The sequence below is a fragment of the Saccopteryx leptura genome, chromosome 1 (genome assembly GCF_036850995.1).
Source record: "Saccopteryx leptura isolate mSacLep1 chromosome 1, mSacLep1_pri_phased_curated, whole genome shotgun sequence".
NCBI lineage: Eukaryota > Metazoa > Chordata > Mammalia > Chiroptera > Emballonuridae > Saccopteryx > Saccopteryx leptura.
The window spans coordinates 325774337-325918515 of record NC_089503.1 but is presented as its reverse complement, the minus strand read 5'-3'; the positions used below and the strand labels follow the sequence as shown (position 1 = coordinate 325918515).

The 144179-nt window shown below is 42.3% G+C and overlaps 1 protein-coding gene across 3 annotated transcripts; it reads right to left on the bottom strand.

The window, feature by feature from the left end:
* Positions 1 to 40872: 40872 nt before the first annotated feature.
* Positions 40873 to 107736, bottom strand: FAXC (failed axon connections homolog, metaxin like GST domain containing). 3 transcript variants are annotated; one of them, XM_066358839.1, is made up of 7 exons: positions 107425 to 107544; positions 106831 to 106952; positions 101769 to 101904; positions 91040 to 91236; positions 80972 to 81195; positions 51931 to 52047; positions 40873 to 42570 (listed from the first exon to the last, which is right to left on the bottom strand). In XM_066358839.1, exons 2-7 carry the CDS (start codon positions 106935 to 106937, stop codon positions 42281 to 42283), a joined length of 1071 nt encoding a protein of 356 aa, XP_066214936.1. In that variant the 5' UTR covers positions 106938 to 106952; positions 107425 to 107544; the 3' UTR covers positions 40873 to 42280. The 3 variants fall into 3 exon arrangements, with proteins under 3 accessions (XP_066214936.1, XP_066214937.1, XP_066214935.1); XM_066358840.1 differs by lacking the exons at positions 106831 to 106952; positions 107425 to 107544 and adding an exon at positions 107704 to 107736; XM_066358838.1 differs by having other exon boundaries at positions 106831 to 107558.
* Positions 107737 to 144179: the final 36443 nt, after the last annotated feature.

The window sequence follows — 144179 nt, the reverse complement described above, 5'->3', positions numbered from 1 at the left end:
TCTAATGCACTGTACAGCTCACCTCACTTAATTCTCCCAACACCTCCCGGAGCGTGGTGGTGACGGTGAGAGGTTCGCCAGCAGCGCACAGCCAGGCAGTAATGGAGTCAGAACCAAACCCAGTCTGTCCCGCTCCTAAGCCCATACCCTTCCGCTGTACCCCCTGGCCAGTGCTAGACCCTTACCGTGCTCTTGTGGTAGGCGTCCAGGGCCTCTGAACCTGAGGGCTGGAGGCCTGCCACCTACTGACTGGCTGCTCACCGGGAATGCAGAAAACGTTCACCCCATAACGCCACCTGCTGGGATCTGCTCCCCTGCCGGGACTTCCAGCTACTTTGCCCTGGATCGCCTCGTGACAGCATGGCTGGGCTGCCGGGCTATTTCCCCGCTCCTGGGAATCTGCTGTGCTGGCCAGACCAGCCCTCCCTCGGCCCCTGAAGGCTGACCAGAGCCATTCTGGGCTTCACCCCGATTCCTTTACCTGCCCATCTGCCTGCGAACACCTGACCCCCAGCAGTGTGAACCCCAAGAAAGGACAGGAAGCATCCTAACACCAAAGACATCAGGAAACACACTCAGAGATGGCACTATGTCTGAGAGGCCTGACAAAAGCTGACTTCCAAAAGAAATAAACAGGCTTCTTTCTGCCTGGGACTTTCTAGATGTCTAGCCTCAGATCCCAAAAAAGTATTCTACCCTCTCCAAACTTTGCTTAGAATTTCATTTGCCACAGACAACCAGAGCCAGACTAACAGTCACAAGCACTGGAGAACAAAAGCAATTTTCTTGAGTAGCTGGTAGCCTTTCCCAAATTAAAGTCCTTGACTTTCCAAAGTCAAGGCACCAGTTCCACCATTTCCCCCAGGCCTCGCCTCACTCCCACCCTCCACTGACCTGAGGAAGACCAGGCCTGCCTGAGCTGTGGGCCGCACCTGCACCTCAGGGCCCAGAAGCCAGCGGACTCTCTGCGAAGGCCACATGCCACGGGGGCCCGGAGCCATTTAGAACCCGCTTCTATTCAAGGCTGGCCTATGCCACCTCGGACAGCACGCTGGACTCTGACGGTTTTAGCCCCAGCTTCAGTACTACAGTGGTCTGCTGAGCGGAGGCAAGTCTCTCACTACCTCGGAGCATCCGAGCGGAACATCTTCTCTTTAATGCCCAGGTAAGAGGGGCCAAAACAGGATAGCACTCTATAAACACCAGGAATCACACATTTTCTAGTGTGTCCAAGTAAACAAAGCCCATGAGTCACCCAAAAAGCGGTTCAAAAATGATCTTCTCAGAGTTAAGGAAACAATACAGAAGATGACAGGGTCCCCTATGTACACACAAGCACTCTGTAGATACAAAGTTTCCTCAGCCCAAGTATGTTTAATTTTTTTCTGATTACCAAAGTCATATGTGTTTATAAAGTAGAAAATAAGGAATGTAGAGAAAAGCACAAAGGTAAAAATGTAAATCAATCATTATCCAGTAACTCAGAGATAATCACTATTGACATTTTAGAGAATGTACGCCAGCCTCTTTTTTTGGTGTATATACATTTCTGTCTTGTTTTCGTTCTTACAAAAATGAAAGCATTTTGTATATATTTTTTGTATCTTGTTTATTTTATTTAATGATATATCATAAACTATTTCCCATGACATTAATTTTTCTTCCACAACATAATTTCAAGGATTGTCTAATATTTACTGTTGGATAGACAAGTTATTTCAATTGGAAATAACATCAGTAGTAAAAGTTCTTGTACAAAAATCTCTTTGTGAATCTTTACTTATTAGTTCCTTAAAATAAATTCCTAGAGGCAAAGTCTGAGTATAAATGATTTTAAGCTTTCGTTTTATCCTAACAAATTCCCATCAAAATTGCTCACATTTATAGAATGTGCCCTGCTCCTTGCATTTTACCAATGGTAGGCTTGTCTGTTATTTTGCTAATATATTAGTTGAAATTTATAGTTTCCTATCTTAATTGGCATTTCTTCACTTATTGTTGTGGTTAAAATTTTATCATACATTTTTTAGACATTTACCTAAATCTTTTTAACTTTGACCATTTTTAAAATTATGATGTTTATCTTTTTCTTATTAATTTGAATGAGTTTTTTTATGCATTAAAATATCCATCTTTGGTCTACCATATATATTACAAATATTTCCCATAGGCTATCATATGCATTTTAATATAATTTAGGGTATTTTTGCACTAGTTACAATTCAATGCCCTTTTGAAAGTGCTCCAAGAGAGAGTTGTAAGAAAAGTTCTGCATAAAGATGCTAATAACCTTGTTGCCCCATCACCTGAGTTCAGGAGCTCCAGGCACATAGGAGCTATTTGAACAACACCCCCTGGTATGCACAGCAGTGTGCAGTGGCCCCAGATTCCAAATATATACATTGTCCATATAAACAGGAAAGAAAAGAGAAGAAAAGGAAAGGAAAGGAAAAGAAAGGAAAGGAAAGGAAAGGAAAGGAAAGGAAAGGAAAGGAAAGGAAAGGAAAGGAAAGGAAAGGAGGGAGGGAAGAAAGGGAGGGAGGGAGGAGGGGAGGAACGGAGGGAAGGAGGAAAGGAAGAAAAGAAGAAAAGCTAAAACTAGCTTAGATTGAGCACCTAGTTGATCAAGTTGGTTTCTGACAAGTGATATAGGACAGAGTACAGCAAACTCTCTGTAAAGGGCCAGAGAGTAAGTATTTTAAGCTTTGCAGGCTGTAGTAACTCAACTCTGCCACTGTTGCATGAAAGAGCCATAAACAATACACAAGTATTATGGCTTTGTCCAAATAAAAGTTAATTGATAAAAACACTACCATCTGAATTTCATGTCATTTTCATGCGTCGCACAATATTATTCTGCTTTTGATTTTTGTCAGCCTTTTAGTTTGCCAACCCCAAATGCAAGATAAATGTCCAGCTCATGCAGATCTACTAGAGAAACCAAGAAAAAGGGCATGTTTGATTTTTGAACTTCCAAGTAGGATCTTTAAAAGTTATCACATGGTTGTACCCTATTAACTTTTGCTTCACTCCTAGCAATGTTCCTGTGGTTAACCTGCACCCAAAAGTTAAGCTATATGGAGCAGGGCCACAGTCAACCTACAATAAGTGTGAAACCTGACGGAGAAATAAGTCTGGATTGATAGAAGCCATGAAGGTCTGGGGATCGCTTTGGTACTACACATACCTTTTAGCTTCTGTTAACTGATACATACCTGAACAGATTATTTTGGATTTGGATTTGCTTGGCTCCTAAAAGCATTTGAGTTTAAAAGTCTTATTTTAAATCACTTAGGTTTTAGTTTCTTCATCTATAAATTTGCATTACTGTATACCCCTATAAAGTTATGAGAATTAAAATGAGATAAGATATATGAAAAATGCTTTATAAATTTTAAAGCAATATAGAAAGGGTTTTATTATCAAATAGTCATACAATGAGACAGATTGTATGAATTCTACTATAGTACTGAATTCTACTATACAAGTAGAAACTACTATGATTAGGGGAGACTCAGATGAATAAGATCATAGAAGTTTTCACGAGAAAGTAGCGTTTGAACTAGCTATTAAAAGATTGGCAGGATTCTTGTACAGATATGCACAAAGACAGGTAAGGCCAGCCTTATCTTGGCACACTGTTGAATTCCCTTTGTCCTGGCCCTTGTTGGAGGTCTTAAGTCTGGTATCTGTTCATTAAATTTTGAGGACAAAAGAAAGAAGTGTGATTATAGGTAAATAGTGAATGATAGAAGAGGACTCTGAAATGTTCATTCTGAAATCTGATTCTATATTTCAAATTATTTTATTTCAACTCAGAGTGAAGGCATCCCAGAGGGCTTAGCTGCATAATTGCTCTTTTAACAGTCCTGGCCACCCTTAGCACATTTAATTATCCCATAATTACTGATGATTATGGCCCAATGTGGAAATTATATGTGGATTATCAATCTTATTGATGAATATGAAGGAAAAGCAGTCACTGTTTTCTGTCAGAAGGCCTCCTCTGCCTTGTCATGAGGACAGACAGCTCTCTCCAGACAATGAAGAGAGCTGAGGACAGGCTTGGAGGCCCAAAGTTCCACAGGTGTGAGCTGAGAGACCTCACGAAGGGTAAAGGCACAAATGCGTACACATTTCCAGAAATATTTCACATACAGTTTATCTTACCCAGATTCACAAATGACAAATGCTCCCTGAGACACCCAACTGTTCAGATAGAAAAAGTCTTGCAAAACTTATATTTAGTGAAAGTCAAGAATACTTCTGCATAAATTTCAATTCTGTTCCTTTCAGAGCCTCCTCAGGACTCCCCTTTGTACTATAAAAATATGTATGAGCTCAATACACTGAACCACGCATAGCTAGACACAAAGTCGGTGTTGGCACCACTGGACTTTACCCTTCCATCTTCAGTCAGACTTTGAGTCTCTCCTAAATCATTGCTCTGCAATTAATGGGAAAGGCACTTAATGGGAACTCATGGCAATTAATGGGAAAATGACACAAATAACACTGACATGTCATGATAAGCTGATACATCATGGGTCCTATGGTCACCAAATTAATGCCAGAAAGAAAAGGAAAAGACCTGCTTATAGCATCTACTGCCTGCAACAGTTGACTCTTTGTTCCTGTAAGAACACAAACTTTCTCCAACTCTAAAATCGTATTATGCGTTTTATGGAGTAATTTGAGGAAGATGGATTTGCATAAGATCAGTACTACATAAATGAGAGAGCTGTCTGCTTACCCTCAATATTAAATTTTAGACCCTGCCTAGTCCAAGAGACACCAAGAGCATCCCAGCTGCTCAAGAAGACCACCACTTACCTCTTTTATGACTCTTTTAAGCAAGTATAAAATAAAGCTCTCAGCCCCTGATCCTGACTGAAGGACCATCATGTTCATATAAAGCCTCTTCCCTCCTATAGCTTATAAATGAGTTAAGAACAAGAAGAGTGAGGAGTCACTAAGACACAGTGCAGACTTGAGGGACAGAACAAAGTAACTTTGGGGCTGTACAGGCTTCACCAACTGAGGGACAGCTCTTAAGTAACCAGACCAAGAGAAATCTCAATGGCCTGGAATGGCCCTGGGGATGCCTGATCCAAGAGTGGATGGGATATTTTGGAAAAATCGGCAGACAACATTCCCAACATACCCAATGGACTTAGAGTCTCAGAGGAGGAATGTGCCTGATGAGCTCAGGGACAGTGACACCTGCCACATCTGAGTTGTGCCCAAAGATGAGTCATGCAAGGTAATATTAAAAAGGGGGTAAATTGTGAGGGGTGTGGAATGCCTGGCCATGGATGGGGTTCAGAAGCCAATCTAGGTGCCAGCAGCTGGCATGGTTTTCTACTTAGGTCTGTAACAGGGATAACAATTAGGACTTCAGCCTCAATTTCTCAGCATTAAAGTAGAGATAACAGTACCTACCTTATAGTGTTGTTTGAAGGATGAAATGAATATACAGGGAGTCCTCGGGTTACGACATAGATCCGTTCCTACGAGAGTGATATAACTCAAATTTTGGTGTAAGTCAAAACACACCCTAGCCTAACACAAATAGAACACTTGCACTTTTGCGCTTTTAACAGTCGAAATGGCGCAGGTAAGCACACTGGGGGTGGCAACTCCCTCACTCATGCCGCGTTACTGCGTACTCTTCGCCGTGAGCAACCAAACTATCAAGAGTTCGCCCACGTAGTCTGTAAGGACTATGCTAATGGCATCAGCAGAAACACTCACGTCTCAATTTTTTTAAGTTTTGTGGGATTGAGCAGCATAAACTCGAAACAATGTATGTCGAGACTATTGTAACCCAAAGACCCCCTTTATACATAATATAAAATTATATTTATTTTGGTAATATTCCATCATTCTTGTTTAGGAGTGTTATGCCACTTGGACATATCTAAACAGACCTATTTAATTCATTCTCTGGACGTTATAGACTAAAAATAAGTATGATTCTCTTTGCCCACAACAGCTTGAGACCTGTTTCCTAACTGTATCCCCAGCAGAAAAACAGGAGTTTGGCAGAATAAAAGGTCCTGAAACTGAGCTCCTGTGAGCACCTCCCCTAGTGCGAAGTTTTGTTTCTTCCACAGCCTTCCCCTGGCATCCGGGACCTGAGAATCTTGCCCATTAGAGCACCAGAAACAGTGATTAAGATGGACATCCTCTGAAACAAATCAGAAACTTTTTTTAAAGGGGGAAAAAGGCTGAACTTCCACAGTATAAATATTACTAGATGGCCTCGGGCTCAGATGCCATTCACAAACTCCTCAAGCTGTGCTCTCGCAATTTATGACATTTAACAGAGCCCCTGGAGAGAGCTTCAGTCCTGCCAAGCTCCAGAGCCAAATATTAGCCTCCTTGTGTTAATGAGGCCGAGTCAGGGAAGAGGAAGACAGGAGATCATTTCAGTGATTTCGCTTGTTAACTTTCAGCCTTCTCTCCGGCTCCTCTCCTCCCTCCCATGCTTGAGAGAGAAAGCTGGAAGCTTACTGGACAAGACTTCAGTGTGCCCCCCTCACCAGACACCAGTACTGGCACCATAAGGTGGCTCATCACCCCAAGTGTCATGGGCTGCTTACCCCCAAGACCCCAGCGCACAGCTCGGGAGAGAGAACAGGAGGATACGTGGGGAGGAGGCTGGCGTGGTGGCGGCCAGCCGGGACACTGGTCTCATCCAGGCCTGCCTCCACTAGCCTCTCTCACTCCAACCCTTAAATGAATGTGGCTCCGCTGAAAACAATGGTTAGGCCTCCAGTAAGGGAGGGGCTCTCCTGTTATACCATCTAGTCCTGCCAGGTCGGGGAGACTGCTCACCTGAATCAGCCACATGCTCCCTCCCTAGGCCTCATCAGCCCTGACCTTCTCTTGGCTGGAGCAGTTAGGCTCTATATGTAGGCTGTGTTGCCAGATTCAGGAAAAATAACTTTTAATATAAGTATCCCCATACCATGTTTGAGACATACTTATACTAAAAAACTTTTTGTTGTTGTTAATTTGAAATTTGAATTTGATTGTGTATCCTGTACTTTATCCAGTAATCTTATCAAGGCCTCGATCTCCACATCTATAGTGGAATATTAAACTAGATCAGTGACTTTTCAAAGGTTTTCTATAAAATATATATATATATATATATATATATATATATATATATATATATAATTACTTAGGCCTGACCAGGTGGTGGTGCAGTGGATAGAGTGTCAATCTGGGACACTGAAGACCCAGGTTCAAAACCCCAAGGTCACCAGCTTGAGCACAGCTCATCTGGATTGAGAGCAGGGTCCCGGCGTGAGCATGAGCTCACACACATGACCCCATGGTCACTGGCTTGAGCACAAGGTCATTGGCTTGAGCAAAGGTCACTGGCTTGGCTGGAGCTCCCCAGTCAAGGCACACATGAGAAAGCAATCAATGAACAACTAAGGAGACTAAGGAGCCGCAACGAAGAATTGATGTTTCTCATCTCTCTCCCTTTCTGTCTGTCTGCCCTATCTATCCCTCTCTCTGCCTCTCTCTGTCTCTGTCACAAAATTAAAAAAAGAAAGAAAGAAAAGAAATATTACCCAGAGGCACAAATATATGAAATGGATAAGAGCAGAGCTGCCCTGGTTGAGGCAGAGGTGGTGGCCAGAGGTCTCCTCCCACCTTCTACTAAGCCCAGGTCTGCCCTGAGTTGTTTCAAGGCCAAGGGAGCATGATCTCTGTGATCTCTTCTAACCCTCTGTCTCCACCAGCCCAGGCCTCCAGTGGCCTTCACAACTGAATGGTAGGTTTAGGTTCAGGGCTCCTTTAAATCCAGACCCCTTTTAAATTCAAATTCCCCTCACCCAACTTCCCACTAGGTCTCAAAACAGAGCATTCTCATTGATAGATCCGCCCATCTCCAGGGCCGTGCAAACCTGTGGGAGGGGAGGGGACTGGGTTGCTTGAAGCCCCAGACCTGGACCTCTGAACCAGCCCAGATCCTCTTTTTACAACTGATGCTGATAATAGACAGTTGAGCCGGAATGTAAACAATTTGGAGAAGCTATAGCATCACTCCAATCCACATATGAAGAAATAATACCTTGTACCTATAGAGGCAGTGACATCAGCCGCTTTTTCCAAGACCCCTGACCAACCTACATAAACCCTGCTCCATCCCTCCCCAGGGCCAACATGCTTCGTCTGTCTCGGCCAGCCTACACTCCGGCGTTTTAAATAAATTTTCCTTTTGAAACAAACCAGCCTTGTGTTTTCGGTTCAGCTCTCCCCAGCGCCCACCCATAGGCCCAGGAAGGGCTTTAGCCTGTCAGCTATCTCATACGGGATAAGGCAGCCCAGCTGGAGTTCTCTCCAGGTTTGATCTAGACAGGGGTTTATACCCACCTGCCAGTGGCCAAAGAGACTGAAAATAGGCTTTTCCCACTCCCCAGTAGACCACACCCCCAGTTTCAACCTTTCGCTGAAGAGCCTACAAAACTTCAGACCACTCACATCTGTTTGCTCTACCACAGGTACAGTCATGGGAGATAAGGGCTCATCTGCAGATACTCCAGGTCATGACTCCAACCTCCAAACCCGTAAGACATGGCTAGATCCCTTTTCTTAGACTCATGCCGTAGAGATGAGGCACCTCAGAGACTGTGGTACTGTGGATGGCTGTGTGTGGCGATGGGAAAGCATGGACTCAGAGACCACTGCTGTCACTACTTAGCTGTGTGACCTTGGGGCTTAGTTTCTTTGCATATCAGTTTATTGATAATAGGGTTATTGTTATAACAATTAGATAGAATAAATGTATGTAAAAGAGCTTCATGAGTGAAAGAAGCCAGACCTCTCCCCTCAAAAAAATAATGCTATATGGTTCCATTTAATTCTAAAAATTCAAGCTAATCAATAGTAACAAAAGTACATCAGTGGTTGCCTGGGGACAGAGTGGCAGAGAGGGACTAACGGGGGCACAAGGAGATGTTTGGGGGCGCTGGCTACATTTGCTCTCGTAATTGTGGTGATGGTGTCAGGAATGTATATATATATATATATATATATATATATATATATATATATGTCAAGACATATCAATTTGTAGTTTTTAAATAGATATAGTTTGCTGAATGTCATTTATATCTTTATAAAGCTATTTTGAAATTAATATGCTTTAAATATTTAAAAAGTAATACACAAACTTTATTATTACCATTGTTGTGCTTATTTTTATCCCAGCTTTGAGGATTTTTCCTGTGTTTGAGGATTGTCTTTTTCTTCCTAGAGTTAAGTGCATTTCTTCACAAAAGAAATTTCAGGCCCTGGCCGGTTGGCTCAGTGGTAGAGCGTCGGCCTGGCGTGCAAGGGGTCCTGGGTTCGATTCCCAGCCAGGGCACACAGGAGAAGCTCCCATCTGCTTCTCCACCCCTCCCCTCTCCTTCCTCTCTGTCTCTCTCTTCCCCTCCCACAGCGAGGCTCCATTGGAGCAAAGATGGCCCGGGCGCTGGGAATCGCTCCTTGGCCTCTGCCTCAGGCACTAGAGTGGCTCTGGTCGCAATAGAGCGACGCCCCGGAGGGGCAGATCGTCGCCCCCTGGTGGGCAGAGCGTCGCCCCCTGGTGGGCATGCCGGGTGGATCCCGGTCGGGTGCATGCGGGAATCTGTCTGACTGTCTCTCCCCATTTCCAGCTTCGGAAAAATACAAATAAAAAAAAAAAAAATTCAAATTTGTGTGACCCTGTTATGCCCAAGGCTCATGGAATGTTACCACCACAGAGATGCAAAGAAACCTAACATCATCCAGGCAAGCCTTCTATCAAATGCACACTTTACTCCTCTCCTGCCCTGCATCAAAGTCCTGTTGATTGTCTCTCTTACCCAACCCACATCGCTCCTCATTCCTCTACCTTTGCTGTGCTCACCTGGCCCCTGTTTTGCCTGGACTACTGCAAATGCCTCTTGATGAACACAACACCCTCTCATCTTACTTATCTCCAATCCATTATCTATACTTCAGCTAGCATGAGCTATTTAAATGCACATACAATCATATCACTACACTGCTTAAAACCTGAAGGTAGTTCCCCATTGTCCTTAGAAAAAGACCCAAAATCTCTACCATGGCCTACTAGACCCATGTGACCTGGCCCTGCCCATTTGTCCAGTACAGCCTGTACCACTCTTGTTTTCTCTGCCCAAGGCACAAAATATCACATGTGGGCACTAACCCAATAAGGAATGTACCTACCTATATAGTTTAAGTTAAAAAAAAATTTGGCTCTCTGCCTGACTTGTGGTGGCACAGTGGATAAAGCGTTGACCTGGAAATGCTGAGGTCGCCGGTTCAAAACCCTGGGCTTGCCTGGTCAAGGCACATATGGGAGTTGATGCTTCCAGCTCCTCTGCCCTGTCTCTCTCTCCTCTCTTCCTCTGTCTCTCTCACTCCCTCTCTGTCTCCTCTTTAAAAATGAATAAATAAAAATAAAAAAAAATAAAAATAAAAAAAAAATTTGGCTCTCAAAAGAAATTTCAGTCGTTGTACTGTTGATATTTGGCTCTGTTGACTAATGAGTTTGCCGACCACTGCCCCAGACAATTTGGGGTTAATTAGTTAGTTAGTTAGTTAGTTAGTCAGTTTTTAGAGAGAGAGAGAGACAGGGACAGACATAAAAGGAGAGAGATGAGATGCATAAATTTTTCATTGCGGCACCTTAGTTGTTCATTGACCACTTTCTCATATGTGCCTTGACTGGGGGCTACAGCAGAATGAGTAATCCCTTGCTCAAGCCAGCAACCTTGGGCTTCAAGCCAGTCACCTTTGGACTCAATCCAGTGACCATGACGTCATATATATGATCTCACGCTCAAACCAGTGACCCCTCGCTCAAGCTGGTGAGCCCATGCTCAAGCTGGATAAGCCCATCAAGCCGCAACCTTAGGGTTTCGAACCTGGGTTCTGCACCTCCCAGTCCAACACTCTATCCACCGCACCAATGCCTGGTCAGGCTAGTCAAATATATTTCATCTGTTGGATTAGCAAAGACTAAGAACACAGACCCTGTTTCGTGTGGATAAAGGTATGGAGAAGCAAGTTCTCTCAATCACTGTCAGAGGGAACATAAGTTCACACAAGCTTTTGGTGAGTTATCATACATGTATATTTTAAATGCACATACCATTTGTTATGGACTAAATGTTTGTTTTCCCTCAAGGTCATATGTTGAAATCCTAACCTCAAATGTTATAGTATTAGGAGGTAGGACCTTTGGGAGATGCATAAGTCATGAAGGTGAAGCGTTTGTGAATGGAATTTGTGTTCTTATAAAAGAAGCTTCGAAGAGCTACCAACCCTCTTCCATCACATGAGGGTACAATAAGAAATTTGCAGCCTGGAAGAGGGCCCTAACCTGATCGTGCTGGCACCCTGACCTCAGACTTGCAGTCTCCAGAACTGTGAGCAATACATTTCTGCTATTGATAAGCCACCAATTCTATGGTCTTTTATTCTAGCAGCCCAATAGTAGATAAAGTTTTATGACATAACTATTGGTAAAGCATGGGGGGGGGGGGCTAGAAAACATAAACTAAATTGGAGGTTAGGTGATTTTCCTCTTTTACAGTATAAATGTGTAGATAATTTATTGAAATAATACTTGGGAAGGTCCTTCTGAAGAATGGATGCTAAATAAACTTTACTACATTCTAACCATAAATAAATAAATATATAAATAAATAAATAAATAAATAAATAAATAAATTTGTGTATTGTTTTAATTTTTACACCATGTTACTTTGAGAATCAGGTAAGTTACTGAGGCTCTTTAAAAGAAACAGATTATCTCGGCCCTGGCCGGTTGGCTCAGCGGTAGAGCGTCGGCCTAGCGTGCGGAGGACCCGGGTTCGATTCCCGGCCAGGGCACACAGGAGAAGCGCCCATTTGCTTCTCCACCCCTCCGCCGCGCTTTCCTCTCTGTCTCTCTCTTCCCCTCCCGCAGCCAAGGCTCCATTGGAGCAAAGATGGCCCGGGCGCTGGGGATGGCTCTGTGGCCTCTGCCTCAGGCGCTAGAGTGGTTCTGGTCGCAATATGGCGACGCCCAGGATGGGCAGAGCATCGCCCCCTGAGAGCGTTGCCCCTGGTGGGCGTGCCGGGTGGATCCCGGTCGGGCGCATGCGGGAGTCTGTCTGACTGTCTCCCTGTTTCCAGCTTCAGAAAAATGAAAAAAAAAAAAAAAAAAAGAAACAGATTATTTCATTCAATTCTTTAATTATATTATTGAAGAAACTGGAGCCTAGAGAATAACACAATGAATAATTTTTGTCTTCCACATTTACTGTTTTGTCTGTTCTCCAACTTTCTCTTTGGGTAACTACCTTCTCTCTCTGGCAACTTTCAGACACAGAGATGGGCGCTTGCTTCTGGCTGCCAATCAGAATGCACATCCCCAGGTCAGGGCTCAGTCCAGGACTGACTCTATAACACAAACAATTAGAATTGTTTCAAAACTTGATCTGTATACAGAGTAAAAGGACTTCATATGTTTTACTGAAGATTGTTATTTATGAGGAATAATTAAGTTTAAAACCATCTGAGCATATCTTTTGCTATAAAGTGAAAAATTCCACCTGAAAATGAACCCAAAAAGACTGAAGGTTTGAGAAAGGAAACAATGTTCTAATGACAGCATAGGGCCACTAGATCCCATTGTCCAAGTGGCCTGGTCCAACCTCTGGAATTCTTGTTTTGCTAAACAATTTGAATTTTTGGCTGAAAACAGCAATCACAGATGATCACCAACATCATAGAGCTAAAAGAGGCAGAGCTAGGGTTAACTCCCCATTGTATCAGCTCTGCTCCCATTCATCTGGCTGTTCCACCATGCTAACCTCCATCACAAGCCCTGAAGGTTCCTGGGGTTCAAATGCCACCTCTTTAGTGCAAATGCACACTTGTATAAACTTTCCAGAAAGCAACTTTACAATATGTATCATGACCCTTCAAAACATCTGGACTTTTCTATGACAAGATACTAAGTGGCCTTTTTCTTTTCTTTTAATTTTTTTAAGTGAGAAGTGGGGAGGCGGAGTGACAGACTATCGCATGCACCCCAACTGGGATCCACCTGGCAAGCCCCCTACCAAGAGATGCTCTGCCCATCTGGGGCGGTTGCTCCATTGCTTGGCAACCAAGCTATTTTAGCATCTGAGGAAAGGCCATGGAGACATCCTCAGTGCCCAGGCCCAATTTTTCCCAACTGAGCTAATGGCTGCAGAAGGAGAAGAGAGAGATAGAGGAAAAGAAGGGAGAAGGGGAGGGGTGGAGAAGTAGATGATTGCTTCTCCTGTGTGCCCTGACCAGGAATCAAACCCAGGATGTCCATACACCCAGCTGACGCTCTACCACTGAGCCAAATGGCCAGTGCCAAGTGGCCTTTTTGATAATTATCTTTTTCATTGTAAATTAATAGATTCTCTTTCTGATTTTAATGTTATACTCTATTAATCACTATCTTCATTTAGAAAATACATTCTAAGGAAATTATCTAAATTATGAACCAAGGTTTATGGAGAAAAATGCTCTTATAAAATAGAAAAAGTGAGGCAGCCAAAGTACAATGATGGTGAAGCAAGTAAAAAGTAGCCATAGATTGAAATGTTAAACAATAACTTCGAAAAGCTGTTGCATGTTTATGGTTTTTAATGATAGGAAAAATACTTACAATTAAGTGAAGAAGTAGGATTTAGTTTACCTATTCCATTTTATTACATCTAATATATCTTTAAAATGTTCCACTAAGACCAACTCTAATTTGGGAAGGAAACTGACACAAGATAGCCAAGAGTTAGGTTTATGAGAAAGAACTACAGTGGCAGATCATTATTATTTAGTTGAAATAATATCAGTACATACAATATACATCATTGAGCACATTTCCAGTCATATCAAATATCCCTCACATCCTAGCTACTAGAGTCCCCGTGAATTGCTTATACAAAATCTGCGAACAAGTAGCCGCAGAATGATGCCCTTGAGGCAAACAGCTGAACAAGATGACAAGAATGTATATTGGAATTACACGAAGCTGCCCTACAGGCAATTTTGGTTCTTCCAGACTGGTTGCCAAAGTAAGGCACGCTAGAGCCTTCATGCACCTAACTGAGGATATTTGCTCTTTAAAATGAATATTCAGTGTGCCTCCTGGGACTCACTCATAAGGAAAGGGGAATATTTTTGTCCTGCCTCCTGTCTTCTGCATGGGTGACTAACAAACAACTCATCACCTTGCCATGTTTCTCTGCCAGGAATGACATGTTTCACTAGATATTCTTACCTTTCATTCTGTTCTTGATAAGTGGATTAAAGATGATATTAATAGGGTGAAGATTTAGGAAGCATTGTTTACTTGGCTTATTGTAGAAAATACCTCAGAACTATACTTAGAAACAGCTTGGTGTTGTGGGAAAAGCTGTGAGTAGTAGAAGCCAGGATACAAGTCCTAACTGAGCCTCTTTTGAGATAGACAGCCTGCCCAAACCCAATTTCCTCATGCAATAATGCTCAAATACCACTTTGCTAGGCAGTGATGAATTTAAGCCTTGTGCAGTGCCCAGCACACTGTAGAAGGGTAACAAATTGTTAATGAATGGCTTCGAGATGCTTAGCAGAGAGCCCACCCGTGTCCATCAGTGCTTCCTCCATTTTAAAGCACATATGGCAGCATTTTGGGATTTTGATAAAATATAGATTTTAATTCAGTAAGTCTGGGACCGGGGCTTGAGAGTTTCAACCAACTCCTGGTGATACCAAGACTGCTGGTACACAGTCTTCAAGTAGCAAGGCTGTACATCACTGGTTCTGAAACCTGAGTAAACCTCACCAAGGAACTTTAAAAAATACTGATGACTGGATCTTACCCCCCTGACATTCTCATTTTATTAGCCAGGGGGTATGGCCTGAGCAGTGGGATTTTTAAAAGCTCCCTAGGTGATTCTGAGGTGCACCCATTTGAAAACCACTATTTTATATAGTATGTGCTTAATAAGTAGGACCTATTATAATTATAAATTTGATGAGGACCCAGATGATTGTGACCATGCTCGAGTAACACATTACATACTATAATACTGTTCCATAATAAAGAATATATATGCTATAATAAGGAGCAGAGAGAACCATGTCGTTTAGCAGTTAGGTCTTAACAATTTGGCAAAAAAGCAGAAGGAAATGAACTAATCAGGGTCTATGCAGATTTAGAGTTGCTAAACTTTAAATTTAATACTTCAAATGAATGATATGCAATGCTTTTAAAAGAGGTCGTTTTTCTTTCAGGGTGTCCCTTCAGATGTACTCCAGTGCATGGCACACATCGCAAGGTTCCCATCCTATCTTGTTAACTAAAATGTTTGGGTTTCTTTTAACTGTGTGTTCTCATTTCCAACAGAGAGTGGGAGCACAAGACACACACTACAATAGGGAAAATGTTGAGGCAGCGTTTTCAAACATAATCATCTAAATGTGAAGGGACATGCAGTTCAGAGGAAACAGAGTAAGAGGATCCAGCAAGGAGAGAAGAGAGCAGAAGATGCAATGTGATGTGACGCGGACAGGCCAGATCAAAGGCTCCAGCGGGAGAGAAACATTTCATTTGGGAATCAAGTGAATTGTTATAAAGTTGAGAGGAGGAGGACTGTGGAGATAATAGAACTGGCTTTCAGCCACCACATCTAAGGACTTTACCCAGAGGAACTATTCAAGTGCTCGTTCAGAACACACTGTCTGCAAGCTTAAATGAAAGTGTCCAGGATTCCGGTGGCATCTGCTTATCTTTAAATGTCACCACCTGAACTTCGGGACCTCTGACTTTCTAGAGAGCTGCACCCATATTCCAACAATCTTCCTCAAAAAGGACCAATCCCCTCTCCCTGAGATGTTTATATATTCTACCAGGTCACTGAGGTGAGGACTTAATTTGCATTTAGCACTGCTTTTGGACTAAATTATTATAAATGCCACTAATTTTTAAGTTAAAAAAATTTCCTTTACCATATTTTCAGATTATTAAATGTCTTTTCATACTCCTTAAAGCCAAATAATTTGATTATATCTTAATTGCTTAACTTTTTTCTACCATTTTACTGTTTGCAGAACAAATCTACCACTTCAAAGGAAATCATTTTAAACAATTATTTGCAAAGCAGAACAATAATCACCTATTGAGTAGTCTGAAGAAAGAGTATTAACAGGCTTTCTCTCCAGTCATGTCACTCTCTGAGTTTGCCAAGGTTGGCAAGACATTTATTCTTTGCCACTTTGTTTTTTTCCATTTATGTCTTGAAAATATAAGATATTTTGACAAAATGGTACAAAATTTCTCAGAAGAACGCAACATTAAAATTTATCAAGACAAAAGTCAGAATAGAATTAATATGAACTAACTGTACAACTTAGAAGAAATTTGAATATATCTGGAACAATAGAATCATGTTTACACTGACCAGATTCTGAGTCTTCATAAACAAAGTCCAAGCAATATCATGAAGTTAATAATAGCTGAATTTAGTTACTTTTGTTATTTTTAGCAAGAGAGAGACAGAGACAGAGAGAGGGACAGATAGGGTCAGACAGACAGGAAGGGAGAGAGATAAGAAGTATTAAGCTTTCATTGTGGCACCTTACTTGCTTATTGATTGCTTTCTTGTATGTGCCTTGATGGGTGGGAGTGAGAGGCTACAGCTTAGCCAGTGACCCCTTGCTCAAGCCAGCGACCTCTGGACTCAAGCCAGCAACAATGAGTTCATGTCTATGATCCCACACTCAAGCCAGATGAGCCCGCACTCAAGCCGGCAACCTCGAGGTTTCGAACCTGGGTCCTCTGTGTCCTAGGATGACCTTCTATCCACTGCACCACCTCCTGGTCAGGCCATTAATAACTGAATTTAAAATGTTTAACTAAGTATCTTCATATCGGCTATCAGGATTATAAAAGAAAAAAATGAAAAAGACTGAACTGAAGATTCTGTCATATCTGGGCAAAAGAGACATCTCAATAAAGTACTAGACAGAGCAGTTAGAAAGGCCTACCATCAGGGAAGAATGCACTGGATTCACTCAGGAAGGTGAATGATAGACCTCGTTGCAAGTGGAAACAAAACCTGCCAGGTACAACATGGTCTTTAAAGAGTAGTCACAGAAGATAAAGCCTGATACATAGTAGGTACTCAGTAAATCCTGGATGGATGGGTGGGTGGGTGGATGGATGGGTGGGTGGGTGGGTGGATGGATGGATGGATGGATGGATGGATGGATGGATGGATGGATGGATGAGTGGATGGACGGGTGGACGGATGGGCGGATGGACAGATGGATGGATGGATGAGTGGATGGGTAGGTGGATGGATGAGTGGATGGGTAGGTGGGTGGATGGTTGCATAAATGGCCATTCAGAGTCAGATTCCAAAAGCAATAGCTTGTTACCCATAAAGGCATCATGAGGACATGAGGAAAAGATGAGAAATTCAGCAGCCCTGAGAGGAAGACAGAATCAGAGATTATCTATCAGCAGGTGGAAGGTATTCAGGGTCAGAGAACAGGAGGAATATAATTAGAGAAAAAACCTCATCCTTGAGAAACCACAATAAATAGAAGACTGTTGTAACAAGAATTTATAACAGAAAAATAACATAAAAACTAAAATCTCCAGTGAGAAAACAGTGAGTACTAGACAGAAGCTCAATTATCAGACTTCAGGCACAGAGTCAGATGGCTCAGGACTGGCACATAAGTTCAGTTATCAGAACTGGGGCATGAGGTCAAGGAAGTGCTAGCACCAAAGGCCACTTGATGCTAAACTCTGAAATTCCTTAAATCTCCTACTTAGAAATGGAACTAGTCCTTGTGCCCAGGGCAGAGCTGAGACTCCAGCGTGTTCAGGAAGAACCAGCCCTGGGGAGAGGATACAACCAAAGCTGGAAATCAGAAAACCTGGTGAGCAAACCGAACCCTAATGACTCTAATAAAGAGAAGGGAGATGTGAGTTCCAGAAAAGCACAAACCTCAAACCCTATGGGCCCTCCCAACAGAATTCTGAAAACACCTTCACCCCACAGAAAAACAGCCCCATGGTTAAGGGAGCTTTAATCCTCATGCAGCCCCACTTCAATGTGTCCCAATGACGCTTAGTAACCTCATGTTACCAATAACCTAGTAACACAGGTGCCACCAACCATCAACGTTTCTTGACATCCTTTCCATGCAAAAAGCCCTGTCCCAGGCTTCCATCACGAAAGGGAATGCCTGTGATTTAGAATAAATGGCTGACAAGAATGTTAAGATTAAGCAAGGATTATGTGAAAATATGCAAGTATTTTCTTTTCCGAAATCAAAACATAGGCCATTCACTGGAGTAGTAGGGATTTCTGCCATCCATTGAAAGGGACGGGAAGTGGTCCATCAGACTCACAGGAATAGTGCTTGCTGAAAGAAATCAAAGAGCCAGAGTGTGCACAAGACACTTCCCTTTCCAGCTCAGGTCCAGTCCTCTTACGTCTTCATCCAAGTTGGCCTCAGCAGCTGGGCCTCTCTCTGACCAGAAAAACAAAGCAAAAGAGCCAAAGTCACTGACTCGGCGCCCAGGATGTGAGCTGCTGGCTCGGAAGGGAAGAAGCCCCCCTCTCACCCCATCAGCCTGCCAGTTCTAAACAGCCTCCCCCACATCAGCATTCTGAAGAGGCCCTCTGATGCACTTGCACTGAGGCTGAGCAGTTGTTTTGGTTTTAGTCCACTCAGTATTTTTAGCCCCCGGCATTGCCTCCAGCCACTTGCACTTGCTTAAGAGGATCATTTGCTACTGATGTTTGCTAGAAGCATCAGCAAGATGTGATGGTGCTGCCTTTGCTTAGCAAATAACCCCAGTTTCAAAGAACAGAGACAGCTGCCTTATACACCCAAAGCCTCTATGGAGAATCCCAGAAGGAAGACTAGGCTTTCCAGAACCAGGGTCTGGGGTGCCACATCCCACAACTTTGCGAAGCCCTATGCAGCAGCATCCTTTCCCCAGCACTTCCCCCAAGGACTGACTCCCTGCACTGAAAAAACAAGGCAAAACAAAAATCTGAATTCTGAACATTAATAACAGAGCAGCCTCTTCCCTTTGTTTAAAGAATAGGAGAGCTCTTCCTACAGTAATGGAAGGTTCCCGAATCTTCACACCACAGCACCTGGTGCAGGCAACAATGTCAAGGACAGCTTGTCCCAACGAGCCTCTCCTCCTCCCCTGCCGCTTGCATTATTTCAAAGAAGAATTTATCTGGACCACTCACATCTCTTTCCATGAAAAAAACATATTCCAGGGCCCAAAGGATCAAGACAGAGCAACTTTATTCCATTCACCTTCGCTTCTGAGTCTGTGCAGTCCTTTTCCCAACTTGAACCACGAATATCATCCTCTTTTTCTGCTCTTCTTCCTTCCTCCCCTAATACCCTTCCTGAACTCCCAAAAGGGAAAAGCAGATTTGAGGGAGTGGGGAGCAGGACAAAGAAGCTAAAAGGATGGGTGAGGTTGGAGGAGAAGAAAGTCCAATTAACTTTTTTGCCATTATTAAAGCTAGCTATGTGGACAGGCCCTTCTATTGTCATCCTGGCAAGGTTGAAGATCTCTCTTCTCTACGGTGTTGATTTCTCTACTGGGAATTGGAAACAATGACACCTATCTTGCAGGGCTGCTGAATGATATGTTAAATGATATGCTGCCTGCACAGAGCCCAGCATGCAGTAGGCATGCAATAAATGGTAGCAGTTATCATTGTTGACTCCCCTGACAGGTCGTGCACAACAGCATCCTGTACACTGCTGTTACCGTCTCTATAACTGGCTACTACACAGTGTCACACACAGCTCAACTTCACCAATCAAGGCAGACGTAGCATTACCCCAATGGAGCTGCCTGTATCTGTGGCCCTGGAGATCCTGCCAACTATTTGAATCAAGGCTAGGTGAGCCCCAGAAGACATACTAAGCTTTACAGTCAGAGAAGATTGGCCTTTAAGCTGCCGTGGAAATGAAACAGAAGTTCTTTTTAGAGTTCAAAACAACCAAGTACCTCTCCTTTCCATCTCATAATACTGCCCAGTATTTGTAATTATAGGCTGCCTTCACAGCAAGGCTGTAATTTTAAGGACAGCATCAGTATTTCTGATCCACCTAAAACCATGTAAATGCCCAAGAAAATCCTTGACCCTTTGGAATTCACAGGCCAGTTTTCTAAACCAAAATTATTTGCATAGGCTTTGGATAAGAATCTGGAATCATGTTTCTTTATCTACACTGGACCACTTTAAAAGAAGAAGAAAATACAATATTAGCTTTCCAGGGAGTGGTTTTCAGCAATACAAGACCAAGGAAAATAATTATCTGGAAAATGAGTATTACAAATTAACAGTTCCTACACATACACACACAAGACATGACACTGCATTTCATAGAGCTTGGGAGTGTACACTTGAAATAACTATTATGGTACCAAAATCATCCATTGAACTTGAGTAGTATTTATTTGGGTCCTGACTGTGATCTCCCAGGTTAGGACAGAAGGGATGTGATAAGTAGAGATACTGTCTACCTGAATGGTGGCTGGGGTTGGTTGAGGGTCATAAATATACAGAGCTGTTAACCTTCCATCATAGTCTATAAACAGTTCTAACCATGGAAGTAATGGTGGTCTTGGCCCACCTAGCTCACATGGAATGGAGACATGGGCCTCTACATAGCTACAGTGCAGGCCATTGGTCTCTTGGGTATAAACTCCTCCTTAGTCAGCCAGGCCTGAGTGCCCCTAGGATTAACAAAATTTTATTGGGAGTCTAAAAGCATATTCTTAGAAGTAGAAGTAACCTCACACTATTCAGAATGGTTACTGCTTTGAACTGAGAAAATGGAAGTCTTGCCATGTAGGAAAAATAAAAATAATAGCCTTAAATGGCAAATAGTCTTTAGATTGATTTTTTTTTCAAGTATTTTTCATCATCATTGATCATCTGAAGTCTTCAAACATCATTTTGATCTTCAAGTGAATTTTGGGCTATCATAGCATCTGTTCAAAGTCTCAAAGGAGGTTCAAAATTAACAAATTTTCTATGTATTTCCTCAAAGAATGAATCTCTGAGACGATTTTATAGATGATGATTAAAAAAAAAGAAAAAAAAGGAATTCCAATTCACTGGTAGAAAGGGAAAGTTGAGTGCGGAATATTTTAGAAAATATCCAAATTCAACTTGCCAAACTGTACCAAATAAACAAAACCTGAGACATTTTCCTCCCACACACCTGCCTGTGGAAGGGCGTTGGCTCACGGTCTTCCATCATCCTGCCAGAGAGATGTTGGCAAGGGCCACTGAGGGAAGAGTGACACCTTTAACAGTACCCATTACACTAACTAAAGGCTTCACTGCTTTACTCCATCTTAAAATTTTTTCTCATTTTTCTCCTTTTCACTAAATCCTTCTTAGATAGGCCGCATCAGCAATATCCGAGATCCTGTTACAGATGCCGCTTCCCAGACTAAATAAGAACCACTCTAAACTACCAAATGAGAATCTGCCTCTCAGGACTTCTGTGTGATTTCCTCACCTGTAAAAGTTTGAGAGGCCTGTGCTGTGTTACCTTCTCCCTATTCTTTGATAAATATACTGCTCACAAAAATTAGGGGATATTTCAAAATGAATATGAAGCAATAAGAAAAAGAAGCATTTAAATTTTTTTATTAAACAAGAACATAAGAAAAGCAAACAACAAGTTAAAGAAAGTCGTTCGATTATGCAAATGAGATGCAAAACCAACTTTTATTTCCTTGTTAGACATGCACTATAGGACAGGCTGAAAGTACTGGAGTACCTGCACGTTCCCTGATCCCCTAATTTTTGTGAGCAGTGTATTTACTATATAACCATTGGTCATTAGTTCCGAGAGAGCAGCCAGGGTGGTGTGGAGGAAGGCCTGATCTGAGGCCAACCGACCACAGATGCTGGATGATAAAACAGCCACGGGCCGCCAGGCAGCGAGCACCCTTCCATCCACATAGCTCAACATATAGCAGCTAGAGAAGAAGAAGTGCTAGAAGAGGCCCGCACGGTCCCAGCATCTATCCCACATAAGACACATGGAGAATCAGCGGGGGTCATTTAACTAAATTATTGGCTGTAGCATAGTCAGCACATAATGTATGGTGGGCAATGTCTGGGAAAAGACACATATAAAAACCTGTAACAGCTAAAATTAGGGGAGTAACTGAAGTATTCAGAGCATATTGATATGAAACTTAATGTCATTAAAATATGTTTAGGAAGAATATTGAGGTCATGGTAACAGCTCATAATGCCTCCTAACCGAGCTATCTCTGGCACATGGCAAGCTTACTTAAGCTTTCTTTGCCTCTGTTTCTTCATCTATATGTGGTAATAATACCACCATATTTTATGTATTTTAAGATGCATAGTTTCTCACATTTTAACATCTCTGGGAAAAATCAAATCATAATTTGCAGGGACTTACAATTACTTGGTAGTTTTTTTTTTCTTTATTTTTTAGTGTACATAAAATGATGATGCATCTTAAAACCCCTAGCATCTTAGACTTGACAATGAGAACATAGAACCTACTGCATTAGATGGTTGTGAGGATTGAAAGAGTTCAGATAGGTAAAATTTTAAACTACCTCACAAGAGGCAAGCACTCAAAAAACATGTTATTATAACTGTTATCAAATGGGAGCATCATCTGCACAAGGTGCTCAACTTGACAGGAATGGTCCACCACCTGCTGGAGAGAAGTCAGCAAGGGCAACAGACAATCGCAACGAAAGCAAAGGTACTGCTCTCTTCACATTGTTGCCTGGATTTCATGGCACCTTCCCTTCTCCTCCTCAAGAGCAGGGCCCCTCAACTCTAGCTGCACAGAGAAATCCCCTGCAGGGCTTTATAAAATGTCAATGCCTGGGACACCGCCCTACCCGCAAACACACACACACACACACACACACACACACACACACACACACCTCTAGCTAGTCCAGGAGAAGGCCCTGGCATTGGGATTTTTAAAAGCTCTTTAGGTGATTCTGATGTGCATCCCAGGTGGAAAACCACTGCATTAAATTACAAACTCTTTGAGACTAAAGGCCCGTTTGGAAGAAAACCAATAGAGCAACACAGTTATATGGTCCTGGAGTCAGCCAAGCCTGGGTGTAAGTTCCTGTTTCCCCCCCCCTCACTAACTAAGTGATAATATGCTCAACTTCTCACAGCCTCAACTTCTTTGTCAGCAAATTAGGAATAACACTTATTTCAGAGGGTTGTTTACAAGATTCATAAAATGTCATGGAATGAGCTGGGCATGCACATTTAATAAATCAGTTGTCATTATTAGTGCCATTTGATGGCCCTTTGAGCATCTACCCAGTGGCTCCTCAGTGGAGGTGCTTAACAGACATTTGTTGATTGGACCTGGAGGCTATAGAAAGCCCCTCCCATGAGAGAGAAGGGCACAGGATGGCGATCAAAGTATGCCATGTTAGGGCCAATCTCACAGTTGAGCCTGGCTGGTCTGTGCCTCACACAGTGAGAACACAGGAATAAGCACCCTCCGTTCATCAACAGGGCAGCAATCCTCGAGGTGACCAACGAAGGGAAGACGTCTGCCTTAGAGACATCCCAGCTGTGTTCAGTCGCCTCTGTAGGGAAACTGGCAACGGAACAGCATCTGATACTTGGTTAGAGGCACAACCTGAAGAATCTTTCAGAGCAAGGGAAGTTGAAACAAAAATATGCATATATAAATGCTCCACTAAATACAGGGCTGTGACGTTCCTCTTCTCAAAGATAAACCTTGACCTCGAAAGGAGAGAAGGCCCATCCCCCATGCTTGGGCCAGGGAGCCGCCAGCCAGGACTTGCCACGCTCCAGCAATAAGCTGTGCTAACAAGGATACCTGGGAAATGCGCACAGAAAGCTGCACAGGGAAATGAAACCCATGCCCCATTCTTCCCATCAGCATCAAATTTTTATTTCTTGACTAAGTAGAAGCTCTGTGGAGGAGAAACAAAGCTAGAATGGAAATCATTTGCTGCCCTCTTGTGGGTGACTTGGTATCCTTCCCAGCCAGTTTCCAAGACAAGACACATGCAAAGGGGGGCGGAGGGAGCATACATGGTGTCCAAATGTCCAGCTCACACCAGCAAAACACCTGGAAAATTTACACCTCTGCTCGCTCCCAACCATCCCATGTGTGTCCAGAAATCCATCTAGCTCTGGCAGGGGCTTGGTGTACTCAAGGGAAGCCTGGGTATGTCCTCACCTTTCGAAGAAAAAATGAAGGAGGAGAAACAACAAACAAAAAGTCTATCTCGTCACAGTTCTTATAATTTTCCAATGGCAAAAACCTGGATGTGGACTATTGGCCTATCCCCGGGCCAGCTAAGGGTGGTGGAGGGTGGGAAGAGCTAAGAAGATGAGATATTTAGGATCCTTAGAGTTAAGTCTTCTCTAGAGTAGCTGAGGTCAAGAGCTTAGGCTATCCATGAAATGCCAACCAAATCAAACCGTGTAAACAAGCCAGGCTTAGAGGCTGGGAGGGGAGGTGAATCCACACTGAGTGGCCTGGGCAGGAAGCAGATGCTCTGTCCCCCACCAACCAACAGTCTAAGTCTCATCCCCAACCCGGCCAAATAAGACCTTAGCCCTCCAAGAGCTAAAAGGGTTGTATTTGTTTTTAGAAATGTTAAAAGATATCCTCCCTAGTTTGGAATATATCCAAAATGAGTGTTGAAGTCACAGTTTCTCCGGAGACTACCCTCTGTTAATGAAAAAGCTAAGCTTTCCCTATTAGCTGCCACATTTGCAACTTAACTAGTGTCAGATAAATGAATCAGGACGGATTTTTTTAAGTTTTACATTTTTAATATGTACACCAATTTTCAGAAATCTTACAGAATTGCAACATAATAACCTAAGAGGGGAGCCTTAGTAAAACAATATCTTGTTATTTTATTGTTGTTAAATCACAATACAAGCTAATACTATTACTAAAGTAGAGGTTGTAAAGCGGCATTCGCTCTGTTCCTATGAGTATGTACACTAGAACAGCCTGTACTATGAGCATCCTCCACACCCAAGATCTAAGACTGGTCAGTGCATTCATCAACCAGTGAATCTATTTGTTTCTTACTTGATCTATTGTCCTAGCATTGCACAGATACAGCTTCATATTAATGATTCCTCCATTTGAGGGACATTAAACATGTATCTAATTACATCACTTACCTACCCAGAAGCTCTTCTGTCCCCACATATTCTAAAGCAGCACTGTCCAAAATGGTAGCCATTAGCCATATGTGTGCCTATTTAAATTTACATTTTAATTCATTAAAATGAAAGTCCCTCTATGAGACTAGCCATGTTTCCAGTTCTCTGAAGCCACATGTCTTATTCACTATGGTTTTTCTAGCTCCTATAATAATGACTCATACATAGTAAACACAAAATAAGTATTTGATGACTATTTTAATGAGCAAATGAGGTCAGGAAAATTATGGCCAAATCATTCCTACAGTATAACTACATTTTGCAGTGGCCTTAAACCTCTCATTCATCCTGTTGATTGCCCTATTGCCCTCCAGCACGATGTGGCTGTTTGAGACAACCTTGTATTGCCCTGACCTTGCTCTCTCTATATACTAATGAGGATACATTCTCACATGCTCTCTGCCATTGACCTTCTCCTTCCATTTTGCTATGCCCGTAGTTAAGGCATCATTGAGGATGACCAGCTTATATATATTTCTCCTTCATTAGGAAGACGATGGCACAGGAGTTAGATCCTTGTGACTCTGTGTTTATGTAACCAAACTTTACACCACTGCCTATGTGATCCAGAGCCAAGTGAGACAACCATGAGTGGGGAGATAGCTCCAGGGACCTCGGTGGCATCCAAGTGGGATTCATCAGATTTTTTTCACCAAAAATTTTAAAAGCTGAGTGGTCTTCTCTCCACTCAGATTTTAAGATCAGGGATTATTTCAGAGGAGAGAAACATCACAGCCCTACATTTTATAGAATATATATATAATTTTCTTTCAACTTCCCTTGTTCTGAAAGATCCTTCACATTGTGCGTCTGACCCAAAGACTGGGAGTCAGTGATCTCTAGAAAATATGACACTTACCATGGAATTGTCCATTCTGAGGTTTGGTTGTCACATTCTTTTTTAGCTTTGTGAGACACAGGAGTTCTTCTAATTGACTTCTATTGCTTGCAATCAGATGAACCTTAACTGATATAAGCTGAGGTATATATACTTCATTCCACTCTGTAGCACATGACCCTTCCCTTAACATTCTTTCTTAAAGATACCACTATAACAATATGGACACTGACTCAGAGCCAAAATAAATTTACACACTGATCAACATTGGCTGCTGACCAGTAGGAAGCTGTCAATACACTCTAAAGCCCAGGAATGTGGGTGAATGCTACTAACCTGGAAAGAACTCAGATTGCTGGACAGAAGATGGCCCAAAACCAAAATGATCAAATACTATAGGAATAGTGATTAAGATCTAAATTAATGTTATAATCGGCTACATAATCAGCTAAGAGGAGCTAGAAAGATCTGGATTCTTGGCAGTTTCATTAGAAGAGGCCTGAGGGTTGCCCCTGCTTCTCATCTCAGGATAAGCTAACATTTTATGAGTACAATGGGAAGTGCACTAAGAAATTAATCAAGTTTTCAGATCATGATAAGTAATAAAAAACACTGCAATCTGTGTGCATTCAATATGATTTGAAATATTGCCTAAATCCATTGTCATCTTGACACTGACTGGAGATCATGGGGAAGGGGTCTAAAGTGACGAGAGAAGTGTAAACCATGTGACATGGGGAGCCATTCACAGAACTGGGGTTGTCTGGTGTAGCGAAGGAAAGGCAAACAGTCCAGCTGCTTTTCACATATTTAAAGAGCAAGCACATGGAAGAGAGCCTTCCTTGTAGCTCTAATAGACAGAGGTGGGAGCAGTGGAAGAAAATTACTGTATAGGGAGGCAAGATTCAATCTAAAGATTAGCTTTCTGTCAGAATTCTCCCATAGTATAATATAGCACCTCACCAAGAATTGGGCTACCCTCCCTGAAAATATTCTCAAACAGGCTGAATATTTCTGGATATTTTCAAAAGTGCTTCTGCATTGGGTGGATGAAGCGTAGATGACATCTCGGTTCCTTTCAACACTAAGACGTGGTGTGACGTGTGTGGGTCCTATCACGCGCTGTCTGAGTGACTCGAGCAGGTAAGTTCGTTTCTCTTGGGCTTTTCAGTCTCACCTATAAGAAGAGGAGACTAAATCAAATGGTCTCAAGGTCTCTCGCATTGCAAAAGTCTGTGACTTACAACAGAGAGGGAATATGACTCACAGCGTGTAGAAAAGAGCATGCGGGGAGAAGGGACTCTGTAGTTAGAAAAAGAGGAGGGGCTGACGACAGACCAGAGGAAACAGAAGTTTTCACGAGGGAAGAAAACACGTAAACAAAGTCCTGTAACAGGAGAAAAAGAGGGAACCAAAAGGAAAGGAAAGAGAAAAGTAAAAAGAGAATGGAGGCATTGTGCCTTTCCCCAGCTCCTCCTTAGTCTATTTAAATGTTCCATCTCTGCCGTCTTTATGGATTAGCTAGTTTGAGAAATTTCAGCTGGTGTTAATGTAAAGCATTTAGTTAATAACATAGTTTTAACTCTCAAATCAATTTTATTACTAAAAGTGTCCTTCCTCTTTTTTCCCCCAAACAAGGATTTCTCTGAGACCCATTGCATTTTTCCTTTATATCCATCACATATTAAAGGCTTCCAGGAGCCCCTAAATTTCCTATTTATGCTGATCCTTCCATTTGGTATGCTAAAGGAGCGTCATAGCCATTCGTTATGAATGAGCTACAACAGTATTGCAACAGCGCTCAGCAAACAGCTCCTGACTTTCAGGTGTCATTACATGCAAGTTAAACTAAATGGATGAATTTTTAGCAGGAATAATGTAGTTCATGTTGACATTATTCACAGCTTTCCCAAGAAGACAGGTTTTAATCAGACAACACTCATGTAGGTCTCAGTATATAAATATTTGGGCGTCTGGCAACACAGTGCCCTAACCTTTAAAAGGCATATAGACCTTATACTTTAAATAGGATCATTAGTATAAAAAGGGCAATTTAGGACAAATAAAAGGAACAGTTTGTTTGCACAAGAGTATGGATGTATAGTATATGGAACCCATTATTTCAAGAGTTTGAACAGCATGCAAATAAAAATGAGTCCCCAAGAGGGATTTAGATAAGTAATAGCAAAGTCTGTGAATTCTTCCTTCAAAGACTTTTCTTTGTAGAAGAAAGGTTCTGTGACTTCTTCCTCATGCATATGTCTCTTCCCCTGTTTCCACTGTCCCTACCTTTGACATCATACATTTATCAAAGCCCTAGAAGAAATTTTTAAAATATAGGAACTCAGGTGTTTTTTCTAAAAGTCTGTAGAAAGTGAGAGAAGAGATGAATATGAAAGCATGTTACATTGCATGCTAGGTGCTTTAAGACCAGATGGACAATGATAGCTTCAGAAATTAAGAAATAAGGGACCATTTCTCAGAGCAGAGTTACTTCCTGAAGAAGAAAGAATTTGCTGTGGCCATTATGCACAGGATGGCACAGATTAGCCAACAGGGTGGAAATCCCATGATCTAAGACATGAATGTGGCCAAGAGGATGACACAGTTTTGAGTAAACCAGCTGCTAGGTTGGAGAACACAGTTCATGTGAGAAAGCTTCACATAAGACAGCAGGAAAATGAGGCATTTAGGAACCAAGTAATAAAAGTCCTTGACAAGTAGATTAAAGTTGAGACTATTCTGTAGAATGTGAGGAGCCATCAAAGGTATCTGAGCAATAAGTTTTGACAAGAAGCGATAAGGACCCAACTCGAAATCAACAACGTGAACAAAAAGGAAGCAAATCAGAACAGCAGCGTCATGCTGAACACAATTCAGAATTCTTATTATTACGCTTGACTGCATGCATTAATAACAGAACTGAAGCTGCCCTGAGAGGCGACGGAGAGACCCGACTTCTCACTGACAAAGAGTGAGCAGATCAACAAGGAGGCTTGCCTAAAAGTTCATCCAAAACAAGGAGAAAACTACTCTTCAGAGTAACTCTTTAGGGGCTGTTATAAAAAGAATTGCTTCCTATAGGATGCAAAGTCTGATAGCTAAAAGAAATAAACTTCCAAGACTCCAAAATAAAGCTATTCACAACGCTATAATGTATGGGTCTTCACTAAGTTAACTATCCTGTGCTACATAGAAACAATATAAGACAAAGAATATCAATGAACATACAATTAAGTGGAACAACAAATGAATGCTTCTCTCTCTTTCTCTCTCTCTCTCTCTCTCTCTCTCTCTCTCTCCCTTCCTCTATCTCTCTGAAATCAATCAATAAAAATAAATAAATAAATGTACCTAACATTAGAAACTTTAGCAAAAGAATTTACTGGGCAATATAACAGCACAAGGGTGGAAAAAAAAACACACAGTGCCAACCATGAGCAGAATTTGGGAGTCAGATCCATAGTATATGTGTTTCAAAGAAACAGTAGCTATTTGAATGATGGGACTATAATTCCAGTGAGGGATCCTGAGGACTGCATAAACTGCTTGAGCCTACAGAAATTACTACCCCATATATCACTCACCTATGGTTTGTTCTATGAGTAATTTACTGCCTCTGCATAGTCTGTCTTGTCAAACATCAAACTTTGCATATTTCTTTGCACTTTGATTTGTCTTATACCCAAGTATCTGCCCATTTCCTGTAACCAATCTTTATTGAGCATTTACTACACGTATATACCATGATGTGGGGATAAGCGGACTGTGAGGTCCCTCTTGTCTTCCAGCTGCTGCAGGCTTTAAATTCTTAAAGTTATTCAACACCAGACATCCTATATGTGCCAGCTAGCGTAAATACTGATCAAAAACAACAAAAACTAAAACAAATAGCTAATGGGGATACAACCCTGGGCTTTGTGGGGTGAAAGATCTCAGAGTAATCCATCCTTGGGGTTCCATCTATGCGTTTCCCAGGGCCCTGCTCATAGGGGAAAACTACTGCAATGGCTTTGGGAAGCTGCTTTTAAGGAGAAAGAGGTTGGCTTAGGTGATGCTAAGACATGAGATGTGTACCCAATCAACCTGCACCACCACCTCCAAGTAGCTGGCCTCATGCTTTCCAGCAAAATCTTGTCCCTCCCTACCACAGATGTCTACTTCAATTTTTTATGACACTTCTTTGCACTCCTTGTCCCTTGAAAGGTGTACAGCTAGTGGTATACAGTAGTGCAGAATCTAGACTCATAAACTCAGATTCTCTGCATTTCAACCACAGCTCCTCTGCTCACTTGGCAGAGATCTTGGGCAAGTTATTTAACCTTTTTTTGCCACAGTCTTCTCATTTGTAAACTCAGGATGGTGATGATGGTAATGATGGCAGCAATAAAGATGATGGTGATGATGATAGTACTTACCTCACAAGGCTGTTTTGAGGATTAAATTAGTTAATATATGTAAGTTGCTAAGAATAGTACTAATATGTAGATGCTAGCTATTACTAGTTGATTTGGTCAATAAACTCCTCTTGGCCCTGGCCAGTTAGCTCAGTCAGGGTGTCATCCCAAAACACCAAGGTAGCAAGTTTGATCCCTGGTCAGGGCACATATAGGAAGCAACCAATGAGCACACAATTAAGTGGAACAACAAATGAATGCTCCTCTCTCTCTCTTTCCCTTCCTCTCTCTATCTCTCTGAAATCAATAAATAAAAATAAATAAACAAACTCCTCTTTTCAGCATGAGAACCAACAAAGCAGGAGGTGGAATCCACATTTATAGACAAGTGGTTGGTATACAGCCTTGGGCTAGGAGGTGGGGAGAAAGGACACTTGAGCTGGAAGGTATCTTCAAGATCAACACGCCAGAACTGTCCGTTTGTATGTGAGGATACAAGGCACGTGGCCCAGGGTCACTGACTCTAACAGAACCTTAAAGGCAAACATACAAATGCAAGGTACTCTGGCTTTTTTTATCTCTCCCCCTTCCTTCCTTCAGCAATCCCTTCAGGGGCTGTGTATTCCCTCTCACCCCCTTCACCAGTTCCAGTCCTGCATCTACATCTGGATCCCTAAAGTCAGTGTGGCTAAAAGCAGACAATTCTTTCCCCCCAAAGCAGTGCCTCTCCTCCTCATTTCTTCCACCTGGTGGCCATATCAGCCGGTCTCCAATCTCCCAGGGTTACCTTCATCAATTCCTCCCCGCCACCTTGTGCTCCTCACATCTAAGGGTCTCTGTTCCCAGGTGCTCAGTGGCTGCTCTCCCCCCACCCCACCCCATGGCACCCTCATCCCCATCTCACACCTCCAGCTTCCCTCAGACGCTGAGCTCAGGGCCGGCTGCTCTGCTGCAGCCTCCCCTCTGACTAGTCCTGCATCCAGACTGCTCAGATAAATCTTATTTTTCCTCACATTAGTCCCCTGCTCCAAATGCTCTTTCTTTAACCCCAAAGGGATGACTTCGCAACAGTCTGTCCCAGGGTCCGCCTCCCCACTGACTCCGCTGCCCATGCTTGTGCCTCCAGCAAACCTGGACTGTTTGACATCTCTGAGCCATCCTTAAAATTTCTGCTCTTTCCTTTTGAATGCACAAGCTAAAGTGGAGGGAGGTTTGTGGGGGGGGGGGGGGGGAAGAAGTAGCAGGGCTTCCACCCAATGAATGCATGCACACAAGAGAGTCAGGGAGGGGGCTGGGCTGCTCCCTTCCACTCACAGCCCCTACCCTCCCTCCTTCCCCCTCACAAGGCTGCCTGTCATATTGTTTTAACCAGGGTTTACCTTGTTACAGGGAGAGCATCAGTTACCTAGTGTGCTTGCCCAGGCCAAACACACTCCCAGGTCGGCAAACCTCCAAACCTGACACCCCTCAACTGGAGATAACCCCCTAAATTTTCACACAAGAACACCACTAAAATAAACCAGGTACCTTTTAGGCACGCAGGGCAACAACACAATTAATTACCTCTTCGTTTTCCAAAGTTCTGTTTTATCAAAAGGATAAGCTACTTTAACCTTGGAAGGGTTTAAAGGAAAAGTCTGTTGCTAATGGGAACCAGCCAAACTGGTAAGTATTTAATGGGTGCTGACAGTGGCATCATCTACGAACAAAATGTGCAGCCCCTGAGAGCAAAGATACCAACTGTTCTGCCCCTCCTCCAAAGAAAAGAGGGACAAAAACATGAAAAATCAGATCATGGACTGTTCAGATCACGGAATATTCGGTACAACTGGTAGTAAAGCATTTCTCTTAACACTTCTGAGAGCACAGTGTGTTGGAAAAGCAAATACTCCCCTGCCCTCTGCTGGCCTCTGAAAGCAGACAAAGCTTCCCTAAGGGGACGGATGCCAAGCTGGAGTCCAGGACCCCAACAAAAGTTCTAGAAGGGTCTAGAGTCAACCTAAGTTGAAGTAGATATAGATTTGTCCCAAAGCATTTACAAGTAGGGTCTATGTTAATAAACAGAACTGAATAGTTGGGATTTACTTGATCAAGAGAGAAAAGGGGTATAAAGGAATAAAAAACAAACTTGTGCCTCTAGAATGTATGATTAAGGGGTTCTCTCATTTTCTCCTTAATAGATGTTCCCATGGTTTGGGCAGTTGGTGATTTGGGATATTACCTTGTTGTAATTTGCTCTAAATGGTAAGATGCTTATAGTTGAAAGTAGTTTGCCAATTTGTAGATAGGATTCTAAACATCCAGAATGTTGTAACCCTGACATGCTTATGCTCAGCTACCCCTCACAGTTCATGCACGTATATGTGAAACACAGTAATAAGGCTTGTATTTCCAAAATCTCTCTGTAAATCTCTGACCCCAAGATATTAATTGCGTATATCTTAGCTACATTACCTTAATTTACCTCCACAAGCCTCTCTCCTCCTCTGTAAAATGGCAATCATAATTACTTGATTAGAGGTGCAAAAACTAATTGAGATAATATTTATAGAAAGGGAAATTATCTATATCAGGCCTAGCTACCACAGAGAACGTTGTAATAATGTGTCCTGCTCTCTCCTCCTCCTTTTCTTCTCTCTACCAGTAGATGTCAGTGCTCAGAGGGCTCCGAGTGGCAGCACACTGGGCAAGAAATAAGGCGGGAGAGGAGATGATGGCATATTCAAAGGCCTGCTTTTCCACTTCAGAATTATTCATTTGAAATTCTATCAGAAAGTTACATGCTTAAGAAATCCATTACCACTGCTCTAATTATACAAGATCCTTATAACTAAAATATTCTCCCAATTATCTCAGAGACCATCACTTAAGAGTATATTAGATGCAAAAATTTCATATTTTCCCCATGGGTGTAAAGTTTAAAGATTCAAATTTGCAAAAGAGAAGTGAATTGGAATAAAGACATTCACAGGAAGCTATTTCATATCCATTAGTTATCATTTACACATCAAATACATACAGCATTAAGACCAAATATACAGAATCTCCATATTTATATACAGTAATCAACATAGTGCACAATTCAAATCTATCTTACAATCAAGTGTACAAGTTTAAATATGGCTTTAAAAACTACTAACAACAACTGTGCTAAAGTAACTCATAGGTCCAGAAATAAACACTGGAATGCCAGCTCCACATTGAGGCCCTCATTCAGCAAGATGCTAATCATGTGTTTGCAACACGGATAGTGCAGGTCAATGTTTCCAGGCAGCCTCCCCCCATCAGCCCCCAAGCAGCTGAAATGTGGGTTCCAATTATACCAGCAGTGGTCCTTCCCGTCTCAGGTATCTGAAAATAAATCTGTACATCCCCCACACATTTGGACACACAAGGCTATAAACAAATAGAAGACAGACATATCAGTGAGATGATGATCACCAGGAATGATCAAAACATGTTTTTCTGATTGGCCCTCAATTCTCAGCAATACACCCTGAATTTTCATTATTTGGCTTTTTTCTGCCTCCTTTCTTTTCTGGTTTTGCTTAAATCAGTGTACTGTGAAATCTTTCAGAAATTTTCAAGACATTCCAGAACATGTGGTCCCAAAAACAGAATTCAAATGAGATCTTCTAAAGGTGACATCTAATTATTTCACTCTTCTCTTCCCGTAGCCAAAAATGCCTGTGTTAAGTAAGAATAATAAAGAATTATCTTGACCTAAAATCATGCATCCGTGCTTATTTGCACCCACTTTGCCGCAAACATTACATACGCATTCTTTCAGCAGCTTCAGCCTTCTGGGTGCTACCCTTTGTGCTTACCCCGGCCTCTTTCTCTACACTTTATGGAGTACAGGAGCATATTCTTCGTAAACTTCTGTCTGCCGTTGTTTTCAATGTACATAACGTCTCAGTTACAGCAGTGTGAACAGCATGTGTGTTTATAAATAAATACGCTAAGGGGCGTGCTCAGGAAGTTTTACTGATGTGGTGAGTGAGCACAAAGGTGTGGAGACCACTGCCTACATAGGGATGATCTGGGGTGTCTCAAACATTTTAAAGGATTTCTATACAAAAATATGTACATTACTTTGTACGTTTTCTATTTATAAAGTGGAAACTAAATGTCACAACATTTTTGAGAGGACAGAAGGAAGTTCCAGAACCATGTGAGTAAACACACGGGGGTCAGCCACTCTCGGCAGCTCCCTGGTTCCCAGGAGTCCCTTCAGGTGAGATGGTCTGGAAGCATGAGAATATAAACTAAGCTAGAGATCACTTTACTGCAATGTTTCCTGCACCAGTCACTCATCATAGACCATCCTTCCTGTAGATTGCATTTGATTTGGGGGGGGGGGGTTGCATTCATTTTTTATTTAAAACCTGTACGTTAGTACAGTGCCACTACCTAGAAAACTTCCGGTGTGCCCGACACACCTCTAACCCAACCATACCACCTGGTTGCTTGAAGCCCCAGTACCTGTCACTTTCCTTATATCCTCCTACTCAGTGAAATTTGAGTACCACCAAATGACAGACTCAGACCTTCATCTCCCCAACCATCACCATCAAGACACCATCATCCTCATCATCAACATTTGAATTGTCAGATACTCTTGAGATGCAGATCACTGGGAAAAACATATGTTTACAATAAGCATAATCCCATAAGACTGATTACTTGAGGTAAAATCATTTTGACAGGAGTCACAAACATGTCGTACCTAATAAAACAGAAATCCCTTGAAAATTTGAGCATCTTTAGCCTTACCGCTGAAAAAGAATTCAGATATAACTTGTTAAAGACAAAACTACAATCATTTGTATATGGTGAATGTTTTAATAAGCCAGATATGATCTCTTGTTGGGGAACAGTAGCAAATATGAGAGAACAGTTCCAATTCTGAACAACTGTTAGAGGGAAAAGTCCATAGATTGTGTTTTAAGAGGAGGGAAACAGTAAATATCCAAAGCATTTCTCTTCTCCAGCCCTCCAGTGGACAATTATATTATTTTCCCTCTGCTATCTCTTTAGCAGATGCTAATTAGCATGACGATTCAGGAGCTGAATCCTACTGTTTTTAAAGCCATGAGGTAATTTTTTTTTTAAATACCAAAAAAAGGAATTAGGGACAAAAGCAATTTAGAAATATTCAAAAAGCCTTCATTGTTTAAATTATTTCATTGGGTACAGAAAACCAAAATACTGTTTCAATCTTTTGCTCTAGATAACTCATTTTCCTACTGAAATAATGGAGTGTTTGGTGCTGGCCAGATCACATATAAGTTACTTGTTTTATTGTTACAATGGTCCCCTTTATTTGTCTACACATTTACAATTTGGGGCAGCAGTCCTTTTGAAATTTAGACATCCTAATTTGTCATGGCCTAGCCAGCAACAGTTTGGGAGAGCTTTGGTTTGGGAGCAAGTTTTGGTTTTGGGGGCAAGCTTCGGCAAGAGCCAGAATTACTGAGGTGGTCATGCTCAGCCCCAAAACAGTGGGTTGCTTTTGTCCAAGCTGTTTTTCAGTATTCTCTGTAACTGTCTCAAGGGGCAAGGTCAATATGTGGCTGGCTCCAGTTATCCTGAAGATTAAGAAACCTCAAATATCTTTAAAAGTCTTTGAAGTCAGGGACTTTTTAAAAACCTAAATTTTTGGTGATGAATTAAAATGACAGAAATCCTGGTACTAGCAAGAGTTCTGCATGTGAGAAGCACCTCCTGCCCCACTTACCAAGAGGATCCTTTTGAAATCTGAAAGCCTTATTCAGACCATCAGAGCGATGGAATAAAGGTCAAACACTCCACAATCACATGCAATTGATCCCTAGATCTGTTAAGGTGGGTGGCCAGAGTTCAGCATTTAGACTTGTGAGTATTTGTCATTGAATGTACTTCCATCAGTTCTCACTCAATTTAAACAGCACTTCATGTAAAGGAGAACAACCTAGGTCATAGTCAGGAGCAACAACAATAACTTCATCGTGGAAGGAGGAGGAAAAGAGGGGGAGAGGAGGGGAGCGGGAGGGAGGAGGAGGAGAAATAACCTAAATTGTGCCGGATCAACAAGCGACTATCCCTTTATTGAAAATACACTCAACAATGGAAGGAAGGAAGGAAGGAAGGAAGGAAGGAAGGAAGGAAGGAAGGAAGGGAGGGAGGGAGGGAGGGAGGGAGGGAGGGAGGGAGGGAGGGAGGGAGGGAGGGAGGGAGGGAGGGAGGGAGGGAGGAAGGAAGGAAGGAAAACCTATGTGCGCAGACCTTTTTCCAGGAAGGAAGGAAGGAAGGAAGGAAGGAAGGAAGGAAGGAAGGAAGGAAGGAAGGAAGGAGGGAGGGAGGGAGGGAGGGAGGGAGGGAGGGAGGGAGGGAGGGAGGGAGGGAGGGAGGGAGGGAAGGAAGGAAGGAAGGAAGGAAGGAAGGAAGGAAGGAAGGAAGGAAGGAAGGAAGGAAGGAAGGAAGGAAGGGAGGAAAACCTATGTGCGCAGACCTTTTTCCAGTAAGGAAAAACCCAGCCTCTTCCTTCCCACCTCAGCCCCACGCCAGTCAGCCTGCCCATGCAGAGGTGGTGGTTTTCAGGGCTCAAATGAAGCTCACCTGGCCTCAACTGGTTTTGATAAATCAACCTTTTGGATGGTTAAAAAATAGATGACAGTGATAACGGCAAAATCCTATCACTTTCAAAATGCCAAATTTGTCAAATCGAATTCTCTTCAATGAATGTAAGCCAGCTCTTCCCCGTTCCCTGTCACTCAGAGCGTATCAATGGGGATAATAAGAGCGATTACTTTTGTTGCACACCCCATTCCAATTTTTCCCCTCTCTGGATATCTTAAAGGCAAAAAAGAATAAACACTAACAAAAATTTTTAAAGATTCTTTAGAAGAAAGTTTCTTGAACTGTGGTCTATAAACCCCTTAAGAAATCCACAGATAATTTTTAAAAGTTTCTGAATCTCCTATACTTATATGTAAATTCTATATACTTACACATATATCTTTCTAAGGATAGGGTATAGGACTTTGATTAGATTATAAATGGAGTCCCTGACACAAAAATATAGAAGCACCACTTTCTAGCCTGTGGCCCACTGTCTGAGCAGACCTTTCCCACGCAGCCTTCAGGGGAGGACATGATGAATGTCGGGTTTCTAGAAGGGCAGATGATAGTGAGCTGAGAGGCATTCTTGCAGAACCAATGAAGCTGGGCCTTGGGAAGTGGGTAGGAGTTGGGCCAGTGGAGAGGAAGGGCAGGCATTTCATGAGAGGGACTGGCATGAACAGAGTCACAGAGCGGGAGCACGCGGGCATGTTAAGGCCACAGCAAAGCAACCAACCTGCATGCACCTGGATAGCTCACATGAAGGAGCTCCAGAAGACAAGATAAATAAAGAAGGGAGGATACCATGCCCTGAAGGAGTGACCCTCATTCTGAGGCAATATCACACCCCAAGAGGGCCAGAGCTTTTCGCATAGATGGGCCTACGGGCAATAGATGGAAGTAGACAGCATGTGAAAATGCTAGTACAGAAGTGTAGCCGGAAGAGGATGCCCTGAAATCAGGTGCCAGGTCTGTTCTGTTCGCTCACTCTAAATCCAGTGCGGGTCCCAGGGTCAGGCACAGGGTAGGTGTTCAGTAGACAGTGAGCAGATGGGTATAGATGCTTTAAAAGGTGAATAACAGGGAATGAGGAGTACTGGTGACTTGGATACCCATCTTCGTATCGCTCACAGAGCCTAGTAGGACCTTGCACAGAGTAGATACTGAAGAAAGGTGTCTTAAATTGGCCTGAACCAGGCTGAACAGACATGGAGGATAAGGGTGGAGGATTCCCAGCACTCTCTGAGAGGCTGGGGATGTGCTAGTTTTAAGAACATCTATGAGTGATCTCTCAGGGAGTGTGTACTCTCTGAGAGGCTGGGGATGTGCTAGTTTTAAGAACATCTATGAGTGATCTCTCAGGGAGTGTGTATTTTAAAAGAAAATCAAGTCATAGTGGTTTAATAGCAAGAACCATCTAAGGCAAGGTGAAAGACTTCAGTTCCTAGTTCTGCTCTGCAAATAAATATTTATGTGATACTGAGCCAATAATGACCTCAGGGCTCTCTTGTAAGGGGCTTTCTAGAGCTAATCCCCAGCCTGGTGATACCTTTCTATGACTTAACATTCTCTCTCAAGTAATCCAAGCAAGACTCATGAGGCTTATCCTTAATACTTCCTTGCTTGAACCTTAGCTGTTCTACAAAAGCATATCCTAATACTCCAATATACACAGGCAGGGCTCACCTGAGGACTATACAGCTGTTGTGACAGATGTCCAAGTTGTTCCAAGTCTGTGATCAGCCCATTCTTGGTAGTATCACCATTCACGATCCATTATGATACAACAACGAAATGGCAATCTCTAGTAATATAGTTTACTTCTACATACATTTACGTTGTGCATGTATCCACTCTGGTATATGCAAAACATACTACTGCTTCTTATTAAACCTGATGAGCAGAGGTGGGGAAGGCAAAGAGAAGTGAATAGAGAGGCAGAATTTATTTTCACCATGAGAGGTGAGACAGAACAGGCGGCCTATGGGTTTTCTGTCCAACCAAAACACCAAAGAGCACACGTCCTGAAGTTACTTTCAGTAAAAAGAAACACAGAAGTTGAACAAGTAAAGCCAGATAACCAAAATGACCCCTAATTTCTTGATGTTAATTTTTCTTAAAAGTAGCACCTGTTCATCAAATTAGAGATCGCTTAAGAATGAACCATGTAAAACTAAAGCCCTCCTAATAAAAACTGCATATGTCATTCCTCACCACAGTGATTATGTCTTGGTCATTTTGTTTCCATAACATAATTGAGAAAGTAAAACCTGAATGTATGCTAGGATTCCACACCAAGTTACACCTGCAGAATGTTGATTACCCAGTCACGAGCTGTCAGGCCAGTAGCCAAGGCTCCCGGTGGCAATGTCCGTTCAAGCTCCTGTGGGAGTTACCTGGATAGAACCAGCTGTTTCACAACTTCACTTTGCATGTTGGCTCTCCACATACTTGCCCTCCCAGTAAAACACAATTAAAAAATACATGTGACTCTTCAGACTCATAACTTACTTATTCTTGGAGTGAAGATACATCAAACATGCTACACAGGAAGAAAAAATGGTAGACAAAATTTCAAACACAACTGGACAAAGGGCGACTTAAGTCTTTGTGGAGACGGGTCTGCAGTTCACCTGCGCATTACATTCACATTTTCAGACCAGAAGCCTCCCCTGTCACACAGGACTACCTTCAGCTGGGCCTTGGGACACACGAGAGAGAAAGGGGGCAAACAGTCCTCCCAAATGATACTGGAGACAAAAAGTAGGCTTATTCCTTTATAGCTTCACCACCACATTCTCATTAGGCATCAGTCCTCCCAAAAATGAATCATCTTAGTAAGATAGAAACAATGAAGTTATCTGTAGAATAAGAATTTCTAACTTAGGTTATCTCAGCATTTCTTCCTGTTCCATACTCTCTACACAGTTGCTTAAATGGAAAACAGCCTCAAAAACTATCCCCCTTTATCTCTCTCTTAATCTACAGCATTTTAGGATTGTTTTTGCAAAAGCTATATTCAAAGAGTCTTTCTGAAGTACATGAACTTCTCAGAAGAATTTGCTGTCTTTTAAGAATTGCCTCTTCAACCACATAACGAATGGCCCTTACCCACTCAGTCATTTGTGAACAGAAACAAAGCAGTGTTGTTTGCACCTGTGAATCTTAACACTGACTCTATCAGCCCAAATCCATGGCCAGGATCTGCACCCCAGATTTCACTGGACAATGTTTTAAGTCAAGAAAACTGTATCGCCTGACCTAGCAGTGGCGCAGTGAATAGAGCGTCGGACTGGGATGCAGAGGACCCAGGTTTGAGACCCCGAGGTCGCCGGCTTGAGCGCGGGCTCATCTGGTTTGAGCAAAAAGCCCACCAGCTTGATTGAACCCAAGGTCGCTGGTGCCAGCAAGGAGTTATTCGGTCTGCTGAAGGCCCACGGTCAAGGCACATATGAGAAAGCAATCAATGAACAACTAAGGTGTTGCAACACGCAATGAAAAACTAATGATTGATGCTCCTCATCTCTCTCCGTTCCTGTCCCTGTCTATCCCTCTCTCTGACTCACTCTCTGTCTCTGTAAAAAATAAATAAATAAAAATTAAAAAAAAAAACTGTATCTTCACAGTTAGGGTGCCTTAGTAAATACAGTAAGTACAGAGTTCATGGCTCTCAGGGGAGGGTGGGAGTAGGGGGCAGGAATAGGAGATTCTTAAGAAACATTAAAATTTGTACTCGGCATTGCCTTCCTCTCACTGGGCAATGGCTGAGAACACCAGAAAAGTTGGCATTAATAAAACTGCATAGAGTCCACACTACACAAAGTGCTTGGATACTAGCAACACGGTCCTCTTTCTCCATCCCCTTTGCAACACCTCTTGCAAGGTTTGTTCTCAAAAAGACATTACAAGTTGACAAGCTTCTGCTTACAAAAATCAATCAAATACTTTCCCCTTCACCTCTGTTAAGCCCATCATATGCCTCAGCTTTATTCCCACCAAACAAATCAAACACAGGCAACTTAACACTCAGGAATCAGCGAAGGACAACATTCTCCTGTGCATTCAGGCAATGAAAGAAAGACGTTTCTGCTGATATGCATAATGAAAGATCATTTGTAGCTGTTGATGACTTGTAAAAATATTTCCAAGGTTCTTTCAAGAAAAGATTTCAATTCAAGCAAGATCACAAAGGAATAATGACAGAGTCCTGACTGTACCTTTGTGTGCTTCATCTGCTCAGCCTGTTCAAGGGACTGTGGCTGCTGTTGCCTGGATGCAGAACACCTTTGCCCTCAAATCTTCAAATGTATGAAGCACAATAAAAAATAAAATGCTGTGTTTACGTCACACCTCTTCCAAGAGGTTTAAAGTGCAAGATGGGACCCCATGCATCCTCACAACACCCTTGTGAGGTAGGTAGGTGGAGAGTGTTACCGTCCCCACTTTGCAGGTGGGGGAAATGAGGCACACAAGAATTAAGAGACTTGCCCGAAATCGCACAGCTATTCACCAGCAGGGCTTAGAATAAAACTTATACTGATTAGGACCAAGCACAGTGCTTTGCACATAGTAGGTGTTTGCTGAATATCTATGGATTTTATTTGACTTATATCTCAACACATATACACACACATAAAATACAAGCAGTCATCAAACATTCATCTTCTACATTCCTTCTGATGACACCTCTCGTTACTCCAAACCCTGGTGGATGAAGGATGCTCATGATTCATCTCACAGCTAAGCCCTCAGGTTGAGGAGGAGCAACATAAACAGTCTGAGGAAAACCTGCGTTTGCACCTGGTCTACCTCCTGATATTAGTTTTCTAATGAAAACAAAAATGGATTTCAGGAACCATGCTGACTTTTTTTTTTTTTTTTTTTTTTTTTTTTTGCCTGTTTGTTTGAAATGGAGCCATCTGAATGGTTCTGTGTTTCGTTGGTACAAAAAAGAAATAAGGCTGCTATTGTCCAGTTAGCTTGTGAGAACTGTGCCACGCACGAAGGCCTCCTTCCAGCACAGGTGGATTGCACCTGGGACACTGGACCGACCCCAGGGCGCGGCCGCGCCAGCCGGAAAGGGCCAGTGAGGCTCAGCATCACTTGCACTGTTCGTGGTCTGTGGAGTCGTCCATGTCCACGTCAGAATCGAAGAGCGAGCGTCCGGTGAAATCCGTGTCTGGCGTTCTGGAAAAACTGTTCTCCGCTCCCTCGTCTTCAAAGGTCTCTGTCCTTGAGTAAAAGCTGAAATCCAGCAGGGGCGTGTGGGTTTTGCTGCCCTCACTGCTCTCCTCGGACTCGTAGATGGTGTTGTCATCATCATGGTGCCACTCCGGCCAGAACTTCCTTCTGATCCTCTCACAGTACATGGCGAGGTTGATCAGCTCACCTGCAATGTGGCAAGGACAGCTGGAGTTAGTTCTCAAAGGCAACCACCTGCCCACCACTTGGCTGTCTGAGAGATCTGGGAGAATGGGGCGGGGTAGATATTAAAAGTGTTTTCCACAGAGGAACTGTCAAAATATTTAGATTTTCTACATGTAGCTAGAAAGGTGAGTGGGAAAAGCTAAATTCAGTGAAGGGCTAGATGAAATGTAGGAGTGAGTTCCTATGGTGATGAGAAATTGGGGGTGGGTCGTTTATCCGAAATGGCACCTAAAACTACCATCATTTTGCTTTGTGAAACATTTTATTATTTTATGTTTGCATATCAAGAGAACTAGTGCTTCAGCTGGCTCATCTTTAAATTAATTTATAGTCCATGAAAATACACCAACTGTCAATTGGCTTAAACCAGCCAGAAGTAATCACACATTCCACAAATATTTGTAGTGTGATTATGGGCTGTGTACTACGCCAAGTAGTTGACAAATGTTATCTTAGGATGGAAACTTTGCTCTAAATAATCCTTAAAATGGATAACTCAGAATTGTCTTTATAGATGACTGTACCCACAGAAAAGTAGTTTTGGGGTTTTTTTAATTAAATTCCACAACTGCATTCCCACTTGGTGATTGGGCTGCTTTATCTGCACATGAATCAAAGGAAGTAGCTGAATAGCTAAAATCATCCAGGCATTTGTCTGAAACATGACATGGTATTTGGTTTTTCTTTCTAATTTCAAATGAGGAAGGAAGAGGGTGAGTTTCTGCCTTTAGTCCACCAGATGGCAACATTGCTTATAAAAATATAATTTGTCACAGTCTAATAGGACTTTATGGCCCTTAAAATATTTTGGCTGTTTACTTTTTAAAATTATATAAAACATTCACTTATTATGTAGTTAGGTGATCCATATTTTATATCAGAATAATAGATAATGTAGATAAGCCAAAAATAAACGAATTACCAATAATCCCATTCTCCATAATATTTTCACTTATATTCTTCCAGAATTTTATATTTATATAGATTTTTATATATTTACATTTGCTGTATAACATTTACTATATATTCTGTTTCCTAGCCTACATTTTTCCACTTAACAACATATAATGAAAATCTTTCAATTTCACCTTATCACCAGTAATTCATTATACAGATGTACCATAGTTTCATTTTGTTATTACTAATCCCTTCTCACAGGGCATTTAGATTGTTTCTGTAAGAGCTCTAATTATAGTCTATAACTACTCATATTTTCTATCTAAAAAATAATATAGTCTCATTTTGGAAAATTAGAAGCCTATATAGAGAAACTATAAATCATAAAAATAAAAATAAAAAACCCGCCTGACCGGGCAGTGGCGCAGTGGATAGAGCATTGGACTGGATGCAGAAGACCCAGGTTCGAGACCCCGAAGTTGCCAGCTTGAACACGGGCTTATCTGGTTTGAGCAAAAGCTCACCAGCTTGAGCCCAAGGTCGCTGGCTCGAGCAAGGGGTTACTCGGTCTGCTGAAGGCCCGCGGTCAAGGCATGTATGAGAAAGCAATCAATGAACAATTGAGGTGTTACAATGCACAATGAAAAACTAATGATTGATGCTTTTCATCTCTCCGTTCCTGTCTGTCTGTCCCTGTCTATCCCTCTCTCTGACTCTCTCTCTGTCTCTGTAAAAAAAATAAAATAAAATAAAAATTAAAAACCCCCACAAAAGATCTCTAATCTCATCAATCCAAGATAACCACAATTAACATTTTGGTGTCATTCTTTCAGTATTTTTTCCTATTTGTTTATTGTCATTATTATTATTACCTATTACTTCCTGTAACATTAATGCAAATGTTTTTCCACGTTATTAAAATTTTTCAAAACTTGATTGCTGTTCTGCTGAAACAAATACACCCCCCTACAAAGTACAACAAAGCAAATCCCCTGCTTCAGGGATCCTGTAAACCAGTGTTCCTGCCTTGGTGCCAGGTCCCCATTTTCATTCCTATCAGATCAGAATCGCACAATTCACACTCTGAAAGTGTCCATCCCGACTGCTCCCTACTCGAAGGTTTTCCTGTGCACTCTAAGGAGCCAGAAGCAGAAGAGCCAACATCACTGGTCCCTTTTGGAAAGATGCAGGCAAAACCTTCACTTCTCTTCTCCCTCAAGGACGCAGTCGTGAAATACCTCACCAGCTACTGCTGCCAGTCACAGATAACCAAGAACTGGATAAAGATGTGGAGGCAGCAGCAAGGAGGTGGCGGAGACATCAAAAACAAATCATGGTCACTTCACAGCAGGTCCAGGGGACAGCCCTGTTTGCCTCAATCAAGTCCATTCCCGAAGAGCTGCTAGAAAGCCAGAATCTATTCACAAGATCCGCAGCATCCACAGCACCCATGGCTCTGTCCACTGCTTTTGTGGCTGTTCCTTGTACAGCCTGTTTCTTTACCGTTCTTCCAGGAGACCTGCTCCTTCGTGACTGTGTGACATTAATACCTCTTCAGCATATAATAAAAAAAATTAATCAGACTAGCAAACACATATATAGTCCTTATTGTGTACCAGACACTTTGAAGTGCTTTTTTTCATTTGTTGAATTCATATTAACTTCCTTACTCCTTGCAAAAATCTTCTATGAGGCAGAAAACATTATTATCCCTGTCTGTAATGGGAAACCTGCAACAGAGAGGTTAGTTAACTTGGCTAAGATCAAGTTCTAGATAGTGGCAGAGCCAGGATTCAAACACAGGCAGTCTCCGGCTCCATGCCCTTCGCTATGGCTCCACTCTGCTTCCCTCCTGATGAGCTGACACTGTGGCCTAGGAATTAGTAGCTCTGCACCATCTGTCACAGGATATTTTTCTGTCATTCTTTCTGGGGTCTCAAAGGATTGTAAGAAGCTGCCCCTCATGAAGGAAGTAATTATTCTATCAAGCAGTTAAGAAAGAGTTTGCTTTGATAAGCAAGGACTAGTTCACACACCCACCCTCATGTCTTGCCCCTAATGAAAAGAGTGAAAATCTGTAATTAAGTTCTACCTTCATCTGGCTTTGCCAATTATTCCTGTGCTTAGATTTTCTTTTCTATCAGTGTACGCATTCAACACGCCTACCAGCCAAAAGAATCTAAAAAAGTTGCCTGACCAGGCAGTGGCACAGTGCATAGAGCATTGGCGTGGGATGCTGAGGACCCAGAAACCCCAAGGTCACCAGCTTGAGTGCGGGGCCTCCAGCTTGAGCGTGGGATCATATACATGACCCCATGGTCACTGGCTTGAGCAAGGGGTCACTGGCTCGACTGGAGCCTCCTGGTCAAGGAACATATGAGCAAGCAATCAATGAACAACTAAGATGCTGCAATTATGAGCTGATGCTTCTCATCTCTCTCCCTTCCTGTCTGTCTCTATCTGTCTCTTTCTCTTCTTCTCTCTCTCGCTTAAAAAAAAAGAAACAAGTTGGCAGTAGAAACCAGTTGTGTGTGTAGTGTGTGTGTGTGTGTGTGTGAGAGAAAGAGAGAGAGACAGAGAGAGATGCCTATTAACATAAATATCTATATTGAAAATGTAACCTAGGAAACTGCACTTTTCCAAGTGTACTCAATATGGAGGTCAGTCACAGTACTACATGGCAGGTCATAGCCGAAACTGCTACAATCTTTTTGGAAAAGTAATACATTATCTATTAAAATTTTAAATATACATATCAGACCACTTTTTTTTTTCTTTCTTTTTTTTTTTTTTTTTTTTTTTTTTGAGAAAGAGAGAGAAAAAAAGAGGCAAGGAGAAAGACAGAGACACTGAGCTGCTCCTGTATGGGCCCTGGCTGGGGAATCGAATGGGCAACCTTCACACTCCAGAACGACGCTCCAACCAACCGAACTATCCGGCCAAGGCCAGACCACTTTTACTACTCTCTTCTATTAATATAAAAGTATCAGTATGTAAAGATACATGTATAAGAATGTCAACTGCAGGGCTGTATCACTAAAAAAAAAAAAGGAAAGATGGAAAACATTGATTAAATAAATTATGGTGTATCAATTCCAAAGAATAATGTGCAGCTGTTAAAAAAAAGCAAATTATAAAATAATGTGTATAACGTAATTTCATTGTTTAGTTTAAGAATAATAAAATAAACCAAAACAGCCACATATGATTACATAAATTTGTAGATAAAAAAAGAAAGGCACTGACGTTTACTCCAAATCCCTAATATTTATTATTCCATGGGAGGTGGTATTAAATACGGATGGTGGGAGGTCAGAAATCTTTAAAATGCACCTGTATTATTCAACTTACTGCAACAATCATATATTACCTTTTTAGTTTAAAAATCCAATAAGATGCATTAGTAAAATACTAATGAGTGACTAGTGATATTCTCAAACACCTGGAGAGGGTATTTAACAGAAAGCCAGTGGCCCTCTGAACAGACCACACTCCCAGACAGAATAAAGAGCTTTTCTCTTGGAATTTCTCAAGTGGAAACATCCCCCCACCACTCTGAAAAAAGTGACTCATTTTATTTTCTTATGTCACTTCCATTTTTATAATATTCAAAAGCACTCTGTACGCTGGACACTGAAAACGTCAACCAGATCCGAGAGCACGGACTCAGTTTCTCGTGGCTGCCAATCATGCGCGGGAGGAAGGCGAGGGAGGGAGAAGCCTGCCAGGGTCTCCCAGCACCAGCTGCCCAGCCCTTGGTCATCAGCCAGCAAATACAGGGACAACATGGAGCCAGTGCCCACACACACTCCTCGGGGCTGCAGGGATGTACTTGGCACCTCCCTGTTTCCCACCTGGGCGAGATGCTGGCTCTCTGCTCTTGCTTCCTTCCACTCGCACTCTGTCACACAGGCAAGAAGGGCACTGGGCGAAGTCCATAGTAAACCTAAATGCCCTAATGAGGACATCTTCTGCCCTCATCTCCTTGAAGCTAAAGGACACTTTAAATTCAAAGATTTCAAAATATAAAGACAAAAGTCACCTGAGCCAGCCCTTTACTGGGACCTGAATGTCCCCATAACAACCTCTTCCTGAACACCTCCAGGCAGAGAGCAGTAACAGTGTGGCCCACCATCTTTCTCAAGGATGTCCAGAATTTTTTCCACTTTTTAATCTATTAAATAATAGGCAAAAAAAAAAAAAGTCCAAGCGCAATAAATAACTGTTGGTAAAAGAGCTGCTGATCAAGATTTTTCGTAGAACACAGTTTCGTTTCTGACAAATTCAGGAAAAAGCAGCGTCCGTTCAGCGGTTTGAGCAGGGCTGGGTAGGTTTGCGCAGGGCTGGGAGGTTTGCGCAGGGCTGGGTAGGTTTGCGCAGAGCTGGGGAGGTTTGCGCAGAGCTGGGGAGGTTTGCACAGGGCTGGGAGGTTTGCGCAGGGTTGGGAAGGTTTGCGCAGGGCTGGGTAGGTTTGCGCAGAGCTGGGGAGGTTTGCGCAGAGCTGGGGAGGTTTGCGCAGGGCTGGGGAGGCAAGCAGATGTGTGCAGAGCCCTTCCTTTCGTTGCTTCAGTTTCACTGTTCTCAGCTCCCAGGTCTCCACATCTGTTTTCAAAGAGTGCCAAGTTTACATGCAATTCTCTGATAAGGCTACTCTGATCAAAACCTCAAATGTGACGACTCCTCAAGAGTGTTAATTAAACTGAGATCCTTTTTTGACTCTAAAAATGGCAAAAATTTTAAAATAAATTATATTCAAGCCTAATTAAGGAACAAAATTTTAAGTGCTTTCAAACAAAAGCTTGTGAGAATATAAACTGCTATGGTCTTTCCAGAAGGCAATTTTAGCCATACAGACCAAGAGTTTATACTCTTGTGAGACAGTAATTTCTCAACTTGAAATTTAAGAAACTAAGCTGTGATAAACAGGAACATATATTTATACAATATTCACTATAGAATATTTGTAAAAATCATTTGAAATAACCCATAGGATAAAGGTATTGGACAACTAGTAAATATATTTTTGAAGAATATTTAATGACAAAGGAAATGGCAATAAGACATAGCTAATTTGAAAACTGCAAGTTATAACTGTATCAACATCATGATCCCACTTTTTAAAAATATAGACATACATGTACTTGATAAAAGATGAGGATACATACCACAATCTTAACAGCAGTTCTCTGTGAATGACAGTCACAAGTTGTTTTTATTTATTTTTTTAGGATTTTGTTTATTTATTTTAGAGAGGAGAGAGAGAAAGAAGGGAGACAGAAGAGGGGAGGAGCAGGAAGCATCAACTCCCATATGTACCTTGACCCCACAAGTCCAGGGTTTCGAACTGGTGACCTCAGCATTCCATGCCAAACATTCTAGGGGTCTTTATCCACTGTGCCATCACAGGTCAGGCTGTTTTTATTTTTTTAACTTTTCTATCATTTCTAAATTTTCTCCAGTAAGGAAATAATATTTCATATATCTATAGAGATACAGGTATATATCTATAGAGATAAAGGTATATAAACAAACAAATATTTTAAGAATTGCTGACTACTCCTAGTCTGTCCTTTACTCACCTAAATTAAAGAACATTTCTCACTGATATAGATGGTTCCAGAAGTAGTTTGTGTGGCGATATTGTAAATAATATCTAGATCCAAAAAGCTAATATTTATACACACACACACACTCACACTCACACATGGAACATATGGGTGTCCCATGGCAGAGAAGTGCCTGATGCGAGCCACTCATGTTCCTGGGTTTGAGCCAGTTCTAAATTAGCCAGGCTTTTGGTTGTTTCTACATCTCCTTCTCTTGTTACTTCTTGGGAAAGTATGCATCCCAGGAAAAACAAAGGCAGAGAAAGAAGAGACCAAATTAGTAGTGTGCCTGCATATTAGCAGCTGGGCTCAAAAGTTTGGAAGGGGCCTGAACTTAATGACTAAAATGAAATTTGGAGACTCACTGCACTTTAATAATTCATGCTACATCTGTCCTCAGGGAGAGCTGGAAGCTACTAACTTGTTTTGAATCAAAGTACATGCAGCTATGTGCCAGAAGTTCCCTGAAGATGAGTGTCAGATTCCCCCAAATGTGTGTATCTCAGGGTGGAACTCAAATTCAATCCTCCAAACAGGCTGATTATTTGTCTAAAAAGAACACTAAATGCCTCAGGTCCTTCCAGGAAGACAGAGAGGAAAGGGCCAAGTCATAAATAAACAAAAGTTGCTTCATTTCTGCAAGAAGGGATGTTATAGAATCAGAGTTCCACTGATGATAAACTCCTAAATGCTTCTGATAAACAAAAGATTACCTCAACAGACATGTGTACATATATGATACGGTGTGTACATGTATTTGCATGTGCAAATGTGCTTGTCTAGAAGTGTAAGTGTGCGTGTACAAATGAGGGTGTATGGGGTGCGTGTATAGAAGTATGTGAGCAGATGTGGTGTGCTAGTCGGTATGTGGTAGAGAAACAGGGGAGAGGAGCAAGTAACAGGAAGAGAGAGTAAACACAAAACACACTCCTACAGGAACTGAAAGTAATCAATATATTTTAGTCCACCATGGAAAATCTGATTTAAAAAGGAAAATATTTGAAAAGCTATAAATATCCCCAGTATCCACATTATCCCTAGCCCTTAGGGAAGTCCCAGACCTTCACTCAACACCTAAACCATTCTGAACAAGTCTGGTCATGCATCTGGAGCCCCAGCCTCACCCGCAGGAGGACCTGGACAGTGACTCCTCTCACCCACAGCCTGGTCTGAACTTCCGGAAATGCGCACGGGCTCATGAGTACACACACAGCTACAGCCTCCACCAGCCAATCGCCACCCCACCCACCCGTGATCACCACACGTCACTGCTCACCTGCCTCCGTTTCACGTGCAATTCTGCCTTACTGTGTACTAATGGTCTCATCTACACCCCCAGCCTGCTCAGTTGGGGCATAAACACCTTGATGAACTCTTTGAGCCCCCTTCCCCAAACCTAAATAATGAACTTTGACCCCCACATCCCCAGGCCCCAGACACGTCAGGTACTGCTTCAAACTGGAGAAGATCCTAAACAGCCCCACCCACCCATGCAAGGGAAGCCCCTCCCAGAGGCCTCAGCTGCCTGTTGACCCCACCACCCCGCTCCACCACATGCGTGCATACACATGCCAAGATCCGTTTCCCTGATATCAGCTCAAGTTGAGCTTTCCCTGCCCCCTTGCCAACACAAAGCTGATTGCTAGCTACCACCCTCACCCCCACCCCAACACGCCTGCTCAGCCTCTTGCTCGGCCCTTCACCCTCACTTCTTCCCCTCCAGTCTAGAATTGTGATTCTGACCGGTCTTACAGCCAATATCTCACAACAAAAATACAAGGTTGGGTTTCTTTGGTCAAAATGTGCATATAGTAATATTAATAATAAAATTTTAGGCCCTGGCCGGTTGGCTCAGTGGTAGAGCGTCAGCCTGGCGTGCAGAAGTCCCGGGTTCGATTCCTGGACAGGGCACACAGGAGAAGTGCCCATCTGCTTCTCCACCCCTCACCCTCTCCTTCCTCTCTGTCTCTCTCTTCCCCTCCCGCAGCCAAGGCTCCATTGGAGCAAAGATGGCCCGGGCGCTGGGGATGGCTCCTTGGCCTCTGCCCCAGGTGCTAGAGTGGCAGAGCATCGCCCCCTGGTGGGCAGAGCATTGCCCCTGGTGGGCGTGCCGGGTGGATCCTGGTCAGGCGCATGCGGGAGTCTGTCTGACTGTCTCTCCCTGTTTCCAGCTTCAGAAAAATACCCAAAAAATAATAATAATAATAATAATAATAATAAAATTTTGCATAGCACCAGACTTACAAGCATGTATTGACACTTTGCTCATTGCCTGTATGATCTACAGACACTTCACTGAAACAGGAGAAAGAAGTGCTTTCTCCTCAAACTCAAATGACACAGAGTCCTGAACTTTCACCTACATGTGAAATATCTAAGATCAGCTAAGAAAAAAAGAGCATCTGAGATGGGCAGTGAGTCCATCAGCCCTCCACCCCGTGCCCGCTGCGGCGCTGGGCACACCAGTACCACTGTCCCGCGGAGATCAGGGAAAACCAACCAAACAAGGGGCTAGGTAGGAACTCAAGCCCCGTTTCAGCAACAAGTGTTGAGCAAACATGTAAGGAGCTGGGAGAAAAGCCCTGATGTAGAACAAGACTAGATTTGTGTCAGCTTTGTCAGAACACAATGTGAACAAGGAGGCAGGTGAGAAGACCGGTGTCTGCTTCACCCGTGCATAGCCTGAGCACAGAAAACTGACCCCAGCCCTGGATACCACGGCCCGGTGTGTCCATAAAGCACTGCCCAGCTTGCAAACACCACCCCCGCCCTCGCCCTCCCAGCAACTCTCAGAACCCGAAGGGGTTCCTGGTGCTTGCCTTTGATCAGCCGCTCAGGTCTCGTCCCCGGTAAGGTCCACATTGCCTGGGCCAGGTGTCCAAACACGGTGGCGTCGAGAGTGGACAGCTTGGAGCCCATGATGTACTTCTTATCGCCTGCAGCAGACAGAACAGAGAGGTCACTGCGGGCCTGCGCTGTCCCCCACGGTCACAATGGTGTTCAGCACACTTGCATTACATGCTCATTTTACTGTGAATCAAAAGGCTTTACAGAATCAAAATGCATGCACCCCCTTTTTAAAATAATATTAGAAACAAAAATAAAGCAAATTAAACAATTCTGTGATATGTCAACCTATACAATAGCAAAGCAGGGACAGAACTGGGAATATATCAAGAAAAACAGGTAAGGGAGAAAAAGGGACAACCAATCACCCACAGAACTCTGGAGGGACCTGCTCACCTCCAACTCTAGCGGCTGAAATTTGAGAACACCTGGAAGTTTGCTTAAACTATCTCAAAAGTAACCCAAGCCACGCATACCCAACCTCAGCACTCACTTTATTAAGTTAGTACATTTCCTTGGGAAAAACAAGAGGCCTAAACTACTTCAAAAGTTTGGAGGCAAGATTTTTCATGATGCCCCTTTGGTCTTGGCAAGGTTCTCACCACTAGGCACCAGCTTCCACGGGAAACACTACATAAAGAAAAGCTATAAAATTACAAGCCCAGCCTGGCCTGTGACGGTGCAGTGGATAAAGCATCAACCTGAAATGCTGAGGTCGCCGGTTTGAAACCCCTGAGCTTGCCTGGTCAAGGCACATATGGGCGTTGATGCTTCCTGCTCCTCCCACCTACTCTCTCTCCCTCTCTCTCTCCCCTTCTAAAATAAATAAAATAAAAATAAATAAATAAAATTACAAGCCCAGCCCGGGAATCAGGCTCCTATACAAGTATCTTTCACACCGCTGCTCCCATCTGCCCTTTCCCACCACTATTTGTCACCTTGATTATCCCACCTGACCTGTGAAAATTGCCCCAAGTTTGTCTCCTGGGCCATCATCAGGTGCTGTAGCATGTAGACGCAGCACAGATGGAAGCAATCACATCCTAGCATTCACTGTGGGAGCCTGGTCATTACTTAACTTCTCAAAGCCTCAGTTTTCCCATCTAGAAAATGGGGGTGATATTAATGGTGCCCACTTCTTAGGGCTATTATGAGGATTAAGTAGCCTAAAGCATGTAGAGCACATAGCACCATATCTGGGTGACTCGATAAACCTTAGCTCTCATAATGATAGTCCCTCTGGGTCTCCAGTGCAACCCAGACCTCTGAACTTACACCTCTAAGACACTCTTTTATCATATCACTGCCTTTCACAAACATCTTGGTTGGTTTACAAAATGGGTTATGAAATAAAGTCCAAACTCAACTTGGAATTCAAGACTCATTATCCTCTGCCTCCAACCCATGTCCCAGCTTTATCCCTCACCCCACCTTTTCACTAGCAGATCTAGGGAACACCTCCATTCTTCAGGACATTTGGTGCTTCCTGCTGCTCCACCTTTGCTCATGCTGAGACTACCCCCTTCCCTGCCCCCAGAGCCTATGTGCTCCCACTTCTCTCCACGTGATGAATCCTATTCATCCTTCGAGGTCCAGCTCAAGCCTCCTTTCAAAGCTTTCTGTGTTCACTCTCTCAGGTGGCAACAGTAGCTTTCAGTTCAGACAGGCCTATGTTCACATCTCACCTTTACACATACAGCCTTACAGAATTTTAAGTCCTTTAAAGCCAATTAACCTCTATTTCTCAAACCATTTAATGCAAGGAGTTGGGGGGAAGTCACTAATCATTTAGAAAAATAAATGAGACGACTTGAGGAGAGCACACAGCAGACGGGCCCTGCCTCTTCTTGTCCAGGCCTCTCGAGTGGCATTTTTTTCCATACTGCTCTATATATTGGTTGTTTGTCATTTGTTCATTTTATTTGTCCAACTAAATAGCAAGCCCTTTGAAAGTAAGGGTAATTTGTTATTTTTATTCAACAAACTCTAATACAGTGTATACTCTTTGTCGGGCACAGTTCTAAATACTATACTCTACAAATATCTACTTCACTGTTCTTGAACAGGAAGATAAGAAAATTAAATATCTGATAACAATGCATAGGCAAGCCAGGAGGGAAATGCAAGGTAACCGATCAATGCCAATGAAGCTGCAGGCTGATGGAGGTATTGGTGAACCCTCTGGTGGTAATCATATTGCAATATATACATGTATCAAACCAGCAAGTCATGCACCCTAGACTTACACAATATTATACTCCAATTATATCTCTACTTCAAAAAATAAAACAAGGCCCTGGCCGGTTGGCTCAGCGGTAGAGCGTCGGCCTGGCGTGCGGGGGACCCGGGTTCGATTCCCAGCCAGGGCACGTAGGAGAAGCGCCCATTTGCTTCTCCACCCCCCCCCTTCCTCTCTGTCTCTCTCTTCCCCTCCCGCAGCCAAGGCTCCATTGGAGCAAAGATGGCCCGGGCGCTGGGGATGGCTCCTTGGCCTCTGCCCCAGGCGCTAGAGTGGCTCTGGTCACAGCAGAGCGACGTCCCGGAGGGGCAGAGCATCGCCCCCTGGTGGGCAGAGCATCGCCCCTGGTGGGCGTGCCGGGTGGATCCCGGTCGGGCGCATGCGGGAGTCTGTCTGACTGTCTCTCCCCGTTTCCAGCTTCAGAAAAATACAATAAATAAATAAATAAATAAAACAAAAAGGCTGCTGTATGAAGCTGGAGGTGATTTTTTAAAAAGTCACTTTCACTCTATTTTTTACAGGGACCAAGGAATAACCTACGCTAATGCAATATATTGAACCTAACCTAATTGTTTATTTCCGGGGAGGAGAAGCAGGTTGGCCATGGGAGAGCCCTTAGGTGTTTTCCATTGTCAATCAACTTCTCCATCATTTGAGTCTTCACCTGGGACTAAAACCACTACCCAAATACTGGGAATACAAGAGAAACCTACTACCCCGGCAAAAAGAACAAAGAAAAACTAAATATACCATTTGTTCTCAAGAATGTCAGGTTACTTCTTAATGGTGCATCCTGCTGGGTCCATGCCTTGGCCACTCCCCTGCTGGCATCAGTGATAGGCAGAGGGACCCTGGCCCAGAGCTCTTGTGCCATCATCCTCAAGGGCAGGAGGGGTGTGTCCGCCATTGCTCCCTAGGGAACTGTGCCAGGTCTCAGCCCATCAAGGTCTGAATGTGGGGACGCCACGAGAGGATTTTAGGGACTGTGCAAGAAAGGTTACACACCATTTCAGAGAGAAGCAAAAATAAAGGAGAGCTTCCTTCTGATCAAAATAAGAAAAAAGGAAATGTTGATCTTAAATGGCTAAAAAGTCTCAGGGAAACACCAGAGTAAAAAGTCTGTAAACTGTGAAGTCCACTATACAAGCCAAAGACAAGAGGAAAAATGTATACAGATTAAAAAAAAGCCCACTTTGGATAAAAAGAAAAAAATAATAGAAAATATAATTGGAAACCACACATGAACTAGTGCATATAGTATTTAGCCTAAAGTTGCCATTGGCCTCAGAACACTAAACTGGAAGGACACTGATTAGTAACCAGTCTAAGAATGCTGGTGCCCCAGTCTCCTGACTGCCAGCCCAGTGCTCTTTGCTCTGCCTGATAAGCCATGTGCGTCATCATCTCAGAGATAAAGACCCCACGGAGCAGCAGGAGGGTTGAGCTGTGCCTGTTTACAAAACAGATGCTGTAGCCAGGAAGGAATACAGAACATAAAGAGGGAAAAAAGGAAAATCAGAAGTTTCAACATCTTTAAAAGTGCTAGCAGGCCCTGGCCGGTGGCTCAGTGGATAGAGCATTGGCCCAGTGTATGGATATCCCAGGTTCTATTCCCAGTCAAGGCACACAGGAGAAGCGACTATCTGCTCTCTCCCTCCCTCTCCCCCTTCTCTCCCTTTTCCCCTCCTGCAGCCAGTGGCTTGATTGGTTCAAGTGTGGCCCCAGGCGCTGAGGATAGCTCTGTTGTTCACAGCGTTGGCCTGTGGTACTAAAAAGAGCTCGGTACTCAAGCATTGGCTCCAGATGGGGTTGCTGGGTGAATCCCGGTCAGGGGCACATGTGGGAGTCTGCCTCACTATCTCCCCTCCTCTCCCCTAATAAAAAAAAAAAAAGGTGCTAGCAAACAAAATTGATGGAATTATTTGTGGAAATGGTGAGTGGTAGATACAAAATACACAAACAATAGTTATAAATTTAAAAAAATTAAAAATATCCTCTGTTATTAAAAAGTCTTTGGAGTACCCAGTGGAAGCTTTTTAAAAATATTATATTTTAAAATAAGTTTAGACTCACGGAAAAGTCATAAAAATAGCAGAGTTGCTGTATATCCTTCAACCAGTTTCTGCTTATATCATTATTAACACCTTATATAACCACAGTACATTTATCAAAATTGAGAAATTAACATTAATACAGTACTATTAACTGCACTATAGCCTTCACTCAACTTGTATTAGCTTCCCAACTAATGATCTTTTCTGTTCCAGGATCCAGTCCAGGATCTCACACCGCATTTAATTGTCAGGTCTCCTTAGTCTCCTCAACCCGTGAAACTGCACAGTCTTTCCTTCTCCTTCAGGACCATGATGTTTTTAAAGAACACTGCTCAGTTATTTTGTAAAATGTTCATCAATCTGGGTTTGTCTAAGGATTTTATGAGTAGATTAGGTCGTGCAATTTTAGCAAGAATACCACAGAAGTAATACTGTACCCTTGCCGTGGTGGTTAATTTTACGTCTCAACTTGACTAGGCTATGGAGTGCTAAATTATTTGGTCAGACATGATCCTGGGTGCTTTTTTTGTGAGGGTGTTCTTGAGTGAGATGAACATTTAAGTGGTAAACTGAGTAAAGCAGATTTCCCTCTCTGATGTGGGTGGGCCTCGTCTGATCTCTTGAAGACCTAAATAGAAGAGAAAGTCTGACTCTCTCCCAAGTGAGAACAAATCCCTCCCGCTGGACTGTGTTCAGACTGGGACGCGGGCTTCATCCTGCCTTCAGATCCACACTGAAACATGGGCTCCTCCTGGGCTCCAGCCTGTTAGTCTCGGACTCCAACCATCAGCTCTCCTGGGTCCCAGCTTGCCACTGACCCAGCTGATCTTTACACTTATTAGCCTCCATAATTGCATGAGCCAATCCTTTATATTAAAAATTAAGTTTAATAATCTTTATGTTGCCTGACCAGGGGGTTGCACAGTGGATAGAGCGTTGGACTGGGATGTGGAGAGCCCAGGTTCGATACCCCGAGGTCGCCAGCTTAAGTGCGGGCTCATCTGGCTTGAGCAAAAAGTTCACCAGCTTGGACCCAAGGTCACCAGCTCAAGCAAGGGGTTACTCGGTCTGCTGAAGGCCCACAGTCAAGGCACATATGAGAAAGCAATCAATGAAAACTAAGGTGTTGCAACAAAAAACTGATGATTGATGTTTCTCATTTCTCTCTGTTCCTTTCCGTCTGTTCCTATCTATTCATCTCTCTGACTCTCTGTTTCTGTAAAAAAAAAATAATAATAATAATAATATAATAATCTTTATGCTAAAAATGGTCTTTCATATATTCTTATTGGTCTTTTTCTCTGGGGAATCCTGAATAATATACCTCCTCAGGGCAGCAAATCAGAGTCCATAATATCCATATCTTGTCCCTGGAGATGTTAGCATTGGCTGTGTTAAAGGTAGCATCTGTCAGGTTTCTTCATGGCAATGCTATTATTTTTTCCTTTTATACTTAATTATCTTAAGAGAGATATTTTGAGACTGTGTAAATATTTTATTTCTCTACAAACTTTGGCTCTTTGATTTTAGCACCCACCAATTGGATGTCATCTGAAACAATTACTACTGTAGTGTTTGCCTAGTTGAGATTTTCTATTTATCTCGTTCCTTCTACATGTATTGATTAGACCTCTAATCTTCACTTTATCCCTCATTTACTAATGTAGTCAATTATTTATTTATGTACAGTATGCACTTAGGGATAATTATTTTACTCCATGGCTTATAATCCAATACTCTCATTACTTATTTTGTTGCTCAAATTGTTCCAGTTTTGCCCTTTTGAACCTTGGCAGGAAGTGTTTTTAAGAGGAAACCTGGATTTTGGCTTGACTGCCTGGAGACGGACAAACCAAGCTGAAGTCTCAAGTGTCAGTTTCACCAAGTGATTGCAGATCTCTCGGTATCAGCAGAAACAACACACGAAGGGGACTCTGCCGGGCACTGAAGGAACCGGCGTGGGTGGTGAGACAACTCAAGCTTCACTTTCAGTCGCTGACACACACACACACACACACACACACACACACACACACACACACCCTGCTTCTATAGGGACGGACAGAGCAGCTGAGGAATGCCCGAGTGTCTGTGACTCCCTGTCAGTCTGCAGTCAGAAGCATGGACTGAAACTCACTGGTGAGGGCAACCCTGGGAGGTGAGGGACCCAGGATACATCAGACTCCCCGAGGGGTGCTCCACCAGGGGCCAGCTTCCAAGCACCCAGAATATGTCCCTGAGGATGCAAGGCCCTCCTGATGGTGAGCAGGCGCCCACGTCACCAGAGGGTGTGGAGCATAGCCAGCAAGCAGAGGCAGGGAGACTTCAGGTGCCCGGGGTGATCTCACAGAGCTCTGCGGCTGGATCCTCAAGTAGCCATCGGGAAGCAGAGACCAGTGAGGAGATGCAAGGACAGGGACCAAGCAGCCAGCGGGGAGGGCCACGTGCACCTGGAGAAGGAGAGCTGGGCAGCTGCTGGCTCCACTGAGGACTGGGAAGCAACAGCTGGTCCTGGTGTTCCCTGAATCTGATCTTACCTCTCCTCGGTGGTTTGGGGAGCCCTTCTCCATGAGACAGGCTATGTTGTACATGCAAGAACCACTGGGGTACCCAAGGACAATCAGAAATCGAGTGGGGGAGTACTGTCATGAATAACAAGAATATTCTGGAGCCCTGAGGATATTTACTCTTTATACACCAGATTTGAGCTAACTGTGATTGGACTTTTTTGATCACTGGTCAAAAACTTAGGTGACCCCGTTAACCCAAGGGTGCTTATTCTGACCTCCAGGCCTGACCTTTGGCCCTTCCCCCATTGTCTTCCACTTCTATCATGAGCTGCACTCAGGGATGCCCAGGAAACAGCAGGATGCAGCAGAGGCGACTGTACGTGGAAGAAGGCTGGGCATGGCAGCTGGGCCCTCGCCCCTACTGCCTGTCCCTCACCCCACTATAACTGACTGAGGCGATGGCAGGGGATGCGAGGGAAGGGAGAAAGCAGAGGGCAAAGCCACACAGTTGTCCGGAGAGAACCAAATTATCATGGAATGTGAGGAGACTGGCCAGAATCCAAGCCCGAAGAGGCCAGCCCACACGAGAGAATGAGCAAGTGCAGAGTTGACACACGCTGGGTTTGGTAAGGGGGGGGGGGGGGCAGGGGAAGAGAAGGATAAGGGTTTTTTAAAGTCCCACTAGGGGGCGGGACCACAGAACTGCAACTGAGGAGGCGCTCCTGGTCCTAGGCTGTCTGCCTGCTGCTTGACTCAGCCTCCACCTGGGGGGGATGTGTGAGAGCTGACAGCAGAAAACTCCAGGCCCAGGCAGGACAAGCTGAGGTGTACGAGCATGAATGCTCTACTTCAGGCAAACATGCTGGGTGCTCCTCACACCACCAGCCCTCATCCCATCCTCCCCGTCCCAAATAATTCCCACTTATCTAACCTAACCCTCCCCTTAACACTCCGATGAGGTCGCCCTGCCTCCACCCCGCGAAGGCTGCCCGCATGCCCGCATGTCCCAGGCCACTGGCACACGTCTCAACGCCCGCTCACTCCTCTGCCAGGCACGGTGCTTTACTGCTCGAGGACCGTCAGGGTCAGCAGCATCGGAGTCACAAATTATCAGGTCCTGCCTACCGAATCAGAGTGTGAGAGCGAAATTAGAGAACCTATGCCTTAACAAGCTTTGAGGTCAACATTTCTCAAACTTTGGAAACATAAAAATCACCCAGAAAGCCAGCAGTTCTTGGCCAACACAATGAGTAGCACTCGTCCAGGTGATTCTTATGATTGTTCAAGTTCAGGAAGCATTGGTCTAGGCTAGAATAAATCAGTGGTCTTAAACTTGCACATGCATCAAAATCACCAGGAGGGCTTTTTAAAAATGCTAATTGATGCTCCCACCCCATGCTGGGAGTTTCTAAATCAGGTGGGACCCAAGAATTTGTATTTCTAATAAAGCTGATGCTGCTGCCCAAGGACCACACTTTGAGAACCACTGATCCAGGTCACTCGTTACATAATTTACACAGGTCACCTCATGGTCTCATTCATGTGTATGTCCTATTTCAAGTAGTTTTTAAGCTCCTTGAGCACAAGAACCTTCCATTTTACTTTTCTGTCCATCTGGTACTTATAGCGTCCAAACCATCAATGAAGGTGATGAGAGCCTTACTTATGTTGGATCGCCATCCTTCCTTTGATTGGAGAGCTATTATAAAGATTAAAAGATATAATAGTGTGAAAGCATTCTGCAAACTAGAAAAGGCTATCCTAACATAAGACATTATTTCATATTCTTCACCAGTAATTCAGAACAAGTACGGCCCGTGGACAGAAGCAGTCCACCGTCTTTCCCAGTGCAGAAATCCCCTTCCCACTTCCCTCTCAGAGAGTCCCGAACCCCGGTCCCACGAGGGACTTCTCCATCACTGCTAGGACAGGGAAAACTATTCTATGGTTAGAGAGCTCCTGATACTGAGACAAAACATGTCTCCTTAGAACTTCCACCATTGATCCCAATTCTTCCCTCTGGAATCACACAAAGAATTTATGACCATCTTTCCTATTCCTAGGAAAGTAAATCTCTATGAACGTACTTCTGAATAAAAGATTTTTACTTGTTTTCACATATATCACTGTAGAAGAATGAGTAGAAAGTTTATTTCAGAGCACTATAAATTGCTACAGAAATGAACCTTTGGAATCGCATCTGCTTCCTCCATTACATACTCTGTACCCAGAATTAGTCACTATCAGCTCCATTTATGCCATTTTGCTAAATATTCAAGTGCCGTAAATGGCAAAAGATAATAGACTGGCTTTGCTAGAAAATACAAGTTCAAGAGAGAAATGCAAGGGAATAGTCCTATTTTCAAGCACTCATTTTTCTATTCGTGTAAGAAACGAGGAGTAATTGTGTCTTTCACCCACACAGCATTCTCTATACTTGAGCACTGATACGACTTCTTAGCAGATAATTTCAGTGGAGTCAATGTGGACACCATTCATATTTCTAATTATTCCTCTCATCTTTAATTAACTTAGAATTTAAGAAAAATTGAGATACAAAGATTTTAGGTCCTTTCCCCAAGGACAGCACGAGTCACAGTAATCTTGCCAGCCAACCATCAAAGAACACACTCACTCGTTAAGTTTTTTCTACATGTGAATCTCCCAAAGCTACATTTAAAACAAAATCAAATGTACTTTCTGTTCTAATACTCCCTATCAAACTCTCTTTGTCAAAAATAATATGATAGGCCACTTTCTCTAAAGAGCTCCTGTTCATATTCCCAACATCCTCTAAAATTACTGAGTACATGATCCTTTCAGTGATGAGGGGAGGGTGGCCATCTTCTAAGTGACGTTATTAATGGTCTTTATGGGCAAATCTCAGAGCTAAAATCATCAAAAATTGACGACTTTCTGACATCTACTAGTTGCTCACACTCTGGGAAAAGACAAAGATGGGTGTGGGACACAAGAGAAGAAGCCCACAGTTCAATCTCTCCTCCGATTTCATTTTGGAAAGCAACTAGATATTCCTGCAATTTTCTTTGAGGTTCTCTGAAAGAACGAACTATCCTGATCCCTTCCCCACTGAGCACCAAGACCAATCATTTCACCTCTTGCCCAGTCCTCTCTGCCATCCTGGCTCTTCAATTCCCCGTGCTGAGATAAGGAAGGACATGCATTCCCCACTATAAGGAACAGGCTGCACTTGCTCCTCTGGACAGAGTCCTCCCAAGCACCTTTTGAACTCCACCAAAATCTCCATAGGTATAGATTATAATTTTAGAAAAATCTGCAGCAGTTGTGGGGAAACTTCACACACAGGAAATCTAGATTAGGACAGTATTCCTTAAGAGGTGGCAAATGTCTGCTCAGAGTCACTTATTATTATAATTTATTATCATTAACCAGCAGCTCCTGGCAGGCTTAAAGAACAACATCTCCAATGGCGACATGGTGTTACCAACGCACTAATGATCAGCATTCTTATTTGTCTCTCTTCCTGAATGAGTCTGACTACACATTTGACTGAAATGGTGAGATTTAAGGGGTATAAAGTTTGTGGGGCTCCCGGCTGCACTTTCCTGAACACCTTCTGAGGGTAAAGAATACAGAGCACTCAACTCAAACTATTACATCCTAGGAGAAGTCCCCTTAGTTTCATTTCCATTTTGGCTGTCCTATATTTGGGAAATCAGAGGAACCAGCTGTTCTCTTTATTCAAAAATGTCTATCCGGCCCTGACCAGATAGCTCAGTTGGTTAGAGCATCATCCTGAAGTGCAGAGGTTGCCAGTTCAATACCTGGTCAGGGCACATACAGGAGCAGATCAATGCTCTTATCTGTCTCTCCCTCTCCTTTCCTCTCTCATTAAAATCAACAAATTTAAAAAAATAATAATTTTTTAAGGTCTACCTGGCAGCCTCCAAAGTCTGGTTTAGTTAATGAAACAACACATCTGATAGAACTCAATGTCATGCTGAAATTTAAGTTCAAATCCTTTTATAAGGAAATGATCAGCCTGACCAGGCAATGGCATAGCAGATAGACCATAGGCCTGGGATGCTGAGGACCCAGGTTCAAAACCCCAAGGTCACCAGCTTTAGCGAGGGTTCATCTGACTTGAGTGCTGGCTCACCAGCTTGAGCATGGGGTTGCCAGCTGGAGTGTGGGATCGTAAACATGACCCCATGGTCGCTGACTTGAGGAAGGGGTCACTGGCTCTGCTGGAGCGCCCCCAGTCAAGGCACATATGAGAGAGCAGTCAGTGAACAACTAAGGTGCTGCAATGAAGAATTGATGCTTCTCATCTCTCTCCCTTCCTGCCTGTCCCTGTCTGTCACCACCACCCCACCAGCCCCAATCTCTCTCACTAAAAAAGAAAAAAAAGAAAAGAAAGAAAGAAAAGAAAAGAAAAAAAAGGAAAAGAAAAGAATAAAAGGAAGGAAGGAAAGATGGGAAGGAGGGAGGGAGGAAGGGAGGGAGGGAGGGAGGAGGAAAAGAGGGAGGGAAGGAAGGAAGAAAAGAAAAGAGAGAGAGAGAGAGAGAGAGAGAGAGAAAGAAAGAAAGAAAGAAAGAAAGAAAGAAAGAAAGAAAGAAAGAAAGAAAGAAAGAAAGAAAGAAAGAAAGAAAGAAAAACTGATCCTCCTTTTAAGAAAGCTAAATAGTAATTAATAGATTATAATGCAGGGGTCGGGAATCTTTTTGGCTGAGAGAGCCATGAACGCCACATATTTTAAAATGTAATTCCATGAGAGCCATACAACGACCCATGTACGTTACACATTATCCAATAAAGATTTGGTGTTGTCCCACAGGACAGCTGTGATTGGCTCCAACCACCCGCAACCATGAACATAAGCCGTAGGAAATGAATGGATTGTAATACATAAGAATGTTTTATATTTTTAACGTTATTAATTTTTTTATTAAAGATTTGTCTGCGAGCCAGATGCAGCCATCAAAAGAGCCACATCTGGCTCGCAAGCCATAGGTTCCCGATCACTGTTCTAATGGGAGCTGTGGTGTTTAACCACCCATTCATGCAAGCAGACTCCACATTCCCGAAGGAATTTTTTTTTATTTTATGGATCCCAGGATCTTCATCCACTTTCAAACATCTGAGAAATTATCATAAACTGGTAAATATTTTTAACCATCAGAACTGTATAGGACCTGCCCAGAGCGGTGGACCTTATTTATTTACTCAATAGACACAAGTCCCTTGGGAAGAAATCAAATTGCTATCGACATCCTTTAAAAATGGAAATGCTCCACAGGCAAGTGGGGGAAGCACAGGAGGGGCTCAGACAATACAGTGTAGTACTTCCATGTCGTCAGGACGCAGAAAATGAAACAGCAGAGCAGAGAAGCACCCTACACTGGCAGCCGCCTCGGGGCTGAAGAAGGTTGGGAAGAACATCCCAAAGTTCTTAAATAAGTGGAAGTATGTCTTGAGAATCTGCCCAGCTAAGCAAGGCAAGGGATACCCACACAAAGGCAAGAAGCTGGAAAACTGCACAGTGGGCTTCAGGGATGCCAAGGGAACTTGTTGTGCCAGGAATCAAGGTGCACGCGGGGGAGAAGGAGGAAATGGGAGTGATGTGAATAGAATTCGGATTGTGAAGAAAAGGAGTTTGAATTTTAGTCTAAAATAATTCCGATTTACATTTTAGATGAACCATTCTACTGGAATTAAGAAGCAAAACTGGAGGTTTTAAACTGTGGCAAAACCCAGACAAGAGACACTGGTGCCTCCACTGTGGCCGTGGGGCGGACACGGGTAGGAGATGAAGAAATTTGGCAGCTCCTCAGTGATGAATTATATCCATTTGCTCAGTAAGCAAGCACTTACCGCGCATCCGTTCTAGAGGCAGACTCCTGGGTACAAGCCTGACCCCACTACTCATTAGTCATGTGATCTCAGGTTAGTTAGTTAACCAATATGTACCTCAGTTTCCTCATTTACAAACCAGGCAAATAATACCAATGATGATGATGATAATAGCAATACCTGACTCACATCACTTTGGTGAAAATTAAGGAGAAAAGGTTCTAACTCATTTTATTTTCAAAAACCTTGTAAAAATAAGTATTGTTATATTACCGTGAGGATATCTATGTATGTATATATAGTATACAAATATGTAGTAGGTACTTCACTTATGTATTATATATACCTCATATGTGTGATATATACCCTATATTTTATTATACTGTATGTTCTATAATTAACATATAATATACATCATGTATGTTGTTATGAAAGTGTGTATTATATTACCATATGAGGCTATCATATATTGTATTACTATTTGCAAAGGCACATTGGAAATGCTCCACAAATGTCAGCTCTTATCAATATTATTTTGATCACATGCAAGAAACAGCTCTGAGTGCTTGGGACACCAGGACTAAAGGAACAGACAAGGTCACGGCTCTTGTGGAGTCTACATCACATGGAGAAATGATAGACAAATCAACTAATCAATCAATAAGAAAGCTTTAGCTGGTGATAAGTGCTATGCAGAGAATTACAGACAGGTAATCTGACAGAGGGTTACTGATGGCCACGTTACACTTGGCAGAAAGAGAAGGCCTCCTGTGGAGGTGATATTTACACAAAAGTATGAATGTCAAGAAGGATATAGCAATGCAAAGATCTTGAGCATGAGAATTTTAGGCAGAGGAAAGAAGCAGCTAAGACAAATGCCCTAAGGTCACCGGTGGGCTTGTGAGGCAGAGAGACCAACGTGTCTGGCATTCAGTGAACAAGGGGTGAGGGTTAAGGAATGAGCTTGGAAAGAAGGCAGGGCCCAGGCAGTACAGGGCTTTGGAAGCCAGGTGGGAGATGATGGAGGAGGGGAACCTGGAATGAATTTTTGGTACCCAACGTGAATAATGGAGTGACAATGGTGCCGTTCACCAGGAGAGGCTACAGGCAGGGATGCTGGTTTGGTAGGAGGGTGAGAATTTCTGTTTCAGGATGTGCTGAATTTGCAGTGGCTGTGGGACAGCTCAGTGAGAACACAGAAAACAGCTGGATTCAGAAGAAAAGGAGGAGAGGGTGAAATCCTGGGAACCATCAATACTTAAGAAACGTGACAAGAACAAGCAGGGAACAATGGGAAGAAATTGTTACTTGTCCAATAAGTAAGATAAAGGCTAAAAAGTATTCAGCAATAACTTCTGGCTTCTCCTAGACCACTTAGGTTTCAATCCAAGCCCCACCATTTACTAGCTAGGTGTCCCTGGACAAGTTAACTCTTTGGGCTTAAATTTCCTCATGGATTGGATAATGTGAGCAGTAAATGAGTTAGTACAAGAAAAGTGACTGCCTACGTGTGTTAGTAGATTACCGCAACAGACAGGGCATCACCTAACATAGCAAGAGACTAACGCCTCCTCAGGGGATGCGGGACTCACAGAGCCGAGCTGGAAGAGAATGCCTGAAGGGGGGATGCGGGACTCACAGAGCCCAGCTGGAAGAGAATGCCTGAAGAGGGGATGCGGGACTCGCAGAGCCGAGCTGGAAGAGAATGCCTGAAGGGGGGATGCGGGACTCTGCAGAGCCAAGGGGGAAGAGAATGCCTGAAGAGGGGATGCGGGACTCTGCAGAGCCGAGCTGGAAGAGAATGCCTGAAGTCTTTGTCCTTCAGTCACTGAAGAAACCTCAGTATCATTAGCCTTCCTTCGGGGAAAACACTCCTCAAAGTCTCTCCCTCAGGTAGAAGTTTTCTTCTTCCAAAAGGTCAAAATAGAAAACCTCAAACAAAAGGATTTTAAATGGATCTGGTGATAGGCAGGGTGTTATTTGCCCTTTCACAAGTAATTTGGGGGCAGCGTGGGTGCGGGGACCAGGAGTCAGGATGCAGTGGCTTGCTGGCTCAAGTATGAATATGACTGTTGCTACATTTCAAGTGAAGAAGAGGCAAAAGATAGGACAGAACTGGAGTGTTATTTTTAAAGATGAGAAAAACACAGTAAGTAGAAGTAGCCCGTGAAGAATAAAGGATAAAAAGAAGAGAGAGAGAATTTGAACTCAAACCCCTGAAGAGAGGCACTGTAGACAGGTTGGGACTTTGCACAGAAAGGAAACAGGCTATCTGAGGTGACCAAGCTGACTGGAGCACAGCTGGATGAGGAAAGTGAAGGACTGGTCCAGGGGATGGGGGTTACTGGGGCAGAGAAGGGCTCCCATGATGAACCTCAGGCTTGGCTCAGTAAGAGGAAAGTTAACATTAGAAGAGGCTAATGAAATGGTAATTTCAGGCTGACCAGGTGGTAGCACACTGGATAGGGCATGGACCTGGGATGCTGAGGACCCAGGTAAATACCCCAGTGTTGCTGGCTTGAGCACAGGCTCACCAGCTTGAGTGTAGGATGGAAAGCTTGAACGTGGGATCACCAGCTTGAGCGTGGGATCGCCACCTTGAGTGTGGGATCGCCACCTTAAGTATGGGATCATAAACATGACCCCATGGTTGCTGGCTTGAAGCCCAAGGTTGCTGGCTTGAGCAAGAGGTCACTGGCTTGGCTGAAGTCCCTCGGTCGAAGCACATATGAGAAAGCAATAATGAACTAAGGTGAGTCAACATGAGTTGATGCTTGTCATCTCTCTCCTGTCTTGTCTGTCTGCCCCTTTCTCTGTCTCTCTCTTGCTAAAAAAAAAAAAAAAAAAAAAAAGTAAAAATAAAAATAAATAAAATGGCAAGTGCAGGGACATGAACAAGAAAGAAGCCTGAAATCTGCAGGCAGTCCGTGATCAAGTGTGAGAGTGAGATGGTCTAAAAGGGAGCTGCTGGCAGGCTGTGAGGTCCTGGTCAGATGTCGCGCACCCATGTGTTGTCTTAGTCTGCAGCTGGCCTACAGCAGAAGGTAGCCCAACCGAAGGAGCAGAAGTCACTGCAGGAATGAGGTTCAAGGCTATGAAGTGTTGGCCAAAAGGTACACACAAGCACTGTGAATGGTGTACAGTGGGGTTGGGATTGAAAAGGATGAGTCAGATTGTCCGTTAACATAAATCTTTAAAATTCCAAGGAAGAGAAAATATTTGCCTTAAATCTCACTCAGGGACTACATCTGTGAGATATAAATAGACCAATTACACTTTAAAGAAAATCTTAAGATTCGATAGAAAAATAGACAAACGATTGGAACAGTAATTCACATAAGAAGCATAATTAGGAAAAATCAAAAGAAAAATATTTCTTACAAGTAATTAAGGAACCAGAAAACAAAATAACCTTAAGGTAACAGTTTACAGTGAATACAGTGGTAAACTATATTTTCTTAGTAAGATGACCTGTAACGGATGAGTCTTCAAACTGGTACCTCAATCATTTACTGGTCACTTTGTAAATCTGTACTCCTCTTTTGGAAAACACATGGCAACACCTAGGAACAGACTGACAGAGTTCATAATCTTCCACGGAGTAATTTCACTCCTATGAGTGTATCTCAAGTAAACAATTCCTCAGAAGTAAAGCCTGAAGATATTTAACTTAGAGTTATCTATTTAAAAAAATAGGACTGCCTGACTAGGCGGTGGCCCAGTGGATAGAGCGTTGGATGCAGAAGACCCAAGTTCGAAACCCCGAGATTGCTGGCTTGAACGCAGGCTCATCCAGCTTGAGCACAGGCTCACCAGCTTGAGCGTGGGGTCATTGGCTTGAGCGTGGGATCATAGACATGACCCCATGGTCACTGGCTTGAGCCCAAAGGTCACTGGCTTGAAGCTCAAGGTCACTGGCTTGAGCCCAAGGTCGCTGGATTGACCAAGGGGTTCACTTGCTCTGCTGTAGCCCCCTGGGTCAAGGCACATATGAGAAAGCAATCAATGAACAAATAAGGTGTTCATTGCAATGAAGAATTGATGCTTCTCATCTCTCTCCCTTCCTGTCTGTCTGTCCCTATCTGTACCTCTCTCTGACTGTCTCTTTCAAAAAAAAAAAATTAAGACTAAGTCTAAGGGAATTAATAGTTTCCAACAGAATTAAATATTATGCAGTTATTGAAAAAGATGAATTTCAAAAGTACATCAAACAGAAAAATGGTTAGAATTTGCTTTAAAAAATAAATAGAACACAAAGAGATGTATACATCAGAAATAAAATTTCATTAAAATATGTATGGGAAATAGAAAATAGTTACTGAGTTAGGTGACAGTGACAGGGGAGCACAAAAGTGACAAATATGGCTTCAGTAATAGTAGCTTTTAAATTGTAATTAATAAGAGATATATGAGGGTTAAGAAATAGTTAATTTGCTTGTTATTCTCTCTTAATGGCTCCTGGCTGTTACTTTGAAATGTAGCAAAAAGTTTACCTTTGCAGGAATGTTGAGAAAAGCTCACATTGGGGAGGGACCTGACAATCAGGGAAGTTTAAATCACAATAGTTGTTTATAAAAGTCTAGCCACAGGATTTACTGTGAAAAGTGAAGGCCTATAAATGAATTAGAAACTTGGTCCACCAATCCTTAATCTTTATTTTGTATCCTAAGAAAACAGGGAGTCTTTCACAGATAATTCAGGGTGCCAGGTCCCAGCTGTTCCTGGGAGACACCTGACCCCCGCTGTCTTGTAGATTTGTCAAGGACACTAGATATAGGACCATGCTGATTGGGCCTGTGTTACATCAGAAGAACTTACAGAGGAGATGTTCCTGCAACTACCCCCACCTTCTGCACACTGTTACATGACTAACTGCACAGACTTTCACCTTTTTTTTCTTTGCCCCTGAACCCTATAAAAACCTCGAGCACCAGGAGAATGTTAAGGCAGCTCTACGGACAGAATTCCCCTGCCTTCTCAGGGCTACTGGTTCCTCTGATAAAGACACACTTGGTACCTACTCGGTCCTCATCTCTCTTTAAATTGACAAAAGGGGTAACGAGTAACCCCAAGTCTGACTTTGTTTCCAGTTACAACAGAATTATGAAATGTCTAAATTATTTTTCATTTTTAAGAACTGATTATAGTATTTTTGATACAAATTGAAAAACTTAAGTAAACAGAAAAAATGTTGTTTGTGTTCACCAAGGATCAAACAACTGACTTAATGTATTAGATACATCAGGTCATCATTTATCTATCCTCCTTGAGTCAGGCAATCTGCTCAATAAACTTTACCCAGGAAAATCAATCAGTGGAACACAGATAAGGCAGGGAGGGCTGCCATAGCAGGTTCACTGGGAAAGCACTGAGCTTTCTCATTCCATATCAATTTAATGCAGAAACTCCTACAAGACGTGTGCTAATGAAGATTTAAAAACCTATTGTCTATTGCTCTCCTATAATCTTTTCCTTCTTTTATTCTAATTATTCAGTCATTGGAACCCTGAAAATTTAAACACAGAGTCAAAGTCACTATTCTCAGAGGAAGACACAGCTAGAATGCCACCAGGATAGAGACCAGATTACCTCTGACAGAATTATACCAACCAATCTGTGTTGCTAAATAAGCCACAAAGATTTCTAAAAACTCAGTACTGATTAGCATTTAACTTTATTTTGCTAAAGATCATTTTTATGTTTTCATAAACAATCAACATTCTTTTAGCAAAAGAGATAGCCAACAACAAAAATGGAAAAGAAAGGAGCCACAGCTCTGGTCCCACATGGCCTAGTCTGCATAAGGCTCAAACACTTTTATAAGAGCAGAGCCTCGCCCCACCAAGCCCTGGCTGTTTAATAATTTCTGGGCTCCCAGGCCATCTACTCCTCCCTGAGAAGTCTGGAGTGGAGAGGATGCTTGAAAAGAAAGTTGAATAAAAAGACAGAAAGAAACACTCATGGATTCAAACAACAGTGAACGCTGGGAAGGGGGCGAGGTGGAGAGGGTAGGAAGGCATATAAATGGTGATGGACGAAGAACTGACCTGGGGCGGGGTGTGAACACACAATATGGTGCACATACTTGTGTTGTAGAACTGTGCAGCTATATCCTGTATAATTATGTTAACTAGTGTCACCCTAATAAATTCAATTTTAAAAAAAAGAAAAGAAGAGTTGATGCTTTCAGAGTATCTGATCTAATGGTCCTCTCCATTAGTGAACAGCAAGCAATTCGGAGTTACTGAATAATAGGAAAAGACCTTTCAGAGCAAGTCACTTCCACTTCAGTCGGCGAGAACAGGAAGGACTCCAGTACAAACTTGTAAAAGGTTAAGAGTCTCACCAGAAACCAATCAATAGAGGTAAAAATAAAATCCATGGTTTCCAAGTCAAAGTATTACCATCCTTACATATGGTTTTAACAAGCATCAAGGCAAACATACAAAAGTTGTACTGGAGCAAAAAAGTAAAAATAAAAAGCACTGTGACTAGCTGAGCACCCTGAGACCCAGTCCCTGGCCTCTCTGACCCTCACTCGGCTTCCTCATCTATAAGATAACTAGCTCTCAGGGGCACCAGAAGACTACAACACCTCAAGATGCTGTTAAAAAGAGTGTCTAAAACTTATCCACACAAAAAATCTGTAGTCTACATAACAGGTTTTTGATGCAAAGGTCAGGAAACAGTAGGCCTAAGTACCATGGAGACAGATCCAGTCAGGGTCAGCCTCTCAACAAAACTGACGTAGGCTTGGTTTGTTCTGCATTCTACCTCCTCCCTTACAAAAGATTACAATTTTCTCCCTTTCACACCTGCCCAAACCAAGGCATGGTCTCCTCCTGTGGCCCCTTCCATGGCTCCTCCCTTCACCCACCGTTGTCTTCCCAGCACCTGGGCCCGCCCCTCCATCCTCCCCCATGCCCTATATTAGGTTACAAATACATTCGAATCACCTGTTGAGTTTTAAAAAATTCCTGAGTTATTTGGCCTGGCATACGGCCTGTGCAGTTGTGTTTGAAAAGTCCCTGAGGTGATTCTATGAGCAATCAGGGATAAGAACCACTGTTCTAGACAGGTAATTTGGAAAAACTTAGAATCTGCATTAGGAAACATTGCTGTAAGGTTCCAGTACATTCCTCTTGTGTCTATCATTTTCTTTTTATCTCTGGATTTCATCTTTCTAGCTAGATTGACAAGTAGAATTACTTCTATGCCTTCATTCTCCTCCTCTGCCCTCTGTTCAAAATCACTCAGCATAGGCTAACTGCAATGAGAAGTGCAGATGTGTAACCCTACGTGTCTCATCTTTCTCTACTGCCTCGGCCTGAAAGCTTCCCCGTCACCTTCACTGAGAGGCTCAGTGTGTGGCTGCTGTGTTCCAGGTGGCTCCCAGCCTCATCCGGAGGGCCTAATGTGAACACAGTGCTGTTCGCATGATATAATTACACAGAGTAGGAAGAGCAGCTATTCAAATAGCCCCTTCCCAAACTCTTTAAAAACAAAAACAGTTTGCTAATGTCCTAAATCTTTGAGTAAAAATCCCTTTGAAAGAAGTGTAAAATTAGAAGAAAGGTTTATTAGACACCCTCTGTTGTTCAAAAGTAGATTTAATAACCAGAGATACAGAGTAAATACAGATCATGTAAAGCTCTGTGTCTTCAATAGACATGAGTAACCACCTCAACACAAATCAGTCAAAGAGATTAGCCCAACATGAGGGAATGAATCTCCACTTTGGCCTCTGTCTTATTTTATTTATTTTTTTGCTTCTGCCTTCTTTTATAATTTGGAAAACAGTCTTTGTGCTTCTCTAGAGAATGAATATAAAATCATGAAACCATCAGAACAAGAAGAACTCCCAGAGACCATCTCCAGTTTAGCACCTCGTTGCCGTGAAGACTCCTCAGCTACCCTGGTGCTGGCCATCGACCTCATGTCAGGGTAATTCCAAAGAAGGCTGCTGTGCCACACAAGGCAAACCCTTCCCGTTCTGGTCAGGTCTGGTTTACAGTGCTGCATTACCCTGAGTTGTAATCCATTGTCATTTTCTTACATACACACCCACTGTCCTCTCTGTCCTCCTCTCCTCTCCCCAAATATGGTCATCATCTGCAGCAATCTAAGTCAATATACACTTTCAACATGTTTTAAAAACTAGCATATGCCTGACCTGTGTTGGCACAGTGGATAAAGCACTGACTGACCTGGTGGAATTCTGAGGTCTCAAAACCCCAGACTTGCCTGGACAAGGCACAAACAAGAAGCTATTACTAAGACTTGATGCTTCCCATTCCTTCCCCATTCCTTTTTCTCTCTCTCTCTCTCTCTCTCTCTCTCTATTTCTATCTCACTCCTCTCTCTAAAAAAATTAATAAATTTAAAAAAAACTAGTATGTGACCCATACACCTTCACTTCTCCAGACTACCCATTCTCCAGAATCCTCAGATTCCTCAAAAATAAAATTATTTTGAGACTAGCCATCTTCCTACCCACCCTCCTCTAGATATGCTCTAGTTTGACCAACTGTTTTTTATAAAAGATGGATCCCAGGAGTGAACATTGTTCTTCTTTGTTCAACAAACACCTGCTGGCCGCCCAGTGCGTGCCAGGCACTGGGTCAGGCCCTGGAGACAGGAATGGGTCCAGCAGACCTGGAGCCAAGTCCAGGTGGGGAGAGAGTCCAACCAAACCACTGAGAGAGGTGCAGGGAGCGCTCTGAGGAAGAATGCACCAGTGTCTGGGAACACACAACAGTTTGCCTGACACTCACCGGGAGAAAGTTCCAGAAAACTTCCCTGAGAAAACAACTTTCAAGTTGTGACACTATGCTCTGTTTGAACAGGCTAGGTTTTTATCAGCTTCTTTGGCAGCCCATCACACTGGCGACATACTGAGAATAAAATCATGTCTTTTCTCACATGTCCTTTCCCACCCTACATTTGTTCTATTCAATTTGGGGGCCTAGGACAGAATTTGACGTATCTCTTATCAGGTTTCTTCTTGTTAAGTTTGAAAACTTTGATTCTGATTTTTCTGTCCAATTTTTTAGCTATTTTTCAACATCGAGTCATTAAATGGGCCTTTGAAATTGTCAACAGGTCACTGAGAAAGAGCAGAGTCCCTGGAGAGCTCTCCAGGTTCTATCAGTCTATTAATCAGCACTGTGAGGGTGCAGCTACTCAACCAGCCACAGATCCGCCACAATAATCCAGGGGCTGTCAAGCTTTTGTCCTTGGTAGGGGAAGTTTTCTGCCAAACAAAAAACAGCAGAATTCCAACAAACTGTATAAACAGATACGAGAGGAACTGCTCCAGGTGACGCAGGGGTGGAAAGAGTCCCTTTCCTCCCCATCAGAGCACTCTAACAAACCTTGGTGTCACCACACATGTCCATGAAGCCCCCTTTAAAACCCAGCCATCTTGGCCTGACCAGGTGGTGGCATAGTGGATAGAGCATCGGACTGGGATGCAGAAGGACCCAGGTTCGAGACCCCGGGGTTGCCAGCTTGAGCGCAGGCTCATCTGGCTTGAGCAAAAAGCTCACTAGCATGGACCCAAGGTCACTGGCTCGAGCAGGGGGTTACTCAAGTCTGCTGAAGGCCCGTGGTCATGGCACATATGAGAAAGCAATCAATGAACAACTACGGTGTCCCAACGAAAAACTGATAATTGATGCTTCTCATCTCTCTCCGTTCCTGTCTGTCTGTCCCTATCTATCCCTCTATCTGACTCTCTCTCTATACCTGTAAAAAAAAAAAAAAATTAAAAATAAAACCCAGCCATCTTGCTTACAAGAAAATCATGCGAGATGGTATCCAGTGGTTTGAAGAAATCAAGAGATGGTCTATCTAACTAGTAAGTCCAGCAAGTCAAGAAGACACAGTGGTCACTTTTTGGTGTGATTTATTCACAATGAACCAATGAAAGTTCTTCATGAAAGCTATCTACTTAATAATTCATTCTAGTATTTTACTTCACTATCAGACTCTACTTCTCCCTCCCCTTTCCTATTTCCATCTTCTGACATTTTCCCTATCCTTCCCATTTCTGAAAGACTACAGAGTTCCAAGATTACATGGGAAATTTTTCACATCCTAGGATATTGTTCAGACATTTTCACATCCTAGGACTTGAGCACCACTAGATGATAAGCTTCTTGCAGGTAGAGACCATTCTTGTTCATCTTTGTTTCCCAAGAGCCTAGCATAGCACCTGGTGTATAATTAATACAAAAATAACATAAAAATAGTTTGCTAATTACTATAAAATATTAGGCTGTTAGTTGTTTTAAAATATTGAAGTGCTCTCTTGCAACCTTTCCACCTAGTTTGTATTTCACTTCTTACCAGTCTAGAAGCAAATTATGAGTTGAGTGTTTTGACTTTCTCCTTATTATCACTTAACTTTGTGCCATTAAAAATACCTTCAGGCCCTGGACAGTCTGCTCAGTGGTAGAGCATCAACCAGGTGTGCAGATGTCTTGGGTTTGATTCCCAGTCAGGGCACACAGGAGAAGCAACCATCTGCTTCTCCACCCCTCTCCCTCCCCCTTCTCTCTATCTCTCTCTTCCCTTCCCACATTCATGGCTCAACTGGTTCGAGCTTACGGGCCCTGGGCAATGAGGATGGCTCTGTGGAGCCTCCTCATCGGACACTAAAAATAGCTCAGTTGTGAGCATGAACCCCTACAGGCAGAGCATTGGCCCCAGACAGGGGTTGCAGGGTGGATCCCAGTCAGGGCACATGCAGGTGTCTGTCTCTCTGTCTTCCCTTCTCTCACTTGGAAAAGAAGGGGAAAAAAAGCCTTAGGTGTCCCACTGGACTCCAACCTCCTCACACCACAGTTCATGCTTAGCTCTTAAGAGCATCCTTTGCAGTAATAATAATTTCTTTAGGTATGCCTGCGACCAACGAGAACTGATAAAATGATCATCTTCCTTCTTGAAAGAAATGCAAATTACTCACAAAGGAGCCACCTAAAGATATTCCAATACATATTTGTTCTGCCATGGTTAAACCTTTATACCCACCCACCCTCCCCCAAAAGAAGCTAAAGTTAACAATATAAGGAGGTCAGAAGGGGTCAGAGAAAAGGAGAGCAGCCAAGTCCCTCCAGTAATTAGGTTTTCTGTTACCACTTCAAGCAAAAGCTGAGGACACAAGACAAAAAATCCACAGCAATAATATCTGCAAGATTTCAGCATATCAGTACTATCATCTTCTTTAGAGATACATCTTTGTCAAAATTTTATTAGAAAAAAAATCCTAAAAATTGAATCATTTAGTAAAAAATTGTGTATATTGTATGATTTTTGAAGCTATGGGGTTCAACTTTATGTACTTTTCATCCCTACCAGCACTGTCAGTGCCTCCCCACACCTGCCACGATATCACATTATTTACATACACACACACACACACACACACACAAGAAAACTGCCAATTTGATTGAGAGTGGTGCCTCAACTTATAATTGGCATTGCTCTGATTACTAAAGAAGTTGAATATTTTTCATGTATTTATTCATCATTTGAATTGTTTTCACAAATTTTCTTTTTATGTCTTTTGCCCAACTTTCCCCTTCAGGTATTCACTTTTCTTATTGATTTGTTGAAGCTCTTTACATATTTAGTAATACGAACTCCTTAGTCACATGTTGCAAATATTTTTTCAGTTTACCATTTCAATTTTAAGGTTAGTTATGGATATTTTTGACATACAGGTTTTTTATTTTTCTCATGTAATCTAGCAATTCAAGTTTTCTTTTACAGTTCCTCCTTTTCATGCCATGTTAAAAAAGCTTTCCAGAGTTCAAGATTATATAAAAGGTTTCTATATTTTATCCTGACACTCTTATGTTTTATTTTTTACAGTGAAATGCTTAGTCCATTTGTAATTTATTCAGGTGTATGACATAAAGTCAAAATTGTACTTATTTTGTGCCAAATGGTTAGCCATCACCATTTACTGAATTAATCTCTTTTCTCCACTGATTGGAAAGGCTGCCTTTATATTCTTCATACTACCTATATGTCTATCTTACGGGAATATCAAACTCAGCATATCCACAACTGAAATTCATGATCTTCCCTTTCCTCCATTTTTCATCAAATCTATTTACAAAGTTTTCATGTCAAGAACTTGGTTAATCCCCACCTCTGCCCTCTCCATCACCCCCCTCACTTCCCACACACACACATCAAATCACTAAATTTTAGTCAATTCTGTCCCTAAGATTTATCCTTAATCCATCATTTTATGCCGAACTCTATCACCATGGCTATAGAACCTCCTCACTGAGACTTCAAATCCATTCTTGGTCCCTCCAGCACATTAAATACAAATAAGGATATGCCATTTCCCTTACTTTCAACCTCTGATGGCTTCCATTGCTCTTAAAGCCCAAAATTATTTAGGGGCCACATAAAGCCTGTGTGATCTAGCCCCTGCCTACCTCCATCTCATGCTATACTTTAGCTCTTGCATGATTTTCAGACACACTGGCCATCTTTTCATTCTGTAATAATTCCAAATGCTTTTCATCTCAGAGCCTTCACATGCGATGTTCCTTCAACATTCCACGCTACTCCTGTCCCCGGCCCACCGGCTCCCCTTTCCCCCACACACGCCTGCCTAACTCCAGCTTATCTTTCAAGCCCAGCTTACACATCATCCCCTCACAGAAGCCTTCCACAACCCTCCAACCAAGTTAATTTCCCCTGCAAAAATGCCCTCACTGAACCTTGTACTTCTCCAATGTTGGCACTTCTCACAAGTGTTGCTATAAGTGTTTACAACAATATCTCCATAGGGTGGCACCTCTAATTACCCAGGGCTGTGCCCAACTAGTTCACCACCGTCTCTTCAGCCCCTCACAAAGAGCCTAGCCCACCTCTGTGTGCCTGAACATACAGCCAGACTCATACAGTCCTCAGTCCAGGGCACTTCCCTTCTGTCTAAATTCCAATTATTACAAGTATTCTCTCCCTCCTAAGTCTAGTCATGACTGAAATTACATTCTTTGATAGGAAACTGCAGATCCACCTGTAGAACCATCACTATTTCTGATTCCAGCTTTTAAATGCATTCACAAATTTCAATTTTTTGCTCTGACAGTGCTCCCAGATCCACAGACCCTGGAGTTCAGATTGGCTGTCTGATAAATGTGTCCTGACACCCATTAGCTCTTCCCTTCATTTCATGCAACCCATATTTAATGCCCACCAATGGTGCACAGCTAAGCCTCATACATGAAACTGTATTTTTATTATTCTCCCCCTATATGATTATCTCTCCCAAACCAACTTTATTTACCAATCATTCATTTGCTTTTCCCATAACTGCTGTGTCATCATCACACAAGGTCTATAACAGTTCAAGTGAAAGCAAAAAAACATTAGGTATTAGTAGTCTGTGCTGCCTCCCTGCGATCAGATAATGCACAGCTTCCTTAAGACCCCTTTGAAACAACCTGAACTATCACCAACACACCTGCCTAACCCCATCCTGCAGAAGGTTACCCCAACCAAAGCCCTAGGGGTCAGCAGAGACGGGAGCAGAAACTCAGGCCCAACAACAATGTTCCCTGACCCACACACAAGGGATTCCCACCTCAACTTTCCTTAGTAACAGCTCAACTTGGAGGCTTTCCAAAAGCATCAAAATGCAATTTTGTGTTGTGATTGGGAGAAGTATGAGAACCACATGACTAGGAGCACAGACACACTGAAAGGTTTTTGCATTCTCTAAAGGTGGCAGCTCCCTTGCTGGAGTGACTACACCTTCCCCTAATTAGTTTCTTCCTAGAGCCCGGCTTCCTCCACTGGACTCCCAGCTCACTGAGACCAGCTCTCTCTCCTCCTGGCATGCCACAGGGGAAGGGGTCTGCAAAGTGGCACCTTGCCTTTCAAAGACTTCTGGCCTAAACTTCCAGGCATAATTGCAGCCAAACTCTCTTTACCTTTTCCCCAACAAGGCCTCTCCCTGAGCGCCTGGCTCTACCACAGTTCACCTTCTTCCTGAGCCACATCACCACTTCTGCCCCATACTGCGCCTTCCGAATCTGCAGGTATGGAACCCCAAGGGTATTTTTGGTTAATAGTGGGCTAGAGGCCTGGCCTGGTAGCTCAGTCGATTAGCGCGTCATCCTGATATATGAAGGTTTTGGGTTTATTCCCTATTCAAGGCACTTATGAGAGTCAACCAATGAATGTACAGATAAGTGAAACAACAAATTGATGTTTCTGTCTCCCTTCCTCTCTCTCTCTAAAAAATAAATAAATATTTTTAAAGGGCGCTAGAAATTTTCTATTACTAATCACAAACACTTCTTTTAATCTTCTATATATTATTTAACTAAGAACTGTGATCCATCAAATATCTATGACTTAAAAAAAACTATTTTATACCTGACCAGGTGGTGGTACAGTGGATAGACTGTAAGCCTGAGACACTGAGGACCCAGGTTCAAAACCCTGAGGTTGCCAGCTTGAGCGCAGGCTCATTTGGCTTGAGTGCAGGCTCACCAGCTTGAGCGTGGGATCATAGACATGACCCCGTTGTCTCTGGATTAAGCACAAAGGTCACTGGCTTGAAGCCCAAGGTTGCTGGCTTGTGCAAGGGGTCACTGGCTCAGCTGGAGACCCCCAGTCAAGGCACATATGAGAAAGCAATCAATGAACAAGTAAGGTGCCGCAATGAAGAACTGATGCTTCTCATCTCTCTCCCTTCCTGCCTGTCTGTCCCTGTCTGTCCCTCTCTCTCTTAAAAACAAACAAAAAAACAAAAAATAATTTTATTTTTTAATTCATCCTGAGAAACTATACCACATTGTAACTATACATGCTGATGAGGGTGACATGGAGCACACATGGCAAGTGACTCATTTTTACTGCCTTTGAAGGAGGCACTATCTTGCCTCCCTTTATTCTTTACTAAATAAGATCACATACTTATTAAAATAACCAAGAGATTTGGCTCTTTGACACGTGCCAACCCAGTGTCAACAAGGACTCTGAAAAATAAAGACTCTCAAAGCCATTTTTATGTCTTAATAAAAAGCTTCAGACTGGGCGGGGCATGGGCGGGTGGGGGGAAATGGTCTACATTCTCCATTAGTCAAGTATAGCTGGCTGGCAATCAGCTTGTTTTCCTCACTTCCATTTACAAATTCCACTTTATTACTTGGCTCTTTCAACAGCAGCTTCAAAAAGAGCTCATTTCTCCAAGTACTTATGCCCTTCAGCCTACAGCTTTAACACAGCTCTTTGTTGGGGAGCCAGCCTCCCAAGGAAGGGAATGACCTCAACTCACAGAGCCCAGGAAATCTAAACTAATGGCAGCACTGCATATTTAATTCTCAACTCGGCCTCCAGGAGCGACGCTGTAAAGCATATTAAAAATTACATTGGGAACTACATTTTAACTTGCCATTTCTGGAAACTTCAGAAAATAATCAAAAGGAGTCATCTTGACATAACACAACTCCACTTTATGGCACAATTTGTAAGGAAGTTCAGGGTAGTTGTTGGGCCAAAAATACTAGGGATGTGGTGTCAGCCTGGATTTGCTTACTGGCTACAATTTTTACTGCTTGTGTCACACAACATTTCTGTGCCTCAGTTTCCTTATATGGCAAATGGGTGGTATTACTTTAACTTGGTACTGGATTCCATTTTCTAATCTTACTTTGAGCTGGGGTTCAGGTGTGGACCCCAGGTCCAGGAAGCATCTGGATTGTGCAGCAGCAAGGAGCCAGTGAGAGTGGGTCATCCTGCAGGGACAGGTTACATCCAGCACAGCCCCCAGTTCCTGGGGCACCAGGTGGGTTTCAACAAAACAAATCCCAAACCCCACTTCTAGACAGGAGTTTCCTAACGTGCTGCAGAGCGGTGATGATGGTGCTGAAGGACAGCCAGTAAAAACCCACCTTCTCCAGACAAAACCAGCAGCCCCGAAGGACTAGGTTGTATGACCAGTCACATAGAGAGCTTGGCTCCCTATACATTAGTCGTCCCCAGGAGAGGCCATCATTTCACACATAGAAGCTCCTAAATTCAAGTGATATTTATGAATCGTTACAGCGAAGACTCGAGGTCTGCCCTGTACAGATCACATCAGCCCAGCCGTCTGCAGTCAACCTGGTGACCAAGGGCAGGCACTCCACACTCACATCCTCACCCGCCCATGGACACACACAGCCCCAGGAGGGACTTCCCAAGCACAGTTAAACTCGTGGTGGGACTGCCACCTACACATGGAAGCAAAGAAACCAACCAAAATCAAACTTTAAATCAGTAAACTAACAGTGCTTTACTAATCATGCAAAAAGCAAGGATAGAAAATAAAGAATAGAAGGTGTGGTACATTACCCAAAAGCCCCGCTAAAGACCGCATGTCCTTCTCCATCAGCATGTAAATCTCTTCCTCTGAGAAACGGCCAATGCCGTGGCCATGCATCTCGCGTTTCACAATTCCTTTCGTTATGTGGCACACGACCCACCTCAGCAGGTTGCTGAAGGGGCCACCACCACTAAGAGAGAGCATCTTCCGGGTCTCATTGAGATTGTCCACCCACTGGCAATAAGCTAACGTCCTGGAAGTGTGTGGAAACAAGTTACTACTGTGTGTTAGATACATAGCAGCTCCACAGGGTCAATTTCCAATGAGTGGTTCAGAATTTAGCATACTCTGGAGAAACTGAATCACTACAGCTTTTATATTTTTTAAAAAAAAGCAGTTTGCATGGCAGATATTACAATAAGTGCTAGCAGAACTTCGGGCCTGTGAGAGACAGAGTAACAAATCCAGATAACGATGCATGCTACCATTCCACCAAACCTCTCCTGGCCCCCACCCTCAGACCACCCCCCTCCCCAACCCCCCAAAGCCATGCTTCTGCTTTCTCTTGGGCAACCCCACAGAAAACAAGTAGAAACCCACTTGAAAAGGCTTTTAGGCGGCATAGCGCATAACTGCGGGGGACACCAGGAGGAGGTAGCAGTGACTGGGGCGCTGGTTTCATTCTCTTTCTTGATCAAAGCAGTGGCTACACAGGTATCTGTCCTGCTAACTAAGCTTCACTCTCTGTTTTGTATACTTTGTATATGCATTTTATATTTCATAAGATCAAAAAGTTTTTTATTTAGAAATTAAATTTAATGGGGTGAGATTGATCAATAAGAGTACATAGGTTGCAGGTGAACATCTCTAGAGCATTTCAACTGTTGATTGCATTGTGTGAAAGGATTAGGGAGTAAGTATACCTGTTCGTGTTTATTATACACTATATAAATTACAAATATTACACGAATGACTTGCTATCCAGAAAGTCAACTCCCTGTCTCGCTTTGTTCTCCAGGCCTCTAAAGTGGATACAAATACCAAAGGAACTTGGTGGAATCATTTTTCCCACCTGTCCAGGTGTTCATACGTAGTAGGTCCGGGCAGTTAAGAAGCTAGTCCCTGTTCCTGTGTTATGCCGGTTGCAGCCCCCAGGCCTTCTCTGACCTTGTCTTCTGAACCTGTGCAGCCACAGGACTGTCTTTGTGGTTATAATAGTGCTGGTAGGTGCAGAGTGAAGGGTTTCCTGCTGAAGGCTCAGAAAAATGTAACCGTGGGCACACAGGCAGAAGATATTTAGTTTTCCCTCATAACGAACAATAAAAGGTGTATTAGCAGTTATCTCTACTCCTACTGTTGGTTGATATAGTAGTGATGACCACTTCAAAATAATTAGAAGAGTGAAAAATATTCTCACATAGAGAACACAAGGGAAGATAATTAATGATAGCTACTTTCTACTTCAAGAAAATAAAAGCTGGGGGAAAAAAGGCCCTGAAATTTTTATCACTTTATATTGTTCTGCTTTTTTTTTTTTTTTTAGGCTTCATTCCTCTACAAAATGAAAATTAGAAAGAAACCCAGAAGATTTCTCTAAAAATTTTTAAGCATTCCTGATTTTTAACTAAAAGGTCCGACAACCAATTTCAACATACTCTTTGTACTACTGCAACCAGAACTCTCTTTTATTACCTTTCTAGAGGAATACCTACAAATCTTGTTAGAAAGGTTTTTGTACCTCTTTTTTAAAAATCTCTCAAAGAATTGAGGAGTCAAGAAACAGGTTTTGGTGAAAAGAGAAAAGAGCATATTGCGATGCTGACTAATTAACGTGTACTGTCAGAGAAGTCAATGGAGCTTTTGATATAAAAGATCTCACATTTATTCTAGTAAACTCTTAAAAATATCCAAACTAAATGCTTTTCTATTTACTCTTTTTTGATGCCTGCAATTAAGTAATTGAGGTGTGAGGTTTGCCTTCTCTTGAATAACTCAGCACTTTCATTCTGAGTTGTACTGTAACTGAATTCACAACAAAGGGGCTATACCATCCTTGATTATTTTGGAAATCAGTGATCTGAGAATAAATTAAGCATGGCCAGGTAAAAATAGCATCCAGGAAGTATCTAAAGTATAAAAATTAGGAATATTGTGGCTGTAAGCTGACAGGTTGATAGGGGAAAAAATGCATTCTTTGTAGGCAAATTACATAGGTTTTGTCCTCAGTGTAACTGACCCTGAAGGATGAGCAGAAGCTCACCAGGCAGAGCAGAGGGAGGAGGTGTGTGCCGGGACAGCACTGGCTGGCCGATGAATGGCAAGAACTTCAGGACAGGTGGGTGGGTGCAGGAGATCTGAGGGAGCTTGTAAGTCTGAGGCTGGAAGGGTGGGCAAGGATGGGACCAGGATGGCTCTGAAGCAAAGGAGACTAAACTTTATTTTGAAAGCAAAGTTTAACCACCTGAAAGGTTTTAAGCAGATGAGAAACATGGTCAGATTTGTGATGAAGGAAGGGCTGAAAGTGGAGAAAGTGGCAGAGGGAGGCTGGCTAGAAGACCCCAGGGCAAGACCAGGCGAGAAATGACGCTCTGAACTAAGATGGCAGCAGCGATGGTGAACAGGGAATGCACAGGGGAAATAATGAGATATGAGGGAAAGGCCGGTGGTTATACAGGATTAGGTAAAAGAAGAAATTAGGCATTTTCTTCAAGGCTGATGGTTTTAAGTGGGTGATAAAGCTATTAACCCATTCTGGCAATACACAAGGTGGAATAGTTAGTTGATGAAAGATGAGTTAACCTGTTGCATTTGAAGGTTCCATAGAACCGCCTAAGTGAGGAGTCCAGCATGTTGAGAATCAGGAGATAGGTTTAGATCAAGATAGAGAATTTGTGGGAAGGGGCTTCAGTGGCAGTTGTAAAGCTGTGAGAAGAGATGTGGTTGCTTAAGGAAATTGCGTAAGGATAAGGAGTGGTGATGCGGCAACCACAGTTCAAGTTAGAAGACTGGAAGGGCCAGGCTGGGAGGGCCAGCTTGGAGAAGTGGGGACACCACTCACAAGATACGAGGAGCTGCAGAGAGGTTCAGAGCTCCTGCCTGATGACTTCAGCTTCCTCTGTAGAGCAGGAAACGAGGGCGGGTGCAGAAGATGAGGAGGCAGCCAAGGGGAAAAGGTTTTCAAAGACTAATGGGGAGATAGCAAGTGGTGGGGGGAGAGCAGCAGGTGGTGGGGGGAGAGGCCCCTATCTGAGCCACACAGCTGAGCAGGCAGGAGCGCCCACCAGTGCAAGGAAGAGCGTGAATGCAGGGCGCAGAAGAAGGAACTCTGGGTTCATTCAGTTTTGCAGTTAAAAGTAACCTCAGAAACTGTCTGGTCTTCTTCCCTTCTCTTTCCTGCCCTATTCTTGGTTTCTTTCCTCTCTCATTCCCTGGCCCCATATTATAGACACGTTAGAGAAAGAAAGAATGAGGGCCAGGCAGGCTCTTTCAGGGTTGAGTCTCATGAAGTGTGCATGAACTTCAAATACCAAAGAAAATGGAGGCTTCATGGGTTCCTAAATCAATCACTATAGGTCAAAGACATCCCTGAAACATGCTTGTATATCATTACAACCACAAATCCACAGCCTCTGGCAAATACGTTTCCTGGAAACTCTATCTACCAGGCAGGGCTTCCAGCCGTAACACCCCACCAAAACCACCCTGCCCAAGTCCACAATCCCTCCTTATTGTAAACTCAAAAACCAACCTTCTTGAATACTCTATGGTCCCCAACATTTTTTGGGCCACGGACCGGTTTAATGTCAGAAAATATTTTCAAGGACCGGCCTTTAGAGTGGGATGGATAAATGTATCACGTGACAGAGACAAGCATCAAGAGTGAGTCTTAGACAGATGTAACAGAGGGAATCTGGTCATTTTTTTAAAATAAAACATCGTTCAGACTTAAATATAAATAAAATGGAAATAATGTAAGTTATTTATTCTTTCTCTGTGGACCGGTACCAAATGGCCCACAGACTGGTACTGGTCCGCAGCCCGGGGGTTGGGGACCACTGCTCTATAGAATCCAACAACATTTGTGTCTGTCTTGGAATTCTTCCTTAGCTTATGTCTCCACTGTTTTTCCTCTCACCTTTTACAGTTCCCAATGGTTTTATCTTTACTACTTCAAACTGATGACTCCCACGTCCATATCCAGCCCAGACTCCTGTCCTGAGACCCAGGGAGCCTCGTGAGGGGTCCTCGGTAACTCCAAAACCAACACTTATACAACTAGACTCATCATCTTCCTTCGCTTCAAATCTGCCTCTCTTCACCCAGCCAGAAAGCAGCTCTGGAGTTGTACCCCACTGCTCCCCACCCCTCACTCCTGACAGCCAGTCACCCTGGGAATGCGCCCTTTTCTCCAACTCAGTTACCACTGGAGTTCAGCCCTTCATCGTTCTCGACCCTGGAAATAGTGGCCTCCTAGCAGGTTTCCTGACATTCCCCCCAAGGATTCCAGACATCCCTTTGCTCCACGGCAGCCACAAAGAGCTTCTTAAAAATCTAATCATATGTTAAAATGATGCCGCTTCTGTCATTCATTAACTCCCCGTAGCTCTGTCACTTGGCCCGCCAGCCCCCTGCCTGACCCACCACCCTGCGCTGCCTCCGCGCACCACTGTACAGAATTACATATGCCTCCCAAACACTTCTTGGTGCCTCGACATGTTTGCAGACACTACTCCTTTTGCCTGGATATCCTAACCTTTCCCCACCACCCTGCCCTTTCATCTGCCACTCTTATTGTCCCTAGATTCTGTGGTAACATCGCCTGTGGGAAGCCTTTCCTTCATTTCATCAGCAGGTGCCGGCTGTTCTTCAAATCCCTACCCACCACTGACCATTACAAAGGCTCCATGTCTCCCACCAGCCTGGGAGCCACTTGAGGAGAGAGATAGCGTCTTGTCACCTTCGTTTCCCCACATGGGGCATCGTGCGGGGCCACTAGCAGTCATTCATTCGCTAAGTTAGCTGAAGGAATGAATTATTGATTGAATGATAAAAGGCTTCACTGCCGAGCCAGTTTCTAAGAGATGACAATATTGAAACAGGAAAATGGAAAGAGCTGCAGTGCCTGTGGAGAATGAAGAAGCTGCCATTGCTTTCTTCCGAGATTCTTGCAGTCACCACTGGGAAGTGGCCCGATGCACAGTCATGAATTCTTAACTGGAGAGGCTGAGGAAAGCCAATCTGGACACTGGCCTAGGCTAAGCAATTAAAATAATTCATCATTCTGAGATCTTCTTTTAGGAAGTTGATACTTGTGTTCTTTATTGTAACTGATGAATCTGATCTCTTCTGCAAAATGGGGTCAAAGTGGGTTGTTTTTTAAAAGAATGATTATCTTAGAACAGAATAATAAACACTTTTCAAACATTTTTAGGGAAGATCAAAAAGGCAGGAAAGGAAAACTGACCCTGGATATTCAAATGGAGCTATCTCTTGTTATAACTTAACATGAGACCTGGGCCGTACCAGAAACAAGTATCAGTATGTGGGACACTGCAGGCCACGGCAAACCGCTGACTGCTCAGTGGGTCCTTGCACCTGGTCTTCCCGACCACAAGAATGCCCTTCTCTATGTCCTGCTATTATTGCTACATTTTGCTTGTACTGTAAATGCCCAAGGGTGCAGGAGCATATGATAAGCTTCTGTATTTTCACCAAGTTTCACAGGCATTAGTTTAGCTTTCAAAAATAAGCCCTCACTGCATCTAGAATTGGGAGCAGGGATGTCAAAGCAGGACGCATCTATCGAGTTCTAACTAAGGAGAGAGAATCCTCCAGCTTTTAGAAAAGATCTTGGTGATAAGTCATTTTATTAAAGCTTACTACCTCCCCATTCACTGAGAAACTCAACATTTTTAAATTATGGCCAACCTAGAAGTGAACCTGAATTCCCTGTTCTAACACCAATATGTGTATAGGTGATCATGTTATGACTAGTTTGACAACGGTGCCCTACTCACTTCCCAGTGAGGTTGGAAGACTCTTAAAACACTCACTGGTGTCCACAGGAGGCAGTATGTCACACAGAAGAAGCAATGGTGTCCATTACCAAAAATCAGCTTCACTCTATAGTCATTTCACCCTGTATTCCTCAGACTTCCTCTTATAGGGACTTCCCTGCATTGGATCTGACGTAAGCATTCAGTAGAACAAAGAGAATAAAAACCTGTCTTCATCATCTTCCCTAATAGCCTTATAAAGCAAGTGGGACATAATTATATGGCTTTCAAGTGCAAGAAAAAAAAAAAAAACACTTTATAGCTGAGTGTGCTTGATTGATCAGACCTAAACCAGCTTTAAAATTACATGATGTTACATAACAGGAGCTGCTTTCCATTGTCCTTGTTCTTCAGAAAATCATACCTGGGGTATTTTTAAAGTTTCAGACCAAAATAAACACATCTGAACATTCCAGATCATGGGATCAATTGAGTCAAATGCCTGACCCCACGTCTTCCACTGCTGTAGGTGCAGACACAAGCTCGGAGCTTTTGTTAGAATTTCATAGGTTCTCACGGAAAGCTCATACTTACACTACCTTCCTGCGTGCTGTGGTCAGTTCCCTGTGCTGGCCCTGGTGTCCGCAGGCACACATTTGGTGTTTTGCCACTGAGACCAAAAAAGGGGAAGGAAGAAGGATTCTCTGTGCCATGCATTTTCTCACCATGACAGGGGACAGACTCTTTCCTCCACTGGGATTTAGAACTTTCAGGAAAGCCTGTTCAGCATCTCCCCAAAGCAAGAAGGTTTGGAAAACTAATGAAACAGAGGAAGGTCTGTTTTTCCTTCTCGTACTAGGGACTTGGGGGAATTGGAGAAATTAGGATTTTCTTTTGAAAGTTCACTGTATATCTACATTTCAATAAAGACCTGACTTTCCACCTTCAGCCTTTCATCCTCAAATTAACACTTGAGGATACACAAGTGAGAAATAGTAGCTAACTCCAAAAATGTATTTTTATAATTAAAAAGAGAGAAGCGTCTATGTATGACCTAAGCACTTGGTGGTTTGTGGTCGGTAAAATTAAGATACTTCCCTCTCAGGATACCACCTCCCGTCTCTCCCTTCCACTCCTCCCCATAAGCACCCTTCTCTCCCCCACCTCACTCCATCCCCAGCAAGTATTAGCAGAAGCCCTTGTGGGGGAAAAAGGGGGGGTAGGAGCAAAAGATGAACTTCTACCATAAAATAAGCATATAAAACATCCTACATGGCCCTGGCCGGTTGGCTCAGTGGTAGAGCGTTGGCCTGGCGTGCAGAAGTCCCGGGTTCGATTCCCGGCCAGGGCACACAGGAGAGGCGCCCATCTGCTTCTCCACCCCTCCCTCTCTCCTTCCTCTCTGTCTCTCTCTCCCCCTCCCGCAGCCAAGGCTCCATTGGAGCAAAGATGGCCCAGGCGCTGGGGATGGCTCTGTGGCCTCTGCCTCAGGCGCTAGAGTGGCTCTGGTTGCAACAGAGCAACGCCCCGGAGGAGCAGAGCATCGCCCCTGGTGGGCAGAGCGTAGCCCCTGGTGGGCGTGCCAGGTGGATCCCTGTCGGGCGCATGCGGGAGTCTGTCTGACTGTCTCTCCCCGTTTCCAGCTTCAGAAAAATACAAAAAAAAAAAAAAAAAAAAAAAAAAAAAAAAAAATATATATATATATATATATATATATATATATATATATATATATATAATGATTAGTAAAAAAAAAAAAAAATCCTACACACCCAGAGCAGGAAGCAGTGGCTGGTGGTACTTGGGAATCTTCCTGGATAGAAGTCTTTCTAACTGGAATATAAATTTTATGAACCACTACAGAAATCAAAGAGTTCTAACAAAACTACCATCCAAATCAGTTTCTTTCAGCTTCTTCTCAGGCAGCTGACACAGCACTAGCTCTCCACATTAAAGGGGCCAGCAGTCCAGCGAGCGAGCGCTTTGGAGGGCCACCTGGAGGGAAGGCAGGGAGGGTCAGGGTGGCTGTGCGCTAGTCCTTCACTCCCCTCGGCGGAGACTGGAACCTGGCGCTAGTTCTTCACTCCCCTCGGCGGAGACTGGAACCTGGCGAGCAGGTGACACAGGCTTCGTCCTCCTGCAGGCTTTTCCCTGAGGTAAGCATCCCACATGCAGTCCTGCATTTCGGTTCTCACTGCAAAACCCTGTACTATTTGAGATGAAAAGTTGGCTCGAGCAAGGGGTTACTTGGTCTGCTGAAGGCCCGCGGTCAAGGCACATATGAGAAAGCAATCAATGAACAACGAAGGTGTCGTAACTAAGGTGATTGATGCTTCTCATCTCTCTCCATTCCTGTCTGTCTGTCCCTGTCTATCCCTCTCTCTGACTCTCTCTCTGTCCTTGTAAAAAAAAAAAAAATCAGCGGTTCTTGACAGGTGGTATTATACAGAAAAGACCTGGGTTTCTTTGGGAGTACAGTCCAATCACTCCCACACAGACCTGCACCCCTGCCTGCTTCCCTCCTTGCTCCACCCCCTCTGGTCAGCCCTGGAATACACTGGGCAAGAACCGACAGTGAAAGAGGAAAAGGAAAATAGAGGGGCACTGAAAATCCAAGAGACAGAACGAATTCCTATTTCCAGAGCTGAATGGATGAAACAAGAAAGTGATGAGGAAGAACTTTCCACACTGAGTGTATCTCCCAGTGGGGGAGTTAAAAGCTACTGGGTGAGCTACTGACCCAGGAGTAATAATTAGTGCCAAAAAAGTAGGCTTAACAATTCTTAATTAAATCTTTGGAGCAAGTTTTCAGAAATCAGAGAGAAAATTTATTTTATCCACCGGGTACAGAAAGATGTTACGCCTCCTGAAAAATGGATGAAAGAAAAAGGAAAAAAAAAAAAAAACAGAGGACAATGAGTTCGCAAAGCAAGAAGAACCATGTCTGTTTAATGCCCACAACATCACAGCTGGCAGAATGCCCTGTGCAGAACGGGCCAACTCCTCACCACAGTGTGTGTGATGCTTCAGGTTCGGGGAACACAAGTTAGGTGTCAGGCAATCGGGGCGAAGACACGCAGAAAGCAGCAACAGGCTTTACTTCTGGAACATAGTCACTCTTGTTCTCTAAGGAATACTGACAATAATCTTACAAAGCTTGCAAAATTTCACCTGACTTCTATCCTGGCTTAGTTTTCTGTTCCCTCCTCTGGTTTTCTGATGCAATGTTATTTTCCTTCAGCAGTTTGTACGGATGAAGAGACCAGTCCATTAAAATGTCTCCCTCATCTTAGTGAGTTCGAGCCTGAAGCAGGAGTCAAACAAGTACAGGCCACAGACCAAGGAGTTTACATTTTTAAATGTTTGAGATAAAATAAAAATTTTAGAAAAATGGTATTTTGTATTAAATGAAATTCAAATTTCAGTGCTTTTATTGAAACACAGTCATGCTTAGTCATCAGTATATCTAAGGCCACTTTTCTACTACAACAGTAGGAAGAGCTGAACATAGTGGGCCCTTGAACAACATGGGTTTGAACTATACAGATCCACTTACACGTGGATTTTTTCAACAAATATGAACAGTACTATAAATGTATCATCTCTTTTGTATTATTTTCTTAATACATTTTCTTTTCTCTAGCTTACTTTATTGTAAGAATGCAGAATACAATACATATAATGTACTAAATATGTGTTAATTGACTGTTCACATTGTCAGTAGGCTTCCAGTCAACAGTGGGCTATCAGTCGTTAAGTTTTGAGGAAATCAAAAGTTACACATGGATTTTCAATTGCGCAGGTCATGATGTCCCTAATCCCCATGTTGTTCAAGGGTCAACTGTAGTTACTACAGAGACATATGACACACAAAGCCTAAATTATGTATTCTGGGTCTCCAAAGAAAATGACGACCCTGTTCTAGATACTGAGAAACTTAACAGTCATAAATTTGACCCCTAAGTCAGTTGGAATGCACAAAACTTGTGAAAAGTTTCAAAAGAAAAGGTTTAGGGAATATCTAAAAAGTGACACAGAACTTGTCCTTAGTCCAAAGGATGGAGGAGGCCCTGGGCACCTGCCCAGCCCCTGGGGACTCACCAGTAAAAGTGCTCCTCCACCATCTTGGTCACTGCCCTGGAGATGGCTCGTTCATGGGGCCCAAGGTTTTTGTTTAAATTCACTCCAAGTTTCTCTTCCAGGAAGTCAATTATGAATTCTGTGCCAGAAACTTTTTCATGATTATATTCAATCCAAGGCATTTTCCCTTGCGCAGAGAGTTTTCCACCAAAATAGTTCTAAGCAGAAGAAAGGTTAAAGAGAGAAAAGCACTGTTTTATTTCTATTTCACAGAAACAAGCATTCCAGCCACATATTTGATAATGATAGTACCACTCTAGTGCATGTACTCTGCACACAAATTCTTAAAGAGAATAAATGCTTACTCTTGAAAAAAAAAATTTACTTCGCATGAAGATATTACTTTACTCCAATAGATTTCATCATGGGCTCTGGCTAACTGTTGACAGACAGAGAGAATCAAAAGAAAAGAATGCATATATCCATGCAAGGACTCATACACAGATGTTCACAGAGGCTTTATTTGCAATTGCCAAAAATGAGGAATAGCAAATGCTCAAGAGGTACATAAATACGCAACTTCTGGTATAATCTTACAATAAAAAGAAATTTTACAATAAAAAGGAAGGAGCCAGACCACCCAAAGAGTACTTACTGTAGGATTCCATTCATGCAAAACTCTAGAAAATGCGACCTGATCCACAGTGACAGAAAGGTGATCAGTGTTTGCTAGGGAAGACAGTGGACAGGAAGTGGCAGGAGAGCAGAATTCCAAAGGGGCAAATAGAAATTCTGTGGATAATGGATACATCACTATCTTGATTATGATGATGTTTTTATGAATATTTACATATGCCGAAACTTATCGGGTTATACACTTCAAATATGTGCAGTTGATGGTATGCCAATTATCTCTCAATAAATCTGTTCTTTTTTTTTTTTTTTTGTATTTTTCTGAAGCTGGAAACAGGGAGGCAGTCAGACAGACTCCCGCATGCGCCCAACCGGGATCCACGTGGCATGCCCACCAGGGGGCGATGCTCTGCCCATCCTGGGCATCGCTCTGTTGTGACCAGAGCCACTCTAGTGCCTGAGGCAGAGGCCAAGGAGCCATTCCCAGCACCCGGGCCAACTTTGCTCCAATGGAGCCTGAGCTGTGGGAGGGGAAGAGAGAGACAGAGAGGAAGGAGAGGGGGAGGGATGTTGAAGCAGATGGGCGCTTCTCCTGTGTGCCCTGGCCGGGAATCGAACCTGGGACTCCCGCACGCCAGGCTGACGCTCTACCACTGAGCCAACCGGCCAGGGCCAAACCTGTTCTTTTAAGAAGACTGCATTAGGTAAATTTTAAATATATCAGACCTCTACATCTTTAAACTATTTCTCTAGAGTTGGGGTCAGCAAACTTTTTCCGTAGAGACAGTAAATTTTAGGCGGGCCCTAGGGTCGCTGTTGCAGCAACTCATACTGCAGTTGTAACTTGAAAGCAGCCATAGTCAACAAAGAAATGAACGAGAGTGGCAGTAAAAAGTGGTTTATGGACACTGAAGTGTGAATGTAATATAATACAAAATATAATTCTTGCTTTTGACTTTTTTCAACTATTTAAAAAGATAACAATCCTCCTTAGCTCACAGGCCTGATCCGGACCGGACCGGACCGCAGAGCGGCAGCCCGCCCAGGGCCACTTCCGCAGCACTGCGCGCTCTCTTTACCTCCCAGAGAAACGAAAGGAAACTGGGTAACCGCCACCTCGAGTCTTGCACAAGAAGACCCCTCCTTGTAACAGTGCTTGACAACAGCAGACTCGGTGAGGCCTCCTTCTGGGAGACCCCTGGTCAAATCTTTTAGACTAGAAACTAAACTTTTTCAAGAAATTTAAAAAATCATTGTTCAGTAAAAGGTTTTGTGAGAAACCATTGGGATGACAAAGATGACTATTGCTCTAATTGTTCTTACCTAAATCACACCATGATTTCTGTGTACCTTTCCCAAAAGCCAAACAGTACAGCTCACAAGGGATAAAAAAAAACACAGAATGTCACAAAAGTTCTAAGTCAAGTCTCTCTGTGTCTGAGAATTATGCTTGCATGCCGTGAGTGGTATGTATGACCATTGAACTGGCCTCCAGTGAGATAACAGGGTCATCGGTAGATATCATGTCCCTTAAAAGCAGTTGCCCATTTGTGCCCACAAGGACTGGGTTTAGACTATGCTTGAGGATTCCGGGCTTCTCAGAACTTTGAGAAAAATATCACCTTTTTGGAAGCTAAAAAGTAGAGCAGGTACTAGTTCAATGTTGCTTACTGCTGTCCTTGATGGAGCATATTAGAAACTCTCCATCTCTTGGTGTCTTGATGCTTTATCTCATTGTTTATTCTAAAGTAATTCATTCTGAACTCAGCCTGGAAAAGGGGTGTTAATGGGGCTGCTATTAGCAATACTGCTTTTGTGCAATTAGACAAACAGAAGCTCCTCTGGTGAACAGTCTCTGCCCAGGTTCACAGCTTGGCAAGCACTCTGCCCTCGCTCCTTTGCCAGGCACTGATGTGCAGTGAACAACCTGCACGACCATACATGGCAGCTCTAGACATTACCCCCAGTGGTGACCAGGAGAAACCACACACCTCTGAAACCTGCCAGAACATCTGACATTCTTGTAATTTGTACACTAAAGACATAAATTTGCCATGCAACATAGCACTAGTTTCAAATTTCTCTTGATACAACCCATACCCTCCTAACACATCCTCTTCTGGGCTTCTGTCATTCACAAATGCAATCTATCCTCCACATGACCATCAGAGAGAATTATCTGCAATGCAAGTAAGTTATAAGACCTCTGCTGCTCAAAATTATCCAGTGGCTTTAATGGCTCTAGTCTAACCTCCTTCACACAGCAGTCTCGGCCCACACCCTCTAGCTGCGACCCACCTGCCCAGCCTCCTTGCTATTAGTCCCTCTGGTCTCCTGAATTCCAAATTCCCTACACCCAACCAAGTCAGGGTCTGTGTCACCTCTCTAACTTGGTACATGCTTTACTTTTTACAGAACTCCCTCTCCCATTCTCTGCGAAGTCCTGTCCATCCCAAAAATTCAGTTCAAATATCAGCTTGTGGGTGAACTCTCTCCACAGTGTAACCATGTCTGCCTTTCTTCCCTGCGTCCGCTGTCCGTGTGCATTCCCTCCTCTTACAGAATCTCTGTGTACGCATCTGCCTTTCCCTCCAGACCCCCTCTCCCAGGGTGCTGGCTACATTTTTATCTAGACCATTTTTTTTAAATTGTAATAATATAAATCAATGATCAACTCTTATGGAAATTAAAGCTCTAGTTTTCATTAAAATTTTATTTTGCTTACCAGGTTTACAGAAACAGGAGACAACATGTTAGAGACACTGTGGTTATCTCTAACTAAAAATTAGATGAATTAAAAATATTTTAAGAAGGAAACATAAAATTGTCAAAAGTCTTTGGCAAGACCAAGGGGAGATGCAGATAATCTTTTTCATGCACTTCCATTTTTCTAAATGTGGTTATATTACTTTTAAAATTTTAAGTATACATTTAAAAAATTATACATATTTATACAGGTATATATTTATATTATACAGGGGAGTGGGCAAATGTAGGTTTACAGTTGTGAGTAACTATACAAGAGTTTATTCTTGTATTATGATTTTATTAATTAGTGTTATTTTCCATACAAACAACGCAACCTACTTTTGACAACCCCTGTATTTATATAATAGTTTCCTTAACTTCCTTAAATATATTAAAGAACTCCTGGTTTATTTTTATTTAAGAAATTGGACCCATTGAAGGTAGTTTCTGAAAGTAATTTTAAAATGTTTTCTTTTTTTGTTTGTTTTTTATTTATTCATTTTAGAGAGAGGAAAGAAAGAGAGAGAGAGAAGTGAGGGGGGAGCAGGAAGCATCAACTCCCATGTGTGCCTTGACCAGGCAAGCCCAGGGTTTGGAACCGGCAACCTCAGCGTTCCAGGTAGACACTTTATCCACTGCGCCACCTCAGGTCAGGCCCTGAAAGTAATTCTGGGTGATGAAGATAAGAGGTAAATTCTTCACGTTTTTTGCAAGCTGATGTTTCTCCCTACAAGTCTGTCCCAGGTGAGATTAAAACATCTATACTTACACTGCATTATTAGCACAGCAGTGAAAGCTGTAGGTTTTGGACATAAAAATCTAGTTCCATCATTTATTGAATGTGTGACCTTGGAGTTCCCTGAGTCTCCCTAATCCTTACTGGGTCTCAGTTTCCTCATCCATATAATGGGGATAATATAATAACAGTTACTAGAATCAAACGAGAAAATGCACAAGAAGTATTTGACAAAGTGCTTTATCAGAAAGATTAATATCACCATCACCATTCTGAAATAGAGGACTTGTGGCCTTAAAAGAAATCCCAAAGTCTTGGGATTCTGATTTGCTACACAGCCTTGCTGCCCCCAAATTCCCTGCACTCCGGCAGCCATCTTGAAAGGTCTCAAACTGGCTAAATGTGAAATAATTTGAGCAACTTTTGTGGGTTAAAACACTGAAAAAAATCCATGCACTCACTATTATATTATATGACAATATATAATATGTATTTAGTTTTATAGAAGAATGTCTTATTTTTTGGAGATGCACACTTAAATAGTGAGGAATGAAGTGTCATGATTTCTGTCACCTACTTTCAAATGGTTCATTAAAAAGTTGTCCATAAGGGTACATATAAAGAGAAATAAAGCAGAGAAAGCAACATCTTAACAACTGGTGAATCTAGGTGAAAAACATGTAGGTACTCATGCTACTATTCTTTTAACTTGTCTGTAGCTTAGAAGATTTTTTAAAATATGGGAGAAAAAAAGGCAAGATCAGCAAATAAGTAAAACATCAAAAGTTAAAATTGAGAGCAAGAGCAGAGAGCTCCAAAGAAGCCAACTGTCTTTTTCTTTTTTCTTTCTCTTATTTAAAAAGAATTAGTATGAAGTACACACTTCTTATACAACCAGTAATGTCATATCATCTGGGTGTCTTCATGAATGTCTAGAGCAGTGGTAGTCAACCTGGTCCCTACCGCCCACTAGTGGGCATTCCAGCTTTCATTGTGGGCGGTAGCAGAGCAACCAAAGTATGATATAAATAAAAAGATAGATTTAACTATAGTAAGTTGTTTTATAAAGATTTATTCTGCCAAACTTAGTGAAAATACGACATAAAGTAGTTGGTAAGTAATTATTATTATATGCTTTAACTTACTGTAACTCTGCTTTACAAATTTTATAAAGTAAAGTTACTTCCCTACTTTATAAATCACCATTACTGTGGAACTGATGGGTGGATAGAATATTTTACTATTAACAGAGATACAAAAGTGGGCAGTAGATATAAAAAGGTTGACTACCCCTGGTTTAGAGAAATGAATGGAAGCATAGTCAACGTCAGTGACGGTCATCTCGAGCTAGTAGATATCAGGTGATTTTCACTATCCACTTACAGTTTTTTCTATTGTTTGAAATCCTTATAAGGGCCATGTGTCAAATACATGTAACAAGAAAAAAACACTATATCTGTTTTCTTTTTTTTTTTAATTAACCATATCTATAGGACCTTCCTGTACACGTTTTGCCACTTCTTACAAATCTGTAATTATTACAAAATAAAGTTTTAAAAAATGACCTGCTGATATTTATATCCTTATATTAAAAAGATAATAACTAAAACCAATACATAAGGCTTTTATTTTTTTAAAAAAAAACTTTGTAAGTGCCTATCGATGGTCATCAAATATTTATTCCAATCTCACTTAGGTTAAAAAATAAAAAAGCTTCGAGTATAAAGTTGTGCTCTTAGGAACATGGCATTTTAAACTTTCTTTAAAAAGCATTTGGCAAAGAAGAGGCAGAGGGTGGAGCACCCTGGCACTATAACAACCACCTCTCTACTGATGGTCTGAGAAATGAACACTTCCCACTTCCCTTCCCAGGCGCCACTCTGTCAGCATACACCAGGCTGACGGCACAGGGGGCCCGAGGCACGCGGGCAGGCACGGAGCATCCCCTCCTAAACCACAGAACCACCTGCCTTTACCTGGGATTTCTGCCCTTCACTGAACACTCCCTCCATTTATTTTCCATAGAGACCTCACAGAAGAAAAAAACACTTCTATACCATTCCTTTTGTAAAAAATATACACTCAACAAGTAATAATAACTTTGGAAGGGGGTAAGCGGTGCCCATCTGGAAGGCCTTGGCAATTGCTCCAGGCTTCACAGTGAGGTGTGTGCCCTGCAGCTTCAGTTATACTAAATAAAAGCAGCTGCTCCAGATGTGGACAAGCTCAGTAGGTGTTAGAGCGTCACCCTGAAGCATAGACGTTGCCGGTTCGATCCCCAGTCAAAGCACATAACGAAACAGATCAATGTTCCTGTCTCTCTTCCTTTCTCTATAAAAAATGTTTTAAAATAAAAGCAGCTGCTCCAAAAGATGAACACCGTTAGCTGATTAGCCTGCTGGTAAAGACCGGGTCCGGGCCGCAGCAGTCAGAGCTTGATGGCCAGAAGGCAAGAGAGGGAAGGGCAGATGAGCCTGGCAGCTGCGGCAGCACTGCGGGCAGGATCACTTCCTGCAGGTGGGGCGCCCTTGATCTCGAGAGCAGCCAGAAACTCAAAGCACAGAATTCAGGGGTTGAACCATAACTGTCCCAAAGCTGTCATGGCTAAAGGAGGCAATCAGTCTAGAGTGATGATCACAGGCAGCTGCTGGATAACATTCCTTCCTCCAATGTGCACCCCTCAGTGACACGCATCTGTAAGTGCTAACTGCTATCACCGAGCTGAAGAGTGACCTTTCAAATCTGATCTGTTGCATTTAGATCATTCAAGGCTTGTCTGTTTTTACTGCTATCTTCTCCTCCATCACTGGCATATAAAGTCCTGAATAATCTTCTCCCTGCCTCTCACTCCAGACTCATCCTTGCATTTCAGTTTCCAGGCATGAAGACCCCATGCCCTCCCAGACCCCCCAAAGTCCAGATTCGGTGCCACTCCTCCATGTTCCCAGAGGTCCTCCATGGTAGCACTTACCAGGCTGATGACATTCACCTGGTCTCAGCAGTGCCTTACGAGGATCACTGCTGACCCCTCTTCTGTAGAGAAACTGGCTCAGAAAGCAAAAGCCATGGGGAGCTGGAGCTGGAGAGGGGAAATCATCATCAGGGCACCCAAAAGGGTGGCTGGGTGAGCTTTCTCCTCCAACCTGCCTGCTGGGCTGTTTCCACTCAAGTAGACCCCCTCCTCTCAATGCTGCTGCTACTCTGTATGAGCTTAAAGGGGAACCCTGACCACTGGGAGCCATTTGGAGGAGTGGTGGCAAACAGGAGGGACCACACTGGTTTGGGGGTGCCGGGGGCACACCTCCTTCCCTTTCCTCAGCTCCCTCCAAGGTGCACCGCCTGTGGCCTGAGCTTTAGCCCTGGCTCAGTATAAATCCCCAGGCAGGGGAGCTGACATTCTGGTGAAAGGAGAGCCCAAACCAAAATAACACCAGAGGAGTTCAACCACTGTAAGAGAGGGCAACGAGCTGGATGCCCACAACGAGGCGGAATCACTGGGCAGACCAAAACAATTCAGTAGCATAATAAATAGCTACTAAGGGATAATGAAGGAGATCTGTAATACAAACCAAGGAGAACTATTAAAAAATACAAAAAATGCATATATATATATATATTGAACACAATAGATGAGCGAAATAGCACAGTGGACACAAGGAGATAACAGAGCAGTAGAAATTCAGAGAGATGAACTCTCCCAGGAGGAAGAAGAAAAGAATGAAGAGATACAGTCAGAGACACAGAAAATAAAAGCAGAGTCTTCAGTGTCCAGAAGAAAGGGAGGACAAATAAAAAGAAAGGAAACACTTGAAGAAAACTGATAATTACCCAAAATTAAAAAGATTAAAGACTTCCAATTAAAAGAATTTATAAAGGACCAAGCAAGATCCCTAAAAACCCACTCTAAGGCAAATTAGAGTGAAATTTAAGAATGCTGAAATCAAGTGCAAATTCTAAAAGCTTCCAAAGAAAAAGAATCAGATTGATATCAAATTTTTCAATAGCAACATGAATGCAAAAAGGCAATGGAGTTCTATTGTTAAACTTTTATATTAAAAAGAAAATATAATTTTATAATTTTTATTGATTAAAGAGAGAGGCAGGAAGAATGAGAGAAAGAGAAAGAAACATCAATTTGGTGTTCCACTTACTTATGCATTCATGGGTTGAGTCTTGTATGTGCCCTGACCAAGAATCGAACCCACAACCTTGGAGTATCAGGAAAATGCTATAAGCAACTGAGCTACATGGCTAGGGCCAGAAAATAAAATTTTTAAATCATTAAAGAAAATAGATTTGAACACACAATTACTAAATGTCAGGGCATAACAAAGATGTTCTTAGATATGCAAAGTCACTGACAGTTTGCCACTTAAAGGCTCCTTCATCAAGGAAGTGCTCCAACAAAAAGATCAACAAATTTTGTAGGGTAGAAGATGTGGGAAATCAGGCTAGTCAAATAACTTAGTAAGACTTGTCTAGAAAAGGACCAAAAAAATAAAAAAGAAGAAGAAAAGACAGTATTTCCAAAAGTCCAGAGGTAAAATAATACACAACAGCCACACAACAGGGTGAGGGCTGGGAAGAAAAAGACCCAAAGTTCTGTGAACCTGATAACACACTTGTATCATTAAAGGACAAATACAGAATGGAATACATTTAAGAAATAAATAGTGATAAATAAACACAAATTAGATTCTTAAGAGTAACCACTACAACAAAAATAGAACTTGTTTTAAATGACAAGAAAGACATTTTAGCTATCCACTGGAAAACAGGAAGGGACAAAAATAAAAACAAAGTAATAGTAACAAGAAAAGTATTAAGATGTTAGGAATAAGTCCTAGTAAGACAATAATTATAAGTAAAAATGTATTAAACTCACCAATTAAGGACTTTCACATTGGTTATAAGTAATATATCGCCTATAAAGGAGGAAAGGAGGGAGGGAGGGAGGGAGGGAGGGAGGGAGGGAGGGAGGGAGGGAGGTAGGAAGTTAGGAAGGAAGTTAGGAAGGAAGGAAGGAAGGAAGTTGGAAGGAAGGAAGGAAGGAAGGAAGGAAGGAAGGAAGGAAGGAAGGAAGGAAATGGAGAAAGATACCCTAAGCAAATAGCCAAAAGAAAGCTAGAGAATCCTTCTCAGTAACAGATAATATAGATTTCAAGGTTAAAAAATCATAAGAGCAGAGAAGAGTACAATATATTAGAAAAGGAAATAAAACAGTAAAAGATGTGATCTTTCATATTATATGAACCTAACAATATAACCTTAAATATATAAATACTTTTACATAAAGCAAGAACTGACAGAATGACAGAAAAAAAGATTTTAAAAAATGCACTGGAATATTTTAACCCATTCCTTTCAGAAACTGAGACCAGGCAGACAAAAAATAAGCAGAGATATAGGTTTAAACAATACATTAAATATGCTTGAGCAAGTAGAGAGAGAGCTCTACACCCAAGCAAAGAATATGTAATTAATTTTGACATTTATAAAAAGTAGGCACAGCCTGACCAGGTGGTGGCGCAGTGGATAGAGCATCGGACTGGGACACAGAGGACCCAGGTTCGAAACCCCGAGGTCACCAGCTTGAGCGTGGGTTCATCTGGTTTGAGCACAGCTCACCAGCTTGGACTCAAGGTCGCTGGCTTGAGCAAGGGGTCACTCACTCTGCTGTAGCCCCCCTCCCCAGTCAAGGCACATATGAGAAAGCAATCGATGAACAACTAAGGAGCCGCAACAAAGAAATGATGCTTCTCATATCTCTCCGTTCCTGTCTGTCTGTTCCTATCTGTCCCTCTCTGTCTTTGTCACAAATAAATAAATAAAAATAAAAAGTAGCCACACACTAGGCTAAAGGTCAGTACATTCCAAGGAATTAATATCACAAAGACTACCTGCTCTGATCATAAAATTAAAAAACAATAACAAAAATCAAAGCTTTAAAATAAAAACTACACTTGGCTAGAACTTAAGTGAAAAGACAAAACATAAGGGAATTATTTTTAAATAGATAGAAATGAATGACAATGAAAACACAGACTATCAAATTTGTGAGACACAGCTCAAACATTACTCAGAGAAAAATGTATACCCTTAAATACATTCCTCCATTCACTCTCAAATGCTTAAATGAGCCAGTGTTTCCCTGCACGTCACCCAAACAAAACATGGAACACTGTGGAAAACTCGCACAAAATCTGCAAATATTTCCCTGGTAGTTGGCTGGGAGCTCTGCCCCCAGGATTCATAAGAGACAAACTATAATGCTATCGATAAGCAAAAACCTAAAGGATAAAACCATGCCAGGCAATGGTACACCCACCTGTATTAACAGCTGCCCCATAAGCTTATCCAATCTATCGACCAAATTATACTCTGTCAGGAAACAATATCATGGCCCTGAGTCCAACAAAAGTTCATACCCTTTTGATCCCACATTGAAGCATATGTAAAAATCAACAGACCTTGGAGTCAAGTGCACTAAGTACCTACTGAGAACTGGGTACAGACAGCTGCTTTCATACTTGCCGCTTCTAGCACCAAGCACCAGCCATCCCCACCATGTGAGATTAGGTACCACTCTCTAACTGACATTGCTGTCATGAGAACATATTTACGCACAAGTACCTGATAGGGTAAGTCAGCCATCCTTAAATAAGTTTCCATTTTCAAACAGAAAGGTGATAAACTGGGAACACCATTGTTAGGTCTTGCAAACTGATGCAAAATAATAGCATCTTTGGAGTCAATCTCTTGTTGTTTCCTGTAAAAACCAAAACAGAAATAAAGAACAATCCACATGTTATACATTCAGTTCCCTTTGTTGTTGAGAGATCCCTGCTGGGCCGTATCTCCTCAGTGAACACACTGATCTGTTTGTCACAGGGCTTAGAATGTGAAGGCTTGGTCAAAACACAAAAGAACCTTACAAACTCTGATACTACTACCATAACCCAAGGGCTCACTCAGAAGGGTAACTGTGTATCAACCTCCTTCTGGTACCTGTAGCTTCAGACAGGAAGAGTACTTTCAGAAACAGGTGCCCCTCTTCCCTTACTGGCTGTGTTTACTTCCAGGGACAAGTGGAATGGATAAAAATTATATTCTGGGTTTATTATGTGTCAGGCATTATTGTAAGGGCCTCACAGATATTACTTTATTTAACCCTCACAATAACCTTACAAGGTAGGTGCTATTATCCATGTTTTATAGATGAGAAAACTGAGGCACAGAGGATTAACTTGCCCAAAGCCACATTACTAGTAAACAGCAAAAACTAGACTGAACCAGGCAGTCAAAGCCTATGTTCTTGACCACGAGACTGCACCACGAAACAGTCTATTCATCCACAGAACCCTGCAATAACTGCAGATTTACTCTGCCATGACTCAAGTCTGCAGGGAATCGGAGACACTGAGCACTCAGGTCCCTCTTCCAAACTACCATCCGTGCCCTTCCTGGGCCCTGCAGCTGCAGTGCCCAGGATCCTGGCTTCGGGGCTTTCTCATCTGCTCTGCCTTCACAGGGTCCCTACTTTCACCACACAGCATGTATCTCAGTGCCTCTTCCTTTCCCCTTTCTTCTGTCTCAGCTACACATTCGTCTTTTCCTTTGCCTACCTTTCTGGGTGGGGAGGATTTCACTTATAGTTATTCAATAGCCACCATGAAGTAAAACAAATACAAGACACCAGGGATCAAATCCAAGTCCTGCTTCCTACTGGTCATGTTATCCTCAACCTCTTCCCCTGTGTCAGAGGGAATGTGAGGAAAGTACCTACTCTGTATTGATTATTATCCTGAGAATTAAATAAGCTAATATTTTGTAAACATTTGGGGAACTATCAAGCATTATGTAAAAGGGATGGACTTCATTCTTATTCAAAGAGATAGTCTTGCTTGGCTTGTGGTGGCATAATGGATAGAGCATCAACCTGGAACACCAAAGCACCGGTTCGAAACCCTGGTCTTGCCCCATCGAGGCTTATATGGCAAGCAGTCAATGAACAAATAAAGTGAAGCAACTATAAGTTGACACTTTTGTTCCTCCCCCGTCCCTCACTCCTCTCTCTGTAAAATCAATAATATGAAATCTTTAAATAAAAAAAATAAGAGGAAAAGGTATGGTCTTAACCCCTCCCTTATGATACAAAATCTCATCACTCCACACTACTCCATTCATACACCACAGGAACCTTCTGCAATTTCCATCTTTCACTCTACCCACTACTAGGAAAAGCTCTTCGTACCATCCTCACACAGATGCTTACTTACTACAGCACCTCCGCTCAATATCACGAACTCTTTTGGAGAGTTTACCACTAAAATGCCCATTCCACCTAAAGAGGTAAGAATGGTTCATTTTGAAAATACTGGTCAAAGAATAAAAATATTTGCTGCTTTCTGGCAATATTTGCTGAATGAAACAAGTTTTCATTTAGATGAACTGTTTGGGAGATGAGATATTAAAATTAGGAAGCCATTTAGACTATGTTCCTAGAAAGTGCAAATGGTAGATCTGACAATTAACTAATTTTGTCTGGTCAAATAGTACAAGGCCTGGAGTGGTATTTTCATGTAAATTAGCCAGGCAAAAATTTAAGAACTAAAAGGTTAGAAGAGAAATATAAAATCCCCTGTGCCACCAGCCAGAACAATCTAATTCTAATGGTTAACTTGGGCCATGTCAAAATAAGAATGGATGCTAATTATGTGACAAGCATATGTGCCAATGACTTTGTATACATACAAAACTTACTCTCCAATCCAGTCACATGACTTTGATTAAAAGCAGAGTGAATTTGAACCCAATCTGGCCCCAGAGCCCTCCTTCCACGCATTAGGAGCCTCTCTCTAACTTAGGATCAGAGAAGCAAGTGACCTGTTTTCTGGACAGCTATTTATAAAGTGCCCTTATAATGAGGGTTGTATAAGAGGGAACCTGTAGAGCAGCAGGACTAGCCCCTACTCCCACAGTGAAAGCTATCACAGGTGACCATGCCCCCGTGTACAGCTGATGAGCTGTTTGTGGAGCTCAGATGACCCGTGGGCTGCTCTGATTCCCTCAGTTTTCTAGGACGGTCCGAGCCCATGTGCCTTAAGTGCAAATAAGCCACCAGTAACAAAGTCATTATTTCGTCACTCAACTTACAAGCAATACATTTCCAAATGCCAAACTGAATTTACGATAGTTGCTAGGCTACCTCCACTCAGGGAGGGGGAAAAAAGCACAGGATTGGGACTACATTTGTTTAAAAATATTGTGATGGGAAAACATGGGTAAAATTCAAAACACCTACTTTGGTTGTACTCATTAACGAAATTCTGTAAATAATTCTTACCTGTCGACTTCACTTCCCTCTCTGGAGACAGAGCTATACATTAAGGTTAAGTCTATGCAGCAGTCAATCCAAATGGGATGGTGAAGAATATACAATTGCCAGTGAATTCAGACAGTGAGTGAGCCATTTCAAGGAGTATTGTCCATTTTGCATATTTCGCATTGTTTTGTGTTTTTCCCTAAACTACACAGACAACTGATGATTTCACCTTAAATAGAGGTCTCTATCATGTAACTTCTGAATCACAGTCCCCAAACTCAGCTTTTCCCCCCTATCCCTCTGTGCCCCTAGAGGCTGTCAATAACTCAGGTTCTTACCACAGGACCCTGAGGAATGCCCCAATTCTCTACATTTCTCTTCCTCTTCCCCCCATCAAATACCTACGAGGCACTGGTAAAAAAAAAAAAAAAAAAAAAAAAAAAAGGTAGTTCAGGCTCAGCCAACACATATTCCCAGATTTGAATCTGGATCCTACTGCTCTACCAGTGATTTTGGGCAGTTGCTTATCCATCCTGGGCCACAATTTCTTTAGCTATAAAATGGGGATCAATCATCCAATGCTAGTTGTGAGGAATAAACACAATCACGTGAGTAAAGCACTGCTATGCAGAGCCCCTTTTAAGGGCTCAAAAGTGGGCAGCCACTTTTATTATTTGCATTATAACAGGATTTTCCGACTTAATGTAAGCATTAGTCAAGAAACAATATGTGAATAAACCAAGAATTAAAACACTTCAACTAAATAAGTATCCTAAGGTGGGAAGGACGTATCTGTGTCCAAAGGCCTCTTCTTTGTCCAGCAACCACACCAGGGCGTGGCCTGCTCCCAGGGTGAGCTCTGAGCTCCACGCTATTTCTGCAAGGTCATTTAAGCAAGGTTTAGACTCAGTCCTGTGAAGCCGTGCCTTCACTCCCTCCACAAAGTGGATAACTGGTAAGAAGCCACATGGTTTGGGATCCTGAAAAGGCTTTGGGCTGGAATATAATTGAGAAACAAGGGGGTTATCGTTTAAATTACTGCACAAATGTTTTCATTTTTCATATAGCTTGAAACCTAACTTGAAACACAGTTCTAGAAGTAGCAAAAAATAAATAAATTTAGAGAGATAATTTACTTAAAATTTTTTTATTTGGTTTAACTAGATTCAAGGCACTGTGCTAAGTGATAACATTCAAGGTATAAGATGAAAATAAAACTTCTCAATTATAACTAAATAATATGAAAGCCAATATATTTCCCCAGACCTAAATGATTTCCCACCCTCTCAGAGACTGGAAATATTCACAGTAACTAAGTTAGCCTGTCACAGCATCCTCCTAGAAATCCTGCAGGGCTATGAAAGGTCACCTGTCACTCTCTTTGTTTACAACATTTGTGTAGGATCACCCTACTGGAAAAAGGCAGTGTGGACACAATTCTCACTATTTAAAAAATACTAGCCAAGAGGGACATTCTAAGCTATTGAAAACTGCTCACTTCTGGGTCATTTCCTAGTGACAGAGGGTTCAAATGCACAGAAATTTTAACGGTAAATTACTGTAGCAATTAGCCAAAGGACCATCTCAGTAGCCTATGGTATTATCCTATTCAAACAAAGATCTCCTGTTTGACTGGATGTACCAACAGCAGGAGCCTCCATTTTCCAAGTCAATCCTGTAAACATTCTGCGGCAAGCAGCCCATGCAACTGTTCATGGTACAGGGTGATTCCACACCCCTGGGCTATCCTGTCCTCCAGATCTCCTACAGCTTTAAATACCAGATTAGCAGAGAACCCCGGCAAGGCTGCATCAAAACTGCCACCACTACACCTGGCCATGCATCCTTAACAGGGACCCAGAGGTCTTTGGACCTTTTGCAATTTCAGCCTTTTGATGATGTTAACCTTTGGGGAGAGAGAGGGGAGAACTAACCTTTAAATAAAAGATAAAGTTTAGTGGTTAATGTTTCAGCATTATCACCTATAAGCAAATATGGCATTTCATACACATGTAACTTAGTATTTCTACAGGGCCTAATTCTACTGTTACAAAAACATTGCACTGAAGATCTTCCTAAGGGCGTTTCATATTTGACTGTTTTGCTTCGTAACAACCCAGAGACTTTTCGCTTTCAGCACTGAAAGATTAGGGAAAAAATGTTTTTCCTTCCCAATACCAGTTTAATTATCCTGCCAACTCTAAACTGCCCCTCACGGCCAGGTGACGAGGGACTGCCTCTGGGGAAAGGTAAGGTCAGGACTCTGGGTATTTCCACGGAGTGACAGAGGGGCTGGCACGGATACCCCCCTCGAGCCAGCCCTGCCCTGGCCAGGTGCCCCTCCTGCATGGGTCCCACTCTCCGGCTCACCTAATGACCAGGAGTTCGTGGAACAGATACGCAGCTGCGGCCAGCAAAGCTCCCCCGGTCAAGTAAAGTGTTTTCTTCCACCAGGGATCGGAGCCCAGCCCTGCCATGATCCCACCGTAATCCTGCAAAGGGAAAGCGATGATGTCCCCATAAAAGGAGAAGGGCTCCTCGGACCCGGCCCACCAGCCGAAGAAGGTGACGCTCTGGTTCCAGCTCAGATCCACCACGCACGGCCTGGACGAGGCAAAGCCAACCCCCCAGTGCATGCTGCGCGGCTGGCTGCGGGCTCTCCTCCCCGGGCCCGCGCCGCCCGCATGGGAAGAGGCCGGCGCGGCCGGGCGAGGGCTCAGCTGCGCGCTGCGGGCGCGGGCGGCGCGGGCGGCGGCGGCAGAAGAGCACGAGGAGTTGAAAGGGCTCCGGCCGCGGGCGGCGGGCTCGGCCGGCGGGACCCCAGAGCCCAGGGCGGCAGGGGCGGCCGCCAGGTCACCCCGCAGCGGCCTCTCCGCGCCTCTCTTTGTGTCGGCGCCTGGAGAAGGCCGCGTGATGTCATTGCTCCCCGGGGCAGGGAAACAGAGGCGGGATAAAGTCACCTACCCCGCGCCCTGCCCCCGCCCCGCATCTCTGCGGTCCGGCGGCCTCCGCCCGGGCCGGAGCTGCGGGGCTGGGACGCGCCGGCGGGCCCCGCGCCTCCAGGCGGCAGGCCTGCGAAGGCTCCGCGCGCTAGGGCAGGGCTGCGGTGGTGGCTGCAAAGGAGGCTCGCCGGGAGGAAGCGGCAGTCCCGGCCGGATCTCTGTCCCCCAGCCCGCGGCCCGCCCTCCGCCTACGCTCTAGCCCCTCCCGCAAGCCCGGGAGTGGGGAGCGCGCAGGACTCACCTGAGACCGCGCCGGGCTGCGGGCGGGGAACGCCACCCGGTGGGCTGGAAACTGGGACCCGGATCGAGGTTGGGGATTAGATTGTTCTGGCCATCAGCAAAGCGTTGTCTATTTGCATAATTTATTTAAAGAAAAAAACACTCTCATTACGTTATACAGTTACTTAGGTCTTAGCCATGTGCTTATGGGAAGATGTATGGGGTAACAAACAACAAAAATGCACTCTAAAGAGATTTTCCTTCTGACAGACCCAGCTCACGTCTTTCCTCTTTGAAGTCATTGACAGGGAACTCCCTGATGTGGGACGTTTTGTTTTTCCTTTCCTTTTCAGTGCAGAAAATCTGCCAAACTTTGTGTGTACTCCATTCTTTCCCTTTAACTTAAATTTATTTATTTATTTATATTTTTTTTGCATTTTTTTTTTTTTTTTTTTTTGCATTTTTCCTAAGCTGGAAACAGGGAGGCAGTCAGACAGACTCCCGCATGTACCCGACTGGGATCCACCTGGCATGCCCACCAGGGGGCGATGCTCTGCCCCTCTGGGGCGTCGCTTTGTTGCATCCAGAGCCATTCTAGCGTCTGAGGCAGAGGCCACCGAGCCATCCTCAGCGCCTGGGCCATCTTTGCTCCAATGGAGCCTCAGCTGCGGGAGGGGAAGAGAGAGACAGAGAGGAAGGAGAGGGGGTGGGGTGGAGAAGCAGATGGGCGCTTCTCCTGTGTGCCCTGGCTGGAATCGAACCTGGAACTCCTGCACACCAGGCCGACACTCTACCACTGAGCCAACCGGCCAGGGCTTTAACTTCATTTTTTTAAGGCTTGCAAGTACAAAGAGTAGGAACGTGCTTCATAGAAGTTTATGGTGTTCACACAATTTTTAGCAAGAGTCTGGATAATTTAAAATTGTTTGAATTGGAAAAAAAATTAAGAAGGCGATGTATCACTCTTAAAGTGAAAGGCTGGGCATGGGAATTCAGGCTTTTGCATGAAGGCGCAGAGATTGTGGTGAAGGGGGCTCCCCTTCCTTTTTTCGTCCCTTACCACACCTGCCCTTAAAATAGGCAGTGCACTTGGTCATATTGTTAAAATATGGGCTTATTGCAGGCCCAACGAGATAAAGAGAAGGGCTCACGAGGCTGGTACCCAAGCACCAGCAAATGAGGGTCCCAGACACTACCATATATGTATATGTGACCCAGTGGTTGGTTCAGCCAGTTCACATTGGTTTGGGAGAACTGATGGGGTCCAGGAACTGGTTGTTAAAATGGCACTTGTAATCAGGGTTCTCTCTAGGTGCCTGGGCCAATGTTGAAATCACAAATTTACATTCTTTACTCTTTTTAATGTTCATCTGCACAACAGTGTAGTCTAAGTGCCTGTAGTAATGTTCATTCAATCCAGAGGTGGAAAAAAATGGCAACTGAGGACACCAATTAAAAAGCAACATGGAAATATCTTTTTTTTTTCTTTTTTTTTTTTTTTTCTTTCTGAAGCTGGAAACGGGGAGAGACGGTCAGACAGACTCCCGCATGTGCCCGACCGGGATCCACCCAGCACGCCCACCAGGGGCGATGCTCTGCTCTGCCCACCAGGGGGCGATGCTCTGCCCCTTCGGGGGGGGGGGGGTCGCTCTGCCCCGACCAGAGCCACTCTAGCGCTTGGGGCAGAGGCCAAGGAGCCATCCCCAGCGCCCGGGCCATCTTTGCTCCAATGGAGCCTCGCTGCAGGAGGGGAAGAGAGAGACAGAGAGGAAGGAGGGGAGGGCGGGGGTGGAGAAGCAAATGGGCGCTTCTCCTATGTGTCCTGGCCGGGAATCGAACCCGGGTCCCCCGCACGCCAGGCCGACGCTCTACCGCTGAGCTAACTGGCCAGGGCGGAAATATCTTAAATAACAGTTTTATTGTTTTCTGTTAGGTATTATTTAGTATTTTTTCATTAATATTTTAAACTCATAATCTAGTTTTGTGTACCTCTTTCATTGTTCTTATTTAAGTATTAAATGCATGAGATAATAAACTACCTTTCAGGGCCTGACCTGCTGTGGCACAGTGGGTAAAAGTGTCAACCTGGAATGCTGAGGTTGCTGGTTCAAAACCCCAGGTTTGCCTGGGGCACATATGGGAGTTGATGCTTCCTGCTCCTCCCTCTGTTCTATCTCTTTCCTCTCTCTGCCTCTTTCTCTCTCTGTGTCTCCTCTCTCTAAAAACAAAAAAAACAAAAAAACAATAACAAAAAAAAATAAACTACCTTTCGGTATATCTTTTTTTATACTTAAAACAGACACTAGGGCAGAGAACCGATTGTTAAATTATTTGGATCCCACCACTGATGTGAACTCTCAGGAAGAAGCAGTGTGTGTTTGGAAACAAACCTTCCATGAGCAGGTGTCAAGGAGTGGAACTCAAGGACCTGCTGGAGCGACAGCGATGGTCACCAGACTGTCTTCCAGGGAGAGGGACCAGAAGGCGGCAGGGCCCTGTCCCTAGGAGGCAGAGTAAGCAAGTTTGGGATGAGAGCAGAAATGCTCTGTGCTGAGAGGGGACAAAGAGTGCTGGAGGCAGTGATTCTCCAGTCTTCTATATCCTTCTTCCACAGCACTCAGGCTTTGCTCTCGTTAAATGTTGAATCAATATTTAAAGAATATCAGTTTGATATTTGGTGCCTAATTATTTGCCTAAGTGTCTAGGTCCAGCCCTGAATATGGGCATAAGTCACCTTGAGTGATGATGGAAAACAAAGGGGAGAATTCATAGTGTTAGACACTATGCCCATAAAACAAGTTAGCAACCAGATGAAGGTTGATATTTGGATGCCAGAGAGCCACTGACTGCATTTCACTCTCACAACTACTCTGGTAGGCAGACCTGCCCACCCCTACCCCTCACCCCCCCCCTCATGGAGGCCAATGGCCCACTGCTGTTTCCTGGGAGTATCAGATAATCTTTGAGCATTAGCTGGCCTTTGGTTCAAGTATGGGTTACATTTTCAGATACTTTAAAGTGAATGCTTGTAAGACTCAGGTGTAGGTAAAATAAACTTCTATAAGAGAAGCTAAAATCTAATCTTAAACAATCGATGCAAATTAATGTTTAGCGTTTAGATCCATGACATAGAATAGAGAAAATTATTAGAACTTGGGCTTGTATAAAGGTGAAAGAAGGCAGAATAGTCTCTAAGGAGACCTAAGAATTGAGCAAATTGTCAGAACAAAAGTTCGGGGAACAAGGAAAGCACCTACAGCTGTGATACAAAGCAATGATGCAAGCCTTGGCTAACTCTCTGTGCAAGATCAGCTGAGCCCTACATGGAAAAGCTGCTCCCAACAGGGGTAAAATGCAGCTACACAGACATGGAAAACTGCATCTCAAGGAAATGGACTCAGCCCCAGAGTAGTGATGGTAGTATAATTAACATTCAGAGGGGGACTCAACAGAACTAGGCCAACAGAGAAGCTAAGGAGACCAACTCTTCAAAGAATGGCTCCTTAGTATCCCATATAGAGCCAGATCATGGGTGCAACCCCCTGGATTCCTGCATAGAGGCTGTGAAGGACCCCTCCCTGCAGGGTGAAGGGTAGGGGGCTGAACATGTCTGCCATCCAACTCTCTTTCTGGGGGTCCAACAGCTAGTGAGATGGAATAAAGACCTTGGGGTCCTGACCAATTGGCTCAGTGGTAGAGTGTCAGCCTGGTGTGTGAATGTCCCAGGTTTGATTCCCAATCAGGGCACACAGGAGAAGCACCCATTTGCAAATTTACCCCATACCCTCTTACTTCTCTCTTTCTCTCTGTCTCTCTCTCTCTCTCCTCCTGCAACCATGGCTCAAATGGAACAAGTTGGACCAGGGCACTGAGGATGGTTCCATGGCCTCCACCTCAGGTGCTAAGAAGAGCTCAATTGCTGAGCAACCGAGCAATGCCCCAGGTGGTCAGAGCATCACTCTCTCCTGGCCTTGCCAGGTGGATCCTGGTCAGGGCGCATGTAGGAGTCTGTCTCTTCCTCCCCTCCTCTCACTGAATAAAAAATAAATAAAATAAAATAAAATAAAGACCTTGGGAGCCAGAGTGGGCATCTTTTCTCCCCACCTCTCCCACCACCACCACCAATTCTGATGCCCTTGGCTTCATAACATTAGCTCTAAGCTAGAGGCATCTTATTATTTTTATTTTTGAAGGACTTTGCTTTACTAACTTTAACTGAAGTGTTATAAGACAAGAAAGGAGAAAAGAGTAATATTTATTTAACACCTACCGGCCTAGTGATTTTTTTTCAATAACTTTTCAAAACGACCTGTATTAAGTAAGTATTGCCATCTTTATTTTACAAATGAGGAAACTGAGGCTCAGAGAGGCAAACTAACAAGTTTAATTCCCAGAGCTACATAATGATAGACCCAGAATTCACACCCCCTGTGTTTCATGCCACGGACCCTTCAGGCTTTTCACTGCCTTCGTTCTCACATCAAATACCAGTGCTGGAGCGCTGTCCATGGTATTTCTTCTTTAGGCCAGTCAGTTCTGAATTGTGTCTAAATCAAACAGCTACAAAATATCAAATGCTTACCAAGTATACTGTCACCTTTTGAGAAAGGTAGATCCAGATAGTTCCTTATACAAATATTTCAACGCCTATCATAGCATCACAATGTGACAAGAAACCACTAAATCGGTGTTTCCTGAACTTTACAGAGTCTGTGTATCTACTCAGTCTTTGCCATGATGATCAAATAATGGACAATTAGATCAGTGCCTCTCAAATGTTACTGTACACTTGAAACACTGGGGATCTTTTTAATATACAAATTCTGACTCAGAGTCCTAGCAGGTTGGCTCAGCGGTAGAGTGTTGGCCCAGCATGTGGAAGTCCTGGGTTCGATTCCCGGCCAGGGCACACAGGAGAAGCGTCCATCTGCTTCTCCCCCCTTCCCCCTCTCCTTTCTTTCTGTCTCTCTCTCTCTTCCCCTCCCACAGCCAAGGCTCCATGGGAGCAAAGTTGGCCTGGGAACGGAGAATTGCTCCATGGCCTCCGCCTCAGGCACCAGAATGGCTCCGCTTGCAGTGGAGCAATGCCCCATAAGGGCCGAGCATCACCCACTGGTGGTCATGCCGGGTGGATCCCGGTTGGGTGTGTGCGGGAGTCTGTCTGCTGCCCTCCCCCACTTCTCACTTCAGAAAAATACAAAAAAAAAGTTCTGACTCAGAGGTGAGGGCTGAGGTTCTGCATTTCTAACAAGCTTTCAGGTGAGACCACTTTGATTAACAAACTAGACCACTGACTTCTGAGGAGGATCAGAGACTCCATATGTTGGATGATTCTTAATCAATGCAATCAGGTCAGTGTTCTTGAAGAGTTTAGATACCAGACAGACAGTGAAAAGGGTTGGCTCAGCAGTAGAATCAGACATAGAAAGAAAGTGAAGCAAGACTCAGAAATGCAATTACAACAGATAGTAATGCATATTTCTTCGCCCAAGTGATAGAAGCTGAGGGAGAAAGCCACTGGGCAGCAGAGATGGTGTGGGGAGGGGAAAAGGAGAGGAGAAAGAGAAGATGCTGATATCATGGCACCTTTGTCAGGTGCCAACACAAAAAACAGAAATAAATAAATATAATGCTTTATAAATTTCACTGATCTTGGAAAAATGTTTTCACAAGAATGTGCCTTATTCCCCCATGTATAAGACACTCCCATGTATAAGACCTTCATTTGGGGGCCCAAAATTTGAAAAAGGTCTTATATAAAGTTATTGAACTCAACTTTTATTCATCTACAACGAGTGCAAAAACAAGAGCGAAAAAGCGGGAAATGCAAGTTAAAAAACTACAACCACTGTATAAGACACACCCATTTTTTAGACCCCAAATTTTTTGAAAAAAGGTGCATCTTATACATGGGAAATATGGTACTTCATGTTTCAAAATCTAGCTTAAGAGATGTTATGACCTTGCTGCTGCTGTAGTGAGTGGATGTGATGTTGGCACTACTCCTGGTTTTATATAATGAAGCATAAGATGCCATTTTATTAAAATGTCTCAATATTATTTCAAAAATAAACAATGTACTTGATAATGTTACCCTGCATTTTACTGTAAAATTTCTACTTTCTTGGCTTGACTTGTGGAGAAGAAATCTAATATTTTCCTACCCAGGTGTCCTGAATCCTAATCAACATTATAGGTGAAAGCCAGTGTATGACCATAAGGTGACTTTGCCTGTTTACTTTCTGATTCACTGGACCTGGGCATTTTATATATCATTATATAACTCTGTACACATTCCCTACAAGACCGACTTAATGCTAAGAAACGGTATGCAAATACTAACCAGGCTCAGATGAGTGAGGAGCAGTTGAGAAGGTGGGTCACGAGGAGGGTTTGAGCCAGCTGGAGCTTCAGCATATTAGCTTGTTCAGGCTTCCATAGCCAAGTACCATGGGCTGGGTGACTTAAACAACTGAAACGTCCTCACAATTCTTGAGGTTAGAAACCTAAGATCAAGGTGTCGGCAGGGTTGATTTCTTCTGAGGCCTCTCTCCTTGACTTGTGGATCTGTCCTCACATGGTATTTCCTCTGTGTGTCTGTGTCCTAATCTCCTCTTCTTATAAGGACACTATTGTACTGGTCTAGGGCCCTGGTCTGCAAACTGTGGCTCGCGAGCCACATGCGGCTCTTTGGCCCCTTGAGTGTGGCTCTTCACAAAATACCACGTGCAGGCACTACTTCAATAAGGAATGTACCTTCCTATATAGTTTAAGTTTAAAACACTTGGCTCTCAAAAGAAATTTCAATCGTTGTACTGTTGATATTTGGCTCTGTTGACTAATGAGTTTGCCGACCCCTGGTCGGGCCATCCTAATGACCTCATTTTACCGTAAGTACCTTGTGAAGGCCTATCTCCAAGTAAAGTAACATTTTAAGGTACTGGGGGTTAGGACTTCAAAATATGCATTCTGGGAGGACACAATTCAGCCCAAAATAGACAGCCTATACAATGCCTACGTGTAAATGTCCAGTGCAGCTGAGAGTGTGTGAGTGTCAGTAAGAGATTTGGGCCTGGGATTGAGAAGGCTGGGGGTCATTAAAAGCAAGGGAGTTGACATGAGACTGGGAGGATGAATGCTGTGTGAAGGGCCAAGGACAGAACCCCAGTGACAGCACATTTAGAGGGTGGCCAAAGGGAGGGAGGCCCATCCAGGGAACCAAGAGAGGAAGGGCCAGGAGGGAGGCTAGGCAGCTGTTGGGGAGGCAGAAACCAAAGCAAGGAGGGTTTGGGGGGCTTCGAGAAACTGTGAGGTGGTATCAATAGTGTCCTATGTTCCCCCAAAATCAAATCAAATAAACTTAGCCAGCAAGATGAATATTGCTAACCTTGGTGGCTGAGCACATTCAAATGTCAAAGGAGCAGAAGCTAGGCTTGAAAAATGAAGGACGGGTTGTAAGTGTAGATAATACCTGCAACAAATTGGGCTGTGAAAGAAGAAAGTAAGGGTGATAGAGTTAGAAGGGGAAATACATATTTCCTAGAGCCCCAGAGCCTAGAAGAGGTGCCCACACAGCATTTGGCGGTGAAAAGAGCAGGGTTTCTGTCTGTGAGAAAGAGACAGGAGATCTCAGTGAGGACGCAGGCTCCATCTTAAAGGGCCAGCACAGAAAATATCATTCACAGCCACTTACCTGGGGCTCTGGCAAGGGAAGGCTGAGAGGAATAGAGAGATACGTGAGGAGCAGAGGCAGATTTAATGGCAGGCACACCTGGCGCGCGCCCTTGGCCCTGACTTCTAAAAGGCCCCACAAACCTCCAACTTTACACTTTTTTCTAATGACACCAAGTTTAGTTTCATATGTGCAATTTTAACATTAATAGTAGATAATATTTTTTATTTATTTAAAAATATGGTTAACATGTATTTTTATTTTCCCTCTTTTTTTAAGGGGCCCAATATTTTCTTCTGCACAGGGTCTCAACCAACCTTAATCCATCTCTAGTAAGGAGAGTGTGAAGTTTGTGGTCCAGGGAGAGACACCGTGGGAGACAGCCACCAGAACCCCTGTGCTGAATCATTCTCCGATATTGCAGTCTCCATCTTTCTTAGGTGGCGCAGTCCCCTCTCTGTGGCATCAGCCTGAGGAAAAGCAACTGCCCCACCCTCGGGTATCCCTTTTGCCCCATCCTATGGAGACTGGGCCTTTCTGAGAAGCCAGGAAGGAGAGGGCATGTCAGTGACTCAGTTTTCTGGCATGAAGGCTGGAGCTTTCCCCCACACACTACCGAGTCTATAACTGGTGCTTCTGCCTCATGGAAGACTCAGGAGAACTGTCCAGACTATGGAAAGACTGTATTTCTGGGTCTCAGAAGCCACACCCACCAGATTCTTGGTGGCCACACCCTACTGAGGTCTGTGAAAAAAATCTGACCTGGGGCCAAGCCACACACACCATCTTTCCTAATCCCTGAATTGCCTCAGGCTCTAAATCAGAGATCGGGAATCTTTTTGGCTGAGAGAATCATGAACGCCACATATTTTAAAATGTAATTCCATGAGAGCCATACAACAACCTGTATACATTACGCATTACCCAATAAAAATTTGGTGTTGTCCCAGAAGACAGCTGTGATTGGCTCCAGCCACCCGCAACCATGAACATGAGCGGTGTTCATGGATAGACTGTAATACATGAGATGTTTTATATTTTTAACATTATTATTTTTTTATTAAAGATTTGTCCACGAGCCAGATGCAGCCATCAAAAGAACCACATCTGGCTTGCGAGCCATAGGTTCTTGACCCCTGCTCTAGATTCTACAAGAGGTTTTTTTACAGTGGCTGAGCCCAACAAGTGGGCAGCAGCCGAGGATACAGGAGGCGAGACTCAGGGAACTTTGTCTTTTTGGGACCTTCCCAAGGCCCAGAGCAAGCCTAGGTGTGCTGCTTTGTATATCCATGTACACCTGGGCCCAGCAGACACAGCCACAAACTCTGGATTGCCTGTAGCTTCAAGAAGGTTGCTGAGGTCCAGTCACAAGCAATGTTTCCCACTGGTCTGTGCCGGGTTCCCTCCAGGGAGGCCCAGGCTGGGAGATCCAGTGGCCAGCTGCAGAGAGCCTTGGTTCAGGACCTAACAACCCTTGCTGGTGGCATGTCCTAAGGGAGGGATCCTTGAACACTGGACCTAACTGAGGTGAGCGTCACTCTCTGTGGTCAAAACCAGCAAAGCAGCTCATGCAAATGGAGAAGGTAGAGCTTCACAGTCAGCTGACCCAGGTGCTGGATATCCTGCCCCACTGGGCTAAATTCCACAGAGAAAAGGGAGAGAAGCTTGGAGCACAGACATTTAAAGTGTGGGTCCCCACAAGCCTATTGTTGGATCAGATCGAGGGACTTAGCCACTTTCTGCGGAGTCACAGTCAGCCCCAGGGGAGGAGTCTCTCGGTCTTCTCCCTGAGACCAGGGACTCACCAGCTGAAAGAACTTCTGCAGAGGGGATAGTTGGCCCCACTCAACCTGAAATTGCTGCTCACCTCACTGGGAAGAAATAGAAATCAAATATCCAGCAGTGTCTGGGGGATTAGGCTCTGGAGTAGTGGCCACTTTCCCCATACTAAGCTCCTGATCCAGAGACCCCTAAAGTAGGGGGTCAAACTAATGTTGTATTATTCTTAACCTCAGCTGCACTAACATACCAAACTTGCAACCTGTAGAGGGGTTGGTGAGGTGAGGCCAGTTTGAGCTCACACCACAGTCTTTCTACAAAAGAGTCTGAGGGGAGACCACACAGCTGCAAGAAGAGGTGGAGCAGCTGAAAAGTGGAGAAAATCTTATGGAGCTTGGGGATTTTATGGAACTATGGTGAGTTCTAAGTAGGAGGAATCTGAGCCTTATACACAGGTTGGCCCCTTCCACACTATCCAGGCACAGAAAACACAGACACATACAGCAAACAGAGCAGTAGCTCCAGACATGTAGCCACAGCAGGTTACAAACAATGGCTGACACCAACCAAAGAAGACCAACACAACCAGTAGTGGGTGGCAGACAGCACCAACACTAGATTCAGCTAGCTATACAAGCAGCATGCCCAAAGGAGGAGTCCAGCAGGAACCAGACACTGCAGAGAATAAATATACCCAACAGGACAGACATTACTCAACATCTAAAACACATAATCAAGGTTGACCTTTAGAGCCAGCCAGCCTAAAGGGATAACTGCACCCATGTAAGGACCAACTTCATTCAATACACACATACAACAGGAGGGTATACACTACCCTCAAGAAGCATTCCTAGAGCAAGGAAATAAGATGGCCTGGCGGTCAGTACCACTGAACCCATCTTCCTCTTAAAGACACCACAACAAACTTCAAAGTTAGGCAGTGCACCTAATACACAGACAAAATGGGCAAAGAAATATGACCCAAATGAATCAACAACAAAAATCCCCAGAAAAAGAGCTAAATGAAATGGAGTAAACTACCAGATTCAGAGTATAAAATAATGATTTTGGGGATGCTCAAAAATCCTAAAGTGACAATGGATGATCACAATGAGAAGTTAAACAAAGAGATAGCAAGCATCAAAAAGGACATTGAAATCATAAAAAAGAACCAGTCAGAAATGACAAATACAATATCAGAAATGAAGAAGGCACTAGAAGGAATCGACAGCAAGCCAGATGAAGCAGAGAATCGAATCAGTGATTTATAGGACAAGATAAATGAAAACACAAAATCAGAGTAGCAAAATAAAAAAGAGGCTCAAAAAGACTGAGGAAACTCTAAGACACCTCTGCGACAACATGAAGAGAGACAATATCTGCATCATAGGGGTTCCTGAAGGAGAAGAGAACAAATAAGGGCTAGAGAACCACTTGAAAAAATCATAGCTGAAAAATTTTCTAAATTGATAAAAAAAAAAAAGAGTCACACAAGTTCAAGAAGCACAGAGAGTCCCATTAAAGAGAAACCCAGTGTGTGGAAGTCCTGGGTTTGATTCCCAGCCAGGGCACACAGGAGAAGTACCCATCTGCTTCTCCACCCTTCCCCCTCTCCTTTCTCTTTATCTCTCTTTTCCCTCCTGCAGCCAAGGCTCCATTGGAGCAAAGTTGGCCCGGGCACTGAGGATGGCTCCATGGCCTCTACCTTAGGCACAAGAATGCCTCTGGTTGCAACAGAGCAATGGCCCAGATGGGCAGAGCATTGTCCCCTAGTGGGCATGCCAGGTGGATCCCAGTCAGGTGCATGCAGGAGTCTGTCTCTCTGCCTCCCCACTTCTCACTTCAGAAAAATAAAAAATAAATGAATTGCTAAAAAATAAATAAATAAATTTAAAAAGAGGAACCCAAAGAAGCCTACACCAAGACACATTATAATTAAAATGTCAAACTTAAGAGACTAAGAATACTAAAAGCTGCAAAAGAAAAACAGTTAATTACCTACAGAGGAACCCCCATAAGGATGACATCTGACTTCTCAACAGAAACACTTCAGACCAGAAGGGATTGGCAAGAAATATTCAAAGCAATATGGCCCTGGCCAGTTGGCTCAGTGGTAGAGTGTCGGCCTGGCATGCAAGAGTCCCGGGTTCAATTCCCAGCCAGGGCACACAGGAGAAGCGCCCATCTGCTTCTCCACCCCTCCCCCTCTCCTTCCTCTCTGTCTCTCTCTTCCCCTCCCGCAGCCAGGGCTCCATTGGAGCAAGGATGGCCCGGGCGCTGGGGATGGCTCCATGGCCTCTGCCTCAGGCTCTAGAGTGGCTCTGGTCGCAACAGAGCAACGCCCCGGATGGGCAGAGCATCGCCCCCTGGTGGGCGTGCCGGGTGGATTCGCATGCGGGAGTCTGTCTGACTGCCTCCCCGTTTCCAGCTTCAGAAAAAAAAAAAGAAATATTCAAAGTGATGCAAAACAAGAACCTACAACCAAGACTTCTTTATCCAGCAAGGCTATCATTTAAAATTGAAGGAGAAATAAAAAGTTTCCCAAAAAAAACTAAAGGAATTCATTACAACTAAACCAGTAGGCACCAAATATTAAGGACCCTGCTGTAAAAAGAGCAAAGGAGAAAAGAAATTGAGAGAAAGAAGATTGTAGATTTAAAGAATAAAATGGCAATAAATAAGTACATATCAATAACAACCTTAAAAGTAAATGGATTAAATGCTCCAATCAAAAGACATACGGTACCCTGGCTGGTTGGCTCAGCAGTAGAGCATCAGCCCAGTGTGTTGAAGTCCCGAGTTCAATTCCCAGTCAGGGAACACAGAATAAGCGCCCATCTGCTTCTCCACCCTTCCCTTTCTCCTTCCTCTCTCGCAGCCAAGGCTCCACTGGAGCAAAGTTGGCCTGGGCAAAGAGGATGGCTCCATGGCCTCCACCTCAGGTGCTATAATGGCTCTGGCCGCAACGTAGCGACGCCCCAGATGAGCAGAGCATCGCCCCCTGGTGGGCATGCCAGATGGATCCCAGTCAGGTGCATGCGGGAGTCTGTCTGACTGCCTCTCCATTTCTAACATCAGAAAAATACAAAAAGAAAAAAAAATAGGTTAGCTGCATGGATAAGAAAACAGGACCCATACATATGCTGTGTACAACAGACCCACCTCAGAACAAAAGATACACATAGACTAAAAGTGAAGGGATGGAAAAAAAAGTATTTCATGCAAATGGGAATTTTAAAAAAGCTGCAATAGCAATACTGACATCTGACAAAATAGCCCTTAAAACAAAAGTTATAGTAAGGGATATAGAAGGTCACTACATAATAATAAAGGGAGCAATCCAACAGGAGGATATAACCATTGTAAATTTTTATGAACCTGATATAGGGGCACCTAAATATATAAAGCAGATTTTGATGGACATAAAGAGTGAGATCAACAACAAAACTATAATCGTAGGAGATTTTAATACTCCACTAACATCAATGGATAGATCCTCTAGAAAGAAAATTAACAAAGAAACAGTGGCCTTAAGTGGGCACACTAGATAAACTGGTTTTAACTGATATCTTCAGAACCTTTCACCACAAAGCAGCAGAATATACATTATTTTCAAGTGCTCATGTTACATTCTCTAGGATAAACCACATATTAGGACACAATACATGACTCAGTAAATTTAAGAAGATTGAAATTATAACAAGCATCTTCTCTGATCACAATGGCATGAAACTAGAAATAAACTATAATAGAAAAACTGAAAAACATTCCAACACTGGAAGATAAATAACATGTTATTAAATAATTAATGGGTCAACAATGAGATCAAGGAAGAAATCAAAAAATTTTTTAAACAAATGAAAATGAACATACAACAACTGAAAGTCTATTGGACACAGCAAAAGCAGTCTTGAAAGGAAGGTTTATAGCATTACAGGCATATAAGAAGCTAGAAAAATAAACAACTTAATGCTGCAACTAAAAGAACTGGAAAAAGAACAACAAATAAAGCCCAGAGGAAGTAGAAGGAAGGAAATAATAAAGATCAGAGTGGAAATAAAAGATACAGAGACTAAAAATACAATACAAAAGATCAATGAAACCAAAAGCTGGTTCTTTGAAAAGGTAAATAAGATTGATAAACCTTTAACCAGACTCATCAAGAGAAAAAGAGAGAGGACCCAAGTAAATAAAATTAGAAATGAAAGTGGAGTAACAACTGACACTACAGAAATACAAAGAATTGTAAGAAAATACTATGAAGATCTATATGTCAAAAAATTGGACAACCTAGGTGAAATGGATAAATTTCCAGAACCATACAATCTTCCAAAACTCAACCTAGAAGAATCTAGAAAACCTAAACAGACCTATTATAACAAATGAAATTAAAACAGTTATCAAAAACCTCCCAACAAACAAAAGTCCTGGACAAGATGGCTTCACAGGTGAATTTCATTGAATATTTAAGGAAGGAATAACACCTATTCTTCTCAAGCTATTTCAAAAAATTCAGAAGGAGAGAAGATTTCCAAGCTCACTTTATGAAGCAAGTATTATCCTTATTCCAAAACCAGGTAAAGACACTACAAAGAAAGAAAACTATAGGCCAATCTCCCTGATGAACAAAGATGCTAAAATTCTCAACAAAATATTAGCAAACCAAATCCAGTAATACATTATGAAGATTATACATCAGGATCAAGCAGGATTTATTCCGGGAAGGTAAGGCTGGTACAATACTTGCAAACGAATAAATGTGATTCATCACATAAACAAAATGAAGTATAAAAATCATGTGATTATATCAATAATGCAGAAAAAGCATTTGATAAAATCCAGCACCCATTTATGATCAAAACTCTCATCAAAGTGCAAATACATGGAACATACCTCAACATAATAAAGGCTATATATGACAAACTGACAGCCAGCATCATATTCAATGGGCAAAAATGAAAAGTAATCTCATTAAGATCAGGAACAAGTCAGGGGTGCCCCCTTTCACCAGTCTTACTCAACATAATTCTGGAAACCCTAGCCACAGCGATCAGACAAGATGAAGAAATAACAAGCATCTAAACTGGAAAAGAAGACGTAAAACTGTCACTATTTGCTGACAACATGATACTGTACATAGAAAACCCTAAAGTCTCAGTCAAAAAACTACTAGACCTGATAAATGAATTTGGCAAGGTAGCAGGATATAAAATTAATATTCAGAAATCACTGGCATTTTTATACACCAACAGTGAAGTGTCAGAAAGAGAAATTAAGGAGACAATCTCCTTCACTATTGCAGCAACAACAAAAAAATAAAGTACCTAAGAATGTATTTAACCACAAAGGTAAAAGACCTGTTCATGAAAAATGATAAGACATTGAAAAAAGAAATCATGGAAGATACAAACAAGTAGAAGCATATGCCACGTTCATAGATAAGAAGAACAAATGTAATTAAAATGTCTCTATTACCCAAAGCAATCTATATATTCAGTGCAATTTTTATTAAAATACCAATGGTATAATTCACAGATCTAGAATATTCCAAATATTGATATGGAACCAAACAATACAAAACACCCAAATCGCCTCATCAATCTTGAAAATGAAGAACAAAATGGGAGGTATCACATTCCCGATATCAAGTTATACTACAAGGCCATTGTAATCAAAACAGCTTGGTACTGGCATAAGTACAGGCATAAAGATCAATGGAACAGAACAGAGAACCCAGAAATAAACCCACACCTTTATGGTCAATTGATATTTGACAAAGGAGACAAAAGTAAAAACAGTTTCTTTAATAAATAGTATTGGGAAAATTGAACAGGTACATACAAAAAAATGAAACTAGTCCACCAACTTACACCATTCACAAAAATAAACTCAAAATGAATAAAAAACTTAAATGTAAGTCATGAAACCATAAACATCTGGGAAGGAAACATAGTCGGTAAACTCTCTGACATCTCTTGTAGCAATATTTTTGCTGATATATCTCCACAGGCAAGTGAAAAAAAGGGACAAAATAAACAAATGGGTCTATATCAAACTAAAAAGCTTTTGCACAACAAAAGACACCATTAAAATAAAAAACACACGCAATGGGAGAATATATTCACCAATACGTCTGATAAGGGGTTAATAACCAAAATTTATAAAGAACTTCTAAAACTCAACACCAGGAAGGTAAATGATCCAATTAAAAAATGGGCAAAGGTGTCTGACCACACAGTGGTGCAGTGAATAGAGCGTCGGACTGGGATGTGGAGGACCCAGATTTGAGACCCAAAGGTCGCCAGCTTGAGCACAGGCTCATCTGGTTTGGGCAGAGCTCACCAGCTTGGACCCAAGGTCGCTGGCTTGAGCAAGGGGTTACTCGGCCTGCTGTAGCCCCATGGTCAAGGCACATATGAGAAAGCAATCAATGAACAACTAAGGTAAGGTGTCCCAATGAAAAACTGATGATTGATGCTTCTCATCTCTCTCCGTTCCTGTCTGTCTGTCCCTATCTATCTCTCTCTCTCTCTCTCTCTCTCTCTCTCTCTCTCTGCAAAAATAAAGATAAAAAAAATTTTTAAATGGGCAAAGGACCTGAATAGACACTTCTCCAAAGAAGACATACAAATGGCCAATAGGCATATGAAAAAATGTTCAACATCATTAATCACCAAAGAAATGCAAATTAAAACCACAATGAGATACCACCTCACACCTGTCAGAATGGCGCTCATTAACAAAACAACACACAATAAGTGCTGGTGAGGGTGTGGAAAAAAGGGAACCCTCCTATAGTACTCCAGCCCGCTAGGAACTACCAGTGTCACGTGGAAAAAACCTACTCAAGACACAAACTTATGTCAAGAGGGAGAGGGGGAGGCCTGCCAAGGGAGGCAAAGAAGACCTGAATTTCCTTCTCTCTTAGCTTTTATTGATCAGAACCAGACAGAAGTAACATAATTACAAGGGAGGTAGGCCAGGTAATAAGGGGAAAAAATGACTAATGGCCATTTTGCTGACATGGAGAAAGGGCTAATTTGGGTCAGTACATTATTTTTCTTTTGCTAATTAACAAGCACAAAGGAAGGGGCAATCTAGAACCTTTAGGCTAATTTTCTTAAGCCTGTTCAAACGCATTTCTTTGTGTCTGCACAAAGCTCTCTCACTCACAACAGTTTGTTGGTGTTTGCATCAAAGAGACATTGTGCTTTTTACTAAAGCTCCCCAATCCAAGTCATAGAGGGCTTAAGGTTAAATAGGTGATTCCCTACACCTCCTGCACCACTGGTGGGAATGCATACTTGTGCAGCCACTGTGGAGAACAGTATGGTGTCTCCTCAAAAAAATTAAAAATGGAACTGCCTTTAGACTCAGCTATCTCACTTTTAGAAATACATCCTAAGAATCCTAAAACACTGATTCAAAAGAAGAAATGCACCCCCATGTTTATTGCAGCATTGTTTACAATAGCCAAGATCTGGAAACAGACCTAGTGCCCGTCAGTGGATGAGTGGATAAAAAAGCAGTGGTACATATACATAATGGAACACTACATGACCATGAAAAAGAAGAAAATCTTACCTTTTGCGATGGCATGAATGGACCTGAAGATTATTATGCTAAGTGAAATAAGCCAGGCAGAGAAAGACAAATATCATATGATCTCACTTCTATGTGGAATCTAATGAACACAGTGAACTGAGGAACGGAATAGAGGCAGAGGTGAGATCACAGGGAGCAGAGGGACAGCTGTCAGAGGGAAGGGGGATGAGGGGATGGGATCAGAAAAAGTGAAGGGATTAGTGAAACTATATATACATAACACATAGATACAGATAACAGGACAGCAAATCCCAGAGGAAATGGGGGGAGGGAGTCAGGGACAAAGGGGGTGTTATGGGGAACATGTTGTTGGGGCATAAGGGTGTGTTATATTGAGTGGGGCACTTGAATCCATGTTAACATAATAAATTTAATAAAAATAATTTAAGAAAAAAAAGAGTAATGGCAGTAAGTGAAGAGGCCACAAACCCCATTGCCCACCTCTTAGGTTCATAGCAAAGGTTAAACTTCTTCTCAAAATGGCTCCAGGTGACATTAGAGAGGAGAGCCAGGTTTCAGTTAAGGTAAGAAGTAAAGGAAACTTCAAAAAAGACTTGAGAAGTAGGGTAATTAGTAAACCGTGATATGGGACTTATAGAGGTTGCAGCAGAAAATGTTTGAAAAGGAACAGTGGGAATAGAGTCAAGGAAGATGAATCAAAAAAACCCTCAGTAAGAGTTTATAGAAGCCTGACCAGGTGGTGGCACAGTGGATAGAGTGTTGGACTGGCACACGGAGGACCCAGGTTTGAAACCCCAAGGTCACCAGCTTGAGCGCGGGCTCATCTGGTTTGAGCAAGGTTCACCAGCTTGAGCCCAAGGTCGCTGGATTGAGCAAAGGGGTTACTCAATCTGCTGTAGTCCCCCCCCCCCCAGGGTCAAGGCACATATGAGAAAGCAATCAATGAACAACTAGGGTGCCACAACGAAGAATTGATGCTTCTCATCTCTCTCTTCCTGTCTGTCTGTCCCTATCTGTCCCTCTCTCTGTCTCTGTCTGTCACACACACATACACACAAAAGAGTTTATAGGAAAGAATTGGTATGAGGTGTCTAAATCATGGGCAATGACTAGGGAAAACAGGGTTCCTTATCAGAGTACAAAAATGTCATAAGCATTTGGCACCCGCAGTCCCTGGAGTGCTTGGTTCATGGACCTGAACTTACTGATTTCAGGGAAAGATGTCATTTCAGGAGTATATAGTTGCCTCTAGAAAAATTAGTTTTAGCCTCTATTGATTGATTCTCAGGGAAAGTGCTGGTTGCAAAACTGCCAGGTGGTGGGTGCTCAGGTAGACAGCAGAAGCCTGAGGTGTCAAAGGTTTGGTCACTGTGTGGTGAGTCTGGGCGCCACCTGGTGGTGTGTGCGAGGGAGTGGCTAGGTGGGGGTGGGAATTAGAGCTGCTTGGATATCTCACTGTACTAGCAATTCCCTTAGGTTCTTTGATAACACTGTGTTTGCGTATCTGTCATCATCCATATATCTCTCCATCCCCTTACCCAGCCATCTACCCATTAATCTATTTATCTCTATTTAACATCATCAGGAGTTCCAGTCAAGATGGTGGAGTAGGTAAATACTATGGTCACCTCCTCCCATGACCATATTAAAAATACAAATAAATCATAGAACAATCAAACTGGAGAAGCATCTGAAGACTAGCTGAACAGAAGTCCTATAGCTAAGGATATAAAAAAACAGAAGCTACTTCAGGCTCTGACCAGGTAGCTCAGTTGCTTAGAGAATCATCCCAATATGCCAAGGTTGAGGGTTCAATCCCCAGTCACAGCACATACAAGAATCAACAAATGAAGGCATAAATGAATGAAACAACAAATTGATGTTTCTCTCTCCCTCTTCCTTCCTTTCTCTCTAATATCAATCAAATGAATAAATGAGCAGCCACTTAATCACTTATTTATTATGTTGAGGATGCATTATCTCAACCTTTTTGTGTGTGTGTGTGTGTGTGTGTATTTTTCCGAAGCTGGAAACGGGGAGGCAGTCAGATAGACTCCTGCATGCGCCAGACCAGGATCCACCCGGCATGCCCACCAGGGGGCGATGCTCTGCCCATCTGGGGCGTTGCTCTGTTGCAACCAGAGCCATTCTAGTGCCTGAGGCAGAGGCCATGGAGCCATCTCCAGCGCCCGGGCCAACTTTGCTCCAATGGAGCCTTGGCTGCGGGAGGGGAAGAGAGAGACGGAGAGGAAGGAAAGGGGGAGGGGTGGAGAAGCAGATGGGCGCTTATCCTGTGTGCCCTGGCCAGGAATCAAATCCGGGACTCCCACGTCCCAGGCCGACGCTCTACCACTGAGCCAACCAGCCAGGGCATATCTCAACTTTTAAAACAGTAAAATCCTACACTCAGACCCTGACAAGTTACTTTTACATATAGGAAATGAAAACACAATGATCTTTACTAATGTATTCATGATTTCTAGACTATTAAGCCCCTTGTCTCACTCAATTCTTTAAAGTATATTATACTGCAATATAACACAGCACAGTATTTTGAAATCATTGTCTTATAATAAACTTTTACTAGAGAAAAAAATAAAATCAGCGATTTTTTTTTATGAGTTTAATTCTTTAAACAGTACATAAATCTGACTATTAATCCAGACTGGCCTTCCAGCATCCTGTCCTGACAAAACTAAGTCTAAAACCAGAATCCCAGAAAGCCTCTCCAATTCAATATCAAAAGTATGACCAAAAGAAGCAATTTAAATCATGTCCCAGTTTTTTCACTTCACAGCTTTTGACAGCCTTTCTGTTAACTTTTACAAAATATAGGCAGAAGATAGAGTAACCGTATTTTTCTTTTCCTGACATACTCTGTCAAATAAAGACAGTATTTTCCCACAGCAGTATTTTAGTGCAGTAATTTTTAACTTTTGGACGAGGGGCAGTCATGAACCCTATTGAGACTCTGATGAAAGCTATGGGACATTTTCAACAGAAAAATACACACAATTTTGCTCCCTATTTGCAAGTGGAAGGGGGATTCCTGGAACCATGGAAGCCTTTCTGTGCCCCCCGGATACAGAGCTTCTTTAGAATCAGGAAAGACCAGGGAGGATCTTATGTGTTGTCAGTGAGTTCTATGTCCCTTAGGTCTTGTCTGTCAACAAGAAACACAGATTTAAAACTAGTTAAGTGGAAACATCTGGTGTCCATATTTTCCTTGTAACTCTCCACCCCCATTCTCAAATCTGCCCACATCATCTTGAGAACATATCCTTTTCTTTGGGTCCAACTGGTGCCTTTTAGCCTCTAGACAGTGGCTAATTGATATGGGCTGCATCCTTTTCTTGCTGGAATACAAGTGGTTTATTGATTTCACAATAAATTCTTTTGCTTGAATTTCATGCAAACTGTTAGTGTCTGGGTGTTTTTTTATTTCTTTTTTGATACAAAGTTTTGTGTATAATTTGCATCCCATTAATAACAGTAAAATAATAATTAACCAATGTCACCTCAATAAATTTTAAAGAAAATAATAGTCAAATAAGACTCTCCTTCCTAATAAAGTTTCAGTGTAAGTTAATTAAAGCAATTATGTACAACCGTACTAACTTTCTTTTATTAAGTCTTGTTTCCATCATTTCTACATCACCATTTTCTTAGGATTCTTAGATTTTCAGGTCTAATTCTGTAAGCCTATAATGATGCAAATATTTTATGGAATTGCAGGGACCTCACCAGTCCAGGTTTAAAAAATATTTCCAGTAAGCTTGGCCTGACCCTGGTTATGAAGCAATATCTCTAAATCTCTACTTGATGCTTCTTACTGCTGTTTTGTGTTCCAGGTAAAGGGTGACTCAGAAGCCCTTGTGAGTGTCCCTAGCACACATCAAAAAGATATATCATATATTGTCAAAAATGTTCACTTTTTTGCTTGACTGAGATACTTTTTTTCTTTTACAGAGACAGAGAGAGAGGGATAGATAGAGAGAGACAGACAGGAACAGAGAGAAATGAGAAGCATCAATCATTAGTTTTTCGTTGCAACACCTTAGTTGTTCATTGATTGCTTTCTCATATGTGCCTTGACCACGGGCCTTCAGCAGACCGAGTAACCCCTTGCTCAAGCCAGAGACCTTGGGTCCAAGCTGGTGAGCTCTGCCCAAACCAGATGAACCCGCGCTCAAGCTGGCGACCTTGGGGTCTCGAATCTGGGTCCTCTGCATCCCAGTTCGATGCTCTATTCACTGCACCACCACCTAGTCAGGCTTGACTGAGATACTTTTAATGTGTAGTATTATAACTCAATAATTTTCTTCAAATCATCTTTAATACAATAGTATAAACAATAACATAGAAAGGGTATAATTTTATTCAGGGTAAGGGAAATGAAGCTCTAAGAGAGTTGAGGCAAATAGCCCAAACTCTAGACTTTGTGAAGTTCTGTTTGATTTGCTTTTGGAGATGCTACCTTGCAAACAGACATTTCAAATATGTAATAATAATCTAGCTGTGTTCGGTTATGCTACTGCTGTGACCATATGAAGACACAGACACTAGGTACAAGTATAAAAGTGATAATGTGCACAGGGTCAGGTATCAGACTGCCAGGGTTCAGATTCAGGCAACATTGTTAGTAAAAGATAAGGGGAAAATAAGAATAGTTGAATAATAAAGACAGATAGGTTAAATACTTTTCAGAACTTCAAGGAAAGCTTTATTTATTCAGGTTCAGGTGTCAAAGTCATAAATGACAAAGACAGACTGAGGAACTGTCCCAAGTTAAAGGAGACTAAGAATACATGATATTTTAATGCAATGTGGGACCTGTTTCCAATAAAAGACACTAGTAGGACAACTAGCAAATTTAAACAAGGTTTGTAGATTAGTTAAGTATGTTGTATCAAAATTAATTTTTTGGTTTTTGTATTATATTGTAGTTAAATATGTAACATTTGGGGAAGATGAGTGAAGGGTATATGAGAACCCTATGGATTACTTTTGGAACTTCTTTTGAAAGTCAGAAATTATTTAGCAATTATCTTTAAAAATAAAGTTTAAAATAATGAAAAATATCTGTAAAGAACTGTTCTGTTATTAAAATTCAGCATACTTGTCAAAAAACAAACAACGAGGTTTGACCTATTTGAAAAAAGTGACAGAAAATTTGCCTAACTTGATGAAAGAAGTCCAGGAAGCACAGAAAGTCCCAAACAAGATGAATCCAGAGGTCTACCCAAGACACATCCTAATTAAAATGCAAAAGGTTAAACACAGAGAGAGAATCTTAAAAGCAGTAAGAGAGAAGCAATTAGTTACCTACAAGGGAGCTCCCATAAGACTGTCAGCTAATTTCTTAGCAGAAACTTCATAGGTCAGAAAGGAGTGGCAAGAAATATTCAAAGTGATGTAAAGCAAGGACCTACAACCAAGATTACACAACCCAGAAAAGCTATCATATAGAATTGAAGGACAGATAAAGAGGTTTCCACACAAGGAAAAGCTAAAGGAGTGCATCACCACCAAACTAATATTATATAAAATGTTAAAGGGTCTTCTTGAAGAAGAAGAAGAAGAAGAAGAAGAAGAAGAAGAAGAAGAAGAAGAAGAAGAAGAAGAAGAAGAAATAAAGATAAAAAATATGAACAACAACAACAAAACAATGAAGTTTGAGAAATAGAACCAGATCTTGTATGGATTTGGTAGCCATGTTGAGAAATTTAGGCCCTTCATCTTAGAAACAATGAGAAATCACTATAGGGTTTTAAGAAAAGGTTGGGTGTGGGTTAGTTTATCATAGAGGGTCCCAGAAGGAGACAGATGTGAGTCATAATAGTTTAAGAGAGATTTATTTACATGAGACTATAAAAGTATAAGCACAGAGAACTATTCAACTAAAGCCAATAGGGAGGGTAGATAGAACAAGAAAAGGAGATTTAGATTGGCAAAGATTGGTAGTCAAAGAGGGTGAAGTCATGGAAATGGAGAGAACTTTTAAGGGAGTGGAGTAATTAATAATGTCAAATGAATAAAATAAGATCTAGTCACTTGGTCCATATGTGACTTTGGAAAGAACTGTTTCAACAAAAAAATGATGGAAGACCAGAGTGAATTGAGAAGTGAGAGAGTCAGAAAAATGGGGATAACTCTTTTGATATATTGGGCTGAGCTGGGGAGGGGAAATATAGGACATACTTCATTATATAAACTTTCCAATTTTCCACTACAGAATCAACTATAACAATGGGAACACCTTGAACACATTTTCTAAGGCAACACAATTATGAAGAATGATACTTGGTGCAGTCTTAAACTTAGCTACAAAATGACTGTTAACAAATCCTAATCAAATCAAACAAACCTTACTATCCATATGGTACCCGTTTTCCAAATTCAAACATGATCATCAAAAAGTGGGGATTCCTCAAATCAAAGTTGCAAAGACATTGACATTTTCACTTGAGAGCACTCAGGCATGGTTTATGGGATAAACAATGTGACATTTCTAGTGCCTCATGCAAACTTCTAGATATAAAAGAATTAAAGATAATTTTCTTGTGATAAGTTTGTCTTCAGAAAAAAATATGGAACACACAAATATAGCCATGGTTTGCATACCTACATAATATTGATTTTCCTCAGAACATAGCAATTTGGGAAAAATCAAAGCTTCAGTAACAACAATTGCTTTCTATTCTAGCCTCCTAACCAGGCTAACTTCTAGAATTCTGCTTCCAGAAGGCTCCTTCAGGTTCTATGGAAATTTTGTATTTGTGTGCTGGATGCTGGGTCCTATTGTTTCTCAAGAGAGTTTTGGTAAAAGCTATCCCACTTAACTTCTCTCTTGGCACCTTCTGCCTTGCCATGACCTTCATGCCATCACACATTGCTACTTCTAAGTGTTGAAAGCTTTGCTTTCCTAGAGCTCAAGGCCCTTTGAACTAACTTTAAATGATTTCACAGTTTTTATAATTATAGCTGCACTGAGCAATGTGACTCCCTTCCCAAGTACAGGGGTAGTCAACCTTTTTATACCTACAGCCCACTTTTGTATCTCTGTTAGTAGTAAAATTTTCTATCCGCCCACCCGTTCCACAGTAATGGTGATTTATAAAGTAGGGAAGTAACTTTACTTTATAAAATGTATAAAGCAGAGTTACAGCAAGTTAAAGCATATAATAATAATTACTTACCAAGCACTTTATGTTGGATTTTCGCTAAGTTTGGCAGAATAAATCTTTATAAAACAACTTACTATAGTTAAATCTATCTTTTTATTTATATCATACTTTGGTTGCTCCGCTACCACTCACCATGAAAGCTGGAATGCCCACTAGTGGGTGGTAGGGACCAGGTTGACTCCCACTGTACTAGGTGGTATGGGTTATTGCCTTGCTTTCTACATCTGTTTCTCTCAACCCAAAATAAGATCCTGGGCAAATTCCCCTTCTTTCTCTCTCCAGCCTTGTTCTTTTCCATTCTAAGATAGGTCTGTAGTCTCTTTTGCTGGACTATCAGCCATAAAGTTTCTATCATTATTTCTTTCAAGAGACTCATGAACCCAGAGTTCCTGATGGAAGGTCTGCAGATTAAAGTCCCCACCTTGCCCTAATTGTTAGATTACTTTTCAAAAACAGGTAATTCTCAAAATTAAAACTTTCCAGCTGGGCAATCCTCACTCTACAAATATGCTTTTTTAAAAATGTGTATCTTAATGAGGCTATTTTCCCTGGAATTGAGTTAAAATTGGCCTGAAAGATAAAACTTTATTATAAACAGAGGGACAAAATGTTCATGTATTCACTCTCTGTAAGAAAATAAGTGAAACAGAAGTAGCTATTACTGATTCATCCTGAATTTTCTGCACTTTATATTTTTAGTAACTGAAAGTTAGAGCTTCGTTCTAAAATAAATGCAATCTGCTTTGGGAACTGCTCTTTAGTCAATTCTATTACATATTTCTTTGTTTTATTATTTTTAAAAAAATATTTCATTTAAGCCCTGGCCAGTTGGCTCAGCCATAGAGCGTTGGCCAGCATGTGGAACTCTCGGGTTTGATTCCCGGCCAGGACACACAGGAGAAGCACCCATTTGCTTTTCGCCCCTTCCCCCTCTCCTTCCTCTCTATCTCTCTCTTCCCCTTCTGCAGCCAAGGCTCCATTGGAGCAAAGTTGGCCCAGGCGCTGCATGGCCTTCCTCTCAAGCACTAGAGTGGCTCCATTTACAGCAGAGTGACGCCACAGAGGGGCATAGCATCGCCCCCTGGTGGGCATGCTGGGTGGATCCTGGTCAGGCGCATGCAGGAGACTGTCTGCCTCCCCCCCACTTCTCACTTCGGAAAAATAAAAAAAAATTTTTTTTATTTATTGATTTGAGAGAGAGAGAGAGAGAGAGAGAGAGAGAGAGAGGAAAGAGCTGGAAGCATCAACTTGTAGTAGTTGCTTCTCCTATGTTCTTTGAATGGGCAATCCCAGGGTTTCAAACAGATGACCTCAGCATTCCAGGTCAGTGCTTTATCCACTGTGCTACCACAGGTCAAGCCCCATTATACATTTCTTAGGTTAATCTTTAGCAAAAATATTTATTTTCCTAATAGATAAAGTGCAGAAGTTTTGTTTTAGTGATATAACTATCAGAATTCAGATTTAGAATCAAACTTTTATTTATTTATTTTTTTAATAAAGTCAAACATTTTTTAATTTATTTTATTTTATTATTAATTTTAATAGGGTGACATTGATAAATCAGGCTACATATGTTCAGAGAAAACATCTCCAGGTTATTTTGACATTTGATTATGCTGTATTCCCATCACCCAAAGTCCAATTGTCTTCCATCACCTTCTAACTGGTTTTCTTTATGCCCCTCCCCTCCTCCAACCCCTCCCTCTCCTCCCCCACCCCCGTAACCACCACACTCTTGTCCATGTCTTTGAGTCTCATTTTTATGTCCCACCTATGTATGAAATCATATAGTTCTTAGTTTTTTCTGATTTACTTATTTCACTCAGTATCAGGTTATCAAGGTCCATTCGTGTTGTTGTAAATGATCCTATGTCATCATTTCTTATGGCTGAATAATATTCTATAGTATATATGTAACAAAGCTTTTTAATCCACTCATCCACTGACGGACACTTGAGCTGTTTCCAGATCTTCGCTATTGTGAACAATGCTGCCATAAACATGGGGGTGCATTTCTCCTTTTGAAACAGTGCTATGGTGTTCTTGGGGTATATTCCTAAAAGTAGGATAGCTGGGTCAAAAGGCAGTCTGATTTTCAATTTTTTGAGGAATCTCCATACTGTTTTCCACAGTGGCTGCACAAGTCTGCATTCCCACCAGCAGTGCAGGAGGGTTCCCTTTTCTCCACATCCTCGCCAACAATTATTTTGTGTTTTGTTGATGAGCGCCATTCTGACTGGTGTGAGGTGATATCTCATTGTGGTTTTAATTTGCATTTCTCAAATGATTAGTGATGTTGAGCATCTTTATTATATGCGGCTTAAGTGTCTGTTTGTCGCCGATAGCTTATTGGTTGTTTGCGTAACTGAACTAGCCAATGGGGTGAAGTTGCCACGGCTGAACACAAATTGAGCGGGTCAGGGGGAAGGTGAACATTTGTTTGCATTGGCAACCATCTGCTTTTGAAACAATTTAAGGCTGAACGCAAATTGAGCGTGTCAGGGGAAAGGTGAACATTTGTTTGCATTGGCAATCATCTGTTTTACATAAAAACTACGTCTTAACATAATTTCTTTTAAGAATGCCTCCTAGAAAATACAGCACTGAAGAGGAGAGAAAAGGAGCTAAAGCTGCACAAAAACGGTTTTCTCGACAAAACGAAACCACTGAGCAGAGAAAGACAAGGCTTGCTTCAGTCGCAGAGCAAATGCGTCTTTCTCGGCAAAATGAGACTGATGAGCATAGAGAAACAAGGCTTGCCTCAGATGCAAGACAAAAAAGCCTGTCTCGACAAAATGAGTCCCTTGAACAAAGGCAGGAGAGAAATGCAAAAAAAACGACAGAGTAATGCTGACCGAAACGCAAAAAAGTTTCAAACAGAGAAACTTTAATTTTTGAGCATTCCTCTGGTGACATGAATATTAAATGTGAACACTGTCAGTCCTTAAACTTCAAATTAGAAATTAATCGATTTGACCGTGGCAAGAAAGGATTTTCTCAATGTTGCAAATACGGAAACATTGTAGTTCCACTAATTGAGAATTATCCACCACTCTTGAATAAATTATTGACTAATCAGCATCCAAATAGCAAACAGTACATGGATAACATGTCATTCCAAGAATTGATTTGGCTCCATCTCAAACAGGGTTGCCGTTTCAATTGAGACGTAGACAATTTCCTGTAAAACTTGCCTTTGCTATGACCATCAATAAGTCTCAGAACCAAACACTTAAGCGTGTTGGCATTTTTTTTACCTGAGCCTGCATTTGGACACTGTCAACTTTATGTTGCCTGTTCAAGAGTTTGTGAAAGAACGGATGTAAAATTAAAAATAATTGATGGTCCTCTGCAAGGCAAGCTTAAAAATGATGGAAAGATCTACACAAGAAATGTTGTGTACAAAGAGATCTTTGACATGTGAATTAACATTTTATTATTTAAATCACCTTTATTTATTGAGCTAGCGGTGGCTCTTAAGAAATGTACCGCCAGTGGTTTCCTTCATTGCACTCTACTTTAAGCAATTAAGCAAGTAGAAGGGGGAAACCCCGTGGGGCACTAAGCAAAGGGGTGTCCTCGCCGCGTGCCCTGGGTAATTCAGTTTGAATTAGCAGACACCTTTGCACAAATTGTTTTAATTACAATTTATAATATCTAGAACAGCGGACATTTTGTATGACCGCCGGGCTTTCTAGTTTTTTCATATGCCTATTGGCCATCTGTATGTCCTCTTTGGAGAAATGTCAATTCATTTTTTTCGTCCATTTTTTGATTGGATTGTTTGTCTTCCTGGTGTTGAGTTTTACAAGTTCTTTATAAATTTTGGTTATTAACCCCTTATCAGATGTATTGTCAAATATGTTCTCCCATTGTGTAGTTTGTCTTTTTATTCTGTTCTTATTGTCTTTAGCTGCACAAAAGCTTTTTAGTTTGATATAGTCCCATTTATTTATCCTGTCTTTTATTTCATTTGCCGGTGGAGATAAATCAACAAATATCTTGCTCTGAGTGATGTCGGAGAGATTACTGCCTATGTTTTCTTCTAAGATGCTTATGGTTTCATGACTTACATTTAAGTCTTTTATCAATTTTGAGTTTATTTTTGTGAATGGCGTAAGCTGGTGGTCTACTTTCATTTTTTTGCAGGTAGCTGTCCAATTTTCCCAACACCATTTGTTAAAGAGGCTGTCTTTACTTCATTGTATTTCTTTACCTCCTTTGTGAAATATCAGTTGTCCATAGAGCTGTGGCTTTATTTCTGGGTTCTCTGTTCTGTTTCATCGATCTATATGCCTGTTATTAAGCCAGTACCAGGCTATTTTGAATACAATGGCCTTGTAGTATAATTTGATATCCAGAAGTGTGATACCTCCCACTTTATTCTTCCTTTTCAAGATTGCTGAGGCTATTAGTATTCTCATTTGGTTCCACATAAATTTTTGGAATATGTGTTCTATATCTTTGAAGTATGTCATTGGTATTTTAATTGGTATTGCATTGAATTTATTAATTGCTTTGGGTAATATAGACACTTTAATGATGTTTATTCTTCCTAACCATAAGCATGGTATATGCTTTCACTTGTTTGTATCTTCCCTGATTTCTTTTATCAATGTTTTATAATTTTCCAAGTACAAGTCTTTAATCTCCTTGGTTAAATTTATTCCTAGGTACTTTATTTGTTTGGTTGCAATGGTGAAGGGGATTGCTTCCTTAATTTCTGACAGTTCATTGTTAGTGTATAAAAATGCCTCTGATTTCTTTTTTTTAATTAAATTTAATGCAGTGACATTGATAAATCAGGGTACATATGTTGAGAGAAAATATCTCTAGATTATTTTGACATTTGATTATGTTGTATATCCCTCACCCAAAGTCAAATTGTCTTCTGTCACCTTCTATCTGGTTTTCTTTGTGCCCCTCCCCTTCCTCACCCCCTCTCTTCTTCCTTGTCTCATCCCCCCTCCCCCCACCCCTCCACCCCTGTTGCCATCATATTCTTGTTCATGTCTCTGAGTCTCATTTTTATGTCCCATCTATGTATGGATTCATATAGTTCTTAGTTTTTTCTGATTTACTTATTTCACTCCGTATAATGTTATCAAGGTCCATCCATGTTGTTGTAAATGATCCGATGTCATCATTTCTTATGGCTGAATAATATTCCATAGTATATATGTACCAAAGCTTTTGAATCCACTTGTCCTCTGACGGACACTTGAGCTGTTTCCAGATCTTCGCTATTGTGAACAATGCTGCCACAAACATGGGGGTGCATTTCTCCTTTTGGAGCCATTCTATAGTGTTCTTGGGGTATATTCCTAAAAGTGGGATAGCTGGGTCAAAAGGCAGTTCGATTTTCAATTTTTTGAGTAATCTCCATACTGTTTTCCACAGTGGCTGCATTAGTTTGCATTCCCACCAGCAGTGCAGGAGGGTTCCCTTTTCTCCACATCCTTGCCAGCACTTATTCTGTGTTGTTTTGTTGATGAGCGCCATTCTGACTGGTGTGAGGTGATATCTCATTGTGGTTTTAATTTGCATTTCTCTAATAATTAGTGATGATGAGCATTTTTTCATATGCCTATTGGCCATCTGTATGTCCTCTTTGGGGAAGTGTCTATTCATTTATTTCACCCATTTTTTGATTGTATTGTTTGTCTTCCTGGTGTTGAGATTTACAAGTTCTTTATAAATTTTGGTTATTAACCCCTTATCAGACATATTGTCAAATATGTTCTCCCATTGTGTAGTTTGTCTTTTTATTCTGTTCTTATTGTCTTTAGCTGTGCAAAAGCTATTTAGTTTGATATAGTCTCATTTGTTTATCCTGTCTTTTATTTCACTTCCCCGTGGAGATAAATCAGCAAATATATTGCTGCGAGAGATGACAGAGAGCTTACTGCCTATGTTTTCTTCTAAGATGCTTATGGTTTCATGGCTTACATTTAAGTCTTTTATCAATTTTAGTTTATTTTTGTGAGTGGTGTAAGCTGGTAGTCTAGTTTCATTTTTTTGCAGGAAGCTGTCCAATTTTCCCAACACCATTTGTTAAAGAAGCTGTCTTTACTCCATTGTATTTCCTTACCTCTTTTGTCAAATATCGGTTGTCCATAGAGCTGTGGCTGTATTTCTGGGTTCTCTGTTCTGTTCCATTGATCTATATGCCTGTTATTATGCCAGTACCAAGCTGTTTTGAGTACAATGGCCTTGTAGTATAACTTGATATCAGGAAGTGTGATACCTCCCACTTTATTTTTCTTTTTTAAGATTCCTGAGGCTATTCATGTTCTTTTTTGGTTCCATATAAATTTTTGGAATATGTGATCTATATCTTTGAAGTATGTCATTGGTATTTTAATTGATATTGCATTGAATTTATTAATTGCTTTGGGTAATATAGACATTTTAATAATGTTTTTTATTCGGCCCTGGCCGGTTGGCTCAGTGGTAGAGCGTTGGCCTGGCGTGGAGGGGAACCAGGTTCGATTCCCGGCCAGGGCACACAGGAGAAGCGCCCATTTGCTTCTCCACCCCCCCCCCTCCTTCCTCTCTGTCTCTCTCTTCCCCTCCCGCAGCCAAGGCTCCATTGGAGCAAAGATGGCCCGGGCGCTGGGGATGGCTCCTTGGCCTCTGCCCCAGGCGCTAGAGTGGCTCTGGTCGTGGCAGAGCAACGCCCGGAGGGGCAGAGCATCGGCCCTGGTGGGCAGAGTGTCGCCCCTGGTGGGTGTGCCGGGTGGATCCCGGTCAGGCACATGGGGGAGTCTGTCTGATTGTCTCTCCCCGTTTCCAGCTTCAGGAAAAAAAAAATGACAAAAAAACAAAAACAAACAAAAAAAAATAATAATGTTTTTTCTTCCTAACCATGAGCACGGTATATGCTTCCACTAGTTTGTATCTTCCTTGATTTCTTTTATCAATGCTTTATAATTTTCCGAGTACAAGTCTTTAGTCTCCTTGGTTAAGTTTATTCCTAAGTACTTAATTTTTTTGGTTGTAATAGTGAAGGGGATTGTTTCCTTAATTTCTCTTTCTGACTGTTCATTGTTGGCGTATAAAAATGCCTCTGATTTCCGAGTATTGATTTTATATCCTGCCACTTTGCTGAATTCATTTATCAGGTCCAGTGGTTTTTTGACTGAGACTTTAGGGTTTTCTATATACAATATCATATCATCTGCAAATAATGATAGTTTTACTTCTTCTTTTCCAACTTGAATGCCTTTATTTCTTCTTCTTATCTGATTGCTGTGGCTAGGACTTCCAGGACTATGTTGAATAAGAGTGGTGAAAGGAGGCACTCCTGCCTTGTTCCTGATCTTCAGGGGGATTGCTTTTAATTTTTTGCCCATTGAGTATGATGTTGGCTGTGGGTTTCTCATAGATTGCTTTTATCATGTTGAGGTATGTTCCCTGTATTCCCACTTTGCTGAGAGTTTTGGTCATGAATGGGTGCTGGATTATTCAAATGCTTTTTCTGCATCTATTGAAATTATCATGTGGTTTTTCTCCTTCTTTTTGTTTATGTGATGAATCACACTGATTGATTTACGAATATTGTACCAGCCTTGCCTCCACAGAATAAATCCCACTTGATCATGGTGTATAACTTTTTTCCATATATTGTTGGATCTGGTTTGCTAATATTTTGTTGAGGATTTTAGCATTTATATTCATCAGGGATATTGGCCTATAATTTTCTTTCTTTGTGTTGTCTTTGCCTGGTTTTGGAGTCAGAATTATGCTCGCCTCATAAAAGGAGCTTGGAAGTCTTCCTTCCTCTTGAATTTTTTGAAAAAGCTTGAGAAGGATAGGAGTTAGTTCTTCTTTGAATATTTGGTAGAATTCAGTTGTGAAGCCATCAGGCCCCGGACTTTTCTTTGTTGGGAGTTTTTTGATAACTGTTTCGATCTCATTTGGTGTAATCAGTCTGTTTAGGTTTTCTGATTCTTCCAGATTGATTTTTGGAAGATTGTATGTTTCAAGAAATTTGTCCATTTCATCTAGGTTGTCTAGTTTTTTGGCATACAGTTCTTCATAGTATTTTCTTACAATATTTTGTATTTCTGTTGTGTCAGTTGTTATTTCTCCACTCTCGTTTCTAATTTTATTTGAGTCCTCTCTCTCTTTTTCTTGGTGAGTCTAGTTAAAGGTTCATTGATCTTGTTTACCTTTTCAAAGAATCAGCTCCTAGTTTCATTGATCCTCTGTATTGTTTCTTTAGCCTCTATGTCATTTATTTCTGCCCTTATCTTTATTATTTCCTTCCTTCTACTACATTTGGGCTTTACTTGTTCTTTTTCTAGTTCTTTTAGATGCAGGGTTGTTTATTTGAGCTTTGTCTAGTTTTAAGGTGTGCCTGTAGTGCTATGAACTTCCCTCTCAGTACTGCTTTTGCTGTGTCCCATAAATTTTGAGTCATTTCTAGGAATTTTTTTATTTCTTCTTAGATTTCATTCTTAATCCATTCATTATTTAACAATCTGCTATTTAGTTTCCATGTGTTTGAGAATTTTTGAGCTTTTCTGTTGTGGTTCATTTCTAGTTTCATGCCATTGTGATCAGAGAAAGTGCTTGATAAGATTTCAATCTTCTTAAATTTGTTGAGACCACTTTTGTGCCCTAACATGTGGTCTATCCTAGAGAATGTATCATGAGAATTTGAAAAGAATGTATATTCTGCTGCTTTAGGGTGAAAGGTTCTGAAGATATCTATTAAATCGAGTTGATCTAGTGTGTCCTTTAAGTCTGCTGTTTCTTTGTTAATTTTCTTTCTTGAGGATCTATCTAGTGATGTTAGTGGGGTATTGAAATCCTCTACTATTATAGTATTGCTGTTGATCTCACCCTTTAAATCCATCCAAGTCTGCTTCCTATATTTAGGTGCTCCTATAATAGGTGCATAGATATTTATAATAGTTATATCTTCCTATTGGATTATTCCCTTTATCCTTATGTAGTGGCCTTCTTTATCTCTTACTATATATAACCTTTGTTTTAAACTCCATTTTGTCTGATATAAGTATTGCTACCCCAGATCTTTTTTCATTTCCATTTGCATGAAATGTTTTTTTCCATCCTTTTACCTTCAATCTATGTGCATCTTTTGTTCTAAGGTGTGTCTCTTGTAGACTGCATATGTACGGGTCCTGTTTTCTTATCCAAGCAGCTACCCTGTGTCTTTTGATTGGATCATTTAATCAATTTACATTTATGATTATTATTGATATGTAGTTGTTTATTGCCATTTTATTCTTTATAGCTGTATTCCTTTTTTGCTCTATTCTTTTCCCACTTTGATCTGTTTACAATAGGCCCCTTAACATTTCCTGCAACATTGGTTTGGTTGTAATGAATTCCTTGAGTTGTTTTTTGTCTGGGAAGCTTTTTATTTCTCCTTCGATTTTAAATGATAGCCTTGCTGGATAAAGTAGTCTTGGTTGTAGGTTTTTGTTCTGCATTACTTTGAATATTTCTTGCCATTCCCTTCTGGCCTCAAGTGTTTCTGTTGAGAAGTCAGATGTCATCCTTATGGGGGCTCCTTTGTAGGTGATAGCTTTCTTTTTCTTGCAGCTTTTAATATTTTCTCTTTATCACTTAGCTTTGGTATTTTAATTATGTGTCTTGGTGTAGGTTTCTTTGGGTTTCTCTTTAATGGAGTTCTCTGTGCTTCTTGAACTTGTGAGAGTTTCTCTTGCATTAATTTAGGGAAGTTTTCAGCTACGATATGATTGAACAAAGTCTCTATCCCTTATTCTTTCTCTTCTTCTTCAGGAACTCCTATGATGCGGATGTTATTTCTCTTCATGTTGTCACAGAGCTCTCTAAGAGTTTCCTCAGACTTTTTGAGTCTCTTTTCTTTTTTCTTCTCTGCTTTCTTGCCTTCATTCAAGTTGCCCTCCAACTCACTGATTCGATCCTCAGCTCTATCCATCCTGTTTTTAATTCCTTCCATTGTGGTCTTTATTTCTGATATTGTATTTGTCATCTCTGACTGATTCTTTTTTAATATTTCAATATCCTTTTTTATTATTGCTATTTCTTTATTTAGGTGTTCATAAGGACCATCCATTGTTGTTCTAAGATCCCTAAGCATCCTTACAATCATTATTTTGAACTCTGCATCTGGAAGTTTGATTATTTCCATATCACTCAGTTCATCTCCTGAAGGTTTCTCTTGTGGTTTCATTTGGATTGCACTTCTTTGTCTTCTCATTATCTGTGTTTGGGTGTTTTGTTTGTAGAGTTGGTTGAGTCTAGGTGTGGTGTTGTCTGCCTCTAGTTTTCAATTGTGTTATTTCTAGGTCTTCTTGGGTTGGTATCAGCTATTATTTGTAATCCACTTTCGGATTTGGGCAGTTTTGAAGTCTTGGTTTGTTTTCTTAACAGGTGATAGTCTTGTTTACTGATCTCAGCAGGGGGCTTCCTTGAACTGTATCCAGGAATGCGATGGGTGTAACCTGAGACTCTGAAGGCCTCTTCCACCAACTAATCTCTCTGGGGGCAGGGTGTTTTCTCAGCTTCAGTAGGGGGAGGTGTATCTCAGATCTCCATGGAGACCTGAGTTACTGCCCCTCCTCCCCACTTCTTTTCAGCTGTGTCTTGTTGTGCTGATTGAAGCTGGATAGATGTCTGGAGATCTCTGATCCGGAAGCAATTTAGTACTGTTTTATGGAAGGATCAGTCCCTCCCCTAGCTATGGCCGTCTCCAGTACAGATGAGTCAGCTTTTTTAGGTCGTCTCCTGCATTCCTTTGCCCCTCACAGTCTGTCCCTCTCTCCTTTCCACTTGGGAGATAAGCTGGTCCTTTCAACACACCTCGCTCCCTGGTTGCCAGGCAAGTGGCTGTGAGCAGTATTTTCTGCTCTTTTTCCTGGAGTGAGATCCCCTCTGAGCTCTCAGCCTCACCCCACCCCCTCCATTCCTGTAAGCAAGGGAGATTCAGGCACTCCCTACCAAGTTTGTTGTGGCTTCTTTGCTCCTTGGTTTTTGAAAGCTGTTCTTGTAGTCCAGAGTTGGTTTTTCATGCTGATTTTTCCTAAATTGATTTGTATTCCAGTTTGGTGGTGAGAGTTGGGCGTCTGTGCATCTGCCTACTCTACTGCCATCTTCAGGTCCCTACCGCCTCTGATTTCTGAGTATTAATTTTATATCCTGCCACCTTGCTGAATTCATTTATCAAGTCCAGGAGTTTTTTGCTGAGACTTTTAGGTTTTCTATATACAATATCATATCATCTGCAAATAATGATAGTTTTACTTCTTCTTTTCCAATTTGGATGTCTTTTATTTCTTTTTCTTGTCTGATTGCTGTGGCTAGGACTTCCAGAACTATGTTGAATAAGAGTGGTGAAAGAGGGCACCCCTGCCTTGTTCCTGATCTTAAGGGGATTGCTTTTAATTTTTGCCCATTGAGTATGATGTTGACTGTGGGTTTGTCATAGATGGTCTTTATCATGTTGAGGTATGTTCCCTGTATTCCCACTTTGCTGAGAGTTTTGATCACGAATGGGTGCTGGATTTTATCAAATGCTTTTTCTGCATCTATTGAAATTATCATGTGGTTTTTCTCCTTCCTTTTGTTTATGTGATGAATCACATTGATTGATTTGTACCAGCCTTGCCTCCCAAGAATAAAACTATCAGAATTCAGACTTAGAATCAAACTTTTATTTATTATTTTTATAAAGTCAAACTTTTTTTTTTTTTAGCAAGCAAGAGAGGGAAAGGGAGAAAGATGAGAAGCATCAACTCACAATTGTGGAACCTTAGTTGTTCATTGATTACTTTCTTGTATGTGCCTGCACTAGGGGCTCCAGCAGAGCCAGCAACCTTGGAATTCAACCCTGCAATCATGGGGTCTTGTCTATGATCTCACACTCAAACCAGCAATGCTGCACTCAAGCTGGTGAGCCCGCGCTCAAGCCATATGAGACAGCGCTCAAGTCAGCAACCTCGGGGTTTCAAACCTGTGTCCTCAGGATACCAGGCCAACACTCTAGCTCTCTGTGCTACTGCCTGGTCAAGTGAGTCAAACTTTTATATGCAGTCCAATGGGAGCTCCTAATTTCTAGTGTCCTAATTAGACATTAGCAACTAAAGCTAAAATTTCTCTCTTAATTCTTCAAATTTGTTTTCTCCCTTGAAATAATACTGAGTACAAGAAAATGATAGCCTAGGATGGTAGAGAAATATTTGCCTGAGAAGCCCAATCCAACAAACATTGACAAAGGAATACAGAAAATATATAAAATTAAAAGTGAAAAAAGACTAGAAAGTAAAAGCTGAC

Coding starts and splice junctions, on each gene's coding strand:
- FAXC (XM_066358838.1), bottom strand. CDS start 107,096: ATGCACTGGGGGGTTGGCTTTGCCTCGTCCAGGCCGTGCGTGGTGGAT. Junction 91,237..101,768: donor TGGCTGACTTACCCTATCAG/GTACTTGTGCGT, acceptor TCTTCTGCTTAG/AACTATTTTGGTGGAAAACT. Junction 42,571..51,930: donor ACCTGAGCGGCTGATCAAAG/GCAAGCACCAGG, acceptor GCCACATTGCAG/GTGAGCTGATCAACCTCGCC.